Source organism: Lathamus discolor, chromosome 1, assembly GCF_037157495.1.
Source record: "Lathamus discolor isolate bLatDis1 chromosome 1, bLatDis1.hap1, whole genome shotgun sequence".
Taxonomy (NCBI): Eukaryota; Metazoa; Chordata; class Aves; order Psittaciformes; family Psittacidae; genus Lathamus; species Lathamus discolor.
Window position 1 is genome coordinate 141,000,395 of NC_088884.1, and position 113,005 is coordinate 141,113,399.

General features: G+C 41.6%; 5 protein-coding genes and 1 long non-coding RNA gene across 10 annotated transcripts; 3 read left to right on the forward strand and 3 right to left on the reverse strand.

The window, feature by feature from the left end:
• The first annotated feature begins 4,221 nt into the window (after positions 1-4,221).
• On the forward strand, positions 4,222-47,257 carry SMIM14 (small integral membrane protein 14). Its single transcript, XM_065698740.1, has 5 exons — positions 4,222-4,393; positions 19,789-19,899; positions 33,764-33,812; positions 43,377-43,525; positions 44,102-47,257. The coding sequence occupies exons 2-5, from the start codon at positions 19,825-19,827 to the stop codon at positions 44,132-44,134; spliced, it is 306 nt and encodes a 101-aa protein (XP_065554812.1). The 5' UTR covers positions 4,222-4,393; positions 19,789-19,824; the 3' UTR covers positions 44,135-47,257.
• On the reverse strand, positions 47,060-54,845 carry LOC136023836 (uncharacterized). 3 transcript variants are annotated; one of them, XR_010616715.1, is made up of 6 exons: positions 51,561-54,845; positions 50,021-50,239; positions 49,163-49,459; positions 48,244-48,286; positions 47,740-47,835; positions 47,060-47,387 (listed from the first exon to the last, which is right to left on the reverse strand). It is a non-coding gene; the product is annotated as an uncharacterized LOC136023836 (long non-coding RNA). The 3 variants fall into 3 exon arrangements; XR_010616716.1 differs by lacking the exon at positions 47,060-47,387 and having other exon boundaries at positions 47,558-47,835; positions 49,163-49,375; XR_010616714.1 differs by lacking the exon at positions 47,060-47,387 and having other exon boundaries at positions 47,558-47,835.
• Positions 54,846-55,185: 340 nt separating this feature from the next.
• Positions 55,186-73,437, forward strand: UGDH (UDP-glucose 6-dehydrogenase). Its single transcript, XM_065698765.1, has 12 exons — positions 55,186-55,379; positions 56,097-56,263; positions 58,611-58,712; positions 60,050-60,250; positions 60,331-60,528; positions 61,029-61,176; positions 62,370-62,464; positions 64,257-64,387; positions 65,119-65,252; positions 66,060-66,151; positions 66,240-66,350; positions 69,020-73,437. The coding sequence occupies exons 2-12, from the start codon at positions 56,102-56,104 to the stop codon at positions 69,128-69,130; spliced, it is 1,485 nt and encodes a 494-aa protein (XP_065554837.1). The 5' UTR covers positions 55,186-55,379; positions 56,097-56,101; the 3' UTR covers positions 69,131-73,437.
• Positions 73,438-74,381: 944 nt separating this feature from the next.
• LIAS (lipoic acid synthetase) lies at positions 74,382-85,129 on the reverse strand. Of its 2 annotated transcripts, XM_065698779.1 has the most exons (11): positions 84,970-85,124; positions 83,840-84,012; positions 83,017-83,110; positions 82,218-82,298; positions 81,843-81,999; positions 80,958-81,015; positions 79,698-79,826; positions 78,909-79,054; positions 77,116-77,186; positions 76,252-76,363; positions 74,382-75,360 (listed from the first exon to the last, which is right to left on the reverse strand). In XM_065698779.1, exons 1-11 carry the CDS (start codon positions 85,048-85,050, stop codon positions 75,308-75,310), a joined length of 1,155 nt encoding a protein of 384 aa, XP_065554851.1. In that variant the 5' UTR covers positions 85,051-85,124; the 3' UTR covers positions 74,382-75,307. The 2 variants fall into 2 exon arrangements, with proteins under 2 accessions (XP_065554851.1, XP_065554862.1); XM_065698790.1 differs by lacking the exon at positions 76,252-76,363 and having other exon boundaries at positions 84,970-85,129.
• Positions 85,130-85,198: 69 nt separating this feature from the next.
• Positions 85,199-90,662, forward strand: RPL9 (ribosomal protein L9). 2 transcript variants are annotated; one of them, XM_065698808.1, is made up of 8 exons: positions 85,199-85,252; positions 85,684-85,730; positions 85,813-85,928; positions 86,775-86,870; positions 87,192-87,324; positions 88,722-88,802; positions 89,228-89,346; positions 89,396-89,405. In XM_065698808.1, exons 2-7 carry the CDS (start codon positions 85,685-85,687, stop codon positions 89,332-89,334), a joined length of 579 nt encoding a protein of 192 aa, XP_065554880.1. In that variant the 5' UTR covers positions 85,199-85,252; position 85,684; the 3' UTR covers positions 89,335-89,346; positions 89,396-89,405. The 2 variants fall into 2 exon arrangements, with proteins under 2 accessions (XP_065554880.1, XP_065554875.1); XM_065698803.1 differs by lacking the exon at positions 89,396-89,405 and adding an exon at positions 90,547-90,662 and having other exon boundaries at positions 85,200-85,252.
• A 2,327-nt stretch (positions 90,663-92,989) lies between these two features.
• KLB (klotho beta) lies at positions 92,990-109,541 on the reverse strand. Its single transcript, XM_065665290.1, is given in 6 exon segments — positions 92,990-93,713; positions 95,466-96,609; positions 97,797-98,065; positions 102,324-102,831; positions 108,701-109,444; positions 109,446-109,541. Coding segments are annotated over 6 exon segments (3,111 nt in total). The 3' UTR covers positions 92,990-93,363.
• Positions 109,542-113,005: the final 3,464 nt, after the last annotated feature.

Below are 113,005 nucleotides of genomic sequence, written 5' to 3' on the forward strand. Positions count from 1 at the left end.
TCCTTGCATTTCATAGTTAAAGTTGCTAGTGGATACTCTAGTTAAGTGTAAAACAATCCTTGTAATTCCCTCAACTTCAGATTTCCTTCCTCCATGTCCTAGTCTGGAAAACTTCATTGGCAGCTGTGATCTGGCAACATTACAACAATCCTTTGTGATCATTTCCCCTAGACCGTGGCTAATTTATCTCAAAGTCTGTGTTGGTGTGTTGCTGCTTCAGGAGCACAAAAGACCTCCATAGAGCCTATGACAATTTCAGTAGAGTTACTTCTTTCCACCAAGCCATATTTTTGCTGTGAGTCGTGACAGCTAAGATTGTGGTTGGATGTTCATTAAGCTTGTGTCTGTACATTCACAAAAGATCTGACAGTATAAGTTTGGTTCCGTGGTGATAACATGGCTAAATTTCTGTTAAATTACCCTAAGTACACAATGTAGCATTTGTGCCAGCTAATTCACTCGCTTGCTGCCTAGAATCCTGAAGTGCTTTACAATTCTCCCGTGCTTCATGAGATGCCAGCCCAGCTGAATTCTAGGAATGTTTAGGAATGACATTTCTAAGGAGTTGGCTTCTTTTCCCAAAATTAGATCCCTCTTTCCAAAAACCTAATGTTGCTGCCAAAAGGACACTCCTAACTTGCTATTGCCAGGCTTTTCCTTTTCACTTCCTGGATGCCACTTTCAGACCGTGCTGCAGACGTCTTCCAAGTGGCTCTTCAGTATTAAAAGTTGCAGTAGAGTTTCATGTAGATTCCTTCTGGAAATAGCATTGTCTGCTCATTATAGACTGCATACAAGAAAAGAGGGAGCATACAGGAAAGGAGTTATATTAGAGGATTTGCCCAATTTCTAAATAACTTTTCACATTTCATGAAACTGCATGAATTGCATATGAAGAGTTTCCACTCCACAAAGTATCTGGTTGTGAGTGATACAATGCCTCGTGGCATGAAGTATGCAGCAAAGATGAGAAGAATGTCAGCAGAAAGAACTTAAGAATGGTAAAAGTGATGTTCTTGGGTATCTGTAAACAAGCTCATCCATTACCTGACAAGTTAGATCACTGCATAATTCCTGCTTTTCCATTGCTTGTCAGGGCAGAAAAGCTGAAAGCTAGCACTGTGATGTGGAATGTGTCACCTGCCTGTTGCTTTACAAAGTTCCCAGTGCACACTGCTTTCAGATGGTGGATGTAGAGAATGTCATAGAATCATAGAATAGTTAGGGTTGGAAAGGATCTCAAGATCATCTAGTTCCAACCCCCCTGCCATGGGCAGGGACACTTCACACTAAACCATCCCACCCAAGGCTTCATCCAACCTGGCCTTGAACACTGCCAGGGATGGAGCACTCATAACCTCCCTGGGCAACCCATTCCAGTGCCTCACCACCCTAACAGGAAAGAACTTCCTCCTTATATCCAATCTAAACTTCCCCTGTTTAAGTTTTAACCCATTACCCCTTGTCCTGTCACTACAGTCCCTGACGAAGAGTCCCTCCCCAGCATCCCTATAGGCCCCCTTCGGGTACTGGAAGGCTGCTATGTAAGCATAGTAAGTTTTGCTCAGCTCTCACCTTCCTCCATTTCACGGGGTTATTGGTGGAACGTTACCATCTTCAGCCCTTCAAGCAGAGTTGTTTTCATAGTTTTAGCTTGCAGATGGGCAGCACAATTCTTTAAGTGTGACAAAATCAATGGATTTACTATTCTGTCCTTGTTACTAGCTGATCTTCAGTGCATTTCATACCTTTGTTCATGAAGTAGCCTAAGTCATCACTGCTTTCGTCATAGTTTGACTGCCAGAAAGGAGGCTTCATAGAGTGAGTCTGGAAACAGCCTCTGTATCAGGATCTCATTTTACTGCTGTATTGTGCACTAAATTTGCGAGTGTAAGGGTGAGCAGATGGCTGAAGCCTGGGAGTAGGAAGATGAGATGGAATCAGTGCCTGCTATGGCTTGTTCATTTGCCCGGGGGAACCAGGAGGGCCAAAATCTGAGGGATGCTCTGCCAGAATGTTTTATGCAAAATACCTAGCTACTTTCTGCTTATATATATGTACTTGCTGATTCAAAAGCAATAAGCTTATTCATTATTTGATTCAAAGCAAGAGGAAGAGGTCACAGCTGTAGCTGTAAGTGCCATCAATGCATACTTGCTTTCTTGTAGGTCTCTCAGTCATCATCCCCATCAGCTCCTGCCTCTCCTTTACAGACTTTTTGCACATTCATATTATTTCTGAGAAGGCATCTGAGTCTTCCTGTCCAGCTCATAGTCTTGCCCTTCTAGTTCTAGAATTGTCCAGTCAATCACGATCAGACTCCCTTCTCAATCCCAAGTATGCTTGCCACCCTTTTACCAGTAGCAGGCTGTTTGGCCTTACCCACAGGGAAGAAAATAGAAGTGACCAGTGCTCCTGCATCATCTTGACAGAAGGAAGCTTCCTCTCTACTACTGTGTAGTTGCCGTTGCTCTCCTCTCTTGTTTTAGCTGGGACTAGTGGTAAGCTGTGCCTGTTTTGGAGATTTCAGGATCTCAGATCAGTTTTCTAGAACAATGACTAGCCCCATGTGCTAGGTGTAGGAGACAGGTAGGCAAGGCTGCTTAATGGTGTTGGGAAGCTGTCTCTGCTTGCTTCTAGGATGGCTTGTTTCCTGATGAAGGGTTAGGATGGTTGAGGGAAAAGTGGAAGGAAGGATGCAGCAGTTGATCATTCAACTGCTTATGACCACCCTCTGATGCCATTGTCTTGCATAGCTTTGTGCTTGGCCAGGACAGCCAAAGTGTACTTCAAGCCAAGTGTACCTTGGTGTCGCTGATGTTCATGGGTACTGTTGCACTATAAACTTCTAGACAGACTATCAAGAAACCTGTTCTCCCAGGAAACATTGTAGAGATGTAGTTTCATATTTCCAAATTAAAGGTAAATTGTAGTGTCCTTTGTGCCTTACCGGGTGTTCAGTTCCCTGGATTGAGGAAGACAAGAAGACACAAACTCTGCATAATTTAGATTATCTGTGTGATGGCCTGGCTTTGTGTCAGTGCTTTGATTCACTTGTCAGTATTGCCACTGTTCAGTTGGGAACTAACACAAGAGAAAGGGCTGAAACATGAGAGATGAGAGGCAAGATCCACAGCAAGTCAGGACTGCGTGGCATGGCTAGGCTAAGGCAGCCTGCCTGCTGTCTCTCAGGAAGTGGAATGGTTATGTCCAGGCCAGCCCTAAATGAGCAGAGTTAGCCTACCTATGTCTTACAGCAAGAGGTGGCTCTGCACACCAACAATGGATGGCTGGGCGTGCAAGGCTGCCAACTGGCAATGCACCTAGAACTTGGCAGAGTAACGTAGGCTTGATGCCCAAGGCTAGAAGAAACTTCCAGGGAAAAACTGTAGCTGTGAAAGAAGGCTCAAAAGCCCCATAACAATAGCAAAGAGGGATGAGAACAGCCAAGCTTGTTCCCCTAGATGGGCCACATCAGACTGTAGGAGGCACTGGTGCCATGAGGAGGTTCTGACTAGTGAGAACTCAACTTCCATCCAGCCTTCCTTTCTCACCGTAATTGTAGCATCGTCCTTGTTTTCTGGCTTGAAGGAGGTAAGCTACCCTTGGAAACACTAGAGGACAAGATTTTCTTCCCTATGCAATCCCCACTGCGTTATGACATGGTATCACTGTCCCCAGGCCAGGATGTGATCCATCTTTCCATATGGGAGCATGACACCCCAGCTCCTTGGCTTGGCAAAGGTAAACCCTGACATGAGAAGTCATGATCTTAAATCTTCCTTTCTAATTTCATGCCACGACAGCTAACTGCATACTTTGGAGGATGTTTTAATTGCTGAGAAGCCTTGTGAGTCATGAGCTCCTGAACAGGCTTTAGACTTCTAGGTGAGAAACCACACCGTAAATTCCCTCATACTTTGAAGGCGATGGCCAAGCCACCGAAGCGACAGAGTGCGAAGCCCTGACCGCGGGGCTGTGGCAGGCCCCCCAGGAGCTGCTTTTCCTGCACCTCCTCAGCTCTCACTTACTGGGGCTCTATCCTGGGGCCGACGCGTTGCGCCCCGGCACGCTGCGCTGCCGCGGAGCGCCCCAGCCTGCCCCGGCCGCTCCTGCCCCGCAGCCGCGCCGGAGGCGGTGCGGGCGGCCCCGGGCTGCCGTGCGGGCGGCCGCCGCGCTGCGCAGGGGCGTGCGTGGGGGGCGGGAGCCGCGCGGCGCCGCCCCGGCCCCGTCGCTGCCGCCGGGAGCCGGCAGATCCGGGTCTCGTGGCGCGGGCTGACGTGTGAGCCGGCCCGAAGCGCGGGGCCGAGCCGCGGGGCCGCCTCTGCCAGCCCGACCGCGCCGCTCCCGTCCGCGCCCGAGCCCGAGCCCCCGCAGCGGCGGCCAGAGCACGGTGAGCGGGGGCACCGCGGCGGGGAGCGGGAGGGCAGGGCCGGGCCGGGCGGGTGTCCGCGGACACCCCCGCCGCTCGCTGCCTCCGCCGGGCGCGGAGCGGCCGCAGGGGGTGTCCGAGGAGGGGGGCGGGGGTAACAGCAAACCTGCTGAAGTACGGGAACGACCCCGCTGCCCGGCGGCCGCCGCGCCGCGAGCCCGGGAAGGTAAACACTGGGAGAGCCGGAGCCGTGCCGCTCTCTGCTTGGAACCGGGGAAAAGCCGCTCGGCTTCTGCACAGCTGGTCTGACTCGGGGTTTTAGTGCAGAGTGGCACTCTTCCGTCGGATTGGTTTTGTGAAAGGGTCTCAGTCCGATACTTTGAGCCAAACGGTTTTAGCTTTATGTCTGTAAAGAAGCTAGCAGTGGCGTGCCGACACCGGGGTATGTGCGCCCGGGCTGCTCCCCGCTTTTTGAGAAGTGGGAAAAATTGGACAGTATCTCGTGAAAGATAATCTCGGGAAAAGGACCACGTCGCACGGCCATTAATTGATTAAAGATAACACTGCCATGATTAAAGATAGGATTCCTGCCAGGAGCTCTGCATATGTGTGCTCCCAGATGTGATTTGTAGCAGATTACAGTGGGGAAGGGGTAAGTCTGCCTTGAACACCACAAAATACCGCCCGCGGTCACTCCCCCGCAGTTGTCAGCACTCCAGGTTCCTCAGGTGTCCTGCCCAGCAGCTCAGCCGCTTCGTCCATGTCAGCTCCGAGGCCTCAGCTAACCACCACTTCTACATGAACATGGCGTGTGACCTGCATCCGAAACTTTAGTTTCCTGGCAAACACCTGTTCATCCAGTCAGTCTTCAGGACTAGGTGATAGATGTGTTGGTGTAGGGACTGTTTGTGTCGTACGCTGGCTGAACATCCATGTCTGTGCACGTAGATAAATCTCCAGTTTTTAGAGGTGAGGACGACTAACTTTTTTGGTCTTAATAGCTTATTACATTAACGTTATTAGTGTGCCTGCTGGGGCAGGTGCATATCTGCAGTGAGCATTAATGGATTATGTCTTAGAAGTCTTTACATGCCTAGCTATTAGAGTGCTATCCACCTTTACTAATTTCTGTTACTTTCCAAAAGCAGATAACAGCTCAGAAAAATCAAAGTGAGAAAAAAAAAAATCAATCTTACTTCTGATTTTTTCCTATACAGAGTGAGAGAGAATAAATCCCTGATAATTCCATCTAATTCTTGTGACCTGTCGAAGTGAAAGAAAGCAAGCTATTGTTGTCGGTCACTGATTTAAAAATGTGACCCTGTCACTAGCAACGTAGCTTGAAATTGTAGAAGCACTTGGCAAAACAGAAGTGGGTGTGATGTTGGCAGTACATTAGTCGGTTCAGTTCTGAGCACTGTTCCTTCCCCTACCACTGAGGTGGCTGAGTCCAGCCTCTTGGGTTCTTTTTACTCCATTTTTGTAAAATACAAGATTTACAGCTTGTGCCTAACTCTGGAGTGGTGTAAAGTCCTGTATTTTAAGTAGTTTAAGATCAGTTTGTATAAGGAGCTAAATGAGTGCAAAGGCCTACTGGATGTTACTGGTCATTCCATGAAGTACTGTTGAGTGTGCTTCTCTGGCTGGCAGGACCGTCCCATACCCAGTCAGGACCACAAGCCAGGAAGGTCTGCTTTAGAACTGAGGTGGTAGTAGAAGCTGTTCTGGAGCTCTGGGATGATTTTATTTTGGCCTTATACCATGCACATTGTGATGGTTTTGCATAAAGTGCAAAATAAGGTTCAAGTCCAGTAAGGCTGAAATGCACAGCCCGGTTACATGGGCAGCATTCTGCAGTCCATGTTCTTCTCTCATTCTAAGGGAAAAATAAAAGTTAAAGAAGTAGTCTACATAAAACCAGTTTCAAAATGCAGTATGGTTTTAATCACTTTGTAACTACTGTAGTTGCTTTCAAAAGGTCGGGTTTTGGTTTTAGAGAAAGTTAGTTTCTAACTGACTTCTTGTTTTGTTATTGACTTCTCATTTTCTACTTTCATATATTTAGACTTAAGAATTAGTGATATGTGAATGTTATTTGCTTAACAGATATGTAACAAAACAAAGTCTGTATTAGTGTTTCAGAATTTTGGGTACTTGAAATACAATATTTAAGAGCAAATTTTCTCTCTGCTGAAGTTCATCATAGCATAATTGAGTCTAACAACATCATGAGTCTTCACAGAACCAGTACAATGAAAGCAGCAAGATCCTCTTTCTTTTCTTACAAGCATGTATGAATGGACAAGGTGTACATTGCCCTGACAAAAGTATTAGACTCTCACTCTGTATGTTTTGAACATTTATCAGATTACTTACCATAACAAATAGAAAAATATTTTGGCAGGTACATTTATATATAGAAAAATTGATGTTATCTGCCCATATTCTTCTTGGGAGCAAATCAGAGAGCCCGTGAGACTGCTTTGCATACATGTTATTACGTGTGTGCTTTGCATACACGCTATTACACTTGATGTTAAGCATGTTTTCCATTTTAACTACCAAGGTTATAGATTCAATTTATTAATATATAAAGATTTATCTAGTTGTTCATGAGGCACCTGATCCTGCAAGATGCTGAGTGCTTCTTGGAAGAAGAAGCTCACAAGTCCTCCGTAAATAAGTACAGTGGAATCTAGGAAAGCTTTGTACGATTATACCACAGAGCCATGTCTTGCAGTCCCTAGGTTCAAGTAAAACAAAAAAAAGAAGAAAACAGGAAAAGGAATTATTTTCCCAGAACATCTTCTTCTGCTTCTATGCCTTGACTCGTCGGCAGGTAGCTTCCGCCATTCCCAAGAAGCCTCATTTGAAGAAAGACCCCTTAGGTCCTTATTGTGAAGGAATAGAGTCAGGGATATGAGAAGGATCAGTCTGTGTTAGCTATCTTAGTCTTACTTCTGCTGGACTTCAGGAGCAGTACAGTGAAGGAGAGTAGTCCTGTCCTTCTTTTTCTGTCCTGTCACCTGGCAAGAAAAGGGTCCCTTAGTAATGATCAATACAGCTTTACATGAAAGATTTGAAGGTGCTTGGGGAGCAGCCTCTGGCATGATTGAGTGGTTGTACATTTGCATGGTTATTATTTGAACAAATACGCTTCAGAGGCTTTAGCCAAAGTATTTAGCTGGTATTTTTATAGATAATGGAACAAATTAGACCCGTTTGGGTGGGAACAGATAGCATTACACTTGATAAAAGTTTCCCTCATTAAGATTAGTTCTGATTCTTCTGCAGTTTTGCATGCATTAAACCCCATGGCTTTCTGGATCTGAATATAGTTTTATTCTTACTTTATAAAACTGCTAGACAAAGGTCAGATTCAGAGCAATGAGCTTTTCTGCAAGAGAAGATTTTTATCAGAAAGAACAGAAAAGCTGTACAAAAATGTAGCACCAGCCATTTGTATAATACAAGCAGCTGCGATGCTTTATTTATTGAATCTTTGTTAAATAGATTCAACAAATTTGTTAAATAAAGACCTCTAATAATAGAGCTTTGGTCTTTTTTGTTCATATATTCACATGTATGTATTCATATATTTCCTGTTAGTTAATCATAAAAGCTTTATTTTTAGCAAGGCAATATTTTTAGAGAACTTGATAAAACAGTTTATGTCAGTTTTCATACACTAAAAAGTTAGCTTAGGAATGATCAGGGGACTGGAGCACCTCCCGGATGAAGTCAGGCTGAGGAAGTTGGGGCTGTTCAGCCTGGAGAAGAGAAGGCTGCATGGAGACCTCATAGCAGCCTTCCAGTACCTGAAGGGGGCCTATAGGGATGCTGGGGAGGGACTCTTTGTCAGGGACTGTAGTGACAGGACAAGGGGTAATGGGTTAAAACTTAAACAGGGGAAGTTTAGATTGGATATAAGGAGGAAATTCTTTCCTGTTAGGGTGGTGAGACACTGGAATGGGTTGCCCAGGGAGGTTGTGAATGCTCCATCCCTGGCAGTGTTCAAGGCCAGGTTGGATGAAGCCTTGTGTTGGATGGTTTAGTGAGAGGTGTCCCTGTCCATGGCAGGAGGGTTGGAACTAGATGATCTTGAGGTCCTTTCCAACCCTAACTATTCTATGATTCTATTATTCTATGATTCTATGAAAAAAGCAGCTCTCCAAATGAAATTACATGAAGATGTAAAGAAAAGTTGGGGGTTAGCTCTTCAGATAGTTGGACTAAATCAAGTGTGAAACAAAGCTTTCTGGTGTGAGCAGCCTTAGTTTAACAAGAATTCTTGTGCAAGTGGTTACAGTGTCCTTAGGGGCTCATCACTTTCATATCTAGACTCATTAAATGGCGCCTGTCATTAAGCACCCCTGTTAAAAATACTACATAAAGCTTTCGTCAGAGAGCTCCATGAGCTACAGGAATATTCTTATACATAAGACTTTTCTTGAGCCACGAAGATTGCCAGAGGCTTCACTTTCAAATTAGTACATAGAACAAAAGTGTCTCAAGATGAAAAATACCTTCTTTCCTGTGGGATAAATGTGGAGCTGAAGGTGAGATACATGTTACAAACTAATCCTGATCTTGTGAATTAGTGCCATAGATTTTCCTTGTGCAAATTAATGTGACAGATTAAATCTGAAACAGAAAAATCTGTTGCTAGTAGATGCAGGGCAGATTTGGATAATTTGCATAGCACTTTCCTTTTGATAATCTACCCTGTGTGCCTGCTGAATGAGATGGATGTTATTTGCTGGCAAAAACTGGGTCGTCTTTTAGCTAAACATATGTAAATAAGCAAGCCCAGAAATCCTGTTAATTGCTACAGATTCCCTCTGGTATAAGTACTGATTAGAAATATTCTAATTGATAAACTTGAAATTGTTTACTGCAGGTATGTAGAAAACCTAATTCAACTTCCATTGAAGTTGAAGACAGGCACCCGCTAGCTTCAGATAAAATTTGATCTGGCCTAAAGGGGTTGGGAGTAGGGCTGCCAGGGAATAGAGCTGCTTTCATCTGAAAATTGAAAATCCTGCTATCTTTCTCAGCATGCTGCTACCCTGCTAAATCTGTTAGCGCAGTGGCAAGTTATTAGAAACATATGTTGTCCCTGGAGAAAAAATAATGAAAATATCCCCAAGAATTTCAGTGTAGTTTTGTGGGTTTATATTATTGGAGTAACATAAAGTAACATTAAGTGTATTTTTACAGTTTTAAGGATTTAGTAAGGTATTTTGTAACCTAAACAGTTGTACTCTTGATAAACAAGTCTCAAAACACTTCATAGCTCATGGTTTAGGGCTCCACTTGCTAGCTCAGTATGGTGGAAAAGCTTTCATTTTTATTTCTTTTGAAACTGTACGTTTTTGTGAAGGAGTGAATAATAGAATTTTTTTAATCTTTATTTTTGCAAAGAGATGAAATGTCTAAAAACTTCTGAATGATTGACACCACCCCCACCCTCCACCCCCCACCCCCACCCCCACACCCCCCCAAAAACAAATACTGCAAAATAATGAGTTATTGCAGGTCAGCTGAGCTGTGGCAGCTGCCTGAGTGCTCATGAGTAGCTCAGGGCAGCTCTGGAGTGTCTTAGCTTAAACCTTTTTCTCTTACAAACTAAGCAAAGTTGTGTTCACTCACTGTTCCCATGGGCTGAGAGCATGTTTGTGGACCATTGTCGCATATTAATCTCAATCTCCATTTGTAAATCTTGGAACAAGGACAGAGCTGTTTTATGGATAGGTTGCATAGTTTGTTATAGGAACATACTCGCTTTCCATACTTAAGTCTTTTTAAGTAACTTATTGGGTTTGTATTATGAAGCTGAAAAGTCAAGTGCAAAACATTTCTTGGCCAGGGTAACCAACAGCAAGTTGATTTCTCTGTTCTACTCCCATGGGGAGGCTTGTGCGAGATGCTCATCTCTGCTGTTTTCCATCAGCAGGGAGTACACTTTATCCTTGTTTCCTTGCAAAAGTCTGTCTCCTGAAAGGCCATATCCTCTTTCCTGTGTAGCCACTTGCTCAGAATCAGGCCTGCCAAGCCATGCCTGGTCAGCATGGCACAGCATGGATGTCTTCTCAGTGCTGGTGCAGGAGTTCTCAGATTCCACATGTGTTCCTTCCAGCAGCAGTGCATCACTTGTATGGCTGCAGGGGTGGTGAATGTAGGAGATTGGTAATTGTGGCTGGGGAATGGGAAGAGGAGTGTCAAAACAAGCACTGGGGCAGTCTGTAGTACCAGACACACTAACCAAGGCAGGAGAGTAAGCACATTTGCCTAGGAGCTGGCTCTTGCCACTTCAGTGGAAAATCCTGTTAAAGTCAATGAGAGTTCTTGCCTTACTGAAAACCACAGGAGAGGGCTCCTGGCTTGTTTGGTAAACTGGTTGAAATACAGTGTGTTAGTAATTTTACAGAGGATAGCCTACCCTTTTGCATTAACATGTGTCAAGTGAAGTGATTGAATTGCCATTAGACATTCAGTGCAACAGAAATAACTCTGTTGTCCTAGACCATTATCACAGTCTCCTACACTACAAATAAATGTTAAGGTGAAACTGAAGCATTTACTTAGCCCAAATAAGGTATTGTTCCTGGACAATGTTCTGTCATTGACATCTTCTCCTAATTAGCTTTCATATTCCAAAAGATTTCCATAGAAATGTCATAATTTTAATGAAAGGATGACCAAAAGCTGACAGCTGGAGTTTGGCAATAATATTCTGTATCAAATACCAGTAAATGAGTTCTAAAATAGCTGGACTGCTTTTTTGGTCCATGACTGGATGTGCATAATTAGCTCCTTTTCAAGTGTGTTGCCCAGAAAAAATGTTAAGCCACCTGCATGGGAATAAGTAAAAAAGCTTTTTTTAGCCTTGGTGGGTCTTATTTAGCTCCCTTGGGGAGTTCAGTTTGGATCACTGACATCAGCCTTATAGTCATAAAGCCTGAAATCTCTCTCCTCACATATTGGCAACTGGCTATGAAAAGGAAGGTGGGAAACGGTGCTGGTACCGTACAGGTTTTTAATGTGTGGATTCTTGTCCTTTGAGAGTTACACTTGACACTGACAAGCTTTAATTAAACTGAAAGAAGCATCTGTGTAATCTTCTGTATTTGCCTGATACACCATTACGTGTTGAACTGATGTACCTCAGCATACCTGTAAGCTTGGTTAGCCTTGTCCACGATGTTAAGTTTCCTACCAGGTTCATACTAGATCCTTCCACCCTTTAAAGCAGTGTCAACCTTTTCATATACTTCAGTGAAAGAAGAGTTGTGATGCTAAGCTGTGAAAGGGCTTCGACCATAATCGTAAGTCTTTTAAGTTTTCATGCTCTGGCTCCTGCTTCACTGCTCTGGGTGCTAGTGCTGGTGGCAGAGCTGACAGCAGAATTTTCTGACCCACTCAGAGCAAGTCTGAATGTCTACATCGGGGTGAAAGTGCTAGTGGCCCAGCAGTGCTCAGTGCTGTGGTGGTCACACAGGGGTGGACCTGTACTGTGGGTATAAGGGCTGTAGTCTTGTGAGACCATAAAAAAACCCACAACCCCAAACAAGGAAGATTCCTTAGCACATACTTCTCAGTTCTGAGCCTGTCTCTGCTCAAAAACTCCTTCCCTGATTTTGGCATGTCACTGTAGTTTCCTTCAGTGACTGGCTCAGCATTTCTTTGGCTTTGCTCCTATTTTTAAGGAGTTGTTTTGTATTAAATTAGCATTTGTAAGAAGCACCAGATGGGTGACACTGGAAAATTAATTCATAATTTAACAAATGATTTGTGAGACAGCAGCAAAGTTATCCACTAGCATGCCTTGAGCACAATGTGGCTGGGTGAGCAGTTCTCTTGTGGAGCTCCTACTGGTCTTGATGTCTTTGTTGAAACCAACACAAACAGCACCAGTTGCACACATCTGTGTGCATGGTTAAGCACTGACTTTTCCATGAGGAAAGGAACTGGCTTAGCTTAATCTGCACTGAAAAGTTCATCCTAGATCTTGTTAATTATCCTGAGAAAACCTGTAGTGCAAAAACGCACTTGCCAACTCATTAGGCTACAGCTGGAAGTCTAGGGAGACGTGCTGATGCTTTCAAGTACAAAATCAGCTGTACAAAATCCCTCCACCCACCCCCTGGAATTATAATGTGAGCAGGGGGGATTGCTTTATACTCTGAAAGTGTTGCTATGTCTGGGAACCCTCTTTGGGTATTGTATCAGCCATCAAAGTCATTGTGGCTGTTTTCCCTAGAAAAGCCAAATGGATGATCTGAACTGGGACAATTAGTTGAAGAAAGCTGTAATTGGAGCCACACTTTACTGTGGCAGTGCTCCTCCTGGCAGGACCCACATTTGTATCCTGCTGTTTTGCTTTTGCTGCCCAGTCAGCCAGTTGGTTTTCTTTTGTCCTGAAAACTCAGTTTTATGCCCAGGAGGAGGCTGGGTGGAAAAGGGTCATCATTCGTCCTCTAGAGATCTGTGACCTTGCAGAACTACTGACCAGATCCTGGTCTGCTGAAGCCAGTGTGAGTGCAGGTATTTGTTTCAGCAAAAGTAGGATGGAGCTGTAAGTGTGAAAGAAATGATGGGAGAGATGCTTTTCTTGCACTGCGAATAAAAGGGATTAAAAATTACCATTGTAAAAAAGCCAAGTATAATGTTGCAGTGTTTCAGACTTCAGTTCCATGAGGGAATATTTACTTAACTATCTGAATTACTACAATAGAAGATGACTGATCCTTGGAATATTTTAATTTATATACAAAGTTCTTCTTTTTTCAGAACCTATTTTTAGCCTTGTCTGAATAGCGGAAGTTGCTTTGTAAAGGAAGCTTCCTTAGAAATCTTCAAGCTTATTTTTCCCAGCCCTATAACCCCTGTTGTTTAAAACTCTTGCATTAAAAATGCAGACCACCTCCACTGGTTGCTTAGGCCATTGGCTTCTGGATTAATTTTGATTTAATGCAGTGTCCTTCCCTAGTGCCTTAGAATCCATTAACTTCAGGCAGAACAACATTTATTTATTTTGAAGTACTGCTTATTCTTCGCTTTATATTCTCCCTATTTCTGTTGTTCCTTCCTTTTGTGATGTTTCTTCCCTACTCAACTACAAAAACTTTTGTTTTCTCACGCTGTCCTGTAGTATTATCGTGTGTTTAGTTTTTCCCTTCCTTTGCTCTTTTTTAATGGCTCAGTTACCATTTCTGCCTTGTTCCTCCTTTGTATGGCTCAGGTGAACAAGAAATGTGCTGCAGGTAAAATAAGCCAGTCCTGTCTCCTCAACTCTCTGGTTTGTTTTTTTAGGAGAGAAACCCCAAATCCATGCATATTATCTTTCCTTTCTGTGCTGTAACCCAGTCTGAAGAGAAACTTGATGCTGAAATCAACAGATAAAATTCACTGGCCTGTCTTACAGAGTTTAGCTGTACAACTGAAATAATAGGAAGGGAAAGAATAGGCTAGTGAGTTGGATGTGGGTAGTTCAGCAAAAGACTAACAAAACACTCGGGATTCCATGGGAGGGTGGATGTGCATGAAGCACAAATATTGTAGAAGATGGAAATCAACAGGAAAAGGCATTACATAACACACAAAATTCCGAGTTTGGCTGGGATTCGCTGGATTTGAATGTTTATGCTTCTCTTGGCAGGGCACTAGTAAGCAATATTGCCCTACTGCAGACAACCTGTATGGTTTTTTTTGCTGTATACCTAATTGATATTGAATTGGATTTTGTGTGGCCAGGCAGGGCTCAGTGAGTCCAATCTCTAGAAGAGACGGGGTTAGACAAGACATCTAGAAGAGATGGGGTTACTGTCTTTTTTTTTTTTTTTTTGGAGTAACCACTGGTACCAAAAGTATTTTGAAGTGCCCAGTAAGGATTCGACTGAGGTAACAGTCGCCCCTGGAGCACTAATGGTAGCAAGGGAACAGAGTGGCCAAGGAGGAGAAGAAAGACTCCTGTAAAAGCAGTGATCAAGAGCTTTATGAGGAGCTGATCGCAACAGTCTCTTCTTGCTTTAACTGAAGCAAATTTCCAGCCCCGGAGTTAGTGGATTCTGCAATCACACAGCCCTGGTTCCTGGTAGTTTCTCTGGGATAGGACTTCATGTGCAGGATTGCAAGGGTGTTATGTTATGCGAGGCCAATGTACAGGATGTTTTAAATGTTAGAAGAGAGTACTTGCAGATATTTTGAGATGGGTAAGATTATGCAGAAGAGCCAAACTTGGGGCATGCTGTGAAGAAAATAATTACAGGAAGGGTCAGGTATTGTAGGAAAGCATGCATACTAAGATGGTTTAGGTGCTGGTAAAAAGGCAAGAGAGCAAATGAGTTTTTATGGAAACCTGGATCCTTCAGGAGATCTTGGAAGAGTATAGGAGAGAGGGTTTTTGCCTCTGGCAGTAAGATAAAAAAATATTTTGTCTTTGGGTCAGTGGATTGTTCATGCTTTGTGTATGGCTTTTGCTACCTTAGTCCTTTATCATTTTTCCGAATGCCTACAGAGGCATAACAAGTAATTTGCTTTCTTCCTTCATTTTAATTTTAATTTTATACATATTTTCATTTGTTCTGCCACACTTCTCTCAAACTGAACTCAGAAACAAAATTAACTTAATGGCTTGTTAGAAATATTTGACAGTTGTGCTTTGAGTTATCACAGTTGGCTGAAAAACAGTAATGAGGGGCTAAAGAGGGTTTTGTTTTTCTTGAAAGTAATGTGGAAACTGTTACTTGTCTGCTGTACCAAAAGGTGTATTTTGCTCCCAAGGATTTCTTATCTTCAATCTTCAACAGCAACTCAGCAGAAATAGTTCTTAGCAGAGGAAATCTTCCGCCATTCCATGTATCATGAGCGTGATAGTATACATTTCAAAAGTGCCTGTATCCAGCAAAGGTAAGGCTCAATGGACTTAGAGTTATGATGCTGAAGATGCCAGGTTTAGTCCATAATAAATCTGCATTGACTCTCATTTATGTATTATATAGAGTAAATGTTTCTTTGAATACTGGAATTATAAATATTTTTACACGCTCCTTTATTCCAAGGAATAGAGATCGCCAGTATGTATACTTTAAGAAGCTTGCTAATCAGCATCGTATTGGAGTTCCATTGCAGAGCATCCAGCACATGGAAAATTGACAAAACTTCTTGTTTGCCTTTGTGCTAGAAAGGAATTCAGTTTTGTAATGATGAGGGTGGAGAGAGGAAGAGTGTAATTTCTGTCTCCCAAAGCTCACCAGCTGCATACTATTTACTCAGGAGAAGTGTTACTGAATTGGGAAATAATGTATAGTCATTGCAATCATTTAAAATGGAAGAGTCTCCAGGTACACAAGTACAATCAGATTGTAGCCATAAAGATTGCTTTTTTGATAGTAGAGTGTATAAAATATAATACACAGCTGTAGGGCTGAGATTGGGGAAGATAATAAAAGAAGAAACAATTTGCAATAATTACTATAACTGAGAATGCTATTTTTTAAATCAGGAGAGACTAGAAATATTTTTCAATATGGTTTCATTGCCTGCAATTTCGAATAGATGCTCAAGTCAAAAGGTAATGGTGGCCTTTTATTTCTTTCTTAAATTATCAGAGACCATCCTCCAGTTTGCTCCCAAATTACAGTAATTCCAGCTCTGATTGCATTATTTTAATTTCAGTAGTGCTGTTTGTGATTGCCTCTGTGGGCCTCTTTACACTGGAAAGGTCATATTGACTCCTCTTTGATGGTACATCATATTTGTTCACATTTTCTAATTCTCTCCTTTGTTACGCTTTTCATCAGTTTGCTTAGTCTAGAGGCCATAATATTTACCTTCTCAGCTGTTATCAGTGAGAGCTTTGTCATATTTGTAGAACATATCTTCCAGCTCTTTTTAAACCCTGTGAATTACATACTGTGCTACCAGTAATACGGCCAAGCCAAAATACTGTAATTTAAAGTAGGGTAAAACTAACTCTCTCAGTTAGAGTACTTGCAGGTATTTGACATCATAGCCTCGCCAATTGTTGTGGTCTTACAGTTCTCTATGATAAAATCCAAGAAAAACAAGGTAACAATAACAAGGAAAACACATAGAAAAATAAGTACAATAAAACTACAGGTTGGTTTTTTTCTTTCTCCGGGTCATGAGGAAAAGACTGGAGCATTTTCGGTGATAGATTGCATGTAGAGCAACTGTATTTGCAAAAGGTGGAGAGCTGCTGTGACTCACAGCAAAGAGGTCAGAGCTGGGCAGAACAAGTTAACAGCTGACGTGAGAGTGCAAGTACTGGGAGGCAGGCAGGAAGCGCACTGCAGTTCTGGAACAGGATTTTGATACAAACGGCCACCTAAGAGCACGCAGTGGAGCCAAGGAATCCTGCTTCATGATATGTAAAAATACTAGTCTCTTATTACCGAATCATACGCAGAGTCACCAAACATTATAAACGTAAGGATTTTATTACACAGTTTAGTTGATATTTTGTACTTTACGCATTCAACATGTGTTAGAAATGAAACAATTATTAAGCCAAGAATGTTTTAATGAGGAATACAGACATGATAGTGTCACTTTAGAAGTGAAAATCATTACAGTACAGAGCAGTTCTCTCTATAACTGGTCAACCATATATGAAATCTCCGCTTCCTCTAGTTCTCAGCAAAGAAATAATTGCATAAGGAGGATCAGCTACCTCATGGGGTCTTTTGGTTTGTTTTTTTGTTTATTTTGTTCTTTTGGTTTTGATTCTTTTTTTTTGTTTGGGATTTTTGGTTGGTGGTTTTTTTGTTTTTGTTTTTTTTTTCTTGTTTGTTTTAAGTAATAAAGCAACCCAGGTTTAGTGTCTTTATCAGGGGAAAACCTAGTGCTGTTCCCAAAATAGGTGGTCTCTCTTTGTTTCTTTGCTGATGAAGAAATGAAGCTTGTTGTAGGCTTGTTATAGGCTTGTTACAGGCTTGGAGGAAGGAAAGATAAAGGATGATTCCTCTCAGCATCATTTGAGAAAGCGTGTAAGGGATCTTTTGTTGAAAGCTTGGATGACATTTTACTTGATGTCATGTGTTCTGCTTTATTTTAGCTCATTAAGGTTATTTGTCATGGAAAATTCAAATGCCTCAGGGTATATTCCTTCGTGAGCACCTCCACTTCAATTTATGATGTTGTATGACAGATTAATTTTCCCTATATATTGTCTAATCTTTTTCAGTTGTCTGTTCTACAGAGAATGTTAGCCTGGTGTCATTGGTGATGACTCTGATGTTTCGATTTCTTGTAGTCATATATAAATAAGCCTATTGTTTTGCAGCTTTACTGATTCACATACCTTCTTTTGCCTGTCAGCATTATGTCTAGAGAAACTATTTTGCACTATTTAGCAATCAGAGCTTTTACCTGTTCTTCATGCTAACATGGTTTTAGAAAGGCTAGTTTGGTTGATGTGGCATATCATCCAGCAAGCTTGTGTAGTTAAAAACTTTCTTCTACTGCTACATGCAGTTCTAGTGGTTCTGAGATGCATTCACCAAAGTTAGTGTAGTACCTTTATAACTAACTCACAAAAAGAATCATTAGATCATCTGCTGTGATCTCCTGTATATTGGAGAACATTATATCTGAAGTTGGGTGCTTCTGTGCTTTACTCAATAACCTGTACTTGGCTGAAGCAGATCTGAATGCATTGGGAGACAGGAAATCCACCCCTTCTTTTGCAGTTTGTTGCAGCAGTAAGTTACTGTGATAGTAAAAATATATGCCTTGCTTCTCTTTTGAATTTAGTTGATTACAGCTTCCAGTCACTGGTTCTTGATCACCTCTTCACTGAAGAACTTCCCAAAACTCAGGTTTATTTTTCTATGCAGAGGTACTTGTATTGTACATAATCAACTCGTCTCTCAGTTGTCTTCTCGTTACATTGCCAGATTACTCTTCTTTAGTGTCTAGGCAAAAGGCCTTCTCTTCATTCCATCAGTGTTACTCTTTTTTTGCTGTTTTTCAGTTTTCAGTATTCTTTTTAAAAAGTGGAGACTGTAGCAGATAAAGGGCACTGATGTTCAGACTCTATAATGAAGATACGGTTCTCTCTTAACTTTCTTTTACTACCTGGCTCTCTCCACAATGGCAGAGGGTAATACAGAAGAGTAGTGGACGCTGGAAGGACAGAAGTGCATTTTCTTTTTTCCATCTCTTTCTTCCCCCAAAACGGAAGAACTATTGTGGTGATGCATTCTGTTGAATGAAGATGTCTTACAGCCGTATGGGTCATTCCTCTTTCTCCTAGTAAGGTTAAAACATGTGTGATCAGGGCTGTAAGTTTTTATAGGTGATGACTGCAGAATGCATCTGTTGGTTCAGCATACCCTTAACAAATGGCTTGCACCTTCATAAACTACTTGTTTAAAGAAATTGAGAGGTTGTATCTGCTCTGTACTGCTGCATTTGTTAAGCTTGCCAGTTCTCTCACATTAGGGCCCCAGTGCATGCAACACAAACAAAATCTGAATCCAGCTTTATGGATGCCAAATTAACAAAAATATTTTGAAAGTACCATTACACGAAACTGATCTAATACATTTTAAGAGACCTTATTTGAGAGAAATAAATCTCTGATTTGACCACAAGGGTAGAAATGTGTTGCAATTTGCTACCCATTTTGACCATCAATTAAGTCATTGAGGAAGCTATTGGGAAATAGTAAAGATATGCTTGTATATGCTTGACATGTTTGGTATAAGTGGTTTTAGCAGGTTAGTAACCTAGAATTTATTCCCTACCATGTCCATTACAGCTTTGAACTTTCTGTATTGCTAAGTGAATAACCTACTTCTTTGATCTAAAATTAGTGTGTGAAGCTCCATTTTTAAAGTGTTTCCAAGTACATCCACTTTTGCACCCCTGCTACTTGCTTTCATTGTACAACAAGGGTAATTGTTTCTCCATTTAGAAGAGAACTTACTGGGTTTTAAATTATTTTCCTGTACATTCATCCAGAGGGAGAATGTAAGCAGTTTGTTAGGGTTTAGGAGTACAAGTTCACCTGACTTTTCAAGTAGTATTTGTACACTGAAGAGTCCCACTATACAGATGAGAGACCAGAACTTAATCTTTGTGGTTCTTGTTCATTAGGATGTAATTCATTGTGGTATGTGGGAAAACCCAGGGGAGACACAAGTTCTTGCAAAAAAAATTATTTGGCTCTCTGAGGAAGGCCGTGTGAGACACTGCTTTCAGCAACATCAGAATGTTACTGCACATACCAGACTTCTTCATTCATGCTGCCAAAGGAATAATAGGATTACCCTGCTTTGTTTTTCTTTTCTATCCTGGCATTAAGTAAACTGAAACTTGAGGTGAGAGTCTCTGGAAAATAAGGGCAGTTGAAAAAGAGTTCATTGTCCTGTTTTTATTCTTCTTAGGTGTTCACTGACAAGTTCAAGTTTATCCAGAGAACCATGGCAGAAGGTGGATTTGATCCTTGTGAATGCATTTGCTCGCATGAACATGCAATGAGAAGACTGATTAATCTGGTAAGGATAACATGAGGATATTTGGAAAGGTGGCTATTCAGACATTACTTCAGCCCTTGCAGATCTGCAGTGACTGATGGTTTTGATTATGCTTATTCAGTTGTGTGTACAGTTAGAATCTGTGTATCTGACTTTCGGATGAGCTTTTGAATAGTTAATACAAACGATAGCTTTCTGTTTATTTCCCAAGGCTGCATTTTGACGCTGTTGACACTGTTTCTATGGAAATGTTTCTTTTGTAACCCTTTTTTAGTCTGCTAAAACCAAAACTACCCTGCAAACTCTTTGAATTCAAGGTAATATCTATCACACATAACGTGCCATTACTTATAGGTCAAGATAACAATGTCTAAATTTTTAAAACTAACCTTGAAAAATTTCTGAAGTTGAGAATCCAGTGATTTTTGAGTTTTGAGTTCTGTTTCTTGCTGTGCTGTTGATATGGTTGAGCAACTTCAAGCAAGTCATTACATTGCTGTAACTGTGACCTGTAAAATAGTAACGATTCCTTGCTTCCATGTGGAAGTTAGTTCATTGTCCATTGAAGAAGAAGCTACAAAGCACTGGGGTTTTTTTCCTAAGTATATACATTAAAAAAATAACTTTAACAGTTGTGAACTGCGAGCAATTAGGTGAACTTGATTACAATTCTAATTTGGGTAAACTGTTTTTTAAGATCACATTTCATGTCAGCTTCAGTTGATGTACTTCCCTGTGTTAATTTTCATAAATTTGATTGTATACCATTTTCTTTCTTAAGGCCCAAATTAATATCCTTTTAAGTTACTGAGGACATCAGCTGCTTAAGGCGGTATGTGTGAAGAGCATCCTTTCTAGGAGGAGGCCCTTTTCCAAGAGTTTTCTTATTAGTATTTTAGGGAGGTTATTATAGGAAAATGTGGCATCCACTGGCTGATGCTAACAATAGTGGTAATGTTCAAGTCCCCAATGTGTGTATGTCTGGGAATAAGGAATCAATTTGTGTGCTTGACCTTAAAATAAAACCACTTCTATGTGCATATATCCACAAAAGAACAAACTTGTTTTAAACAGCACTTTGCAAGAAGTATTTATAGCTTGTTCTTGCAAATGTGTGGGTTGTACTCACACAGCCCTGCTTCACCCTGAACATAAAATCCTGAGTGTCCACACTGTGTTGGCATTGGAGTGCATCATTACACTATCTCATCTAGAGTGCCAGGGGAAGAACCTAAAGTGAGGCAGATGCTGTACCTGTGTGTGCTCTCGGGGAGCTTGGCTGGCCCCATTTTGCAAAGTGACTGCTCAGAATAAGCAGCGTTTACCATGCATGCCTGTAATGCAGCAGTGCAGAACCTGTGCCATAGTGGTCTCATATTGCACCCCTGGGCCTGTGGATACAGAATGCCTCCCCAGAAACACACAGGCCTCACTGGGAGCCAAGATACCCAAGACCAGGTTCTCGTGGTGGGAGGGCCTGCAGCAGAAGGCAAAATGATCCCCCACAAGGGCAAGAGAAGTGACCAATGCTTATCTCACAGTCCGTGAGACCCTTGGGCTAAGCATCAAAGCTGGAGCTGCCAAGCAGCCAACATCATGTAATGGCCACCTGCACCAAAGTCCAAAATGACACCAGACAAATAGAGCATGTTTGCATAGCCAATTGCACGTGCTTTATGGGCCTAATACTGTTTCCCTTTGGTAGTTCCCAAGTGTGGCACAGCCAGTGCTCTCCTGGTACTCACAAGTAGAAATAGATGCACTTACTGCTGGACAAGCAATAGGCTTGTTTGGGATATGGAGGTGCAAGAAGTGAAAGGGATGTGTGCCCATTTGCTGGTATTACCAGAATTGTTCAGGGAGGAAGGGGCTTCAGGAAGTCGTCTAGGCCAACCTCTTGCTCAAAGCAGGGTCAACAGTGAATTCGTACCAGGTCATTCGGGACTTTTATTCTAGCTGAGTCTTGAAAACCTTCAAGGATAGCAATTCCATGGCCTGTTGGGACAACCTGCTCCAGTATTTGACAATCCTTGTGGTAGAGAATTGTTTCCATCCACTGTTTTAGTTGAATGTATCATACCTTCTGCCATACAGTGCTGTGAAGAGACTCTCTCCATCCTCTCAGTAACCTCCTTGTAAGTAGTGGGGGGCTTCTGCTAGAGCTGAGTGCTCCAGCCCCTAGTAACCCCTACTGAAGTCACTTCAGTATGTCAATATGTCTTGTGCAGGAGAGCTCAAGACTGGATGCAGTATTCCAGATACGGGTTTCAAGTGCTGAGTACAGGGGTGTAATCGCATCCTTCAGTCTACTTATGCACTGTTTAAAGGTCAGTGTTGTTGGCACAAGGGCGTAGAAAATTGAGGCTTCTGTGGAGCCTTTACATCAGGGCCCAGCCATCCTAGCTCATGCTTCCCAGTTTGAGGCACAATTTCAAAATCTTCTGAGCTCTCCCTGCTACCCCCATATGGATGCTCATGTGCGTGTTCTTTCACAGTGCTTTCCTCGTCTTCAACATGACATTTGTGCCGTATCCCACAGTTGTGTTGATTCTGGACTGTGAGGCTTCTGGGCACATGCTAAACTGGTGACAAAGGAAACCCCAGGACCAAGTTCCAGGAAGCTGGGAGAGAAAAAGGGGTGTGTGTGGTGCCTACCCTTTCCTCTGAGGCTTGTCACATACAAATCTGGACCAGTATGGTTCAGACTTTTGACCCCCATCCGGCATTTTTTAATCTTTTCCTTTTTCTGATAGAAGATACTGACAGGCAACGGAACCAGTCAGCCTGTTCTTTTCATGTCGTAGCTGGAGGATTCTAGGTATGAATGATGCAAGCTGTGTCCAAAGTCGGAAGTGCCACAAAGGTCTCTGAGATTTTGTTCCTGGGCTGCTCCATACAGTATAAGGTGGGTGCAGACGGGTCACCTGGAGCCAGACTAGTTCCTGCACTGTGAATGTAAACAGAGCGCATCATAGGTGCACACTCTTGGGTAGTCACCAAGACCAGTCTAATAGTGTTCCTGTGTAGTTCCAGGAATGGAATTTATTGCTCAGTGTCCAGCTTCCTAAAAGATCATACCAATTAGCACTGGAAGTTGTGAGGAGTAAGGGGAAATGCCAGATTTCATCTCTTCTAAAAAGCAAAACAGATGCTCCTAAATATTTATAAGAGCAAATCACTAGCTGCAGTAATTCAGCAAAATCTAGAAAGGAGAGGTCTCAAAAATCTCAGTCAGCATCCAGATTATCCTCAAGTAACCTGTTACATGATTTTAGCAGGAAGTTTCACTATTTCATCTGTAATTTCTGTGCGTCAGTAAGAGTTTGCTTTCTAAGCTGCTGTTTTCACTCAGTGTTACACAACATAAACAAACAGGAATCTTACTATTTGTTTTAAAAGGAACCCTTGAACATCAGTTCTCAAAGTTGCTGAACCCTACAGATCTCAATGGAGACTGGCAGCCCGCTACCTCTAAAAGCTGGATCCTCAAAACTTTTGCTCCAAAACCATTGTGATACAAGAAAAGGAATCCATAGTTGTTCAGCCTGTGGGGATGTGTGTGTGTGTGTGTAAATCCAAACATGCTATATACACAGAATGGTTCCCTACACCTACTTAATTGTTGTTTTGTTGTGGGTTTTTTTCTTCTTAATTCATAGTACCATGAAGATTTTACAGCAGTGGACTCTATATCTAGAATGGTATGGTATTTTTTAAAGATTTTTTTGTTGCTTATGAGGTTAACTGGAAGATATTGTTCATACTCACAGTTCTTAGAACTTATATGCACATACTTAAGCAGCATTAAATTCTCTTATGCTGAATGTTCTATCATTTTACTGAAGTGGCTTTTTCAGGGCTCTCCTTGGTGTCAAAACATGGAAATTTCACCCATGTAAACTTCTGTAGTATGGCCACTGTAAATAACATAAATATTGTGATTTCCAAATATTCCTGGGAAGCAATAGAAATCTGAAGCCTTTGCCTGTAACTTCATAAATATAATTTTAAGTGTGTAATACCCGTGGAAACATCTGTTAGGATTTGTTGCTGTTGTGTAACAATTTGACTATTGTACGTTGGGCTTACTATTTACTCTGTGGAATAGCAGATAATTGGTAACTTCCATAAGAGGAAGTAAGCATAAAAGAAAAATATCACAAGACTTTCCATCCTCTGCAGATACACAAGAGTTGTCAAAAGACAGTGACAGGTCTGTTAGCTTGTATGACTTTATCTCCTTTTCAGTCTCTTCTATCTGCAAAACTTATTTTGACAAGAACAGCCAGAGTTCAAGAATGAAGAACAACAAACAATATAAAGTACATTAATGGGGGGCTCTGTCAGACAAGAGGACAGCTCTTTGAAAGAGTCACAGTGAAAGACATTCCGTGGTATCCACAGGAAATGGTGCCTTTTTTAGTTGTGGCAGAAAATAGCAAATCTCCAGATAAGAACAATGGTATATTTAAACCTTTTTATTTCCCTTTTTTTCACTTCTTCTGTAAAATAAAGATCTTTATTTTACTCCTCTGGACTTCCACGTTTTCTGAGTAAGCATGGCTGATCCATGGAGTATCTTGGTTCAAGGCTCAGCTCAAGTCTGAAAACTGAACTGAAAACTCTGTGTATCTGGTGGAGGGGGATAATCAAACATAGAGCACCTTCCATGAAGCCTGAGACTATTTCTGTGACCACTTAGGGTGGCCAGAAATATCAAAGCAAGCCAGTAACACACATAGCTTTGTATGATGTAAACATCCTTCCCCCCCCCCCCCCCCGCCTTGGTACAGTATTATTTGCTTTACAGAAATGGTGACTTCGGAATTCTCTCACAGCAGTTTCTCTGAAAATGAGCAGTATGTTCTTAAACCAAAGCATTTCTAATTGTGTAATACAAAAGGACCCATTTTGATGAACTGCCAGCAGTTCTACTGTAGAGATTTAATGGCCTTACAAACCTCTGTGGGAATTACAACCTTGTGCTTTGTTCTTCTGTAGCTAATTGCAAAGTAATGGCCCGTGTCTAGTTATGTTTCTGTATCAGAAGTCTTGAATGTCTCAGAAACTCTGGGGGATACAAAAGCAAGTATTCTTTCTTTCAATCTCTTGTCTTTTGAGGTGTCACTAGATCTTTTATAGCAAAAGTTGCAAATTCTCAAGCTATTTCAACACAATTGTTTCAAACACTCTTTTGTCAACCAAGTTTCCACATAATTCTCTTGGCCAGGTCATTTTCGAGTCTTACTGTTATAAACTGGCATAGTCTGAAATAGAATCCAGCACAGCCATGGATCTTGGCTGAGGGCAACTTTGTGCAAACAGCACAGAATAAACACAGATGACTAAAATAGATCAGTGTTGTGTGCCACAAATGGTTGAAAAGCTCCCAAGATGCCAGCACAGCTAAGCCCAACTTAAATAGTCCTTCAGGCAACCAGCAAAAGTGAGTCAAGCTCACTTTTGGCCTTCTACTGAAAGCACAGCAGAGCAATACTGAATGCATTTGTGATAAATTAAAGTGACCTTCTGAGTGTGCTTCTCGAGACTTCTTACATGTTTCATTCGCCTTCTGTTTTTTTTTAATAGCAGTTGCTATTGCTTCTCTAGCCCTTCTTAGCCAACCACCCCAAGAGCAGGAAGCTGCATTTTGCTCTCATTTGCCCCTTTATTTTCCTTGGTATTCAAGCTGGTTCAAAAAGGACCTTTCCGAACAGCTGAACTTTAGGTTGCTCATTAGGGCGGAGTAGCTGTCATCCCTCTGCAATGCAGTGGGAAAGACTTGGTGTACCTCCTAAGGCACTGGGCCAAAAGAATAAAACACAAGGTTGGAGTGGTAGGGCATGAGCCTGCTCCTGAGGAACTCGTGCTCCGTTGATTGCCATTTCCCTTCCTTCACCTGGTGCTCAAGGTGCACCTTGAGTCCCCAAAACTGTGTCACAGAACTCATGCACTCCTAGTGGTTTTCGATCTAGGAACTAGTTCTAGATCAAGCAGTGTAAGTGGAGACTGTTTTCTAGAGAGTTAAGTGGATGCTTTTTAAAAGTAAAAAAAAAGCCATGGAAAGGGGTGTCCACTCGGGTCCATGTCCCCTGGAGACCATCTTTACCAATAAGGGGTTGGGTATCAGGGCTTGACCAAAAGTTGAAGGTGCTTGTCATTCTTTGCATTTCCCATTCCTGAGCTTCGTAGTATGCTGGAAGTGGCTACTTCTTAACCAGTGTATATATACATATATATATATATATTTAAAAATAGTAATATATATATATTAAACTGTCAGTCACACCTGACCTGAGCATCTCAAAGCATGCATATTGTGACAGTATTGCAAGCAGTGGAAAAAATAATGCATTGAAAATTCTATCAGCTTGATATTCCAGAAGTAACTAGTAGCTATAACTTGTGTTATGAATGGCTGAACTCTGATGATCAGAGCTGTGTTGTAGCCATCTCATTTGAGGAAAAGGGAGAAAATTGTCCTTTTTCTCTCAGGCCACATCTGGATGTAAACACTTAGAGCAAACTGTACATTTGTGTTGGAACTGCTGGTTCTAAGACTTTTCCTCAAGACTGTGTATGTGGGGGTACCCTTTTCATTTGCTACAATACATCATTTTGCAGAAGATACTCTCTGTTTGGTCAAAACCCCCACATGTATTCTGGTTTTGTATTTTAGATATAAATTTGTTAATGAACTCCTGGGAGTTAGAGATGCCTCTGTAATAATACTGTGTAATATTCTACCTCGTCCGTTTGTTGTCTAGTATTTCATGCAGTCAGAGGTGCTGCAAGTTCCTTGTAATGAGCCTAACTATCACACTGCTTCATCTTCTTTTCCTTGACTGTCCCTGTTCTGCTTTGCATTCACTAAAAGTAGGATGTCAGTGATATGCCAAGTCCTCAAGGCCAGCAAAATTATAAAACAGTCATGCAATTGTAGGGAAGTGAGGGAAGTGTGGAAAAGTGGGATCTGTGTGATACGGAGGTGAAACAGGAGAAATGAGAAAATAAAGGGAAGAATGTTCTCTTGCCCAAATCAGGGCTGCTGTTTGCACGGTGGTCTGACTTGTTTATCTGCTGCATCTTCCTCCATAAAATTTCATGTCTTTCAGTATGAAAGTTAATGTTCTCCCTCTGTTATAACTGGCTGATGGTTATGTTTCTTAAGAGTTGGTTTGTAATCTAGTGATATTATTCTGAAAGGTACCAACCATCCTTCTCTCTCATATGCCATGAGAAAAAATGACATTTCACCTCACAGGACCAAACTCCAGATTTTTATCACAGACTGTTATTGTGTCATCGTATGAACAATCATTTATTTTATTGTAGTTCTGCATATGATGATAAAAAATGTAGGAGTGGGGAAGGCAGTGTTCACTTTTTTCTTGTTTGCTCCTCTAAGAGAAACTAATGTTGTTTAAGACACAGTTCAATTCCATCAGTGTGTTACTCTTCCTCCCTTATTTTTCTTGTATTTCTCTTGGCCAGCTGGTAGCAGAATAATGCATGTAGGTGTCATTTTTTGCACCCTTAAATCTGAACTGTACAGATAATGCTACAATGCAATTTGCAGCCTGGCTTTTATCCAGGGCTGGCCTGACTACCACAGCAATTTATTTATGTTGTTTACTAAATCATTTGTATACTTTGGACAGAACAGACATGATTGCCAGCAAGGCTTAAACAATGATTTCATTACCCAGAAGCATGAGAACACAATCGGGAGTGTGCCATGGTGGTGTCATCTTCTGGCAACGTTCAAGAGAAAAAGCAGAGCTTACAATTGGTCAAAAGTGAAAAGAAAAATGATTTTCACAAGTGGTGATATTTTGCCCTTGTTATCACATAACATTTTCTATCAACAGTCTATGATTCCATTTTAAATTTAGGTATTTAGGTACTTTTAGGTATTTATCCTTGTTTTCCTGCTTATCCTTTTATTTTCATTGCCACCATTATCCATTTCTGCTCTCTTATCTCTATACCTAACTTACCTGTTTCTTTCACACATCTCCCTGGCCTTTCTTCCATCACAATTTCTTGTATGGAGGTCTTTCCCTGACCTGGCTCATGAACTCATTAATTTTTCATTCATTCATGTCTTTTCTGAGGACTTATTTCTGCATTGAGCTGTCTCAAAAGTTACCCTAAAGGGCAATTATTTTAATTATCCCTATATAAATAATCTACTTTCATCTCATCTGCCATTCACACAAGACTTCATTGATTATTGCACTGTGTTCCTGACACTATTCCTGTTCTTCTTGTTTTGCTACCTCTTTGTTGCACCATTTCTGGTGCTGGAAAGTGCTTTTGGGGTTATGCCATTATTTCTTCTGAAAGATGACAGACTGGTGACCTGGCTGATCATTGGTATCTTATGGTATTTGTATGTTTTGTCTTTTTTTAAACTCTCAAATAATACATGTAAGTCTTAAAAAGAAGAAGTGTTCGTACTGGACAGAGCTCTTAACCTGGGTTTAGACAAGATGCTATTTACTTAAGTTGAAAAAATAAAAAAGAAGTCTGAGCAGAGTCTGGGACCAGCCCCAGGGTTTGTGAGACTGTTGGACTCTGGGGTAGCAAATCCTGAAAACTCCTCTGAACAGGAAGCAAGGGAACTGACACAAGAACGAGTTACTGTGAAGGTAGGCAGAAGTCTGGATTTCCTTCTCCACAGTAGCTATCTGTGATGAGCAGTAAATGCAAAGTAGCTTAACTTCTTTCATGGGAAGACTGAAACGATCCCAGTGGCTGAGGTCACTGTATTGGAAAAACAAGTTCTCTGTTTAGCTAGATGAAGCTTTTTCACAGGACTTACTATTTCACTTGGACTTCAGTGATTTTGTGGAGCAGCTACCATGCGGTTAAAGTTCACGCCCTGTTTTCACCACACAGTGGTATGTTTGTGTGCCCACAGTGGGTTTGCACATGAAAAAATAGAGACTTTACTTAATAGAGTGACTTCACAAAGAAAGTTTCCAGAGGGCAACAGTAGTGTCCCTTTACTGTGACTGTTTGCATTTTGTCCACAGCTGGGATTGTGAAAAGTGGTGGCTGTCATTGCTAAAACCTGCAGGCTTCTGTCAGAACGTGGCATCTGTTGCAAGAGTAGCAGCAGAACACGGTCGGGTTTCGGGTATGCTCGATGGGTCGATAGTGTTGATCCACAAGATGGCATGTTAAAACTGTACTTTATATGAAGTGTCAAAGGAGCAGGATCTCAACAGTGTTTGTTAGTGTGAACCGGGGCTAAAAGCAGTGTCTATTGGAACTAGCAGCCATTTGAAATGTTCTGTTTTTATTTTTGCAGTGCAAAGTGTGAGCTTTATGGGGAAAGAGTGGAGAAAAACCCTTTTCTCTTACCACTGGAAGTAATTCGGTTTCTTTTTTTCTTGGTGTTGTGTTGGGGTTTACGTTCAAAATACGCCAGTAAAGTGGACACTGATTTGCTCTAATTCAGGCACTGGTGCTTCCTGGTTCCAAGAACTTATGAAGGGCTTCATAGAAACCAAGTACTCATATTGACCATGAGTTCTTGTGGTTTGGGGACTATTAATTTAAATTATTTTAACTTAAGCTGTTGAAGGGTTTAAATTGTACTTGGAGGGAATTAAAAGTTCATGGCTGTATTTTAAAATATGTGCATTTATAATTAGTATTTTTACTTGTATTGCCTGTAAGTTTGCACTGTATTAAAACTGAACATTTTTGAGCCTTCTTAGCTCTCTTTTAGCTTTCATGATGTTTGCAATTTGTGTTTACTTCATTTTGGACAATAAAAGATAAATTAGTTAATTTTTTGGCTCACATGCGCTAAGCCATTTACTGTATTTGGATGACAAGCTGCACAGAGAATGTTAACATTCAAATATAATCCTCTTCATTTAAATGGAAGAAAATAATAATTTCTATAAATATTTAGTTTTGCAACATTTTTCACTCTCTTTTATTGAATAAGCCCCAATGTTTCATGCACCGAATTTCTGTGTTCTTCTTAAGGGCCTGTTCCAGAACATACTGAAAAACATGAAAAGGCTGTTGCTGTTAGTAGGTGTCAGATCAGGCAGTCAACTATGAATCTTCCACTAAATTCACGTTTTTGACAGCACAAGGATCTCAGAAAAATTAACAAACCCAAATTCACAATTAATAATGTTGCCTTTAAGTATGTAAGAGCCAGCGTATTCTGGTATCTGCTGAGATTTTTCTCATCAGCTCTGTCCCCATTCTGAAAAATACTGAGTGCATTTGAAAAGTCTTTCTGAGGATTTCACTGGGAAGAGGGCAGGCCTGGTTCAACTTTTTACTATTATTCCACGAACTTTCAGCCAAACTCCCCCTTCCCATTGGAATAGAAAATCTGAAAACAAAGCTCTGTTTATTTCGAGTCCCTGATAATTGCGCCTCTTTCCATTACCTGACAGTTGAAATGTCTCACATTCAGGGTTTTTCCAACAGTTGCCATGTCTCTTAAGGGTGTAGTTATCAAGAAAGAGCTAATTGGTAGAAGCAGCATTCTTGTTTCAGCAAAAGGCAGTACCTTTCCCAACCATTCAGCTTAGGTGAGCATTTCATACATGTGCCAGGATCATTTCTCATCTTTTGACTAATTGAGTGACCGCAAGGGATCAGATTTCTATTGGGTATCGGAGTTATGAATTAGTTCATCTGTGTGAATTGAGGAAAACCTGTTTCTACTGCTGGTCATTTTCCTCCAGCTGCCATGTTTCATCCCAAGAGAACAGTATGTAGCCTGTCACTGAGGTGTTAAAAAGAGATTTGTTACATGGCTCCATGGCTTACAGAGCTGTCCTAGAGCTTCTCTGCTCATGGACTACTGAGATGTTGCATGTGCTGTAGTCAGGAGGGGAAGTGAGCATGAGCAGATATTTGACTGTCGTTTTTATCACACAATCTACGTCATCTTAAAACCTATTTGAGTCTTCGAGTGGCCCTGTTCTGACCAAATCTTCTCCATCACAAGTAGTTGTTATTAAAAAAAATTATATTGCCTGGAATAGTTGAGAAATGTTTCTGATAAATATTTCTAAGTAATACTTGTCTTGCTGGATATGAGTATAGCAGAGAATACGAAGTGTAATATTTTTAGGTGGGATCTTTCAATCTGCATGATCACATTGTTATGTATTGTTTTCAATTTAGAGGAATTTTATACAAATCATAAAATATGCAGGGTTTATACTGTTCTCTTGTAACTGTTTCACCTCATTTTATGTTTCTAAACCTACCTTGTACAGTGAGTTTCTAAATCCCCATTAAAAAAGTGGCATATTTGTTGTCTAAGCCCTTCAGAAAGCACAGCCCCATTATCAGACAAAGCACAGATGGTTATCAGCTTTGTAAAGGTTCCTCTGTACGTGGTTCGTCCATACATAAGCAGACTTCTTTCCATATTGGCAGAATATAATCTAATACAAGCATTATTTTTCAGTAGAGGTTTGTATATCAACCCATAATGGTATTTTTCTTAAGGTTGCTTGCTTACTGTAAGATTTCTATCATTGGTGTTTCCAGCAGTACTTTTCATTCTAAGGCCTTGGAGCCTGTCCTGTCTTTTGAGAAGTAAAGAGGGATGCCTGTAGGATAAACTCAGTATCTGAGTGTACCCTCTGGGCACACATAATCTTTAGGAGTTAATACATACTGTGTCTTAATTCAGGTGGCTTCCTACAGTGTGTAGGTTCTTCATGAAGAAATGGTCAGGGTAATGGTAACTGATAAAGCACAGTGTGCTCATGGTCATGGCTGAGACCACTCTTCACGAAAGGCATAGCTGCAGCCAGAATACCTTTCTGGTTTTGCTAAACAAGCTTCTCTGGTGGTTAACATAACCATGTCAATCAGAGCTGAAGCTCTGCATTTTTTTTTTGCTGTGGTAGCAGTGGAAGCCCAGCTGGTAGGCAGGTGAATGTTAACAGCAACAAAAAGTACATGCACCGTGTTTTGAGTTGGCTTTTGTAGAAATCGCATGGTTTTGAAGAGTTGTATTTGGACAGGGAGTAACACGTAGAATGGGAGATAGCTGGTATTGTGGGTAGAACACCCCACGGCAGTGTTGCCTGTCTTGAGCAAACTAGATAAGCTGTGTGAGTACAAGCCATCCTAGGGACAGAGGGATAACACGATGTTTGTATGTTTCTGATCATATACGTATTGCCCATTTTAATTTTGGGCATCATTCTGTGTTGAAGAATACCTGTAAACTGTTTTACACAAAGTAAGGATTATAAACTAAGCCCTTTCCAGAATTAAACCTTTATGCAAACAGAAGATAATTATGTTTCCGATCTCTTCAAAATGTGAGTATAGTGATATCCAGTTTCCCCAGTTAAGGTATCTCTCGGTGTCAGATATTCTAAATTGGTACTATTGCTAACATAAAACTTCCTCGTTGAGAATTACTTCCAAAGTTTGAAAATAAAATGAGCTTTTACTTTTATATAAGGAGGGCAAAAAATATGCATAGTGTGATAGATTTCTTTTTTATTCTTTTTTAATAAGGTAAGTATAAGTATTCTGTTTGAATTTTCCCTGCTGATGATTTTAACTATAGAAATAGCCGAAAGATTAAATCCAGCCTTCCTAGTACTTCCTAAGGAACTTCTTTGTAGTCTCAGTAAATTTGCTAGCAAATTAACAAAAATTAATCTGATCAATCTCCAATTACGTATTTTTTTCTTTCTTGAATGTGTGAGTCATTGAAAATCATGTATCATTACATGATAAAGGTAGGGACTTAGACTTTTCCAAATGTCTTCCTCATTTGGTTACTGCTCTGTTTCCTTCATGTGCTTTGCATAACAGTATGATTAGATACAGCAAATCAGTTATGCCAATACAAAAGGAAACTTGGTTTGTAGAAATTACTCATTTATTTCTTTCATAAGAAACACCATCTTTTCTTCTTTTTTCACATTTGTATATTTACACTAATAATAAACAGATTAGCCTGCTGTGACAAAAAGTGTTGGGATTTGTGACGCTACTGTGACATAAAACCTGTCAAAACACAAATGTCATTTCTATCCGAGGCATTGTAACAAGTCTGTACTTTAATTGTTAAGCTGCACGGTTTACCTACCTGGGCAGAGGATAGAACCTATTTCCATAATGCAGCAGATTAAATCCCATCCATTTACCTCTCTGTGCCTGATAAAGAATGTGATATTTGTCTTTCTTTTTTGACTCTGTCATCTGTAAAATACTGATTTGCAGGTTGCAGTGTTGACTCTTCTTGCCGTTAGCAAGCTTACCTAGCCTGTAAATGCAAATAGTCATTACAGTTGTTAAAAGCATTTTAAATTTTACCCATCAGTAGAGAGAAAAGAAACCGGTAAAATACATACTAAATGTGCTTCTTAAAAAGAGATCTTCAGTGGGAAAAATAACAAGTGCTAAGTTTAAGTATGAAATTTTAATTCAGCCTCTCTGTGCATAGCCGTTATCACAGTCTGATCATTTATTGTTATGTAATTACAGAGTATTTTAATGTTACTTGATCTAGGTAATAGTAGTAATGCCTATCCATTACAAATCCCAGAATGTGTGTAGGGTGTATATCTGTATATAACAATTTCTGTATCACTGTAGAGTTTTAACGTGAATTTTAAAAGGCATTCAGTGGTTGCAACCCGTGTGGAAGCAATAACACTTTGGTCAGGTGACTTAAGGGTTATGTAAACAGCATTCAGAAACTGACTTTGCACACCATAAACTAAGTGCGATGCAGTAAAGGATCAGTTATAACCTTCCTTATCTTGAACTTGTGCTCTGACATAACACTAAATCATGGCTTTGGTGAAAGCTGACCGAGTCTCCTTGCTAACTGTCGTGCCTTTCTTTTACTCTCTTTCAGCTGAGGCAATCCCAGTCATACTGCACAGACACAGAATGCCTTCAGGAATGTGAGTAACTATTGCGATCGGGAGCACGGAAGTGAAATAAACAGTAATTAAAATACAGTCTGACCGGTATTTAAAATGCAGCAGTTGATTTAATGTTACAGGAACATATTACGTTAAATCAAATACTCCAGTACTAAAACTGTTACATGGGGGAGGTAATTTCTGAGAATCTGTGATGCAGGTGAACATTGTGCATTGGAAGCATTGTATGGAAGCAGCAATAGTGATGAGGCTGGAGGTATCAATACACCAGCATGACCATTGATCGGGCCCCAAGCACTACTGAATCTTACCATTAGCCTCCAAAATAGGATGATTTCATTTTTTCCCTAAGGAGAAAATTTGGAGGGGGCTGTATTTGCCCTCCTTACAGTCATAGCAGCCTAACCACCGGAGACTGGATATTGAGCACAAACCCTGACACGTACACATGTTCACAACCGGGGCTGAGTGACCTGCCATCAATACTGTGAACCCTCTACTCACTGTGAGGGACAGGAGATTCCCCACCAGCTCTGACTGGTAAGTTGACAGACAGCGCGCCAGCATTTCTGTTGACTTGGTGGCTGTGTAGGTAATGAAGCAGAGCACTGATGTGTACATTTCTTGTAATTTGCCATGAAATACATCAAAAAAACTCTCCTGAAGAGTGAGCATTACCAGCATCTGCAGGGAAACATAGCTGTGCAGAGCTTATTCAGTAATGTAAGCTTGCCCTGGAGTGCTCTGTTTACACTTTTCATGGTCTAGGGGGAATGTTGCCAAATGCTTATAAATAAAAATGAAGTGGCTCTGTTTTCCCTATATTGCTTTACCAATTGAGCATATGAACTCACTCAATTAGCCTGCAGTAGGACTACTGTTGTAACGCTCAGAGGGAGGAGGGAGCACCTGAGCAGTGTTTGGGGAAGCAACAGCTGCTGGTGCTTATGTCTTCTGTAGGTCTAGGAGCAGTGCAGTCAAGGTTTCTAGGATCTTTGGTAGAGAGCCTGCCTTTGTTCACTCTCATGTTCCTCCCTCTTAACTCCCCAGTAAAACCTGTTTAAGGTTGGGCAGCTAGCTTGGACTTGCATTAAGACTTCCCAGTGTGAAACAGTCCCAGATTCACTGCCAGACTGCGTTGAAGGGGAAAAGCTATGAGCTTTCCCACATAAACCCTGAAAAAAAGAGAGTGGTGCGCACACGTGCCATACAGTGCTGCTGGCTTTACTGTTTGTTTGTGGGCTTTCCAAGTTATGCTGTGTGTCTGTGACTTCTAGCACCCCTGCTCTCCCAAGTGCACCTGTCCTGGGGCAGACTTCCTGGACTCCCAGGCATTAGACTTCTGTGTCTGGGCTGTTCTCTTTTTTTTGGTGGTGTTTTTGTGGAGGGTTTGTTTATTTGTTTGTCTACTCACAGGCGTGGAGGAGAGGCAGAGAGGCAGGTAACAGGAGGCAGAATATTTTCTGTGTTAGAAATAGGCACAGACTGGCTGTGCAGCTTTCTGAGCTTTAGTCCACAGTCAAAACCAAGTGATGGTAGGTCATTCTGCTCGAGCCTTGGGAGTCTTCATCATCAACAGTTATGAAACTCTTCGGCTAATGACTGTATAAATGAGTGAGTTCTGTTATGTGTGGGCACAAAGCTTGTGGGATAGCTTTCATGCTACCAAGCTATAGTACAGTGGGGATGTCAAAGGTTTGCGGCAAATAGCTTTCCATCCTGAAAGAGATCCTTGCGATCACTGCCTGTGCAGATGCAAGCAATTTGGCAGCAATTGTTCCAAACCAGTGGTTTGTTTCAAAAACCAAAGCAAAAATTATAGAGTAAATCCTCTCCTATGCTATTATATTGCCTCAAATTTAGTTCCAGCAAAGGTATTTTTCTGCTGATGCAATGACACTGACTGCCCATTTGTCAGATTATTTTGTGATGCTTCTGCAATTCTGTGCTTGGGCGAACATGAACTCTGTAAGACTGTCAGGAGTCAAAGGCAAAAATAAACAGGCTGAGCCTGGAGAAGCTTCTAGAGATGTTTTCAGAGGCAGATTAAAACAATTCTGGGCCATTCTTCTGTCCATTGCTTCATCCTGTTCTGATGAGCTTATGTTTGAGGTGGGTCTCCTCTTCCTTAGGTCCCACAGCTTCATTTCCTGTTACTCGCTGACTTTGATTCCTTATTTCAGGACCTAAATATGAAGAAACTTGTTTTGCTACCACCCATTTGCTCATTCCCAGGATTTCATCTTCCATCTGGAAGCACAGCTGGGAATGTTGTCGTACACAAATTCTTAAGTTGCAGGGTTGTGGAATAACTGATGAGATGTATGTGGTTTTGCTTTGGGAGGCGTCAGGGCTGTGGTTCAACCAGTGTCACAGCAGCGTCATGTGTTACGCTGTTGCTACCAGCTGGAAGTTCTCAGAAACACCCTGCTTTGAGTCTTCCTGAGCACAGTTGGTTTTTTCAACCCTTCATTTCGGATCTCTTTAGATTTTTAGAGCCAGATCAAAGCAGTAACTCCCAAGGCTCCCCCATTCGCATTTGCATGTTATTAGCTCTAAATTCTTATTTATCGTTGCTGGCACCATTATATTGCAGTGACTGCCCTGCAGAGAGTTTCCTGCCATGGTCAGAACCAGTACTTTTGGATGTGTACTCCAAGATCCAGGAGGGTATTAGCAGCACTTCAGAGAGCATTCGGGCACTCTGCTTGATGGCTTTTTCTCTGCTGATTTTCTGCTGTCCAAGTATCTGCTGTGATGATAAAGCATGGATCAGAGTCTGATGACTGTTTCCTCCATTCCAGTGGGTGCCATGGAGAAAACAGGCTGCAAGTGTTGAATATGCAACACATGTCATATTCTGTTGGGATTGTTTATGCTCAGCAAATCAGAAGATCTTACATCTTCCCCTGAAATGTGGAGTAAGAGTGATAATTCTTTTCTGAATTGTGGCTAATGCAGGTGGGGCAGGGAAGATTTCTCTGAAGTGTGTGGCAGTTGCCATAACAGCAGTTCATCCAGCCCAGGGAGGATCGCAGTTGGTACTGAGCTGCTCTGACGGCTCATGGCCCTTTGCAGCCAGCCTTCCATGTCAAAGGAAATGAGGACTACCGCCTTGGTTTTTACTCTCTGTTCTAGCAATTCCCAGATGTTGTGACCTGGATTTACCACATTCATATTTTCAACACCATTCTCATGCTCTGCTAGCTCATAATATGGTCAGAGATGACTGTCTCAAGTGTCATCTACTCTACTTCCAAATTTTTATGTATTTTAAAATGAATACATATCTGTGATTCATCTTGAGCTGTACTCGTCTAGGGGAGTCACAGCAGCCTGAAATGTCTGCCAGCTCTTCCCTCCCTTTTCTGGTAATTCCCTTCTCCCTTTCTCTGCTCAAGTCCTTTCTGGCTTTCTTCAGTTTCCCTTCCCTGCCTTTGAGAGTGTCAGCTTGCAGGGAAGGTCCCACAGGCTTTGTCTTCCCTCATGACTCATCTGTAAGATACTTCTCTTTGTACGGTTTTCTGCCTTTCTTCAGAGAACAGGCAAGGCTGAAAACACTGTAAAAAACAGGCAGCACAAGTCAGAGAGCTTGCTCTTGCCTTTCCACATGCAAGTGTTAAACAGTAAAAAGCTGAAGATCCAACAGGAGATATTTGTACCCTGAGAGGGCAGACAAAGAGCACCACACAGAATATACTTTTACAGTAAAAGAAATGCAATCTTTCCTCTCTTTCTTTAGAGTACAGCCTCACTCTGGATGAAAAATAGCGCTTCAAGAGAAGAGCTAGGTTCAGGTGAGGAGTATTTAACACGGACATTTATTAATTTTAATACTGTATTCTTGAGATTTCAGTCACGAGGTGCTTGACCTTTAATCTTTAGAAATTATTTTTCCCAAACTCACTTTAACAGCTTTGACTGCCTTCGAGTAGAACATTAAATGAGGTGGCAAACGTCTGCCACAGGAGATTCCCACCACCACCACCCCTTCCCATTTCTCTCCAAGAGAAGACTAATTTATGTGACCTTGTCTGTGTTTCTATGGGAAAAAGCAAGTCAAAGAACTGTGTCTTGTACACGAGGCAACAGACAGGATTCACCAGTCGTTAGCTCCCCCGGGAGTTCATGCCACAATCTCAGACCAGGTCCTCATAATGCTTTTTTCTGCCTGAAGGTAATTCAGCTATGGTGCAAAACAATTCCAGGTAACCACAGAGGCAGAACTTCATTCGGAAGTGTGTGGATATATAGGTGTGCTGAGCCCAGGGGACCAGATGCTCTGAAAATAAAGACCTTGGGCTGGATTCAGTGTTGTGTGGGAAGGCAGGTTAGGGACTGTAAGTTTAATGCTACTCAGTGACTCAGGAATATGTACTGCTACATTCTCTACTAGTTGGTGTCCCCCAGGCACTGGAGATTAATAATCAGCTCCATCCATCAAATGGGTGGTGGCAGGAACATTTATCTGTGAGGTCAGAACAGAACAATCTTACATCCATCTGGAAATACTAGAAAATATCACCCACAGGTTCTCTTAAAGGATAGCCTTTATTCTTCAAGGAATCAAAACCCCACTTCTAAATTACCTGCAAATATCAATTCTAGGTAAAAGCACTGTGGCTGTGAACTCTCAAAATAAGATTTTTTTTATTCTGCCTATCAGCACAAATTCCATTCTGCGTGCTTTCAGCTTCACTCAACTGTTCTTTATCCACAAGATGGTCTTAGCTGTTTTCTAAGCTTAGTGATGGAGGTCTTTGCAGCAAAAGATTGTTGTCTTCTACATATTATTGCTCTCAGTAGCTGAAACAGCTTCTTTTCTGTTCTCTTGATTTGTGGTGCAAAGCTTTGAAAAGTGTGATTCTCCTTATTTATGTGATATTTTGCTTATGCTCGTCTCCTTCTGTTAAGAGATTAAAGTAACAGATTCTGAAATATCTCACATCCTTATTAAAACACATGGTCATTTGTGAGAAGTGTGGGCTTAGCGGTTCTTGAATAGTGTAAACAGTGTTGTGGCTGGTTTAGTATCTGGCATGCTTTGAGTAGGTAGTACAGGGCCGAGCTGATCCAGTGATCAGCTGTTGTCTTGCTTAACTTAGTTTCGAACATGTTTCAGCTCACTTGGTTACATCTAAACTGTATTACAGGGCAGGCTGGAAGAAACTGCCTTGCACAAATGTGTGTGGTTTCTTTCTGTGGTTCCTTCTGCTCCCTTCCTTGGCCTGCAGCATGAGCTGACCTAGCAACATGTACTTATCCCAACTTTTGTTTAACCACAGACCCTAAGTGCACTGTCACTCAGCAAAAATTCCGGAAGGCAGTCTGACTACTCCCTGTTTCTCTGCATTGTATGGGGGATCCAGCATAACAGGTGATTGGAATTTTCCATGTGCTACTGAACATACGCACCAAAGCTGTCTTATGTGCTGCTGAAGGTAGTTTGAGACAGCTCTTAGTGTTGTCTGGAAGCCCCAGAGTAAAGTAGTTCTTTTCATGCCAAATTATAAGTTAGTTCACTGGACTGCATATATAAAGGTCATCCAAGATTTAAAATATGATGGTGATAACAGTGATCTTTTCCCTCAACAAAATTGCAGGTCTAAACTCTTAGCTGCCCAATTCCATATGCTTTCTGAGTCAATTATATGTTAGTGTAATGAATTAAAAAGTGAGCATTCTTATTTATTTTCTTTGCGCTATACCTTCTCCTCAAAACCAGCACACTTCATTCACTCATATCCCCAAAAGAATTGTCATACCTGTAATTGTATAAACTCCTAGTCATATAATTCCTCTACATTAGCAACTTCTCAAGTTTTGAGATGTCTGTATTTTGAACATTTGAAAGGCAAAACCGTATGGCAGTTTTGTTTGCTCATGCATGTGAATGGTGGTTGTGCTGTCAGAAACATGAGCTTCTGTAATGCTTTTTTCTTTGCTTTTGGGTGCATGTGATGTCAGTAAAGGACATCAGTCGAACAGCCCCAACTCATGAAGAGTTCTCATGAACTCGTGCTATTCACAGAACAGCAGTGTTGTGAATGTCATACCCACAAGCTTTCACACAGCACCCCTTTGCTGTGTTGAGAACAAACCATTTTCGTGGAAGAGCCTCTGTTGAAAATGCTACCCAGTATGACAGTGGGGGGGTGGTTCTTTGGTACCAGCTTTAACCTTCAAGGAGATTACTCCAGCAGTTCACTGTGTGTATGTTACCTAGCAAACGTTAAATAAGAACAGCTTCCAGCTGATACTGAATCCAGACCTGACTCCATGATGAGATGATCCAAATGAGTTGGGACAAATGAAAAATCTGAACGATATGAGTGTCACCAGAGTTTTACCAGATGTTAAAGTTTTCATCTTGAGTCATAAAATAGAACAGCTCTTCTCTTTCTGGAGTTATTCAGTATAGCTTTGTATGAATTGCTTTGTATGAATTGATCATCTGTATCATTAATGAAGATGTTAGGTCTTTAGATACTATTGTCAATGGAGCCATGGAAGTACCTGTTGTGGTTTAAGCCCAGTAACTAAGGTATAACACAAATCACTGTTGCTACCACCAATAATAATAATGATAAGGGAAATAACAAGGGAAGAGAATACAGCTGCTCATCACCTGCCGACCGATACCCAGCCCGACCTGAGCAGTGATCTAGCCCTTCCGGGTAACTGCTCCCAGTTTTACATCCTGGGCATGATGAGCTGTGGTATAGAATATCTCTTTGGCTAGCTTGGGTCAGGTGTCCTGTCTCTGCTTCCTCCCAGCTTCCCCTCCTCCCTGGCAGAGCATGAGGCTCAGAAAGTCCTTGGTCAGAGTAAACACTACTGAGAAGCAACTAAAACCATCGCTGTTATCAGTGCTGTTCCCAGGCTGAAAGTCAAAACCACAGCACTGCACCAACTACTAAGAAGGAGAAAAATGACTGCTACTGCTGAACCCAGGACAGTATCCACACCTTACTCCATACCATTCATGTCATGCTCAGATCCCACATTTTCAATATACCATCGCTCTTATCTCATATATATACATCCACACAGACAGAGAGAGAGAGAGTGCATTCCTTAGTGCATGGACCAATCCCTATAAAGCTGCTGAGTCCATCCGGTCCCTGATGTCGGGCCCCATCTCTTGTAACAGTCTTTCAGAGCAGGCGAGAGAGTGTGATATAGTCAGTCTGCTAGGCCTCCCCATATTTGTACTTTAGCCGTAGTCCTCCATACCAGAGAGGCTTTAACTGCTTGGTTTGCTCAATTGCAGCACACGTTTCACACTCGTGAATAACCTGGGCAGTAGTGTCCATTGTTAAGTCCACCCCTCGATCATGAGTCCATCTCTATGTTGCATCTCTGCCCTGATGGCCTGAAGTGTCATGGACCCACCAGGCTCAAAATAATTCACCCTCCCCTTCAGCAGTTTCTGCAGCTTGTCAGGGGGGACTCCATAGAGCTGCCTTCCATCTCCGATGCTTCCAAAGCACTGGAGGGGCCCAGTGGACTAGATACTCACCCATATTGTCCCCCACACCCTGCCATTCATGACTGTCCAGCCTCAGGGAAAATCTCTTGGTCCTCCTCTATAATCGTCTAATCCTAGATAAGGCCAAACACGACTCCACTTAACTTTTGAGATCAGACAAAATGGTTGTGGATAAAGCACACTCTCTGTGTGTGCCAACATGGTGATCCCCATCACAATCAGCAGGCAGGGCTCAAGGGTACCCAAAGGCAATCCAAAACCTTCAGAAATCTCAAATGATGCTGCTGTACTTGCTGCTGGGGCTGATGTAGCTGCTGTGCTTGGAGCTGGAGTAGCTGCGTTATCTGTTGTAGTCAGAGTTTGAGTAGCTGCTGTACTTGTCACTAGGCTGTGTGGGAATGTCTCCCTCATAGGCTGACCACCCAAGGAGGGGAAGAAAGATGTGTAATTGCTATACACTTCTATTATCTACCTCCCAAAGTATAGAGGTGGTGATCACACTGGGAACGCAAGCCAGATCAGTTTCATGATCAGTCTATTGTATTACAAGTCATTACCATAAAGTACAATGAAACAAGAACCTTAGCCCAAGGCCCCCTGCCGATAAACACTAACACAGCAAATACCAGCTGTAAGTAAAGTACGACATGCTGAAACTGTGAGATCAAGAGCAACAACTTCGAGAGCCAATAAATCAGCATTGTGACAAGTGATTACTAATTTGAAACAATAAATGCTTATCACAAATACGAGTAGACACACTCTGGTCAGATCTGTCATTATCTCAACCCTTTGTGCCCCATGTTGGGCGCCAAAAAGAAATGTCGTGGTTTAAGCCCAGCTGTAACTCAGAACCACACAGCCACTCTCTCACTTCTCCCCCCTTTCTCCCCCTGGCTCCCAGAGGGATGGGGAGGAGAGTCGAAAGAATGTAACTCCCTTTCCCTAGAAACCAAAAAAATGCACAGCCCAAGTGGCTCAGGTTGATCGTATTACTGAGAAACAGAAAATATATGTAAGGGGAAGAGAATACAACCGCTCACCACCTGCCAACCGATACCCAGCCCAACCCAATAGATACTATTGTCAATGGAGCCATGGAAGTACCATGGATCATTAACTACACATTGGCTTACACTTCAGCTTACATTAGTTACAGTTTGATTATTTGGAGTTATGCTTCAGAGGAGAAAAGTTGTTTTCAGATCTCAAGGTACTGGCAAGAGGTTCTGCATCCAAAAAGACCAACCAGCTCTGTCCAGTCCGAGGGGGTTTTCTCATTTTTATTTCAATGTTTTGATGTCTCAGCCATTCTGAATGGAAATTAGGTGTAAAAGTTTTATGTTGTATTCCTTGGCTTCACTTTTTCGTGTATCTCATCATCATTTTTTCCCCTCCTGACAGATAGGTTTTCTTTGATGCTATCAGAAATACCACATGACCTGGATGATCAGTCATGGAGATCTGGCATACTGACACTGTCACTTGTTCAAATAAACTCTCAAGAAATTACTTACTGTAGCCAACAAAATTATAACCATTAGCTTGCTCCCTTCTTGCTAGAATTAGTGTGTTCTCTTTATGGGGCCTAAAAATGGAGCCTAAACTTTCATCTCTTTAGTCTTATTCTCTGTTTCAAACAAATGAAAGGTTTTGAGGTTTTTGCCTCAAACAGGCAAAAAACAAACATACAGATGGGGGTTTTCCCACATAAATATATTTTGCATCAGTTTTGATTTCTTAAAAATGAAGTTTGATTTCTTAAACACAAAATGTGTGTTTATCATCTCCAGTTCATTAGGAGTGTGAACTAAGAAATATTAATGGTATTTCTGAGTATTCCACTGAAATCTTATTAAATAGATTCTTTTTTCAAAGGGATAAGAAATGTGATAAAACCCTGATGTAATATTAACCAAGAATTACTTGTCTCAAAGCCAAAAGGAAGGACTAATCAGAAAACTCAGTTGAAAAATAGTTCAGGGCTTTTTTTGTGAACCATATGTGCAGTATTGGTTTAATTTTTTTCATTTTGGGGAAAGAACTCTGCTGTCACACTGTGTTATAACTTGGGTTTTCTTTATCTGTAGTACCAGGACCAAATTCCTCCAGCGACAATGGCATCAGCTTTGCCATGATAATAATGGCCTGGGTGGTGATTGCACTTGTCTTGTTCTTACTGAGACCTAGTAATCTGAGAGGATCCAACACAGCCGGAAAGCCAACCAGCCCACATAATGTAAGTGCATCTCCAAATGCCCTGCAGTGAGACTCTACAATAGCTTAACTGTATCTTGTTTTATTACAGACTATTTTAAAGTCAAGTTTTCCTTACTTTTTTTTTCACCCGTATTTTCTTCGAACTCCATTAACAATGAAAATGAGTAAAAACAAAGTGAAAGTAGTAGAATCATGAAGGCCAAGTGAGGCCTGCCAGGGGATGGAGCAGGTATGGGTGACTAAGTGTGGGTCATAATGTCCTCTGGACACTGGCTGTCCCTGGTTGGAACTGCCTTCTGCCTTCTCATGTACAAGGGGAAAATCACAACCTTAAGAGAAGTCAGTAAACAGAATTGCAGCATGAGACTGGGAAGGTGGTCTTTGTCCTAGGTGTGGGATCATGGAAAAATCCCTATTGATGCAGGAAATAATTTTTTTTTTGATGATCATTTACTCAGAATATCAAAAGATATGGAAAGTGTAATGTAACTCTTCCAAGTTCTTTTATTGCTAAATTATTTTGGGTGAAGCACTGTTTCTAATCCTGTACATGTTTTCTTTCTTTCTTTCTTTCTTTTCCTCCTCATTTCCATAGGGACAAGAACCACCAGCCCCACCAGTGGACTAGAGCATTCAGTATTGGAAAAGTTCAGTAGCTAAAACCTTACACGACCAAATGGACGAAGTGACCAGATTACTCCTAAACCCCATTCAATACTGTTTTCTTTTCTCATTTATATAGAGCAGAATTACCATTCAGCAGTTATCTTCACGGACTGCTTTTAGCAACTTCAATTTTAAGTTAATTTTTGCTTTGTATGTTATTACAATTCCTAGTAGATTGTAATTTGAATAATGGTAAGGCATCGCAGGGGTTTTTTGGTTGTTACTGTTACTGTGGACATTCCACTCAGTCTCTTTCTGTTACAGTGATCTTAATTTCTTTGCAGTGATTTCTGATATGCATTGAAAGAAAAGAAAAAAATCCCTGTGCATCTATGATAATAGAAGGTTACTGACCTTTCTTCAGATTAACCCATATTTTTTCTCCAGTATGCTTTTGAGAGTTCTACTATGGTTGCAACTATTAGCTTAGTTATGTGGTGAAAAATTGACATGATTTTATATTTGCCCTGGGTTCAGAGCAGCTTTTAGTCTGGTCTTTGGACCACTAACATAGTTTTCAGGGTTGTTGGCAAAAGCACGGATTGTCCACTAGAATTATACTCTGTGTGTGTGTGTAAGTGTGTGTAACACACAGAAGTGAATGTGATAATTGCCACTGTCAAAGCTTTGACACATATATTGGAAACTTTACACAAAAGATTTTACCACCAAAAAAGAAATTAATTTAATCTTGCTCATTAATAAATTATATATGTTATTCAATATGTTGTCAAAATATATATATATTCCAAAAAGAGATCTGTTTACTTATAGACTTTATGAAAGAAAATTTAGTGAGAAGAGCTTAGTAGAATTTTCTGTCCTGATACAGTCTTTTAATAATAATTGGTATCTTAAGTTTTTAGCCATGATGTAAGGTATATTGGACAGAATGAAATAATACCAAGAGGTTACCAAGGTTACCAATTTTGGTATACAGCATATACTGGATATTCAGGTTTTTTCACCTGTATGTTATCAGCAGTTCTTAACATTTCATCCTTATCTACTGGTTGTAATTGTAGAATAACAAACTTGCAGGTGACTAGATATGGCATGTCTTTTCCCTATTTGTGTGTATGTGTGGGGTGTTTATGTGTGCGTATGTGTGGCTGTGCACGTACCTGTGCACATCTCCCATTGTGGCAAATGGGAATGACTTTTTTATGTACATTAACTTAAGAACATTTTAAAGATGTACAGAAAAGCAACACTGTATATTTTTCTTGATCAATTTGAAAAATTGATGAGAATAATTGTAAAGAACATTTTTATGTTACCAACATGAAGCTTCTTTCCATAAAGGTCAGTAGAACAGACATGGGAATTCAAAGCCTTACCCTACAAACCTTTATTTCATGAGGACTTTAGTTATGGAGCTGAAGGGACTTGCTGTTCAGATGCACAAAGGTTTGTTTTAGTGGGCTCTAACAAAACTCACATCAGATCCCATGGTTGGCAGGCGCAGGGTATTCCTCCTCAGGGTAAATGGCAGGCAAGCTTCCTTGTAAAGGTACAGCTTAGACCTGAAGAAAGGCTTCTGTAATTTGACGGAACTGCCCTTTGAATTTCTGTGGAATAGTGTGCTCCTGAGCACAGGGGCACACGTGTTAAAAACAAAGTTAAACAAAGAAGATTGGGCAGATGCTCTCGGTGACATCAGTGCAGTGCCATGTACAGCAGTGGAGCTGCAGCAGAGACACTGAGAGAATTTGTCCTGTTATGTCTAATGGTGTACAGGCCACAAACACTGTGTAAAGATGTCACTGGGACAAGCAGTCTGACTATGCTTGCTTTTTGCCTTCTGCGTGTGTTTATGTTTGGAATACTGTTTGAAACAGAACAAGTAATACAGCATCATTTTATTGACCCAACAAGGAAATATATATCATCTCCTACACTGACCTTTTCTCCAAAGATTTTTGGCCAGAATTCTTCAGTATCGGAAGCATAAAACAGGCTTCCAGTTGATTAAAAAGCCAACTGAAACAGGCTTCATTTCAGACAGTGTCACTCCTCATCCTATTGGAAGTTGATGAGATTCATGGCAGAGCAGTCTCACTTTACTTAACTGTCTGTGTATGTATTTATAAAACTCACCATGTACACCCAGCAGTAACAGTCTTGATAAATTAACTTTTTGTTCAGAGCAATGTTGTGTTTTACATCCAGAATGAACTGTCTTTGCTTGAAATTCCTCAAAGTAATTGTCCCAGTGATTTTATACGTCTGCTTTCCTCATGTAAATTGCTATTTTAAATTTTCTATGTAAAAGAAAAAACATTGGAAATATTTTATTGTAAAATCTTTTACTAAAGAGCCAGGCCACTATCCCATGTCAAAATGAATGCCTTTTAAATTCAGATACTCTCCCCAAGGTATAACCTTCAGATCACCACTCTTAATTAAAACAAAATAACTAATTGTAGGACTGTATTTTGCCACTCTTATTCATGTTAAATAGTGCCTTACTCATCAAGTAGTTGCACTGAAGTTTGTGGGACTACTCTGAGATAATGTACTAGTAGCAGCTTTAATAAGGGTGGCAGAAATCTGGCCTTTAGTGATGTAGTTTGCAATTAAATAATTGTATCATGGTTACAGATGTTAATGGTAAATTTCAAGAAGTGTGGAAGAGATTAGTGGTATATGAAGCTTCAGGATATGATTAATTCTGTAATGAGGGTTTTAAGTTCGGTTAGTAAGAGATGCAAGTTGTAGCAACTTGGGAAATATGGAGGGAAGTTTACAATTATACCTTAGCTTAGAACTCTGTTAAAACAATAGTATTTTTAGAGTCTGCTTAACACAATTATTATACCCTGAAATGAGAAATCGTATGTATTCATGTATTGTCTGCAGATCACTTAGCCTTGTAATGCTCATGATTGAAAAAGGAAGAGTGATGATGTGATGTACCTAATGTAAATCGGTGGTTTAAAATGTCTGAATTATGCCAAACAAAAAATCATCTGTGCCATTTGCAGTTTCCTAGTAATCTTTTACTGAGTACTTGGATTGGGATAAAGGGCTTGTACTATGCACTTTTTATTGACTTAACAAAATAAATAGCAATCATTAGTAACCTTTTGTCTTTGTCTCTAAGTCTTTGTGTAAGATGCTGCTTCCTCACTGTTCCCACTCTTCCTTCAGCAGCAGAGCATGAAATGCTGAGCACTGCCCCAGCAGCAGCTCGGATCACACGTTAGGGATTCCTGTGTTAATCCAAGGAAAAGGAGGAAAGCACAAGGGAGACTTTAGGGTTTAAAATTATATACAGCTGTTTAAAGGTAGCAGTAATAAATACCAGATAATCAGGAACAAAATGTGAATTTATTTTTAGTAATAATAATAAAACATAATAACAAATGCTTTAGGTGTATGAGTCAACTTAGAAACTGTATTATCTTAATCAGAGATCATGATGTCTGCTCATCAAGATCTACCCTTTTACTCAAATATTAACCCCTAAAACTAAAATTAAACTTTACTTACAAGCACACTTGTTAAAACGTTTGTCAAGAATACACATGCCTATTCTAAAAAGTGATGCAGAAAGGAAATTACCACAAGTCCAAATTAACTGTATTGAATGCATCTGCATGAGGCCTAGCAGTTCAAGATCACCAGATCAGGTAGGTAGTGATTACTGTGCCCCAAAACCTGGAAAAAAAAAGAAGGAATTTCATCTAAGATGTTTGGGAAAAAACACATCAAATCATTGCAGCAAAACATTCCATACACATTAAGTGGGTTCCCTGTGAAAATGGACAACTTGAACTCTTTTCTCCTGTTACCCTTACTTGTTCAGTACCAGACACCAGCCTACAGTGCAATTCACTGCAAAGAGGTGGGATGAACCACATCCTCCCTTGTACAACAGCATGACTCTTACTGGTTTCCAGGGATTTACACTCATCAACATCAACTGAAAATTTATCTCTTCTCATACAAGAAAAGCAACTGAACCCATGTTACTTGATCTTGTGTCAAAATTATTGCCAACTCCCATAGCAGGCACTTTGAAGTTAAATATAATAAATAACTAGAAGAATCTGGCTTCTGCATTACCTTTTTAATATCCATAGATAAGAGTGTTGGTCAAAGGCAGTGTCTGAAACAAACCCATTTCAATACATGACAATAAATATTAATTCACCATATACATACAGCTTTTAAAAAGTTTCACTTGTCTGCATGGAAAATGATATTATAAATATTTTACACTATGGTAACTGAAAATACAGCAGTAATTTCTAATCAAAGGTCACAAGTAACAAGCTTTAAAATAAAAAGTTTTGCATTTATGTGCTTTGTTACTATGTCCTCTAGGCTATAAATGATGAAAAAGAATAATAATTCCTGTGACTATATAGTTTTCAGACTTATACCTGTTTTAAAATTCTTGAAGATTATTCATTTCTTCTGGTTCAAATAATACCATTAAAATGGAAGAGAAGCTATCAGAGCTAAGAAAACACGTTTCCTAAGCTGCCCAACAACAACTCTCACAATTGTACCACATTCAGAAGGTCACAGCCATTGCTTCAGTATAAAAAGCAAACCTCAGAAGAGGTGTAGGAGGTCAGTTTGGAGCAGAACTTGTAGATGAAATAAATAATAATATGATTAGCAAGAAAATGATCCATAGAAGCCCTCACAGGACTGGACACTACATCAAGCACTGCATGGAACACATCAAAATCTGCTTTGTTGTTGTGGTGAGGGTGAGTAAAATCTGGTTCCTTCAGCTCTCCTAGTGATTTTCCACAGGCTTGTTTTCCATCCTCAGTTTTATATGGATGAAACTGAAAATCCAAATAATAATTTTTCCCCGCATCAAACACTAGCTTGCTATTTGAATCACAAGTCTATCTTGTCTCTGGCACCCCTTCTGGCTCTACGCTTCTGTTGGGTTTCAGTATGTACGGGGGAAGCAATTACGCCAAATTTGCTTTATCTATACTGTAACAGTGGATCAAATCCTCACCTTATTTTATGTGAGCAACTACGAAGGCAATGAGACAGCTCAGCTGAGTAAAACCCTTCAAAGAAGTCATGCTGCAAGGCGTTTTCTCTCCAGTGGGGTTGTGATAAAAAGCAGTGTCTTATCTGGCTGTTCTTCCTTCCATTCCATGAGTTTTAGCATTTAAAGCTTCCTTATTGTTTTATTGAAATGGATGTTATGCCTGACATGGCTCTCCTGTTGGGAGATTTAGCATGCTCTTTGTTCAGAAAACCAATGCTGTTGCCCACAGCATTGCTTATGAAGGAACAGCTTTGATGTCTGGTGTAATGGGTGGTTTCCAGAAGAACATCAGAAGAGGAGGGGAAAAAGGAAAAACATAAAAAGGTATTTACTAAACAATATTTAAGACTGTCAAATGTAATCATGCCTGGGGGGGAGTGTGAATAATTTCTGTGTATTCTGAGAGATTTAAATAATCTAATTAGAGGAAGGTCATATACCAGAAAACAAAACATTTTTGTTCAGGAACTGAAAGAATGGACAGTCTCCTCAGAGTTTCAGGGTGGCCTTCCTCTGATTTTTAAACATTGTTTTAATCCTGTGTGGCTTTTGTTTTTTATTTATATTGCAGTATTGTCCAAAGTTCAGCTGAAATTATTGTCCAGATGTTCTGGGCCCTATACAAACAGGCACATTGACCCTGAGCAGAAACCACTGTAACCGGGACAAATTTAGCCAATAATTGCAGTTTGGGGTGCTGGTTGTCAGTAACAAAATATTGTATCAGATTAATCACAAGCTGTTTGGGCAAACTGTCAGATCAAACAGCAAAGTCAGAGTTCTGGGGAGCTGGAGATACAGAGGTAAGTAGGAACACACCAGGTGGAAAATGCCTCTTGTAACAACTCGTAATGTTGGCTCTGCACAGTTAACTGTTGTGGTTGGCTCTGAGCTCAGCCACTTGGCTGCCTGTGTCCAAGCCTGGTGCACGACTTGCTTTTTGCAGCTGTTGGAGCCTTTTCCAGAGGAACACGCATGCCCAGTCCCACATGTGCCTGTGTACTCTCTTTAGCTGGGTCTCCTTCCTTCCTCTTAGTGCTGGAAAAAAAAAACCAACAACAAAGCATGGATTCAAATACTGATCTAACTGGTCTGTGGGCAAGTCTTCGGGCGCTTTTCTGCCTCAGCCTGGGCCTGCTGCCAAGTAGCTCAGATTTCCCTGTTACACATGGGGTTGCCTCTTGGTTGTGCTGTGACATATGTTAAAGAACGGCTTAACAACGGTGGTTGTTGAATCTGTGTGAGATGACAGTGTCACGAACTGATTACACAAATACAGCCGCCTTTAGTTAATGATCAGCTAAATCTCATGGGGGATTAGTCTGACATTAAACACTCCCTAGACATGATACAAAACTTCTTTCATATCCAGTGTTCTTGCTGGCTTCTCTTCTCATCTCCAACATCAGGCTGCTAGCCAATAGATTACACAACCATGCACTCACTTGCTCTTTCTTTTCTTCCCTCCCATTCCCCTCATCCCCAAAATCCTTCATAAATCATTTCTCTCTTGCATAATAGAACAACTTGCACACAGGAGGTGAAGAGTGCCCCCTCCACCCACCTGTGGTGGATTGCCCTTTGCTCAGTGGTTGCCGGAAAGGCAGAGATGTGGCCTCAAGCCCACTCCTCTATTTGCCACAAACAGGAGAACACAGGATCCAGTCTCACAGTGGTACATAATCTAGGCCTTTGAGACATGATATTAAAAAGACATTACCACTTTCCTTGGCCAAGCTGTTTGAATGAAGCAGCTTTAAATGTTTTGACTGCATGCTGCTTGATCCTGCGGGTGTTAGCCTTTGCCTGAGCACACACTAAAGGCCAGGTCAATGACAGCACATAGCAAAGGAATTGCTCTTTTCAGGATCAGATCAAATTTAGATATGAGGCAGACAATGGAACTGCTCAGATTAAACCTCAGTACCTTTAGGTACCTAAGGAAATGTACTGTCAAAATAACATTCCTTTTGGAGTCTGTCCCCTAACACTAGCTTATTGACTAGCTTATCGCCTCTGTCCTATGTGTATCTGTAGCCGAAAATTTACAAATATCTCTAAAATGCCTATTCTCCTCAAGCAGGTCTGTACAAATTATGATTATCACCTTTCTTGGACATGATGCTTCCATGAATTACAGTTCAGGCTATTTAATATGAGGGTCTGGAAAGACGATCTCCTAGTAGGATGCATAGTTAAGCAGCAATCTAGGAAGTATAGGTTACTTACAGTTAAGTCATTATGCAAATTACAATCTTTAAAATGTAAAAATCCAGATGAATGGAGCAGTGACTCATCAGTCAGACCTACCAGCAGCTCTCACAATTTTCATTCCAAAGCAACACACATAGGAACTCACCTGAGAATAAATGAACATGGAGGTGAACTCTCTGTGGAGAGGAGAAAAGGCTTCCGACATAGTCTGCAATACACAAGACTTGGAGAGTGGCAGTCATCCATCAGTACTGTTCTTTAGCTGAATGGACACCCTGCTAAGATACCTTTCAGCAACCAGTTAAGGGGGTATTTAGTAAAAATCTTGCATAAATACACAATGAGATCACAAATTATAAAGCCAAACTAGATTATTATGAACATTTCCTTTGACATCCATAGGATTTGCATCAATTATTTAATTTTTGTGCTAGAAAATATGTTAGAAAAACTTTCCAGAGATGGACCATCTCTAAATCATTTCAGTGATTACTTACCTGCACTTTGAGAAAACAACCCTCTTGAATCTGAAACTGTCAAGCTTCAGTTTTTATACATTATGTTTTGCTAATGTGAAGGATTATTAATTTTCTGTTCATGTAAGAAATTAGCATTGTAAAACCTCATTTTAATCACCCAATGTTTAGGCATTGCTTCCCAGAAAGGAATTTATAGCCCCAAGTTAGATACACAGTGGGAAGGAAAGGCTGTCTCCGAGTGAGGTCCAGGCTACCTGAATATGCTGGAAGAGGGATCCATCTGACCTAGGGAACAAACATTGCTAAAGAAAAGCATACACCTGAAATCCCATTCCTCTTGTTATTGAAGTTACTGATCCTGCATTGCAAAAGGATGAACAGCCTACACTGAACCTTCAGAAAATGGAGCAGAACTCTCACTTTTATTTATAAATGTGGCCAGCAGTGGACTGGCTTCACCTGCTTTGTAGCAGCCCAGGGCTGTGCTTCCCAAGCAGCATGCTTTAGGAGGTTCAGTACCATGCCCTGAAGCCTTACATAGGCTCTATAGCATCTGCAAGGTGTTGTAAAAATTCTACATACTGGGAAACAATGGGTCTGCCTGAATGGGCAAATAAATAAACTCCCATCCAGTAATTCTGATTTTATTCTGAAATGAGAGGGGAGACCCAAGCTCCCTGCCTTTCTCACTGCAGCAACTTTGAGCTGTGCATTTTAACCCTGCCAGCACTGCCCTCGCAACCAGGGTGTAGGCTATTACTAGAAGAAGCGCTCGTCATTCTTTCTGGAGAAGTTGTGCCATTCTGCAGGAGGGAATTCGAGATCCTCTTCCTATGCAGGAAATGTGATAATTGCATTCTACCAGTGAAGGCCCTGTGCCAAGAGAAAAGAGGCTGGACTGCGTTCCCACCTCCAAGGGTTCTTCAGGCATTTGTAACAGCTCTCAAATCATAGACTGCAACTCAGACCTTTCTCCTCCCAGGAAAGGGCCGTGATTACCACACCCAAAAAGTATTCCCTTTCAGGCTCCTTGGCAAGCTAGCATAGTTGCAGGTGGAGAATTAGATCTCCATGTTTCCTTATAATCCACCAGCCGCAGCACTCTCGACACACAGAGAATCATAGAACAGTTAGGGTTGGAAAGGACCTTAAGATCTTCTAGTTCAAATCCCCCTGCCATGGGCAGGGACACCTCACACTAAAATATATGCCTGAACTCTCCAAGCCAAGGAAGACTCTGAAGCTGCTGCCCCCATTCTTAGCAAAGGCAGTAACTAGGAGGTATTGGTGCACTCCAATGAACTACTAACTTCCCACACAACCAGCAATATGCAAAGGGAATTCCTCCTCACAAACATGCCTTTGCACACAGCCACCACCATTTGCTTTAGAAAATCCACTCCTTGCTTGTCAGGCACACACACCATTATCAACACCCTTAGGGGACCACATAAAGGATCTGAGGTGGATTTGGCCTTACCAAGATAGCAACAGGCACGTACAGAGGGACTGGAGGAAGTTCTCAGGGGTACATGTGTATGTATTTATGGCTACTCTAAGTCCTAAGGAGACAGACGGGTGTTTGAGGATGATGGCATATCATGATGATGGCCATCAAGACTGACTTGGTAATGACAGCTCACCAAGCTTCCATCTGCTTTGTCTAGGCTTCCCTGGAAAAAAATGATGCGCTCAAAACTGAGACATCTGTGCAAATTAGCAGTGAAACAAGGAGCTACTTGTTTTTACTTCAGGATAAACATGGCGAATCCTGCACCTTGGCCAGGCAGCTCTTTGGCTAACCACACTGACTCTGCTGGGATCCTGCACTGGGACTGCAAACCTCAGTAGGCTCTTTCAGTAGAAACACACATATTTTACAGTACCATGTCTAAAGGGCCAGTGAGTTATACTATGTATTCACTTAAACAGGCACAGATTAGGGAATGGTCAGATCCTCTGGAGTAGAATGATAACAAAGTAAAATATAAAACAGAAATAATGACTCCTTTTTCATATATATAAATATATATATGCACCCTTTAACATCTATGGATGAAAATGCCCTGCCAGAACAAGGCAATACGTTATTCACATTATTAACAAGGATATACATATATATTACTCACCTAATTTGGCAACATTTAACATTTCTATTCAACACAGAAATTCTAATCTGTTTAAAGCATAAATGACTACAGTATTGCAGATGTGCAAAACCCCCTCCAGCTTCTAGATAATGCACTGTAAGTGAACTTGAAAACACTGGAAAAGATAAAATAGCAGATTTTTCACAATCTTTCTGATCCTAAAGTCCACTGAAGTATACCAATAACATAGAACATTGATACCAAAGACAACAGTAGTATCTCAGAACTTTAACACAATTAGGCAAGAGATCCTGGGCAGCGCCCAGATCAGAAGGGCAAAAAAATGCAAGCTCATTCTACTTCCCTACTCTAGCAATGTTTGCTATGTGGACTTTAAACACTGTTTTACTGCTGCCTATCCATGCGTTCTGTTCACTTCTCTTTGCTGAGATGGCTCTACCCTACAGAAGCATGACCACCAAGTTTCATGTTTCACAGTAAGCACAGCTGAAGGACCAACGCTTCCTTTCATGCACATTCAACCACCAAAATTCATTTTTTCGTCACAAGAAGGGAGCCATTCAGCGCAGCAGTCCCTCACCCACGGGTGGCACTCAACCTCCCCTGCGAGCCCAGGCCATGCCAGAGCTGCCCGAGGCCACTGGCAGTGTTTCCCCTGGGGCCCAGCCTTGCTCCCCAACACTGCACCAACCCCATCGCCACCAACCACTAGGGACAAGGGCAGCTGGAGACCCTTCCAGTGGCTCTTAGTGGCCTCTCCCAGTAAGAAGCAGCAAGACCAGCCACCTCTACAGCCCTCAGGACGCAGAAAAGCCCCAAAGCGAGGAGAACGTGGTGTAAAACCCCCAAGTGACATATGAGGAAAGCGTGGACCGGGACACGGGACACGGGACACCCCGAAGCCGGCGAGCGCCTCCCTCCCTCCTGCCCTCCCTCAGGTCTGAGGCAAGCCCCCGCGGCGAGGCCGGCCCCCGCCCAGCCCCGACGCTAGGCCGCGGAGACCCCAGCCGGGCCCGGGGACCCTGCGGCCCCTCCGCCGCCCGTGAGGTGGCGGGGCAGGGCCGGGCCTGTGCGGCCGGCGGCGGCGCCTGAGGTGTCCGGCGCCCATTCGCCAGCATTGCGGCGGGCGGGGCGGGGGGACGGGCGGGCTCCGCGCCAACCTTCCCCGCCCCCGGGAAGGAGCGGGGCGGGACTCGCCTCTCGGCGTCCCCGGGATGAAACAGCTGCCTCGGCCCCGCGGCGGCCCTTTAAATAGCAGCTGCCGCCGCCGCCGCCGCGCCGCTCGCAGCGGATCGTTGTGCTGAGCTCGCCCAGCATCCTCACCGCAGTTCCAGCCCGATCCGCGGTGGCGCGGCACCCCCGCGCCCGCCCACAGTAAGTCCCTGGGCTGCAGCCTCAGTGCCGCCCGCGGGTCCAGGCTCTGCCTTCACCGGGGGCTCCCGGGGTGCTGGCGTCCTTTCCCGCCCGCCGCCGCCGCCCCCTCCGCGCCGCGCCGGGTTGCGGCCGGCAGGAACCTTTCGCTGGGCTCCCGAGGCGGAGCCGGAGGCGGCCGGCCCCGGCCCGAGCCGCCTGGGAGGGGAGTGGGATCGGCTGCTGCCCGTTCCCTCCACCAAGGAGGAGGCCGGAGCTGCGGTCTCCGCGCTGGTGGCGCCTCTCCCAGCTGAGGGGCTCCGGGGACGGACCGGGAGCTAGGCCCGGTCCGGGGGTCCTGGCTTGGCGCGGCTCTGCCCGCAGTGGGGCTGCGCCGGTGCCGCACGCTGCGGCCTCGGCTTGTGCCTGGGACTATCGCGGCATCGGCAACTCCCCGGCCCGAGGGGCGGTATTTGTGCTGGTAGGCTTCACAGCGACCGCAGGAAACGCTTCCTCAACGGTCTGTGTGTGCCAGCGCCCCTGCAGCGGGGCAGGCTCCGAAGCCTTCCCGGGTGGGAGAGAGTAACTGCAGCTCGTGTCAAGAGATCAGCCGCGAGGAAGCGTTTCCCCCTGTGCCAGCACAATAAAATCGCCCATCATTAATTATCTATTACTTCCTTGAATTTTTGGCAAGTATTTTCAAATCCTGATTCTCTTTTTTCCCCCCTCCTCTTAATAAAGCAATCATGTTTGACATTAAGAAGATTTGCTGCATTGGGGCTGGCTATGTTGGTGGCCCAACCTGTAGTGTGATTGCACAGATGTGCCCCAACATCAAAGTTACTGTTGTGGATGTCAATGAGGCCAGAATCAATGCCTGGAATTCGGATACGCTCCCCATCTATGAGGTAAACTTCTCTCACTGTTCTCTCTTCTTCCAGCCAGTGTTGCATTGGCTTCCCTCCTCGCACCACATGGCATTTCCACATGGCCCACCTCTGAAGCTTTTTAAGTATAGCACAGTGATGTCCTTCAAAACGACTATTCTGGAACATTTGCTTGTTGCTACTGCTCATTAAATCAGATTTTGAAAATATCTTAGTATGTCTGGTGCAGGCAGGTATTTAAGGAAAATATATGAGGAGCCTACTAAGGAAAAATGTGTATACAGTGAATTGTGCTAAATCACACTGACTTTCTTTCAGAACCCAGTTTAGTCATAGCCTAGTTCTCTTACTTAGAGATGTTATTTGCTGTGTTGTAGCACTATATGAATGTGTGATGCTGAGTGGTGAGCTTATTCCTATTCTGAATACTGCCAAAAGCCAATTGGTGCTGCCCATCTTAACCCAATTATAAGAAGGGAACAGTCATGTTCCTGATTCACTTGTGCCATAAAACCTCCCATCTGGTCCTGGAAGACTAGGCCAGGTAAAGATTACTTTAAGTGTATCACAGTGTCACTTCTTTGTTACGGAATTACTTCAATCTGAGAATATATAAAGCATTTAAAATAGATTTTTTCTTCTTCAGAACTTGTTTGTTCACTCCTTTTCACACTTAAAGAATAGGTCTCTTTCTTTTCTTTCCTTAAATCTTTCATGAGATGCATGAAAGATTTAATTTTATACATTTGAGCTCTTTTCTTTAACAGGAGGGAAAACTTACCTTCACTTGGCTCCAAAAGACAAGGCGTGTTGCCTTGTACTCAGTTTCTCTTTTCCTATAAGTCTTTTGATTCCCATCTGTGCTGTAACTATTGCAGTTTTTCTCTCTTCAAACAAAACCTATACTGTGACTCTTTAAGTGAAGATGAATAGGCCTCCTTTGTCATACATATTCAAAAGGAAAATGTGTATAATGCTCAGATTAGCAGGTGAGACATCAGTAAAGATCATGAAAGCAAGTACATTGTTTTCTGTAAATACTTAGACAGAATGAGTTAAAGTAGAGCTAGTCTTGGCATGTTAAAAAAAAAAAAAAGCCAACAAGAAAAACCCACCTCACAACATCTGCTTCCTGGAATAGTGTCCTTTGCTTACAAAGAATGTACAAAAACTGCCAAGAATTAGTTCAGGCAGTTACAAAATTGAGTCATTGCACAGTGAGGTTTTTGTGTCTTTTTGTATGGTTTTTTTTTTTAATTTCCAGTGTTAGAAGTTGTCTAATGGACTGCCTTTCTATTTACGTCCCAGTAAGACAATGGTTGTTACAACCCATCAAATGTTACGTGTTACTCTGCCTGTGCTGACCTTTGTTTTCCTTTTAGGTAGGCATTTGATATAAAGTGAGACAGCAAAAATTACTTGCACAAGAAAGCTTCTGCTTTGTTTTTCTCTTCCCACTGAACTTTTGCCTTTCTGGCAGTTGCTCAGATCTCTCATGTCATGATAAGCTACTCTCAAGGTGGAGATTTGATTGCCGTGTTACAGTATATGACTTCATTTTTCAAACAAAACTAAAGGCTTCTTTTATCTATGACAACTATATCTTTGTTAAATAATGTTGTAGACCATTCTAACACAGAGGATTGATCATGTACACATGAACTCTTGCTCCTCTTGACTGAGTGGAGGCCTTAAGAGAAGGCGAATTGTTATAGTACAGTATGTGTCACTGCAAAGAATCTCATCCAATGGTACCTGTGATTCTTCCACACTGCAGGTGTGGTGCCATGATAAGTTCAATTTGGTTCAAAGATGTGTGGCTGCCAGAAGGAGTGGTCTTCATTTCCTGTGTGTCTCCACTCCCTTTCTTTCACTGGATCTGGGCTTGCTAATTTGGTGGCAGACCTCTTTGTGGGTTTTTGCATTAAATCAGTTTTAGATCTGATGTTGGGGAGATCATGGAATGTGTAGCTGAGAGAAAAGGAGAGTTGGAACCACCGATTTTCTTTGCAGCCTAAAGAATATTTTAAGACTTCTTGAGTTTAATCATTACCGGTATTTCTTTAATTGCTGCTCATGCTAATAGAATTGAGCATGGGAATAACTGGAGTCTAAAATCTAGTTGTGCAAGTAAAAATTCAGTGTGATTGAAAGCTTTTCAAGACAGCTTTTGAGTATTTTGAATAAGAAAGGGGTTTATTTATTTCACTATGCAAATCTACAGAAACTTTACTTCACATCTGGCAGACTGAAAATGTGCCATACTGAGGGGAAGTAGAAAGTCCTTCTGTATCTGAAATGTCAGTTTGGGCATGTCGTTTACTGTTCTTCTAACTGCATTAATCTTGACTGCCTTTTTTTTTTCCAGCCAGGGTTAAAAGAAGTGGTAGAATCCTGTCGAGGAAGAAACCTCTTCTTTTCCACCAGTATTGATGATGCCATTAGAGAAGCTGATCTTGTATTTATTTCTGTAAGTTGAGGGGGAGAAGGTGGTTGTGTGTGGTGTGTTTGTCTTTTTTGTTGGGCGATTGTTTTTTTTGTTTGTTTTTCTCTTATCAAATCATTGTTTCTCTTACATTAGGAAGAAGCCTTTTTCTGTCATATAGATTCAGTTAGAAATGTATTGTGTTGCAGTTTTCTCCTTGTCTTTTTGGGTACTGTGGAAAAAGTGTTAAGTAAGCTTATTTTCTTTTTGTGTTTCTTATAGCCAGTAGAACATTTGACAAAGAAACAGGCTCTAAATCAAAATGAAAATGTTGATAAATAGTTTGGTTAGATGTCTGGGGTCTTAGGGTAGAATATAGTGTGTATCATTGCAGTGTACTACTGAAATCTGTGGGACTTTAGTAATGATATGGTTCCTAGGCAGGGATGCAAAGTCATCCTGATTATTTGGTTACAAAGATAACTTATTTCTAGAAGCTTTAAAAAAAAAAAAGGGGGGGGGGCTGGCTTTAGTATTTTCTATCTTTAGTATTTCTAACCTGTTGATACCACTTAGAGGTATCCAGTCAAACATAAATAGTGTGATGTTTTGTAATCTAGACAGCTGTTCCTAATGCAGAATGCAAAAGGACTGCTTGCTATTCATCTTGGTAGGCCACAGTTCATTTTTTTGTTACTTCACTCATGTTTTCTTGAGAGCTCCTCTTTGTTAGGGCACCTCAGTACAGAGCTCTTTCTGACAGTAATTTTCTCCATTCATTAAGTCTAAAATGAATGCTACTTTTCTGGAGGATTGCCACTAATACAGCCCATATATTGCCACCTGTCCTTGGCTTAAAACATGCTGTTGATTTTTGCATGTTGTTGCCACTTCTTTCAGCTTGTAATAAAAAGGACCCTCTGTCTTAATTTAAGTGACGTGTTTTCCCTCATGTTGCCTTTTCTGTTTACTTCAGTATAGCAATTTTCAGCAGCTCTGCACTTAGTTTAAACCTACTTAGCACTGAAATCTGTAACTCTACTTCACTAGCTTCATGATTGTGTATCATGCTCCTAACATGGGACAAGAAACAAAAAGTGGCTGGCACTAATCATGAAAAAATTGCTGGTGTTTCTAGAATAAGCTTCACTGCAGCCTATGAAGCTTCTATGAATTGCTCTTGTTTAAGCTCTATTTGAATAGAGGCCACTGAGCTTGCTTTACGTGACAAAATGGGTGATGGAGAAAGCCAGTAGCTGTTCATCTGGAGAAAGATTATGGGCTAGAAGCAAGCTGGACTCTGGGAAGGAAAATGTCTGTCTCATTTTAACAATTGCACCTATTGTGTAAAATTTCTTCCCCCTCCATGTATTTGTAACTAGGTTAACACTCCAACAAAGACCTATGGGATGGGAAAAGGACGAGCAGCTGATCTGAAATACATTGAAGCTTGTGCTAGACGAATTGTACAAAATTCAAATGGCTATAAAATTGTCACTGAGAAAAGCACAGTTCCAGTACGTGCTGCGGAGAGCATTCGTAGAATATTTGATGCTAATACTAAGCCTAACTTAGATTTGCAGGTAAGTGTAATCTTGGAGTTGTATATTTAAAGGCTGGTTGTTTCTTTTGGCTGTTACCTGTTGTTCTTTCTGTGCTCTAGGTGCTGTCTAACCCAGAGTTCCTTGCAGAAGGAACAGCCATCAAGGACCTGAAGAATCCAGATAGAGTGCTTATCGGTGGAGATGATTCTCCAGAGGGACAGAAAGCTGTCCGTGCTCTTTGTGCTGTTTATGAGCACTGGGTGCCCAAAGAAAAAATCCTCACAACCAATACGTGGTCATCAGAACTTTCTAAACTGGTTAGTGTTACTCACCACTGCTGTCTGCAATGAGCAATGGGTGTAAGGGAGACAAAGAAGACTCAGAGTGAGACTTAGAAGTTCACTGATGCTGAGTGGTGCAGCTAGGAAAGACAAACATAGTTGGGAGGACCCAGTATGTATGTCAAAGGATATTCATCTTTTCCAGTTATTTCAGCTGAGCTAACAGATGATATAAACTTTCCCTGAAATCCTTTCCTCACTTTTATTGCTGTGTTATTTATTACTAAGCGTAAACTTCCAGTGCTCTGGAAACGGGTTACCATCATGAAACAGTTAGAACTCTGCAAGTTAAAAACTACATTATTTTGCTTGGGTGCCATTAACTGGCATTTATGTATCAAAGTGCTTATGTTACCATTTTTGTATCTCAGCAGAGTTACAGACTTCAAGTAATCCTTCAAGTAGTAACTCAGGTCTGTGGGCATCTTGATTTCTGGAAAAATGTAAGTTCTCCTTGTTATGTGTTTTATCTACAGGCAGCTAATGCCTTCCTTGCCCAAAGAATCAGCAGCATTAACTCGATCAGTGCTCTGTGTGAAGCAACAGGAGCAGATGTTGAAGAAGTAGCAAGAGCTATTGGAACAGACCAAAGAATTGGAAATAAGTTTCTCAAAGCCAGTGTTGGTAAATGAAAAATCTGGGGGTTGGGTTTTTTTTCTTTCTGGACTTCTGTTTAATAGTGCAATAAGTCTACTAGAAGTGTTTTGAAGTAAGTGATCTGATGCTCTAAAATCTTCTACAGCATAAGAGTATGAAACTATTGCTGCAGAGTACTAGCATAAATCACTTTGGTTTTCTGCTAGTATGTCTAGGACTGAGGTTGCTCTAGAAGCTGGCAATCTGAAAGTTGAGAGTTCAGAGTATATGGTTTATCCTGCCTGAGACTCTGGAAAGAAAAGCCACAACTTTATCTTCTGAAGCATCACTGATGATAGTGCTCTCCAAAATGTTTTCCTGATTGTAACTGCTGCAGTCTTGTTCAGGGGTTGATGCCAGTGGCCTGAGGAAGGGGATGCCTCTAGGTCAGAGTGTGTGATGGCAACTTCTAATTTGTAGAATGAATTCAGTTGTTCAGATATACTAGAGGGTAAGATGTGATAAAGTTGTGATACATCAAACTTCCAAACTTACAGAATAAGACTAAAGCATATCTATATGGCTACAGTCTTCATGTTAAAAAGAATGTATGACTTTAACCTTATTAAATATAACCTCTCCTAGAGCCTATGCAAGAGTGAAAAGCAGATAGCAAAAACATTACCAAAATTCCTATTGGGTTATTATAATTTCTTTTACAACATGTTGCTTCTGGGACTCTGCTGAGCAAAGTTAGGGGTCAAAGATCCCACTGTTAATTGTCTTAGTTCTCCCCTGGCTATGGTGATCTTTGGTTCTTGGCAGTGATTAGCTATCCATTTGGTGATGAGGGAGGAAGGAACTCTGATTAACATACTTGTTCTGAGAAATGTTAATCTAAATCTCTAGGTAGAGGGAGAGCAAAAATTTAGGAGCCTTGTCTACCCACTTGTAATAACAAAAAATCTAGGGGCTACCATATGTTTTCATGAGACTGGGTTAAAACTTCCATTGACCTCAGTGGGACCTGAAGCAGATTTTAAGGCTTCTGTAACTGACTACTTAAGTCTGAGAGCTGGATTTTGAGAGATTCATAACATTTCTTTTGCTAGAAGCAAAATACTTGGGGGGGACGACACATAATGCTGACTGTGCCTGACTGCAAAAAACATTACTTGATTCCAGTGGCTGGTTTACAGTAGTACCTTAGCCACCTGTCAAATAACCATTTTCTCTTTCAGGGTTTGGAGGTAGCTGTTTTCAGAAGGATGTCTTGAATTTAGTGTACCTCTGTGAGGCACTGAACTTACCTGAAGTAGCCCGCTACTGGCAACAGGTACAAGTTCTTCACCAGTTTTTTGAGGGAGTTGTATTTCTTACGCTTTCAGGTATCAGGCATTGAGCTTTTGAGCATTGTTCACGTGTAATCTGCGCTTCAGCTTTAAGGAATAGATATTGATCATCTCTACATTTTAGGGCCCTCAGCCTAACACTGGCATTTGATACTTGTTTGTGCTTAGGGTTTTTTTGGTGAATTAAATTGTCTGGATCAAATGGATTGGGAAGTTGTCTAGAAGTAGCAGTAGAAAATGTGAACCACAAGTATGTCTGGAGTCCAGTATTCCCCTTGTGCTTGGTTATCTCCATCTACTTTGAATTCAAAGCTTCTCTTTTTTCCTCAGGGTCTACTTTTACAATGCCTTTTCTGAAACAACTTGGCAGCACTTTTAAACTTGGCAGTAATTTATAAATGAACATGGTTGCTGCTGCTCCCTGGTTAATGTTAAGGATGGTTGGGAAGATGGGCATGGCCTCAGGCTTGGCACCAATGCAGCAGTTCCAGGATGACCAGCCTGTACTATCAAGTGCTTCCCTACTAACTGGTGAAAGGACCTCACCCCTCTCCCCAGTACTGACTGAGGAGGCAGCTTTAACTTGTGTGGCATGGTCAAAAGAACAGCTTTGGTTTATTTTCCTGATTTTAGGCTATGGTGATTAAGGCATTAAGGCTGCCTAGCAGATGCCCCCGAAATATCCAGCACATGATTTGCCTACCTTATTAGCAGCTTTTTTCTTTTTTTTTTTTTTTAATACTCCTTTTGGTTAGCTTTCCCTCCCCCCCCCCCCCCCCCCCCCTTTCTCCATCCCAGTCTGGTGTCAAATAAATAACCTGCCAATATTAATTACTACTTCATCTTTGGTCAGTTGTGCCACATCCATGCTTAAATCCAGTATTTCTTACACTGTTACCTGGGTCATCATGGCCATGTGGTACTGTTGAAGGGGTTACTTAAGCTCTGTTGGCTTTGCAACAGAATGTCTTTAATACACCCTTCCAATTGTCTGAAGCTTGGTTTGATCTCGCTCATAATTTCCCTTAACTGCTTGTAGAACTCTGCCATCAGAGTGCTGTCTGTGACTTGTCAGCTTCTTGCATTATCTGTGATGTAGAAAGCCACTGGGCATCCTGTTCAGATAGTTTGACCTCCAGCCAGGGGCTAGTCAGCAGTCTAGTTACTTGCTTGCAACAATTAATTCTTACATGAATTGCTTGGAACAAGAAAGACATGTTGTTTTACGCTGTCTGCCTCTAAAGAGGTACAGATTTACGTCTTAAAAACGTACCTCATTAAGACATCTAGTCTATGGGGGAGAGGCTTGCAATCCCATCAGGAAAGAGGCTAACATACTGCATGGACCTTGTGTGGATTAAAAAGGCTAAAAACATTTTCACAGTTGCTATGTATGACAAATAAGTGTACGTCTGGCAATGGGATATCTATGTGACACCGAGTACTCTTAACACTGAAATTGCTTTCTGTGATTCTGCCTAGAACACAGTAAGGTATAGATTTAAAAACCAAGCAGTCTGAAAAAATGCTAGCCTTTGCACTACATTATGCACACATGCTATCATGCATTAGCATATGTAGTCACTGATTAAAATAGGATTTGATAAGTAATCCAAAGATAAATCTACAGTTAATTTATGACACAGCATAAACATTTAGCTTTCTCTTTTAAGCCTGTATTAAACTTGTGTAGGTAGCTTGGCTTGATTGTTAATAGAATCTGTTTGTAGTTTGAAATTGCTTCCTTCTGTACTATCATGTTTGATGTAATTTCAGGTAATAGACATGAATGACTATCAGAGAAGAAGATTTGCTTCCCGCATCATTGACAGTTTGTTTAATACTGTTGCTGATAAGAAGATAGCTATTTTAGGGTTTGCATTCAAAAAGGATACTGGGGACACAAGGTAAGAAAGCAAATTCTGTTCATTAATGTGGATTCCCTCCACTTGTCACCAGCTACGCAGTTAAACCCCCCAGCTGAATTGCATTAATAAAGCCAGATCAGATATGGGACCCTTAAACTGTTGTGACTGAGTTGATTTGTAACAAGTATTAGTCTTTCTCAGCTGGGTGAGACAATTGATTCTTGACCTCTACAGCATACTTGAATGGCTCAGATTCTAGAGCAGATCACTCTAGTCCTTATTAACCTGTGTAAGCAGAGAGAGATTTTTTTTTTTTTGACAGAGCCCTTCCATTCTCCACAGAAAAGAATGCAAATGTTTTCTCAAATGGTTCAAAATTACCATATGAAGCCGAAGTTTCAGCTTTGTTTCCCAAAGGTGGTTACTTCTGTTTTCCTGCAAAGCTCAAACTTGATACAACTGTCCAGCTGCAGTTTGTGGGGAATGCTTACAAGCTAGAGGCCTTGTTAATTATGGTCAAAAGATGTCCTGAGGCTTAGTAACTCTGTGGCATGATTCAGCAAGACAGATGTAAGCTTGTTTTTTTGTATTAATCTTCTTGATGTCCCTCAAGACATCTAATTTACTGCTGGCATGGATTACCACTATGATTTTTAGTATAAACCTGGTATAAAAGCTCTGGCATTGCATAACATATCATGACATTTGAAGACTTTTAATTGCTTACAACATGCCACCTGGTTCTTTAATTGATTGATTCGCTTCCCTAGGGAGTCATCCAGTATCTATATTAGCAAGTATTTAATGGATGAAGGAGCAAAACTCCATATCTATGATCCTAAAGTACCTAAGGACCAAATAATCTTGGATCTCTCACATCTGGGTGTCTCAGAAGATAACCAAGGTAAGAATGCTCATGTAAAGTTTATTTTCTTCCTTCCCTTCCCACCCTACTCTCAAAACACACAAGTTGGTTTAAATACTGTAAATTTATCTTCAGGTTTTCACCATGATGATGGTGTGCTGTTGGTTACACTTACTAAAGATTGTTATAGGTCAGAGGATTACTGTAACTCTTCCTCAAGTAATCATCTATGACTAGAAACTTCTTGGAAAATCTCTAGAAATTAATTTTTGTTCCATTTTCATATTGGAGAGGGGGAGAATGGAGATGATGAATGGGGGGAGAAGGATGGATCAGATGTGAAGAGAATGGTGGAAAATGAGCTGTGATGGAGTGAAGGGTATTATGTTTTTTGACATGCCTTTGAGTTAGAGGGGGAGCTGCTGAGGCAGTCAGGATGAAGGCAGCTGCTAGTGAGCCATGTGTATCTTTTGTTGTGTGAATGGGGTTAAATACAAACTGTGATGTGCTGTGTTGTAGAGGCAGTGACCTTTGTGAGAGTTGGTATGTGAACACTCCATAGTAACTTCTAATTCTAGAGATGCTCTTGACTGTTTAAATCAAATTTGAATGCTTAACTTCAACACTTAAGGGCTCTGACTCTGTTTGGATGCTGGGTGCAAGCTGTTTTCACTCAAGTAAGTGAAATCAAAGTGATAAATATCTTGATTGTAAACATCTCTGGGTAAGTGACTTGAAACCTGGGTTTTGTGTAGGGCAAGGAAGAAGACTCGTTTGCCAGTAGTGCAGCAGATTCGTGCTAGGTATGTGTGCAGAATAGAACTTTTATTTTTCCTTCTGTTACAGTGTCTCGGTTGGTCACTATCAGTAAAGACCCCTATGAAGCCTGTGATGGAGCTCATGCCCTTGTAATTTGCACTGAATGGGACATGTTTAAGGTAAATCTTATCTTCAATTTAAACTAAAGCAAAAAGAGGGAGTGTTATGCTACTGCTTTATTCTACCTGCTTTGATTGCCTTTTACAGGAGTTGGATTATGAACGTATTCATAAGAAGATGCTGAAGCCTGCATTTATCTTTGATGGTAGGAGACTTCTGGATGATCTTCACAATGAGCTACAAGTCATTGGCTTCCAGGTAATCAGCTGGGTGACGCTGCTTACTTTTCTTTCTGTCTGCTTTCTTCCTTCTTTTCTCTCCTTCTGTAGTGACTGAGTAGCAATTGAAAAAATCCTCTTCAGGTGAGGATTTAGATCTAAACCTATCTGTACCTCAGTCTCCTCACTAGCGCTGTCTTCCTCCATTACCTTACTGTTTCCATAGATTACTTGTGTTAAGATCCAAGCTGCATCAGACTAGGATACTTATTCAGTAGTATAAGCATGCCTTAGAATCATAGAATCTGTGGATTTTTAGGTTGGAAAAGACCATTAAGTTGAACCAATATCTGAATGCTGTTCTGCCCTTTGGACTGTGGAAATCATTCAGATTGAGATAGGTGTAAAAACCTGCTAAATCTCATTCTTAAATTTGTTCTAGATAACCAGCAGGATAATTGCCTCCAAAACTAACCCCTTCACTGTTTCCTCAAGTCCTGTGGTCTTTGCTGCTACCACCCATCAGAAGGGCTGAGCTTAGCATTTGCTGTGTGTTATAACCTGTGCCACACCCTGTACCTGGAAACTTACTTGAACATCACCAAATGAAAAAGGCAATGTCTAAAACTGACAGTAACAGAATAGCAGAACATGCTTCCTTCAGAAGTAAATGGAAGCCGTAAGCCCCTTTTAGTTCTTCACAAAAGACATAAAGCAGGTTTACCTGCAGCTTTAAGCCAGACAAGGTGTAGTGCAGGTAACATGTTTACCAGCCAGTGAGATCCTCCACTTGGACAGATTAAAAGAAGCTTTGGACTTTCCCTGAGTTCTGCACAAGGCTGGCTGCCACTGGAGTTGAAAGCCTTGTATGTGAAGATGCTTCAGCATTTCACTGACTTATCTTCAGAAGTGTTACATGGGAAGCTAGAGAGGACTGATTAATGTCAGCCAGAAGATCAAAGCAATGGTCTGTGTTTACACCCAAGAGAGGGCCCAAAGCTTCTTAACTAAGCATTTTGCTAAGCTAATAGCAAATTATATATCAAATTATAACCCATATGATGTTTTTCTGAGGAACTTCTGTGGGTCTGTGTCTTTAAAGACGTCCCAAATCAGAAGCTCTATTTCATAGCTCTTGGGTAACTTTTCTTTTGAAATTCTAGTTGAATTTTTAACCAGTTTGTGAGTTTGCTTTCCAGAATCCAGTTTGTCATCCAGGTTTATTAGCTGGATTTTTAACCCAGAATGTCATTATGAAGACATTCAACAATTGACCTATATTTTCTGTGTGAAATAATAAGGATTTTGTCTTAAAAGGGCAGCCCCAAAAATCTAATTTTCTAGGTCCCAAGTCTTTTTAACTGCCCTTGTTTAAAAACTATTGTATAGACAGCCTGATGCCAATAGCAGTTCCGTTACATACACTCCAAATTTATGGATTTGAGCTGTTATATTGTGGGGTTTCTTTTATTCAACCTAGAGTTTAAAAACTTTAAACACACCTACCATTTCAATTATATCCTGTTTCCACAGTGAAGCTCAGTTTGGGGAATATGAGTGTGAAGCTCTGTAATTATAGGTGAAGTAATTTCTGGTTTGGGAAAATCTGCTCAGGTTTCAAGTAGAGAATGCAGAGTGAGCCTTGATTGCAGGGCTTGAAGCACTTCTAGCATCGACAGAATTTGATTAATAATAAATCACCAAATCTGTGAATAACCTGATAGAAGCATTTCACCTAGACACAATCACAACAAAATCTACAAGCCAGATCAGATGTGTGTTGTTTTATTCTGTGTACTCCTGAGTATTGTGATTACTTGAATGATGGCTACAGGATTCTTTACTGATGTTTTTTTCTCCTGCTTAAACTACTCGCTTATTTACACTGTTCATGAACAGGCTTGTATAAACTGATTTAACCAGCCAGTTAAAGCTGTTATGGGCAAATACAGTACTTATACCTCACATGACTGTTTGAACAACTCTTAACTCAGATGTCTCTCTAAAATATATTCATCAAAATTCAGTGAAACTTTAAATAGCTGAAATATTTTTGTCTTAAGGAGCACAGGTCAGATGCAAAACACCAAAAGAGGAAAGCCACAGCTCTCCTTGCTTGCTGGGTCTCTGAACTGTTTTGTTACTTGGTGTTTTATCCTCCACAAGCTCTGTCTGTGGTGATTTACATTAGTCTGACCTAGAAATTATGAGAACCTGTCTCGCTCTTAGAATATTGCAGTGCCTGGCTTGTGTGTGTTGGCTTTGTTATGTGCTTTCTCTTGCACAGAGTTGACTGCCTTTAGCCTTATTTCAAACACAACCCACTACATTAAGGGGGGGGGGGGGAATCTTCTATCTGAATTTACTGGATATAATTTTTTAGACAAAGGAGGCTGAACCCACATTCTGTTAACACTCAATCATTTTATGATTTCTGTTCTGTTCTGGTAGTCCTATGGAAGATGAGGCACATGAATTTTCAAATTAGCAAGATGCAGCTTTAAATAGGCAAATTAGGTACCTGTGGAAGGCTGTGTTTAGCAAAAACCTTTTTGCAACTTCAATCCCAGAAAAACTGTCCCTGGGCATGCTGTGCTTTGTGTCTTGTATTATTATAGTGTCATGGTCCTGAATGTGATTTATAGTTTTCCTCATAGGCCAACATGCTCAGCTTAGCTTGCCACTTATGAAATGTGTTTTCTCTTTCAGATCGAAACAATCGGGAAGAAGGTGTCAGCCAAAAGAATTCCTTTTGCATCTTCATGTGAAATTCCTAAATTCAGCCTGCAGGACCCACCTGTCAAAAAACCGAGAGTATAATGTTTGATAGGTGCTGAAGGAATTCTGTGGACCTTCTTAGTGATAATAGCTGTAAGCCTATGCTTTTTTTAAGGAAAGATATTTTCATAAATGAAACCAATTTTACACTAGAAATGGTACCTGGTACATGTGAATTCAGTCTAATTTCAAATCTCTATTTTTATAGCTTTTTTTTTTTTGTTACTGAAGATGGTACAGATCTGTTTTTAATAATGAATCATCTTTTAAATGGAAAAGTTACCTTCGAACTGCAGATTTCTGCTTCCGGAAGTGTTCCTAAACTGCATTTTGAATGTTTCAAATTATATGAAAACAAAAGAAAAAGTATCTTTTTACTTCAGTCTTGTTATGGAGAGTGATCAGGTAATTCTTTACCCAGCTAAATGCTTGCTCTTAACTGGCATTGAAGTAAAAAGATAAGTGCTAAATGAATTTGGAAGGATTTGGGTTGAGCCCTAAAATAGAGCTGACTGCAACAATAACACCCCTATTCAGGTTGGGATCAGTTGGCACTGATGCAGTCTAAACTGCCTCTGTTGGGAGGCCATGTAGTTCCACAGGTATCTTATCATGTAACTAATGGCAGTGGACTGGCAGCTAGAAGCTGATCCACTGGCAGATCTTGACTTATGATTCTGTAGTTGTCTTGCCTACATTCCATGTGCAGCAACATAAATTACTGATGTAATCAGATTCCTGGGGCAAGTCTTTCCAATACAACCCCTCTTCAGCAGAGGAGCATTCTGCTTGTTTTAACATTCAGTTTAAGCAGAATTACCTAATTCGGTGTTGGTCCAAGCAGAAAGCAAATACTGGCTTTGAAGCTACCTGATGGCTCTTTTTCATTCCTTTCTGCTTACATACTTCATCTGAAAGCAGCTTTCTTAATGAATCTGCAAAAATTATTCCCTGCTGTTAAATTATGAAAAATAAAAATTCAGCCCATAAATTAGTCAGCTTGCTACCTCATTTAATTAGCAGGAATGAATACTTCCTGTGTTATCTTTTTTTTTTCCTTATTACTTTATTTCTACTTGTTTTTATTACTTTCAATTGGCCAGTGAGATTAAAATCCTTGAGATGACAGAGTTTGCATTTGGCTTGTTGCATGGGGTTGTGAAACGGAGGGGAGGACGGAGGATGACCGTGAACAGGTTTCAGACTAGAAAACATAGATGTCTTAGCTGAATAATCATAGTGTTGAGATGTTGGAGAATTATCCTTTAGCTAGTCATGTAATACCTTCTGAATTTATTCAACAGATGTGCCTTCAGTTATGCTGTATCAATGGTTAAACAGAGCACAAGATCAGTGTCGTCTTGGTAATGAGTGCTATTAAACTATTTACCCACAGAAATGTAGTTACAATTTAAGCTTTAGGACAGATATTTGAAGATTTAAGGAACTTGTATTATCTACTGAAATTTTTATATGAAACAGTTATCTGACTGAAATAGCTGTATCTTTGAACCAGGTGCTTTCAGATTCTGCATGTTAATGGCTTCCACATAGGGACTAACTATGCAGTGATCACTCAGCACTTTGGGCAAATATGCCTCAGGCTTTTTGTCCCATCCTTCTGTGAGGAGCACATCAGAAGCCACTCAAAGTGACTGGGGAATTGCGGGGGCTTAAACTGTCATCTTTCATCATGCATCTCTTCTTGATTCATAAGCTGCTTTCATACAACACCCACAGAGCAGGGACAACTCTGTGATACAGTTGTAGTATTTGTAAGCATTGCAGTCCAACTGGTAGATCACCCTGTCCTTGCAGGTGGGCATCCTCCTGGCTACCTCTGCCCCTGCAACACCTGAGAGGGGAGGCTGGTCACCTGTCCTTGGGGTACTGACAGGTTGTGCTCAAAGATCTCTTCTCCTGAATTGTGTTCAGGGTAGCACAGCACCACTTCAGGAATCATCTTAAGAGGGAGGGTGAGTAGAGGCTCCAGAAAATTGGGATGTATTTCAGAAACGCACACAGCTGCAATAGTAGTGCCTCTGGATGTGAGCTGTCCTCTTGGGTTTGAAGTAGATGGATGAACTGCTAAGCTCTTGTTTGAAACATTGCTCCTATTAGGAATGTGCAAGGCTGGTCAGTTTTCCTGAGGCATCAGGAGATGGAGGAGCTAGGTGCTGTACTCCTATTCCTGCCCTGTTTCTCCTGCAGACTTAATCAAAGCCTGGATAGTAACTTGTGGCTTAAGTTGTAAAGACTCAGCAAGTTCATTCTGGTGGGATCACTCTAACTCTCTTAGGAAAGGGGGAGCAGCAGATCCTTTCTGAAGGGCAGCAAGGGGTAAAACTTGTACTGGCACTTCCCTTGCCTTCTGAGAGTCAGCTTATTTAGTTTCTTGGTGACAGCATTCTTTCAGTTCACCACTGGGATTGTGGAATGAATCCAGTCTGAACAGTTGAACAGTAGAGCATGCCTTTGGGATACAGCAATACTTACCTTGCATATGTAGGAGAACCTTACCACAGGCTGAAAGAGTGAGCTCCAGAAGCTTTTGCAGCACTATGAATCATAAGCCATCTTCTTCAGGGTACAGTTGCCAGGGAAATAATTGGAGGTGACTTGTATGCCTGCTTTGAAGGCTTGAGTAGTGCACATAGAGATGGGGTTTAATGCTGTTGAGCCTTTGTCTATAGGATCTTACAGCAGGTAATTCTTGATGAGAATTGTGTAATGGGCTCCTGTGCTCTGAAAATATTTTTTTATGGGGTTCTTAATAAAATGCAATCCCACAGCAGCACTGCTTTTCACTGTAAAAATGGGAATACAAAGCAAACCCAGCTTTAATACAAGCCTATAAATAGTATGATACAGACTGTGTTAATTAAGTCCTACCAAAGTCTTGCCAAATAGAGTAATTGTAAATGCCAGGCAAGATGTACTGTTTTACTTGTGTGTCTGTGAAAGTAAAACTGGTCTGGGGCCAGGCACATGTTGCCAAGAATATTGCAAGTGAATAGAAGATACGCATTTTTGACCAAGACTAGTTAGTATAGGAGTGGTCAGTGGTGAGATTTTGTACTTGCCACCAAGTTTACACTTCTCTCTGTCAGCTGAAGTTCTTATAGTGCTATAGTCTTGCCCAACAGGTAAAGTTTAAAATGAACTGTAAAATAATGCAGGGAAATGAAATAGATTATCTGGCTGATTTATAAGAATACTGGAGTTGGTTCTCATTACTTTTTCCATTACAAGCTAAGAATTTCCATTACAAACTGAATTTCCATTACAAGCTGCACATCTGCAGTAGGTTGCCACATGTTGTAGTAAGGCATAAGTACTTGACATCCTTTTAAATGAAGGGGACATCAATATTACTGATAAAGCAGGAAAAAAAATTTAAAACTATTCTTAAATGAACCCTGGCTTTGTTGATTTGACCTGAAGACTCGAAGCCACTGGAAGATGGAGTTCTTTAGTTGCATAACATTTAATTAAGCTTCATATGGTGTAGTAGATCGATGCAGTGATGCTAAAAAAGGCTGTTCCTTCTTTTAAAATGTGTCAGATTGAAATAACATTCCCAGAACTCAATTTGATGTTTTTCTGATTGCAAGGAAGATTAATGTTTCTTAAAATGTTTTATGGCTGCTTTGTTAAACAAACTGACAGAATGATGTGATTGACATTCTCTTTTTGTATGTCACTAAACATGAAACTTAATCGGAAACAAAAATGAGACAGTCATGAGACCTGTGCTGAATTTATAACTAGGAGTTCTGTGAGACCTTAGTGCTTTAACATGGGATTATGGAAAAACTGAAGGGGCAATAGCAAAGGAAGATGGTTGTAAAAGCAGGATTTCTTAACTAGGAGAAGAACTTCAGGGCTTGTCCTCATGCTCTTTTAAACAAAGCACCCCTCTAGTTTATGAAGTTAAGATGTGGCTGCTTTCCTTAGAAACCACAGCAAAACATGCAGTTAGAGAAATGGCTCATGTAGCTTCTGAAACTTGGTACCAGCTGGCAGTTGTGTAAAAGCCTAAGATCATCTTCCGAACCACCCAGCAGCAATGTGTAAGATAATTGTAACGTGAAGTAACACTGGACTGTGTTTCCAGAAGCATTGTTTCTCTCACTGTAAAGAAATCATGGATAATTACTGTTATGTTTGATAATAGCTGTATGGCTCAGAACTCCTTTTTTTTTTCCCTATATTTCTGGTGTTGATATGCTGCAAGAGCAGTAACTTGGCAAAAGCTACTCTAATACTCTGTTAAATCTGCTCTGTAAGCAAGCCAAACCAAGCATTTATAGTAGGACCTGTAATAAAGGCTGGCAGATGTTAAAACATGTTGGGTATCCTGGGATTATTGTTGCATCCCTCCCTCCCTCCCTGCCTGCCGTGGTGGAGGGAGCAGTGAATTCCCATACCATAGCTGATAACCTTCCACTGCTCTGGTGTTCAGGTTACTTCAGCTGAAGCAGGGCATTTTTTGCTCAAAGCATGTCTGGTTCCAAGATCAGTGGTCAAACTTTTACTTATTAAAAAAGCAGCCCTGCCTTTCTCTCTGCCTTTACAAAGTACAGCTAGTGAGACTTGTTTCTCTGTTCTCCCCCCTCCCCTGTTCCTCATGGCTTAGGTTTCTCTTCCCATAATTTACATTGTTTAATAAGTACATTTCTTCTAGCTCAAGGTTACTTGTCTACATAATGCTTTACTATTGCTGTAATTAATTTTGTGAAGTCAGTTGTACATCACTGGCCCAGTCGTATCATCTGGTTTTTGTTGTTCCTGACAATATTGAGTCTCTTTTCTATATTAACTTGTTGATAAGCCATTTTCCTTCTAACATTTTGCTGAGCAGGGGGTGGGTGGAAGGTCCATTCACTCTCCTTCATACAGACTACAGTTAGTTTAGTTACAGTAACTTACCACAGCCAGCCTTAGGATTACCTGCATGATGAGAGTTTGGGGCCAGACAGCAAACTGCTGTCATGTTTCCAAACAACTTCATGAAGATAGAGCTGAAGCCAGTTCAGAATGGTATCTTATGGCCATAGCAAACAACTGAGAATTATTAGGCAGAGATGCACTTTGAACTATCATGAGCGTGTAGAGAAGAATTTACAGCTGCTACTCTACTATGAACCATGGTTTTATTTCTGCTTGAGCTCAGTAAGGTATGTAATAGGTTTCACATGTCATCCATGACACAGTTCAGCTTTAACAGCCAGATTGCATCTCAAGGGGGCAGGTCACCAGACCCATCAAACACAACACCACACCCTCAGACTGGGTTTTTAACTCTCCTTTAATGACAGACAATACCTATGGAGCAGAAGCATGGTACAGAATAGCAGCAGTCCTGCAGACCCATACCAAAGCAGCACCTGTGCAACTCGGTGGAGTCTGTTACACAGTCACGCACTATTTATTGGTTATATTTATACTGTTTATGGCAACTCAGAGTTTCCATGTGGCTTCAATTCCATGGTTATCTACACAAGGTTAATTGTCTTGCCACAGAGGGCTGTTCCTTTCTTTCAACTTGATGCCTTGTGTTTTCCAAGGCTCACGCTTTTAAGAAACGCAAGCACCTGAAAAGTACTTATTAGCTATGAGAATGGTACATCTCATTTTCTTAAGATGCAGGTAAGAGATACCATCTCTTGAAGGTCTATTGCACACCTTCTCAGGGTAGCTCAAACAGCCCTAATCTGGTCCTTTGTCATGCACACAAGCTTTCTTTAGAACTCCTCTAGTTCCCAGAGCCCTTTTTAAGCTTGTGTTACCTTAGGGTAAGATACACAAAAATACCAGTACCTTTCACATTACTATTAGCACCTTCACAAGTATAAACAGCAGCAATTCTGATGGTGGTATCAAACCTGTTTACTTAAATCAGATTTTTTTTTTTTCAGCTTACATTTCTTTCACCTCATTTCCATTACTCTTGCAAAATCAGTCACAGTCCTATCACACAGTTCTGCCTTGTGACCTTCTGCTGAACACTACAAGTACTATGTAGTTGTAGCCTTGCCAGAAGGAACGAGGTAAAATAATGTGAAGTGCTTTGGTGAGAGAAGTGTGTTCTGGAAAGATAGTAAGTTTATTCATGCATCCACCATCTGGTCTTCTGCATTTCTGGAACTGAGCGTAATTACATGCTGAAAAGAGGATCTTCGAAACTGGCTGCTTTAAATAGTTTCATTCGCATTTTCAGATGGCTTTTGTCTTTCTTTTTTCTACCAAGTTCTTCAAGAAGAATTCACCTATTAAAAGGCAAAAAAGCACCAAAATGATTTGTAGGTATTTCAATGAAATAAAACAATACACATTTTTTCATAATGTGAGTATTCTATTCTACAATGTAATTGTTCTTACCAGTATTTTACAGTAACTCAGTTCTATACAACAGCACTTTCAATACACATAGCAGGGATGTAAAAAAAAAAAACCAAACTAAAACCTATAACCCAACAACCTCCACCTCTAAATGCTGGTTTTCCTTGTGCTCAATTTGATGAAATATCTCTGCCGTTTCGTGTTTTCCAACAGGCAGTGGCAAATTGAATCCATTAAAAATTAATTCCAATTTCATAAAGTATCAGCAACTTATAGTGAAGCCTGCTATAAGCTCATGTTTGAGCTGGCATTAAAGCTGTCTGAGAAGTAAAGGTGCCCCAGATGAGTCTTCTCCACTCTCTTTTTAGGGAAAAGCAGGAGCTGGACCTACATAACAGTTCCATTAGTATCAGCTGTTACTTAACACCCAGTGCTTTGTCAGAAAGGTCCTGCCATAAGCATGTCTAATTATTTCTAAGCACTGTAAATAAATTCTGCCTAGAGCAACACATCACAAACAGCAAAGGGCCCCATTAAAACCTGAAGCATCCAAGAGGCAGAATATAAAGGAAAACTTGCAACCTGGGTACTCTTTATCCTGCCTCACACATCAATTATAGTACAAACTATGGTTTGCAAAAAACTAACTTAAGCAGCAGCAATTGTACAACTACCAGTCAGTGTCATACTGATGCATGCAGGTGACCTATGGAAGACAGGAAGCGTAAATAATTAAAAAAATAATGTGAGCTTTGCACATAGTACTTCATAGAATAAAACGTTATGTGCTGAAGAATCTCATGCTTGTCAGTAATTACCTGCTTTGTAGGAGGAGCGCACTAACGGCCCGCTAGCAGTGTAATGGAATCCAAGATCATTTCCTATCTTTTCCCAGTACTTAAATTTTTCAGGAGTTATGTACTCCTCAACCTGATTGAAAAGAATTCATTTTGATCAGATATGAATGCAAGGATAAGGCTACAGCTAGCATGTAGTGAAATTAAACACAGTTACATGGCGAGTTCAAAATCTTACACTTCAGAACTTCAGCAGTCAAGCCACAAACTGAATTTTCTCTGCTTTCTACCAGCAGAATGCATTTTATTTGCTTTTCAAATTTAGCTGAAAAGTTTATAAAGTTTAATTTCTAGTTGTTGCTTTATCATTTTCTTCACTCTATTTCTGAACAGTCCTTTTGAGCAACCCTTTTTCTGTCCAAGTAAAAGAAGCATGATAGTCCTACAGATCTCTTCACTGACAGTTGTTTCAGTGAAACACAGTACCTGAACAGAGACACAAGCTCCAGACAGAGGGCAGAAGGAGAAAATGGTCATTTCCCTAGCTCAAGCGGGACCACTAAGGGAGATCCTACGAGACCGTGAAGGGGAGCCTCCCTGAACCATAACATTTGAGACATACACTGAAACTCTTGTTTTCCAGAATCATGCCTCAGCTCCAGCTATCTCCCCACCTAAAAGCAGAAAGTAGCAGTGGGCAATCTGCAGAAGATGGAAGAGATTAGATGGCTGAGGTAATTTTTAGTGAGGAGTCCATAATAAATGAAGATCAGGTTAAACAAGGAAGGACAGCTAAGGTAAGGATGCATACCAACCCTCAGTTTAGAAGGAGGAGTGTGCATGGTGCAGGCCGTAACACTGTCTGGAAATTAAAGGCATTTTTACCTTTAAGTGACGTTTTGTTGGTTGCATGTACTGTCCTAGGGTCAAACAATCCACATCTGCTTCCCGCAACACTGGAAAAAGACAATTTCGTGTTAGTGGCAGAAGGATCACAAGGGCCTGTCAGCAATTAGAAGACAGCCTCCTTCCAAGTGTGAACAAAGGTCAGGCTGCAGCAGCCTGCAGGGGTTACATTCTGCTCTGCAGTGAAGGGAACCTGCAGCTTTGATGAGCAGCAGCCACACACCTCGCCCTGATGCTACTGCAAGACCAGAGCTTCCCAGTCAAAAGCCAGAGAGAACAGTGTTGTGCTGCACTCACTGCAGTCATGTGCCTCACTGCAGAGGTGACATGCTCTCGTCTTTATCTTACTGATTCTCACTGTGTCTTTAGGTCACAGCCTTCATTTCACAAAAAAAATGTATGCATGCAGGTACAGTTGGCACTTCTACACTGTTTCAAGAGACCTGATGCCACAAAGATATGGACAATTCTAAAGAGCTATACATCAAGGGACATCACCAACATCTTTAGCCAGTTTTACACACTTGGGATGTACGCTAGTTTGATACCTGCAGAATCTCAAACTTTGCTAAAATTTGAGTATATACTACAGCACATCTTCAGGTAGTCTGCTTACAAAGGGAAATCCAGCCTCTTGATAGCCAGCTGGCCTGAACAATCGTGTTCACTGCAGCTAGAGGGGTATTCTGAACAAAGAGCTAGCTGAGGAGTCAGATTTTGCACAAACATCTCCATTTATTTTCTGGCTACTTAGGGTGGTTGCTCCACATCAAATAGGAAGAAAAAGTGTTTTGACCGCAGCATTATATTCACTGTTGCCCTGACATCTCTGTTTAGATTGATACAGTTCTGTAAAGCAACTGGTTCAGTCTCAGCGCATTTACATGTTCTTTAACTCACACCCAGAGGATGGAGGGGGAATGAAATCAGAATAACTGAATGAATGGTGTGGATACAAGTTTGATCCAAATACAGCCATAAATGTAGCCTGAAAACAAATGACACTGAATCTGAAATTTCATATTCTTGTGGTAAGGAAATACTAGGCCGGAAGAAAGGAAAAATCAGGAACTATAATTTTATGGTCTGTATTGTGGGACAGCTGCAGAAAAACTAGACGCTATCGCTGCATTCCAAGTATGGGTTGTTGTACACAAAGTAAAGTACTGGATAGACATTCTTCCAGAATAGTGGAGAAATACCAGAGGATTTATAAACTGCTTCTTCTTACAAGCACATTGCATTCAGTTACCGCTGTGAAATTTTCTCCTCTTAAAAATACATTTACATGGAAACACAGGAACATGCTACAGATCCAAGGATAATAACTGGTTTTGTGCTAAGTAAGACGAAACAAATTATTTTAAACAATCAGGCCTGCTGTTTCTAAAAAGAAAGCACAATAAGGCAACTATGTTGCAAGCCCATTATTTAAGTATTGCAAAGATGTCAATATAGTCACACAAAACCAGTTATAATTTCCACTGAAATCAACTCAAGCTGGATCTACCTGTTAAATTGCATCTGAAAGCCAGATGAAGGCAAAACATTTCAGAAGTTCCATTTTTCTTAACAAAAGTCACCGAACAAGAAACTTCAATATTGAGATAGTCATGAAACCTGTGGGGTTTTTTTTCCCTAGTAAAGCTTAGAATATGTCTCCTGCACCAGCAAACTGCTTTTCATGTTGAGGCAAAGATGCTTACAACTGTTTTCCAGCACAATAAAATTCATACTTGTGAATTCTGGCATGTGTTTCAACACCAACTTACATTTCATCGTGGAATATACTTGTTCATCTGTCTCACCTAGCCCCAGCATAATGGAGGTTTTAGTGATGACGCGGGGCTGGACCTCTTTGGCGTGCTTCAGCACACGTACGGACTGCTCGAAGTTGGCTCGGGGATCACGGACCTTCCTTTTCGCAGTGTCAGCGCGAGCGGGGAAAGAGCCACAGAAGTTAGAGATGCCGAGAGAGGCGCGTTCTGCCCCCTTCTACAAGCTGCAAACGGCAACTCGGAGGGTTCCGCTGCGCCGTTTGACCCCCACTGTAAGCACCCACACCGAGCCCCCGGAGGGCCGGCGGTGAGGCCGCGGGCGAGCCGAGGCGCGGCTCCCCCATCGCAGCGCGGCCCCGGCCCGGGGACACGACACGACACGACACGACACGACACGACACGACGCGACACGAGACACGAGACACGACACACGACACACGACACACGACACACGACACACGACACACGACACGACACACGACACGACGCGACACGACACACGACACGACACCGCCAGAGGCCGCGACACCGCCCGAGGACCGCCCAGCGGGCCGGGGCGCGGCGCGGGCGCCCTCTGCCGGCGGGCGGCGGGCACGGCGGCCGCGCGGCGCGCGGGGCAGGCTGGGAGCGGGCCCGGGTGGCGTCGCCCCCCGCGCCATTTCCCCCGGCGGCGCGGGCCGCGGGCCGCGGCCTGACAGGCAGCCGGAGCTCAGTGCGGCCTTCGCAGGCGGGTGTGCTACAAAGCTCCGCGTCTGCTCGCGCCTCGGCACTGCCGCTGCTCACCTCTGTAGCGCCGGCACCGTCTCCACGTTGTGTGCATAGACGTCCAGCCCCGACAGCGCTACCTTCCCCACGGCCTGCAGATCCCCCCGAAAATCCGGAGTGAGGCATTCTACCAGGATCTTTGCATTCCTGGAAGGCGGAGGCAAAAAGAGCACACACCCGGAGGCGCTGCATCACTGTCGTTAAAAATCCCAACACGGCAAAAACCCAAATGTAAGCGATGCTCTGGTCAGCACAGGTAGCAAGGGAAGTTAATTCGGGATGCAATTCTAAACAGAAAGATTTCTGCAAATACTTGTCCTACAATTCAAACAAAACATCATGTGTTTAATTCCTGATTTTACTGTGTCAGCCGAGATAGACAGTAAGCCAAATAATAAACATAAAAGCGATTCCAAGTCTCTTAAATGAGCACATTCACTAATTATATGTGTTTTTTCATGTGCCTTTGTTGCGGGTTAACTTGAGCTTAAATATCAGAGCTCCAAAATTCAGAAAAACTATAATCCTGCCTACTGGGGTAAAACACAGCATTATTCCCTCGGCATCTCATCTGTGTCCAGGAGCCAGATGTCAGCTCAAAAAGGCAGGGGGGAAGACTGCAGGAGCCTTTCGACTCCCAGGATATACTGGAAAAGGACTGAAATGAGCTCATATTAATTAAATCTGCTGGTAGACGAGTGTGCTATGAACTGGGGTACGGGGCACCCATGGATGCAGAGTGAAGGCGGAACAGCCGGGAGAGCAGGGAGGTACAATCACAGGAACAGCTACTGTGGGGAAATACAAAGCGCTGACCCGTGCTGGGAGAGAAACCTGACTTCTGTCATGTGTGTCACCTAAACCCACTCTGAGCCCCAAGCTTCGAGAGTGAACGTACCCCAAAAGTATGTGCTCATTTCCTGGTAAACCAGCTGCCTCTTCAAACAAATAATCCAGTGCTTAGCTTTAAACAAGCCTGGGCTAAATTGGAATTGTATCTAAATTGAACATACTCTGTGGGCATTATATAAGAAAAATGATGATAAACAGGAAAAAACCCCAAACAAAACCAAAACCAAAACCAAACCAAACCAAAAAATCAAAACAAAACAAAAAAAAACCCAACCACCAAACAAAAAAAAGGGGTCAAAGACAGACTAAAGGCAGACTTCTGTATTTGCATGGCCCCTGGAATAATCCAGCTAAAGGCAGTTCTGGCCTATATGCAGTACCACATTCTAAAGTTTTAACAATAACAGTAAGAGATTAATGATATACCTTTCTTTCAGATGAGAGACAGTCTTTGCAAAGTGTTCTGCTCCACCATCAGGCATATCTAGAAGCATTTCAATTATTCAATTAACCTTTCGGTTCAAGAAATGTATTTACTTATTAGCAAAACTACCCAAACCCTACAGATTCACATTTAAATGCAGAATAATGAAGAATTCAGACCCCAGTCTTCTCTCACCTCTTTTGCCAAAGGCTTACAATGGATATTTTACAAAGCCTTGCTCTGCACAAAGTCAAACTGTGGTCATCTAGGGCAGCCTTTAAATGTTTACTCCCAATGAACCTGTCTTTAGGTTTCACCGAGCACAGAATGGCTTTATCTATTTATGGTTTTGGTCTGAGAAACAGTTCTACAAAAAATTAAATACATATATATATATTATTGTTCTTCTGTCGTAAGCCACTTAGAAGCTGTTAGACTTACCACCACCCTGAACAGTCTTTATAATGGTTTTGCATTCTAATATGGCTACTACAACGTTAGAAAAAGACAACGGTCAGATTTGTTTTGTGTAATGTATTCTGGGTCTAGTTTTTGGAAGGAAGTTCTGGAATGGTATATTAATGTGGATGGGGTTGTTTTTGCTACTCAAGTAACAGAACACAGTGTTTAGGTATGTATTTTGGAAAAAAAAATAGTATATTCTAAATATTCTTGATATTTAATAACACTATAACTTCTGTTATATTTTTCCAGACATAAAGAAATGCTAAGAATATGTAGAAACTTTCCAGAGTTTCAGCACTGTTGACTCTTTTACAACAGTAATCCTTAACAATAGTGCTGAATGATGTTTAGCGAGGTCTGTGTTTACCCCATGTAACGCACATGCGAGCTTAGACTGAAGAGATGAGAGATAAGATACTAACCGTCCCTGTCCACAGATGTCAAGACAACGTAGTCCAAGCCCCACTCAGCTATGGCCTTTGCTGTGTTGTAAGGCTCCTCCGGATCCAGGGGAGGTGGATTTTTTGCTGTCTTTACTGAACAAAATCTGCAGCCTCTAGTGCATGTATCACCCATCAGCTGAAATGGGAAAGACGTTTCTGCCTTTTTATTGTACACATCACTACTGTTCAGCTGAGGAACAGAAACCAGTACTAAGAAAAACAACTAGGTCAGTGCTTTACTCTAAATTTCTTGTTATAACCCCGCTCCACTACAGTAGAGATCCAACAATATGCTGCAACAGCCCAGTACAACAATGTGTACAACAGCTACAACAGAAATGGTTAATGACTTACCATAATAGTAGCTGTAGCTGTAGCATATTCACCACCTCCCCAGCATTCTCCAATGTTGGGACAACGTGCTTCTTCACATACCTAAAGGTAAAAGACAGTAAAATACCTGTATTTTTGCTGTATTATTATTGAAAATTACTATTATATTATCAACCAATTTCAATAGTAGCTTACAAAGAAAACATAATTCCTTCTGTGATAAATGTAGAGATTAACAGAGTTACATGTTGTTCTTTAAAAAGTCAGTAAAAGAGACAGGAAGAGTTTTGTGACATCCATTATCATTCTTTTCCTCTACTTCACAACCCCAAGAACTCCTCCACTGTGTAACTGCCTTATTAATTATCACAGATTGTCATTAACATTGATCTTACTCTGAAAAAAAAAGGAAAAAAGCTCTCCATGCATTTTATACCCACCATTTTTTAGCATCTATAAGGTATATTAAATGAAATAAATTTCCAGAATTTCTTTTCATACAAAGCATGTCTAACTCTGAAATTGTATGTGTTTCCACTAAAACCAGTCACACATAGAATCATGTGACCCCTCTGGTGATGCAAATAGTAAACAACAGTATTTAAAACCATAGGAGGAAAACCACTAAATACTCTATGGATCTGTCTTCATCCTTTATGGGTAAAATTCACAGCCAGAAAAAAGGATCAGCATTGGGCTTGGTTTCGGTCTTGAAGATCATGCAAAACATCATTTCTGCCTGTCCTCCACATGGAAATAACTTTGTATCTGTAAAAAATGCCTTATTTCTACAGGAAAACTTGCTTGGCACTAGATTTACCGTATGGAGATTTAAATTTCTCAAGGTATTCTTTAGTTTATTGTAGTTCTTTCCCATGGGAATCTCTGTTTTCAGCCATGGAGGGAGTCGCAGCCTGAATAACATCAAGGAAACATAAAGATTAATGAAGTATTTATATGGTAAGCTTCCTTTAATTTCATAGATCCACTTTAATTTGTTACAGATCCCCACTAGGAAGGGTTCCTTAAACACTGACGCAAATGTGTCAAACCCCAATATGAACATCATTCATGGTCATAACAGCTTTCTCTCTTCCATATTGATCATCATCCCAACATTCAAGAGCAGGACTATGTTGTCATTGGAAGGTTTAAAAACTGTCACCTGTACTCGTGGAATTTAACAGTGCCACACTGGAGACTGCAATAATTAATGCAGCCGTCAAAGTCTACCTGGTCTAGTGGAAGGTGTCTCTGCCCATGGCAAGGGGTTTGGAACTAGATGATCTTTAAGGTTCCTTTCAACACAAACCATTCTGTGATTCTATGATTTTTAAATTTAGTCTTCGTTTTTTGTTTTACTGCATCAACAATGTTTTTTCAACACCAAGTAGGGTACACACACCTACTGATGTATATTTGTAATTTAATACAGGCCACGGCACAGGCACTCAAGTGGGAAAATACCACCATGTCTTCATGTTTTGTTATGCATTTGAAGTTAGTAACATGTTTATTCTTTCTTGAAAAATCATGACATTTGCAAGCCACTATGACAATATTTAGTAACACATTTTGCAGCAAATAGTAAACGTGCAAGACAATGCGTGGAAGCAACTACACTTGTTTAAAATCACAGTTACCTTTCTCCTTTCTGACGCTTTAAGTTGCCTTTATACTCGGCCCATGCGCTCTTGTCTGACAGATCTCCAGATACAAAGTCTTGCAAGTCTGGTCCACTTTGCAGAAACTCTCTTTTTTCCTCTGTCAAAGAACCTGATGTTGTGTACTGGTTACACGCATGGCTCCCAGACACCTAAAAGAAGCAACGCTGTCATTTATTACACTACAGATGCACTGGAAATATATACTAAGTAAGTACTCGTGCTTCTGGTGGTAATGTACACAGCATTTTCCCAACTGACTTTAAGCTAAACATATAATTCTCTTCTTAAGTCATGTAAAACAGACGCTGAGCATTATCTCTTCCAAAATAGAGAATCATAGAAGAGTTTCGGTTGGAAAGGACCCTCAAAGCTCATGTAGTCCAACCCCCTTCAATGTACAGGGACATTTTCAACTAGATCAGGTTGTCCAGCACCACATCCAGCCTGGCCTTGGATGCCTCTAGGCAGGGATGGTGCATCCACCACTTCTTTGGGCAACCTGTGACAGGGTCTCACCACCCTCATTGTAAAGATCATTTTCCTCCCATCCAGCCTCTCTGCCCTCTTTCAGTTTAAAACCCTCACGCCTCATCCTGTCAACATCAAGCTAAGTTAAATAGGTTTTGGATATAACACCGTTTGGACTAGTTTGAGATTTCAGAGCTCAAAAAGAAGGCGTCGCGATGATTATCTGTGCGCTGCCCAACCAGTAACTGATTTTGATGGAACCATAGCACAAATCGGTTTTCAGAAGCTGGATTTAGGAGCAGACGGGATCACGGCTCGGTTTCCCGGGTGTCTCTGTGTGTGCCCTGAGCGTCTCGGTGTATGCCCGGGCCCAGCCGCTCCGTGGCCGCCTCACATCCCTGCAGCGCCGGAGCGCTGCGGTGACAGCGCTGCCTGTGGCTCCGCCCGCGCCGAAGCTGCGCTGTCACGGCACGGCCGGGCAGCCCGCACGCGTCAAGAGCCGAGCTAAGCTATGAGCATCATGCTTCGCCCCAGGGGCGCCGTCCCGGGTGCTGCTCCCCCCGCCCCGGAGGCTGGCTCGTGGTCCCGCCGTGCAGCAGCTCCCCCGGAGCACACGGCCCTGTCGCGCCGCTACTCACCCGTGCCCGGGTCCCCACCAGCAGCCGCCGGGCGACCGTGGCCGCAGCCTCGCAGCGGCGGCCCCGCGGCAGCAGCGACATGGCGGGGTCCGCGGAGCTACCGGGCCGATCGACCCTCTCGGCGCTCCGCCACGCCGCCTGCCAGCCTCAGTCGGCTCATCGGGCTTCGGCTACTCTGGCCTCTTGGACGACTACCTTAACGTGATGGCGTCAGGAGGCCGGGAGCGCCTACAAGAGCGTGATGACGTCAAGCGCTGCCTCTTTCCGCGCTGCCGGCTGCGAGGTGAGGAGGGGATGGCGGCACCATCCGGCGCCATCGGGGGACATCGGCCGCGGGCCGCCCCCGGGCGCACCACCGGGGCACGGGCAGCTTCCCGGCGCCGCGCCGGGATAAGCCGCCGCGTCCTGTCCCCAGCCCTGCCGGAGGGAGGCCCCCGGGACGCGCCTCCTGTTCTCCTACCCCGGTGGTTCCGGACGTGGGCTGGGCCCTGCCGTATAGCTGAGCGCCGAGGCCGCCGCCCCTCTGGGGCCTGGGCGGGATGTGCCGGTGTTGGGAGCGGAGCTCGGCCCCGTGGCGGCTCAGCGCGGGTGGGGGCCTGGGCTGGGCGCTTCGTGGTTGAGCGTTCCCGGGTACGTGCGGCGTAGAGGCGGGCAGGGCGCGGAGGAGGGGCCTTGCGCTGAGGGTGTGCAGCATCTCGCGGTTGTCCTTTGCAGAATGAAGACCATTCTCAGCAACCAGACCGTTGACATCCCCGAGCAAGGTATGTCTGCGGGTGCGGTTGAAAGGCGTTTTGTGGTGCTGGCCCCGCAGCCGGGTAACGCGTGTCTGCCTGTGCTTTCCAGTCAGCGTGTCACTGAAGGGCCGGACAGTCATCGTCAAGGGCCCCAGAGGAACCCTGAAGAGGGATTTTAACCACATCAATGTGGAGCTGTCCCTCCTGGGAAAGAAGCACAAGAAGGTGAGTGGTGCATAGGTCGTTTTGCTGCCCAGAGAGGGAGGGCAGTTTTACATTTACCTGAACTCCTTGGTCCTGTAGGAGGTTGAACTGAAATGTTTAATTGCAAAGTATGGCTTGTAATTTTGCCCTTATTTCAGTCTTTTCTGAAAGAGGCTCATCTCATGGGACCCCTTGGGCACCATGGGCGTCTTGCAGTGCTATGATGTTGGAGTCAATTTGTTGTTTGATTTCCTTTATAGTTACAGACAGTTATTTGGAAAGGGCTTGATCATTATAGGTATTATTTTATAAATGGGCTAGTTTTAGCTAGATAAAACTAAATGTGCACATTTAACTTCCAGAATTATCAGGTTTCATCAGGATGTTTTCTGAATAACTGCATGATATTTTTGTGTGTTTTTAGAAACTACACAAAAGGAGGAGGAGTGGCTGATTTCAGCTACTTTTTTGCAAGCATGTAGTATGTCATTAAAACACTGACCCCACACACAGTGTTTCGTTTAAATGTTGATACACATAGGAGACTGATTTTTGGAATTTAGCATTTGTTAATACATCCCTCAGCTGAAGATGTCAGTTTGTCCCAGCTGCTTTGAAGATTTTTCCTCGTGTTTCATTAATAAGAAGAAATGTTTCTCTTGCATCTGGGGTTTAGAGTTTAGAAGACCTGAGCTAGGTGAGCCTTCAGTGATCTGTCAAACAAAATCCTTCTGTGCTTTTGTTAGGTGGGTTTCTAAGTAGTTTATCAGAACTTTTCACTCTCGATTTGTCACATAAACGTTTTGGTTTTAGTTTTGAAGTGCAGCTGAAAGCTTTGTTAATGATTTTTTTTTTTTTTTAACCCAGCTACGTGTGGACAAGTGGTGGGGTAACAGAAAGGAGCTGGCAACAGTTCGCACAATTTGCAGCCATGTACAGAATATGATAAAGGGTGTCACGCTGGTAAGTTCTCTTTCGAAACAGAGTAACTCCTGTCACTTTTGTTACTCACGACAATAAACAGCTTCTCACTTTAGTGAGAGCTTTTCCGAGCATCCAAGATGGAGCTTTCTCTCATTTTTACTTTTGTTGTCTTGCATTTGCTGTCAGACAAGTTCTGTGGGTGGAAGAAGGCAGGAATGTCGCTTGGGCTTCATGTGTTGCCCTTGTTAGGAAACTGTTTTCCTTATACCTTGGGGTTAGATTTCTCCAGTAACCTTGATGCGTCTGTGTTACCAAAAGGTGATGTACTGTTTCAATATCTGAAAATGTCTCTTACCACAGGGCTTTCGTTACAAGATGAGGTCAGTGTATGCTCACTTTCCCATCAACGTGGTTATACAGGATAACGGCTCCCTTGTGGAAATCCGGAACTTCCTGGGAGAGAAGTACATCCGCAGAGTGCGCATGAGGCCAGGTGAGCAGAGCTGGAGATGCACGTTCTTGTTTATAACTGGGGTTTCTCGTCTGTGTTCTTTGGGTACTGCTGCTGGTAACAGGTGATGTGAGTGACTGTTGAAACAGTGTTTGCTTGTCTGAGTTTATGTCAGCTTGTGATGATACCTTTACCACTGTTCAGTGGGAATATTATTAATGTTTTAGTAATTTAATAATGAGAGTTATTTAGTAGCTAATAACTAGTTCAGAGCTAGTTATAGGAGTTGCAGGGAGCACCGTGTTTACTTTCATCTTTGTGAGATCTCTTCTGCGTTTATAGTTGGTGCTTAATTTTAGATGTGTTTCTGTTTTAAACATTGCACATGAATTAGTTTCACACCACATCGTATTTTTGGTCTTTCAAGTGATGTATTTTGAATTTCCTGATTGCCTGGGAGCATGTATGCAAAACTATTATCTCACCTGTTGGTTTTGTGTCTTGCATACTAGCAGTTTTAGCAAAATGTCTGACAGAGTAGGTGTGTGATGGAGCTTGTTAAACTTCTGAAAGGAGGAGACAAAACATGTCACAAACATGGTTACCTGAAGGCTGTAGGGAAAACTTCCCATAACCATTTTTTTTGGTAGCTCCACTTCTGGTGAAGGTATTGGTAAGGATATTTAATGTGACTGATGGCGTTTTGGGATGGCTTTAGGTGAAAGCATCAGACTTGTCCAGAAACACTGGTAGATACAGTGTGGAGTTACAGTGGCTTTGATTTACTGTGGGGTATTGAGGTGGGTTTGGCTATTGTAGTTGATCTTTTTTAAGTCAGCTTTTACTTCAGAGGCAGTAAAATGCTAGCAAATCCTGGTGTAAAAGCTAACGTTTATTGACCAAATAGATTAAACTATAAAAACTTGTATTATTTTCCTCACAAATGAAAGTTTCCTGTTAGATGCTTGAATGCCCGAGTGTTTATTTCTTGTGAGTATTTGCAGTGTTGCTGGTATAAACATGGTGCTTGACATGTCAGAAGCAGGGTTTTTTTTAATGACTTTTGATGGGTTTACTCCAGTTTTGTCTTTCTGACTATGAGCATGTGGCAGATGGCACCACCTAGCTGGTGAGGCCGTGCTGGCAGGATCTCTGGCTTGTATGCAGTGTTGGTGATTAATGCTGGGTTGTGGTAACATTTAAGTAGGGATATCAAGTAGTTAATTTCAATCCGGAGCATGAATTGCACTGATCTTTTGAGTTCTGAAACTCTGTGAGGGAGGGCAACCCTGGAAGGGATTTGGGGGACTCTTAGAAGCTAATTATTGCCTAGCATACTGCTCTCTAGAGCTCTAAGCTGGGACAGGACATGCATATTGTTTCTTTAGTACACTAATGCCCTTACCAATAATATGGATTGTGCGTTTTCCTTTCTGTAGGTGTTTCCTGTGCAGTATCTCAAGCCCAGAAAGATGAGCTGATCCTTGAAGGGAATGACATTGAATTGGTCTCCAATTCAGGTTTGTGAAAGTAGATGGGATGGGAAGATACAATGATGTGGCTGCTTTTACCTGAAGATGTCAGCTTAGCAAAATGTCTTTCTTTCTTAAACCTTGAGGTAAACGACAGCTCAATTCACTGTATTTGCTTCAAGTCCACAGAAACTTTTGGTGTTTTTTGAGTCAATCTTGATGGCCTTTTTGGCACCAAACTCTTCAGCTTTTCAGTTGTACAGGTGTGCAGTAATAAACTGTCACTGCCCTCAGTTACAGCTGAGACAGGCTGAGTAAAATGTGTTGTCATTAGACTTGACAGGATTTCAGGTTGGTAATTCCTTTCCCCAGATGACAGTTTCATACATTAGTTGAAATATTGGAGAGCAAACAAAGGCTATGAGTTGGTGTTGACCTCTTGCTTTGTGCACCTGTTCTTGCTTTGTCTGCAGCTGCCCTGATCCAGCAAGCCACTACAGTCAAGAACAAGGATATCAGGAAATTCTTGGATGGTATCTATGTCTCTGAGAAAGGAACAGTACAGCAGGCAGATGAGTAAAACTCTTAATAGGTTGGTATCATTTTGACACAGTTTGTACATCTTTGTAGAAATAGTTACTTTACCTGGGGACTTGACAAGGTTTATCTGCTTCACAAAGCTGGGGTTAAGGGGGTTCCCAAGAGGGATGCTGTTGTGCTTGTAAAGGGCATCATAAGCAGTGTTATCAACGTAAATTTTCCTAGGTCTTCTGTTGGCAACTTTCCATTTGTCGTCCTGGGGTGCTCTTTACTGTGAGATTGGTGAGGCACTGGCACAGGCTGCCCAGAGAAGCTGTGGCTGTCCTATTCCTGGCAGTGTTCATGGCCAGGCTGGATGGGGCTTTGAGCAACCTGGTCTAGTGGAAGGTGTCCCTTCATGTGGCAGGGAGTGGAACTTGGTGATCTTTAAGGTCCCTTCCAACTCAAACCATTTGGTGATCTGATTCTATGATCAACTTGGCATTATGCTACTGGATGGAGAAATACCTGACTCCAGTCAGCTGTATTCTGTGCTGTAAATGCTTGTTATGATGGGGCCTGAGAATTTAAACCCAGCATGACAAATGGGTTTACAGCTGTTTACAGAGCAGACTTTCCTAGGTTAGTGTTCCTCCTGGTTGGATACTGCCTTCACTAAAAACAGTGTTCAGTGAGTAATTTATGTGTAAAGGTCTTCTGTGTAGTTTATGTATAAATCCTTGTAAACAAAGGTCAGTTGGGAAAGGATTATTTACACTGTGGGTGTACATCTGTTACTGAAGGTGAGTACAAGGGGTTAGGGATAACTTAAGAATTTCAACTGCTAAAGGAGTTTGATACATTTCAGCTACCTGTGGTTTCATACATGGTGCAGAACACTTGTGTAGGATGAGACAGGCTGACTTTCAAATCAGTCTGTGCCTTCTGAACCTGAGCTTGTGACAGAGGATGCAGAGGAAGGGAGTTGCATAAACTTTTAACACCTGCGAGCTACTAAAAAGATTATTTTTAGTGCTGTTCTGAGTTCCTCAAGTGATAGAACAGCTTGTTACCTGCTTGCTAAAGTCAGAAGCTGTTGTGTTTGAAGGCATCTTTTAAGTAATCTCTGAATAAACTTCAGCAAATGCTTTGAGCCATTAGTGTCTGTCTCGCATTAAAACCTATCAGATAAATGAACTTGTTGTATCTATAAACTTTCACATTTGCAGTGCTAAAACCTTAAGCTAAAAGCTCTGAACTTTTTTATTTGCAGTTACCTGGGTTGTGAAACAAACCACCATGAGACATTGTATCAGGAAGTGCCAGCTTGAAGAATCTGATCCAAAACTCAAGCACCATGAGAGGTTTAATAAAATATAATGTATTTCATATCCTGGCCTCTCTCTTTTTCTTCTTTTTTTTTTCTGCCAAGAACTACGAGTGTGGACCCATAGTGTAAAGTCTTGAAGTGGTAGTTTTAAATCATAGCTTTAAGAAATAACGAAAGCTTTGTTCTCGCAGAAGGGAACTAGGGTTCTTTAATATCATTTCAGAACCTCAGCCTGCAAAAATGATTTCCCTGTACAATTTCTGGAGGGGAATTCAGACTTGAGATGACAATCTGAAGTAGATAAAAACCAAAACTGGGATCAGTAGAACAAGGTTCATAAGGCCATTTAAACTAAATACAGAATACAAGAAGTAGTATGAAAATACAATGCCTTAGCATATTGCTCAGCTAAGGAGACCAAGGGCTTGATGTCAGAGTGCAGGCAGAGCTTAGTGCTGAGTTTCGCCACCTGGGTCATCTTGGGGATAGAGCTTTGTTTATTTCTTGGTTACTGATCTTGTGTAGCAACACGTAATTGGAGTGTTGTGTGATTTTTGTGCTACAGTAGAATGTACGTTGTCACTTGTTGAATTCCATTTTGAAAAAGGTTCACACAAATTGCTGGGATGGTGCAGAAACCTACTTGGCAACAAGTAGCTAAAGCTTACTATTGAGGGAAGCACCTAGGTGTGCCTAAAATTCACACAGTTTCCCAAAGCACACACTGTGTGATTCTGCAGAGTTTGATAAATGGAAGTGCTAAAGGAGTCTTCTAAAATTCTGTGGGCTCCCACAGCATGCTTGGAATTGAAGAGGAGTTTTCCTGTCAATGTATTATGCTGAGAAGGGGAACAAAAACCAAACCCAAATGTTAAAACATTGTATCACCTGCAGACTTTCTGGTAGTAGGTTTAGCTCTCTAATTATTAATCTAGCAATTTAAAAAGTGTAATTGCATCTAAAAATACGTACATTTACTGTTTTTAATAATTCCCAGCTTCAGGCTGATCTAGTCAGTGTCTTTGGGTGATGTCTTCTAAAAACTGCTGTTCTGTGCCAGTAGAACATTTTATAGTGTGAAATGGACTAGAGTGCCTCGTAGTTTTATTAGTACTTACCTTTTGAATTAGTGAACGTTCTGTGATGTTGACCAGCATCTGAAATATAGTGTAGAAATAATCTCTTATGAACTGAAACTCAAGATTGAGGCAAGTATTGGGAGTTTGGGGTTCAGTCAATTCAGTCGTCTGTCCTCAAAGTACCACTTCCACAAAGTCCCTAGTAGCCTGTTACAAAGTGGCTGTAATACTGTCATTTACATCATTGTTTACTTTATCACCATACGTAGTCATTTACCTTGTGTTTGATGCTATCTTGAGTGTTCAGATGCAGTTGCAAGAGGCAATGTGTTTAGATGCCTCATTGCTTCAGAGGTGCTGGGGTACAGCATGAAGTGTGTCCATGTGTTCTGGGAACCATAAGACTGAGGTACCTAGCTTCTAATGGGAGCTGGTTGGGGGTTTGCATTGTGTCTTGAAAATGGTACCAGCCACTGGAAAAAAAGGTGGTGAGGCAGAGGAAGGCAGTGGGCATTCAACTGATACCAATTCTTGCCCCTCTTTGAATTTCTGGCGCAGCTTCACTACCCCTCTCCAGAGGTGTGTGGTACCTGCCTGGGAAGTGGTCTGAAAAGGCCAGTATGACTTTTGAATTATGGTGCAGTTCACAGGGAAAAATGGGTTGGGCTCATTTTGAGATGACCAAAACCAGACCAAGGGAAACCTCTGTGTTTTGTCCCTGAAAAGTTTTATGTGAGAGAGGTTCATTTACTCTTTAAGAACATTATGCTTAGGTTGGTAGCTTTTGCTTAATGCAGCCATAGCAATAAATTCATGGTTTTAGCCCACCCATGGCTTGCACTGGCAGTTGACCAGTGAGAATATATATTTATTTCTCTGAAAAAGTCCAATTTAGAATTACATTAATCGTTCCCATGAGTGGATTAATAGTTACATTTTATTTCCAATGTCTCTGCTAGTAACAAATTTTATGGCTGCCTCATTTTGGAGATGAAAAATAGTAACTGGATTATTTTGACTTGTCCCCTGTGGATCCAATTACATTTGTTTAAAACATTAGTATCTGATCTCTAGTTCACCCAGTATGTCAGAGGTACAGGTATGGTGGTTGATTGTGGAGTTAACTTGTTTTTGTTCTTTTGGAGGTATTGTCAGAAGCTGGCCCAGGACATTACGCTCTTGCTGCTGCAGTTAGCTGAACACCTGTGGGCTTTAATAACGCTTTTATTTGTAAACCCGAACAACTGCAGTTTCATGCTTAACAGCATTTATCACATGAATACACATCACAGTGCACTTTAGTCCAGAGGTTCATAGAAAGGTGCGTATCAGTTCTCACAGCTTAATATCTCTTTTCAAGTCAAACTGTTTGACTTGTTATTCCAAGGTACAGGTGATCATAAAATGTTCTTCTTCCCTTTTTTTACATAGAAAAAATTATCTTCTGTGTAGAGTAGGTTGGTAAAGGGAATTCCACCGGAATAAATGTCATCATAGGACTTCCGCCTGCGTGCACAGTTACTTTCTGGTTTCGAACAAAATGCTTGGTGTGTATGACTGGAGTGACTTGTGAGGTGTTTTTCCATAGCTGTCTGATCTGCACTGTCCTCTGTAGAATGCAAACAGTGACAGATCTCACTGACAGGGGTCTTGTGTTCTCTTTTTAAAATGAAACACAGATTCACCAGAGGGTTTTTGCCTTAAAACATTTTCTTCTTTTCCTTTTGTGGAAAAAAAAAATGGTTAAAAGCAAGATAAGGGTAGAGAAAAGGCAGCAGGTAAAGAATATTAATGGCTTCTTCTGAGAGATGAACAAGCAGAAGCTACACTGCTTTTCTTGTCTGGAAGGGTCACAGGCTGAAAACCGCAGGTCAGCAGGAAAGCCATTGTTGCTTATCAGGTTATTGTAGAATTTTATTGAAGGCTTCCCCTTTGAATCCGAAGTGAAGAATCCAAATCTGGGTTTAGATTTTTCTTCAGTCATCTTAAATGCATAGTAGCCTTTAATCTTGACTTTATCAATGTAGTATGCTGAGAAGGGGAACAAAAAACCAAACCCAAATGTTAAAAAAACATTGTATCACCTGCAAACTTTCTGGTAGTATGGTCAGATTTCAAATTGTTAATATATCAATTAAAAAAGTGTAATTGTATCGAAAAATACTTACATTTACTGCTTTTAGTAATTCCCAGCTGTCTTAAGTAGAAACAGTGCATCACTGTTTTGGGGAATTTTCTGGACCTACTCTGTGAAAGCCGGATTTGAACAGGGCAAGAGCCTGGGAGCTTGCTTGCCTGGGGAAAACCAGATGCTGTTCTTTATGGAATCCAGCAGAACCTGCAGTGACTCAAGGGCAGCAGCTGCTCATCTGTGCCATGAGAGGAGCTTTCTGAAAATTCCCACCCTGCTCCAAATTCAGTACACAGCTGCATGTTAGACTGCTGCATCTGAGTGCTGGGTGAAAATAATGACATCAAATAGCAGTCCTTGGTGAGTAAACATCTCTCCAGTTCATGGGTAAGCAGAGAGCACTGCCAGGGATGTGACCCAGATTAAGCAAGAACATTGTAAGCTGGGGGATCATTTTCTGAGTGCTACGAATTGTCAGAGTATTAAATGAGAGTACTATGATGAAGAGCCCTTTAAACAACCTTTAATAACTTACTTCCTCTAATAACCTACTGTTCTTTAGTTTGCAGTGTGAAATTAGTATGGAAAATAAATCAGCAGATGCTCATTAGTCCTACACTAACTGAGAAAGAGCTAAGCACTGGAGAAACAACAAATGCTCTGTTTCTTGTTGGCGTTGGAAAGTAATCTGAAGCCATGCTTAGCTATGAGTATGACCCGTCTCATTTTTTATACAGCTAGCTCCTATAGAGGAGAAACAAGGATACATAGACTATGTATGTCTAGGGACAGGTGCCACAGAAGAGCTTTTAGAGGCCCCATGTCCTGATCAGGGAAGTTACTAGTGCTTACCAATAGGTGAGTGCAGGAGTATACTGTGTGTCTCATTCTGGCTACGTGGTTCAGGTACCCAGGCCTTTCTGTATCCTGTGGCTCACTGCTTTCCTTCTAATGTTTGGTTGGAGGAAGTAGGCTGGGAGGGGTGAGGTCCCTGCAGCATTCCATACAATGAGCAATTGCTGAAGATCATTGCCTTGAAAATTTTGTCCTCTATCTCCGCAACTGTTACCAGTTTTTCTCTAAAGTGAAGAACTGGATTTCTGTAGGTGCCCAGGAGAAAGCAAGCAGTGTAACAGGAGAGTTTGACTCTCCCCTCAACAGCAGCTCCTTCAAAATCTGGTGACCTCCTGCATTTATTCTCTATGGCCCTCCAGGTCTCTTTGGACTTGCTTGTGCTTCCCTGTCCAACGACTCTAGTTCATCAAGCAGTTAAGGAGGCTTCCACCTTTCTTTGTAGGGTAGAAATTAGAATTATCTCTTGGGAATTATTGGTCTGATGTGCCACCTTCTACTAACTTCTGAGTAACTGCCCTGCTCTATATGCAAGTCCACATGGATTCTCACACAATTTAAACAGGATACAGCTGTGGCTGTATTTCATAAGGAGCTTGATTTCATTGCTTTGTGTTGTATCTGCCCTGAGTGCGACTGTGGAATCTAGCCCCTCAAGGCTGAATGCCAGTGGCCAGTTTCTACATCTCAACCAGAGCTGCTTGCTCTGTCTGGGGCAAGTCTTAGGTGCTTGCTTAAGGAATGTCTGGGTCTGTGCCACGGAAATGGCTCTGGGGAGCTTGAATTTATCATATACTCACCTTTTAAAACCTCTTGTACATATTTTCCCAAGTAATAATTTCGAAGTTCATCATTGTCTAAGGACTGGTCATCTATTCCGTTTGCTGTGATGTAAATATCGATGTCACCGTAGGTGTTTTTAATCCACCTGAGAACTTTACGTAGTCCCCAAGGCACCACTGCCAGACGAGAAGGGGAGCTCAGGCAGGTGATATCCTGCAGAAATTGAATGTCACGATCAAATTCATACTGGCTCCCATTCTGAGGTTCGTGAACCACGAATCTGGTGGTGAAATGATTCAGGGCGTAGAAGTCAGCTGCACCTTTGATGAGCTGCTTTTCCTTGCTTGTGAAGGATGGCAACAAAGAGTATGAGAGGCCATTTCTGTTTTTAAAGCTGATGTATTCCCTCATAGTATCTGGATAGTCACCAGTTTTAAATATGGGGCTGGCAAACCAGCCTATTTCGAACTGAAGAAACCTGTTGGCAGCTTCTGAATGGGATTCAGAGTAGGGGTTGGCAGGCTCAGCCCAGTCCGAATGCAGGGACAGGGACACTTTGCCATACTGAAGGGACCGGTACTGCTCATCGTATATTCTCCAGGCCATGGCATGTGCTATTAGTAAATTGTGTGCTGCCCGGTATGTGTCATTGCTGCTCCTGTTGTAGACATCACTTAGCCGGTTAGGCTCATTTATTGTAATCCAGAGTTTAACCAAATCACCAAGTTCCCGAAAACACAGAGCCGCATAGTCTTGAAAAGCATAGGCAGTAGACCGGTTCAACCATCCTCCTGTCTGCAGCAACGGACCTGGCAAGCCCAGGTAGGCGTGAGTTGGATAATATAAGGTGACCATGGATTGAACGTTGAGTTTCAGTACTTCGCTAATCACGCATCTGTAATACCTAAGAACTTGCCTGTTGACCACTGACAAATCTCCATTGGGTAAAATGAGTGACCAGTCAAGCGCAAATCTGTAATGGGTGACTTTCATTTTTTCCAGGAGGTCAACTTGCTTTTTAATACTGACAAAATCTGTGCACTGTGCTGGTCGCGTTTTCAGCTTCACCCCCTTAACTTTGTGCAGGAGCCCGTCTCCTGTGACGTTCCAGAGGTACAGGCTGGAATCACAGAACTGTGGTGAGGAAGCCACAGACTCTGCCTGTGAAAATAGCAATATGTTACAACAGGGTTTAAGCAAATAAATGCCTGCTTGTAGTCTGCATTTCTGCCTGTGTTTGGCTATGGGATTAGTGCTGGATGTCAGAAGGTCCTGCTCAGATGCTCAGAGGGAATGAGGATAACCAACTTGCCTGTATCAGCTTTGTCTGTGCTAGTGGTTATCTTACCTGTTCTGTTCCTTCATCTCCTGAAAACATCACAATTGCACTCTCTTTTCCATTCCTTGCCACCAGCCTACATGACATGTATTTTCACACAGGTATATCTCCCTATCGAGCTCACTCTGTGGTCATGCAAACAGCAGCTGGCAGGAGAGCAGGGTGGTAAGAACAAACACCAGGGGGTACACAAGGCAGGCATGGATTATTTTGGCACTACTGGTGAGATCAACCTTGTGAAACTGGCAGTTTTCCCTGGTCTTACTGGTAGTCCTTCTGCCTACGCAAATATCTGACATAAGCAGCTTGTAGCATTTAGTCATCATATCTTTATTGTCTCCTGCTAGTTAACAAAGGTTCTATGTAGCACATGATGATTTTTTGTTTATTCCAATGTGCTGATGTTGGTTATCTTTGTGGTATAAATCGTTTTAAAGAATGGCTGTTACCCACTTGTGTAAGCAGCACCCAGAGCCAGGCTCAGCCCAGGAATTTGTTTCTGCCTTGTCCATTAGCTTTAGACAGGACCTTGAGCCTGCAGGTATCTCTGCTGCCACCAGCGGAACCACCTTGTCCCTGCCCTGTGCCACCGTCTCCATCATGCTGTTGTAGGCATTCTTATGGCCACACTGCAGCTGGATTGGGAAACTCCCCTGGTTGAAAAATAACCCAGGAACAACTGCTTGGGGTCAGCTTCTTGGTCTGAAACTTCCTGATTTGATCTGATCTGCCACATGGAGATGCAAACAGAGGGAAGGTGAGGGAGGGCCAGCCTTGGGAGGGCTCCTGCAGAGGTCTTCTGCTGCAGGAGCACCCAGCACTTTGTGCCTAGCTCACCCCAAAGCCTGTGAAATACGTAAAATTGAATCTATGCAATTATGGCTGGGCTTAACTCGTGTTTGCAGCGTGCACTGAGATTCCTGAACACCAGGGGCCGTGCACAGTCATTTGCACAGTAAAGCTGTTGATCACTCTGCCTTCAGCAGTCTTCCCAATGTTTTACACTTACCTTGAGAACAGACTCGGTGATACCCCAGGAGAAGTCACATGAGAACTGCGCCTGCAAGCTTGGGGCAGACTCCCTTGGGAAGAAGCCATTGTCTTGTATGATTTGTTTATAATGAAGTGCAGATGACTTGGGAATCCTTTCCTTTTGTTCACTTTTGAAATCCACATAAAACAATCCGCGCCTGATGTTGTAAGCATGTTGCCATTCAAAGCCATCAAGGAGTGACCAGGCTGTGTAACCAAACACGTCTATGTTATCGTACTTAATAGCTGTGTAAGAGAAAGTAACATTCAGGAGTTATATTTAGTAACACATATAAGGGATATTTATGAGTTAGGTCTATTCACCTTGAAAATCTTGAGGGTTTTCTCAATGCTCATAGGATTATTGGTCCATTGTAACTCATGGCAAAACCGTGACAGACATTACATATCTTAGTCTTTCTTAATTAAAAAAAACCCATATGCATCTCTAGTTCCTTAAGAAATTAAATTACTATGGGATGCTGTATTTCTGTTCTGGGTAAACAGGAAACATTACACCGCATCCAGATTTTAAGCTGTATTTGATGATTTGCAAGTAATACGTACCAATGGAATTAGAGAATCATGATTAAAAGTGAAGGGTGCAAAAATTGATGTTTTTGGCTTTGAAGCTAAAACTCGCTACTTTTGTTTGAAAGATGCCTGCTGCGCCAACATCACAGAATCACAGAATCACAGAATCACAGAATCCCAAGGGTTGGAAGGGACCTAAAAAGATCATCTAGTCCAACCCCCCTGCAAGAGCAGGGTAACCTACAGTACATCACACAGGAACTTGTCCAGGCGGGCCTTGAATATCTCCAGTGTAGGAGACTCCACAACCCCCCTGGGCAGCCTGTTCCAGTGCTCTGTCACTCTTACAGTAAAGAAGTTCTTCCTGATGTTAACGTGGAACTTCCTATGTTCCAGTTTACACCCATTGCCCCTTGTCCTATCACTGGATATCACTGAAAAAAGCCTAGCTCCATCATCCTGACACCTACCCTTCACATATTTGTAAACATTGATGAGGTCACCCCTCAGTCTCCTCTTCTCCAAGCTAAAGAGACCCAGCTCCCTTAGCCTCTCCTCATAAGGGAGATGTTCCACTCCCTTAATCATCTTTGTGGCTCTGAGCTGGACTCCTTCAAGCAATTCCCTGTCCTTCTTGAACAGAGGGGCCCAGAACTGGACGCAATATTCCAGATGCGGCCTCACCAAGGCTGAGTAGAGGGGGAGGAGAACCTCTCTTGACCTACTAACCACTCCCTTTCTAATGCACCCTAAGATGCCATTTGCCTTCTTGGCCACAAGAGCACATTGCTGGCTCATGGTCATCCTCCTATCCACCAGGACCCCCAGGTCCCTTTCCCCTTCACTACTTTCCAGCAGGTCAACCCCCAACCTGTACTGGTACATGGGGTTGTTCTTCCCCAGATGCAAGACTCTACACTTGCCCTTGTTAAATTTCATCAAGTTTCTCCCCGCCCAACTCTCCAGCCTGTCCAGGTCTCGCTGAATGGCAGCACAGTCCTCTGGTGTGTCAGCCACTCCTCCCAGTTTTGTGTCATCAGCAAACTTGCTGAGGGTGCACTCAGTTCCCTCATCCAGGTCATTGATGAAAATATTAAACAGCACCGGTCCCAGCACCGACCCCTGAGGAACTCCACTAGTCACAGACCTCCAGCTAGATTCTGCGCCATTGACCACAACTCTCTGCCTTCTTCCTTTCAACCAGTTCTCGATCCACCTCACTACTTGATCGTCAAGCCCACACTTCCTCAGCTTATCTATGAGGATGCTGTGGGAGACAGTATCAAATGCCTTACTGAAATCAAGAAAAACCACATCTACCGCTCTACCATCATCCCTCCACCTAGTCACTTCCTCATAGAAGGCTATAAGGTTGGTCATACATGACTTCCCCCTCATAAAACCATGTTGGCTGTTCTTAATGACCCCCTCATCCTTGATATGCCTAGTGATGGAGTCAAGAATAAGTTGTTCCATCATCTTTCCAGGGATGGAGGTAAGGCTGACCGGTCTATAATTACCCGGGTCCTCCTTCTTGCCCTTCTTATAGATTGGTGTGACCTTTGACATCTCGGAGTGCCTATTCAGATTCTAAATTGAAAAATTGAATGTGTCAGTAGGGACATGCAATGACTTTAGAAGAAGCTGGGCTCATCAACCCAGAGACTGCAGTGCTTGATTTATTCACAGATGGGTGCAGCACATGCATGTTTTTTCAGGCAATTTTAATGTCCTTCCACCTTCAAACGAGTATAAATATAATATTTCACATACAATATATGAGAAACATGAGAAGTGACTGTTTTCTTGGATGTGGAACCCAATTCTCCAGGAAGGGCAACAGAACTTCCAAAGCAGCTTCTTGCTGGACACCAACTAACAACAACTTTCGTTACCCACTTACAGCGTGTGCCAGCTGGCAGCCTGGAAGAAAAAGTCCAAACTCCATGGTCAGTCATGTTAGCTGCCTGTCGCCAGCTTTAATCTAGGAAATAACTTACGTTAACCTTGTAAGGGCTGGAATACCAAGGGCAAAGCAATGGCCAAGTGGGGTTACTGAGGATTTTGACGCAGACAGCACTATTTCACCTGTAGTCCATCGAGAGTAAGCTAAGGAATAAAGATGAAGTACTCTGATTTCAAGCTCTAGTCTTGCCCAATTTGTTTTGCCTTATTTTCTCAGGACACTTCACAAGGTGCTGAAGGCAGTAGAGGTCAGGATTTAATTAAGCTCCTGTGTCACCAGGGGTGATGTCCACAGAAGGATATCTCAAGGCATTTCTGTGTCTGCTACAGGGGAAGCCTTGGAGTCCTTCTGCGAAAGTAATAGTTGCAGTATTGACAGGCATGTACATGCCACTAAGAACCTATGGTTTCAATTGCATTCCTATATCATAACTGAGGTCAGTTCATTGCAGTGGTGATGTTATACGTCACACATTTTAATGACTCACAATGCTGTGAGGTATAGACACACAGTGCAAAGTTTACAGCATCTTCCTTGAACACAAACACAGAATACAGCTCCTTATAGCCTGTTACATGGTATCTTAACAGCCACCAGCCCATTGCAATTTAGCCTATATAAATGATGTTTTGAGGTTAACGTGACCTAATTGATTTGTTGCAAACAGCAAATTTATAACTGACTTCTCTATAAGAAAAAATATGGAAATACACTGCAAATATTATTCCTGATCAGACAAATTGAAGTTTGCTTCATAAAAAGGTGGCAAAAATTAAGAGAGAATCCTGTAGTCCACGGCAGACGTTGAAGTATCTGCATATGTAAAAATGTAGATAACAATTCTTGAGAAATAGTTAAGGGTTGAACATTGACCAAGTATTTCAGAAGTGTGAATCCACAGATGGTTATTACAGCCAGGTCTGCTGTGGAGGATTCAAAAGAGAACACACTATGGATTTTCTTATGTATGTGTCCGGGCATCTACCTGTTCCACACCTCCAGCCAGGCCTCCACCTAGACTTTGCTGCTGGGTCACTGCGCTATCTAAAATGTCACAAGCCGAACACTGGAATGTAACCTCCTCAAAATCTGGAAAAGGCGGGACATATCATACAGTTGCGCTATGTGAAGCTTACAGTTTGAACCAACCTTAGGATAATCTTCATTTGGCGCTTAACTACATTTGTTGGTGACAGTACTTCCTGACTGGGTGTCAAAGTAAGCTGTTACTTGTGTTTTTTCTTTTCTGAGGATAAGAAAGGTTTCTGCAAAGGGATGTGAGCCACCTCATCCCCGCAGTGTGGCATCGGCAGTGGGGCAGCCTGCTGGGAGGATGCTTATAGGGACCAGCACCCGTCCCTCTCCCATAACCACCAAACCGAGGGAGGGAAAGGAATACTGGTTTTGCAGAGGCTTTAGGTACCAACAGCATTTATATTTACTACAAAATCAAATCTTTTGCCTTCAGAGGGCACCACTGTACACTGGCTTTATGAAGGGCAAATAGCAAGATTAAAAGTGTGTTACTAGAACTCCGGAAGAGTGGTTACCCTTCTCCTGCTGATTTCCTTCATGCATTTTACATTGGAGTAGGACCCCAGCGTGGCAACGACTGTCTGTAGTCACAGTCTCATTTCCCTGCTCTCAATGTCTGCACATGCACAAAGGCTTTACAGCTGGGCTGCCAGCACTGAAAAGTGATATCCAATAGATTTGGTTTCATTAATTCATTTCATTCTGACTCAGTTTTGTACTTACTAGTTTTAAAATCCAACACAGATGTTGGACTTTAGCTCTCTGGGACAGGGAGTATGGGTTTTTTCTGTGTTTGTACATCTCACACCAGGAGATCCTGATCCATGATTTGTACCCCCGCAGTATAAGTAATTAATAATTAACTTAATTGCCATTATCTATTAAAAAATAAATAATTACAGATCTAAATATCAAATGAGCTTTAAGAGCTCTCCAAAAGTCCAACAATTAACTAACTTGTGTACAAACCTTGTAAAACCTTATTAATGAAGTTTTTCATCATGTAGATGGCTGTGGTGTCATCTGTTTTCACATGGCTGTCAGTGAACCAGCCATTCTCTGCAATCAGGATTCGAGGGCTGTTGTATTCCAGTTTAATCCAGTTCAGTACTTCCCTCAAATTGAGTGACAAATTTTGTCCCATTTTTGGTATAGTGTTTGGAGGTTTAAAGTTATTAGGACCGAAGGAAAATGCAAAGAAGTCAGCTGTTCCCTTTATGTAGTTCTTCTCATCCTCAGTAAAGCGTGGCAAAAACGAGAATTCCCTTTTCAGTTCTTCCGGATAATCGCCGTCCCCATGGATGGGTTTAGCAAACCATCCGAGAACTCTGTCCATAGACTGCTGACATTTAGCAATGTCCAAAGCATCTTCTGATTTGTTAGGTTCGATCCAGTGGGATCCTAGTACTATGGACATCATCCCCTTCTGGTATGGCTGAAAGTGGGTTTTGTAGTTGTGCCAAACTTTTGCATGAGCCTGATGAGAGAAAAAACCAGTATTAAATTGTAACTCTCTGATAGATGTCTGTGTATGTTGGCAGCCAGACAGGCAGGGAGCTGCATCTGATTCACTGAAGACCGCTGTGGAAATATTAACAGCTAAGGCATGCTAATTACCCTGCACAGCTGTAATGGGCAGTTACTGTGACACTGCAAGATGATGCAATGCTCAGTATCTCATGTTTGCTGTTCCTACGACACACGAGGGCTCTGGCTTTTTCCCTTTTAGCATGGGTCTAAATTTCATGAGATGTCCCAGCAGGGCTGTGAACAGCTGTTACACAGACACCTTGGGAATAAACAGCTGTCAATGGTGGGATTTGAACTCTGCGATCTAGACATTCCCATCTAGGTCTGTCAAACAGTGATTGCTGATACAGTTAAAACCGTAAACCATTTTTACAACTGTTCCATAAATTATGCGTCTCAAATGATGTTTCCTTTGTCAGTGTTGGCTCTGTTCTATTCACTGCTCTGTGCTACAGGCATTATGTGGATTTACTCTGATCAAACCACGTCCAGCCCACCCCTCTTCGTGGGATAATTACATGAGTACGTGTTCAACTTTTGATATTTGCACAGTCCCTAAATGTAAAAACTTGCAGAAAGGACCCAACTGTGAAGTTTGAACCTAAATGTCAAGTTTCATAGTTCTCTGTGAGAATTTTGATACAGGATTTTAGTTCATTTCTTCTCTGAAGCTGCTATAATAATTCTGACAGTACATGTAACAGCACAGAATGAAGCTTATTAGGTAGAAACCAACATTTTGGTTTTAAAAGGAAATTTGGCAGCAGTATCTTATAAGATCTATTTGGTATGGCCTATTTTAGTACTCAGAGTTAGCCAAATATTGACTGCACGAGGGCAGACAGAAGTTTTGCTATTGATGTTAGTGACAAAGAAAGCATACCTTGTATCACACCTCACTTCCATTTTTCTGATTATCATCATGTTTTAGAAAGGTTAACATTGTCACGCACCAGAATTACCTTCAAATGTCATGTTGTTACTTAAATACGAGACTACAGCAGTCAAAATTGACACATAAAAAGCAATACCTGGGAGACTGAGGAGCCACTAGCATTGTCAAAGTCCCAGTGGAAAAGGGGAGAGCTATGGTGTCAGAGGAGGGTGATTCTGGATCCCAGCATGAATCCTTCCAGGGGTCGGACACAGGGGAGGGGAGCCGACCTCTCCTGTTTAAGGAGTTGTCAAGTAACTCAGGGTTTACCTTATTCCTGAAGTGTGGCTTCATACTCTTCCGCTGGACAGAAAATAACTGTTTGCACCCAGCAGAAACATTGAGAAGCATTGTGAAACACTCAGAGTGCCGAGTTAGGCTTGCCATCATTACCAAGCCAAACAGCATTGCTTACCTTTGACAATAATTTGAGTTAATTTATCTAGAAACACACAGCCTTGACAGTTTAAAACAACAGAAGACCTGATGTCAGGTAGATATTTGGCTAATCTGGGGAGTACGAAAGAATTACAGTTTGTGAAATTTTGTGTATCTGTTGTTTATGGTTTCTAAGGTCATGCTCGTAACATTTGCTCAAGGTCTGCCTTTGAAAATACTGATAAAGCAACATTAACCTTTGAAATGCAGGTTCTGCAGCTGAAAAGGGAAGTCAGCAAAATTGGACTCGTGAGGCAGACTGCAAGATACAGTCAAAATATTACAAAATTGATTGATTTCTTATCAGTCCCATCAGAAAATTTCAGTGGCCAGTGCCATCTCCTGTTACCCTCACTGTCCTCTCCCAGCGGTCCTCCAGCCTGGGGTGGCTGCTGGAGCCAGGCCTGCTTTGTTCTCTGCCCCTGGTGATTTCCTGCCTGGCTTCTATTTCTTCCCCCTCAGACACAGGCTACTAACAGCACTATTGAATCACAGGTACATGGCTGCATTGGCTTAACAAGAAAAACCCTGCTGAAGGCAGCGGTATCAGGTACAGTGCCAAGCAGCATGACAGTAGCAGCAGGTAAATCTTAGTAATCACACATTTCTAGGCAACGTGGAGAAAGAGGACTTTGCCAAAAGCCAACTAATTAGAATGCAACACTGACATGGAAAAGACAATCAGGGACAACTCACTGTATTTGTAGGCATCTTTGGGAGGTAGATAAGAAGGAAGTAAAGTTACTATTAAAAATATTGTCTACAGTACAGAATACAGCCACAAGTATAATTCTACAGGAGTAGATATCAGGTACAAATGAATACATGTAATATGAGTCAATATAGGATCCCCATTCACAAACTCACCTGTGTCACTAATGTCTCAGTACTGAGGGTTAACTCTACTGAAAAAAACTGCTGCTCTATAGTAAAGGTTTTTACAGACATAGTAGAGACAAAAGCACGTGCCTGACTAGAATTCTGGTTTGAGTTATAGAATCTGTAAAGCAGCTTAACATTCTCAGATGGAAAGGGTTTGCTAAGTGCAACGATGGTTGATAGAACCAACTGATTAATATAACTTGTTTTGTAAGACCACATATGAAACAAACATCAATTTAAAGGCTGTATCATACATCAAATTGGCTATTTTAAGTAAATCTTGACTAATCTTTTTTCAGTTAGAGTTTAATCCCTAATCTTTCACTTTCATTGTTAGATCAAGGACAAATGTCAAGGCTAAGTACACAGCGAAAGCAGGATCAATATTGTGTGTTTATTCTAGATATGTATGACATTAATTTCAGCGTATTTTCCTGGTATCAATATAGAAATTATTGCATAGACTTGAAAGTCAGAGAGTGGTAAGTTGGTTACTATTAACCCAGTAAAAAGGTTAGATAAGTAAATTTAATAAGATTAAGGCAACAGTACTGTTCTCGAAATATTCTTACACTCCTTCAAACTCTGATCCTGTAATTTATCATGTATGTACGTAAAGAGCTTACTACTGAAAAGACCAATATTTTCCAATTCTTAAGATGTGTTAAAGTCAAGCAATTTTCCTTGAATATCTCAGCAATGAGCACACAAAACAATGTCAGGGGTATATGGAGTTATCTGAGTGTGCTGGAGAGCAAGAACATTTAGGAACACTAGAATTATGAAAATGCTCATAAAATGATTCTGGCTTTATGTTTGATTGTTTTGTTCTTTAAACCACGAAGAGCCAGAGTCTGAACAGACAGTGTTAAACACTTTAAAAGGCAGGCAGCTGTGTGTGGCTTATATGGAAAGCATATTTCAGTTCAAGGCCCTGTTGATCTGTGGTAAAGACGACATGTAGTCAGTAGAGCTGAAGCCCTTATTTTGGAAACTGACTTTGAATCTCAGTCCTTGTGAAGGAAGAAAGGGCTGTTGCGATGTAGGCAACTAAATTTCTAAGAGGGTGGTTTGAAAGTCTGCCGTTACTTAGGATTTACTAAGAAACTTTTTGTGTGCTGTCTTGCATTTGGGTTTTGTTTTAAATGATAATGGCCAAGAAGTGTAAAAAAGATAATCTGAAAAAAATAAATCATATGAAAAAATGTCCGTATCGGTGCTGAATTTTACACCACTGATGGCTACTACTACTTTCTGAAAAATCTCCCAGCCAAGACTTTTATAGGCATGGGCAATTCTGCCTAAGAATTTGATGGAGATAGATTTCCCTCCTCCTGTAAGAAATACGGGCACTGGTGTAGCTGAGGAAAGGAGACCCCTTTGGAGGATGGGAAGAAAGTGTCTGGTTGGATGTAGAGATTAAAATTACTCCCCATTCATTCAGCAGAGACTGTTTTTTAACAAGAATCAGTCATAGGACTTCTATGGGATATGCTCATCCAAAGATCCCAAAGGCAGCAGTGTCCACAGAGAGATCCTGGCATAGCGAGAGCTACTGAAGAGCTGGGAGTAATGCAGCTGGGCACGGAGATGAACCTGACCTGTGACAGATCTATATAGAGGCAGCGTGTCTGACAGGGAATTTATCACCTTTTCCCAGTATTTGATATGAAAGCATGTCCATGAGGAAAACTTTTAGGGAGATCTTATTCTGTCAGTTTTCCTTTGGGCTTTTCTGACAGATGGAAAGGAGCGTGAACGATCTTTAACAGGGCTCGGGGGAGAAGCCCCGTTCTGCCTGTTTTGTAGCAAAGGAAGAACTGCCTGGAAGGTACTGATACAGAGGATGAAAAGAAGACACCTTGGTCTGAAGTTTGTGATCTTTACAAACCTCAACCTAAGTATAAAAGAACATAACAAGATTGGGAGAAAATGGTAATAATGCGTCAGGCATATATCTCATTTAGTTCCAGCCACAGTGATTCATCTGCTTTATATTTTCTTGCTTCTTGTCAGTTTTATTTACTGTTAAATCAAAGAAATCAATCTAACTTCCCTTTGTGCAGTTTTTTCTTCTCTGCCTTAGGAGCAAGTTCATAGTTTTGTATCTTCTTTGATGTGTCTTTCAAATGTTGCACAGAAAGTTACATGTTGTCATTGTTTTCCCGTGTTGCCTTCATGAAGTACAGTCTCCTTTAACGGAGAAAGGAGATACAATTTTGATGACCACTCTCCATCTGGTCTGAGATTCCACATGCTCCACGTGTTAGTGGTAATGGTCATACAGGTAAACAGACATTTGTCTAGGTGAACCCCTTAGCAATTTATAATTGATAAGCGTCAGGCTTCAGAATTCATTTCCATGGAAGCAGTGTAAGGTCCTTCAAAATGATCAGCAGCAATTATTACCCGCTGTGTATGGCCAGCATACAGAGTGACAGGCAAATGAGTTTTTTAAATTGAAATGTTGAGTTCTTCTGTGGATTGTTTTCTCTGCATGGATCTCTTGAGCACCCTGCTTAGCAGCCTTTGCGTCTGTATTCACTAGCTGCTCTGTCAAACAGACACCAGACAGTGACTGCTCTGTAAAGTACTTTGAGCACTACAGATGGAAAAATATGGTGTGGTGCCATTGTTAATTCTTACCTTAAACTGCTGTTATTGAAAATGGTTTTAAATTATAGCAGGAGAAAACAGGAATATAAGCTCCTATGCCTAGAAACTAGCTACTCTGTAGAATGAAATCTATAGTCTGTCAGAGAAGATGCTGTAATGCTGCAATGCTGTAACACTGTTGAGAATACCAGGAACAAAATCTGTGCTTTTCCCTTAAAAAATAAGACTCACTCCAGGCTTCTTTTTTTGGCCTTCTCAAAGAAAGAGGACCATGAGTTTAGGACCCAGTGTGGCAGCTGTTGAAGCTACCGATCATGGGATTAAGCCTTCAGGATGTGTAATTCTGTAGAAGACAGCTGATCGATAAGACTTAAAAATTAAAATGGTAAAACCATCATGGAAATAATATAATTTTGAAACTCTCAAACACAGAAGAGAACATCTGTTTCCTTCCAAACCCAACAACTACAGACCTTGCTAGTTTAGCAATAAACATTTTGCAATAGGATCTTATTAAGCTAGAATTAATCATATCTATATATACATATTCTGTTGCAAGTAGAATGGATCCAATATACAATAAATTTCATTTTAAACTAATAGAACAGTCATTTCAGTGTAGCCAAATGAATGGTCATGTCAGTGTGTTTCAGTAAGTGGAAAGAATAAAATAGGAGTATCATGCTCTTTAACAGCCAGATTGTGTAGGCAAAACTTAATGAAATAATAAATAGGCATTTTAAAGCAAGTAGTTGCTGAGTCAGCTGTTACGACAACAACAATGAAATCAACACGAAGATTAAAAAAGACTGCCACAGCTAAGGGTTATTTCTTGTTGTTTTCACAGTCCTTGATACTTATTTTAAACACTGATCACACGACTGACTGCTCCCATCATTTCCCATGGCAGTGCACGATCAGTTTGTAAAATTTTCCTATACTGTACCTTGATCAAATTGTGTCCTACAGAGTAGACGGTTGCTATTTTCCCTTTCTCTCCAGGAGCATGAATACCTGTGCCATAGCCATGCCAAGCAACCAAATACGGATTGTGGATTGTAATCCAATACTTAACACGATCCCCAAAGGTCTGGAAGCAAAAGGTGGCATAGTCATTGAAGATATCAATTATTGATTCGTTTTTCCATCCCCCGTATTTTTCCTGCAGCATTAAGGGCAGGTCCCAGTGATATAGCGTAACCACAGGGTCAATGTTTCTGTAGAGTAGCGAGTCAATAAGGGTGTTATAATATCGGAGTCCTTTTTCATTGGGAGCTGCTACCACTCCAGTGGGAAAAAGCCTTGACCATGATATCGAAAACTGGTAAAAAGTAACACCCAAAAAATCCAGAGCAGACAAGTCTTTGTCCAACAAGGTGTAACTGTCACTGGAGGCATCTGTGCTGTTAGCAGCCCTGAACTCTGAGTGGATGAAGCGGTCCCAGATGGAGAAGCCTTTCCCGTCCTTCCTCCAGCTGCCTTCAACCTGGAAAGACCCCGTCCCTACACCCCAGAGAAACTCTTTGGGGAAAGTGTCATACAAAAACATCTGTGTTTCACTCACAGGGCTGAAGTTGGGGTCCTTTTTCCACACAGATCTTCCCTCTCCAGAAAGCCCAGTAACTATCCTTACGAAAACTAATGTCCAAAAAACAATGAATCTCTCCAGTCGCCGACTGCTCATTATGCTGGTTTATAGCGCCAGTGTTAAAAATGAGATTTCTTGCACTGCTGCTGAAGAAATCCCATTCATTCGCTGGAGTCCCCAACATGCAGACTGTCTTCATTTGCCACGAACTGCCAGAGTGTCTTATCAAAGCTTCACTAAAACCCTGTGATCGTAACAGCCCTGTCAATGATTAGCCTGAACTGTGAGACCTAGAATAGGTCAGAGAACGGCGTAATTTTTAAGGAGGTGGCCTCTGTATGCCCACCGAGGCACCTATCTGGCTTCTTACTGCAGGAAAATAGGTTGCCTGAACAATATAAACGCTAGTAACTAATTTAGCATTATTTAAAGCTCATTTATTCGGGTGGGAGAATATAGGTGATAGAGGCTGCTAACAAGCTGTTATACCTTTATTTATCATACAGCTGTATTGTGAGGAAACACGGCACAAATATAATTCAGACAACGTAGTCTCCAGTTAAGAGGTGATTTATCCCATCTGTGTAATTGGGTGTCTGGAAGGGCAGCACATCATTCCTCAGTCCTGCTTTGCTCGAACGTCCTGCTTCTGCTGAAAAATTCTCCCTGGACTCATGGGAAATTTTGCTGTGGATAACAGATATATGTACATCCCGCTAACTATACAAACCCGCAAAGCAAGCCAATATTTCTTTCAAACACATGCAACTGTTCTTCTATCCTGTATAAAAGTCTACTCTTCAGCTCTATGTACAGCAGCAGTACAAAATTAACAGGCGTCTGTTCCAGTCCTTAAGCAATTTCCCTAGATTTCTTCAAATAAACACAGTTAGCAAAGATAATTAGCCCTGAAAGATGCTATTTCAGTATTGATCAATTTAACAATCCCGGTATACACAGCTGGGCCATCAGTACAGCAAGTATTTTACACAGCAATATAATTTAATGCAATATAATTTAATCTTTTAACAGATTTCAAATTACAGCAAAACTACCTGTACTGACATATAGTCAACTCACTCAATACAGTAAGACTGATGCCTGCTATTTTTGCTTTTCTTGAGGTACCCTAACATAAAGTGTATCCACAGGTAGACCACCGTTGCTGAAGAGATTTGTGGAACAAGACAGCGGTGTGAAGTAACTTTGTGTTCAAGAAAGATATGCATGTAAAACTGAAATCTGAACATGGGAACAACTTATCTAAGTATAACCCTCTGCTTAGATCAATTAGCCCTGCTGGCATATAAGACATGGAAGTTCAGATGGACTGCTGGGCTACTGGCACTTTACTGTTCTTTCTACCTGTGAGAGCATGCCTGCAGCATTGCATAATGTAATTGAGACATACTTTAATTTAACAACAAAGCTGATTAATCAGTTGAAGACAGAAGATACTTCATTTGTTTTTATAATAAACAACCACAATGCACGTGCATAACCATTTCTCTGCAGCACCTTTACAAGAAACACTTTAACCACAGAGGAATGCTCCCACTGATGTCTTCTGCACTCCAAGATTCCTGCTGGTGGGGTAACTGTGCATCTAACCTGAGTCTCTCTCATACAACAAACACAGCATTCCCTCAACTGCCTGAAGTAACTGGTGCACACTTCTCAGCCAAGATCCCACCAAAGGCAGCTTAGGAAAGAGAGGAGTAGATAAGGACTGTACCAAGTTGGTCTGCAGTATATACTGACATGCTCCTTTTCTATTCTGTGGAACAGCATTTGAAATGCTAATTTGTATAGTTATTGCATGAAGATAATCTTTCTATTTTAACACTTAAAAGCTTTGATTGTATGTATGGTACTTTATGAAAGAAAACTCAAATACAAGTCATTATGGAGGTCACTGTACTTCTAAAGCAGTTAGTTACCATGATTATCAGACGCTTATATTCAAAACGCTCATGACAGCTCTGTAATACCATGCAATGCCTTGGCAAGGTAACGTGAACAGGCTTCTCCCCACTATCTATGGCAGAGTTAGTACCACTGGCATCTTACTGCAGACAATGTATTGCATCTGCATGAGATTTGAAAGGTGCAGCAGTGACTTGCGCTCCCAGATACTTGATATGGACAATATTATGAACTGTATTTCTTTCCTTATTATTTATAAGAGTGGGAGCATACTATAATCCAGGTTCAAAAACATTTCAGTTTTTCAGGCCTCTGAATCCAGTTTCTTACTGCCTTGTCATACTTAAGTGTTTGGGCTATAATGTTACTTGATAAAGAGGAAGCAATTTAACTCATGGGAGTCATGTAGTGACTTGAATTCAGAAGGAGGTTTTGATTAGCTGAGCCGAGTTGGGGAAAAGGAAGACTCTGACTCCTAATTTGGAAAACAGTTAGCACAGATGAGGGAGATGTGACCAAGGACTGTTGAGAATGAGTGTGCAGAGAGAGGGGAAGAGGAAGGGAATTAATTATTCCAGTAGCTCAAAAGACAGGCTCCGTCCAATGCTGTATGTGCTGCACAGTGGGATTTCCTGTCTCTGGCCATGCACTTAAATGAATCTGGTTTCAGAATGCCTCAAAGGTGGGAGAAGCTGAGGTCTCTAGGCAACCGCCATTACTGCTACTGTAGTTGGGAAGTCTAACGACTATTCAGTTTGATTCTCGGCTATCAAATTTCCTTTTCTGTCGTCGTCTCTGACAGGGCAAGTGATTCAAATTTTAAACACAACTCTTCACTTAACACTGAATATGTATTCTCCTTGATCTAGGGGCTCAGCCTGAAAGCCTGGGGTTTGATCTGCAGAAATGCTGAACGCATTAGTCAACAGGAGTTTTGAATAAATGCAATGTCAGGCCAAGCAGACAAGCCACATTCGTTCTGCCTCTATATGTAAATGAAGAGAGAGAAAAGACCTAAAGACAAAGTTCACTTAGAAAAGTGTAATGTTTACATTAACATCAGCTGCTAGGGGCTAAAAAAAGCACAACTTATGTAATGGCTCTTAACACTGTGATGCAAATCAAACACTTGTTTTTGCCTTATACCTTTACCTTATACAGCAAAAACTGTTTGAGACGGGCTCAAGTCTTTTCTAAAGACACATAATTGTGATGGGTTCTACAGAAAGCCTAATGTAAATAGAAACTAGACTACAGATTTACAAAGAATTTTTGGTCTGCAACAAAATGCTAATTACTGTTTTGACAAAGTGAGAGAAATTTGGCGTTCTTTACTAGAGACTCTAGTAAGCAAAATATCCCCTATAGGAGGCCTCCAAAACAGAGCCTACCATCTAGTAAAAGACTACTTTAATGCCTATTAATGCAATGAAATAATACAAAATTCAACCTGAAATTTTGATTTCAGGGAATGTAGTTTTGTTGTGTTTTCCTAATCATCTTAGCATTACCATACCGTATTTCTCCAGGGCAATTCCTAACCTTAGAGGTCCTCTGGACACATACAAAGCTCAGAACCTCTCTGTTCCATTATAAAGATTTCTTAAATGATCAGTGTGTGTTGTCCCCTAAAACACATAAGACACAAAGCCTTATGGACTTCAAAAGTATCTCAGTGTTAAGTTACAAGTATCTGCCTCATATTTCTATTGAGTTTCTAACAATTCAAAGTACAGA

What these genes read in the sequence shown, in the direction of transcription:
- RPL9 (XM_065698808.1), top strand. Translation starts at nt 85,685, where the DNA reads ATGAAGACCATTCTCAGCAACCAGACCGTTGACATCCCCGAGCAAG. An exon ending in TGGGAAAGAAGCACAAGAAG is followed by an intron (nt 85,929 to 86,774) that starts GTGAGTGGTGCA and finishes TTTTTAACCCAG; the next exon opens with CTACGTGTGGACAAGTGGTG. An exon ending in TGATAAAGGGTGTCACGCTG is followed by an intron (nt 86,871 to 87,191) that starts GTAAGTTCTCTT and finishes CTCTTACCACAG; the next exon opens with GGCTTTCGTTACAAGATGAG.
- UGDH (XM_065698765.1), top strand. Translation starts at nt 56,102, where the DNA reads ATGTTTGACATTAAGAAGATTTGCTGCATTGGGGCTGGCTATGTTGGT. An exon ending in AGCCTAACTTAGATTTGCAG is followed by an intron (nt 60,251 to 60,330) that starts GTAAGTGTAATC and finishes TCTGTGCTCTAG; the next exon opens with GTGCTGTCTAACCCAGAGTT. An exon ending in AAGGATACTGGGGACACAAG is followed by an intron (nt 64,388 to 65,118) that starts GTAAGAAAGCAA and finishes TCGCTTCCCTAG; the next exon opens with GGAGTCATCCAGTATCTATA.
- LIAS (XM_065698779.1), bottom strand. Translation starts at nt 85,050, where the DNA reads ATGTCGCTGCTGCCGCGGGGCCGCCGCTGCGAGGCTGCGGCCACGGTC. An exon ending in GAAATTTAAATCTCCATACG is followed by an intron (nt 82,299 to 83,016) that starts GTAAATCTAGTG and finishes TTTTACCTTTAG; the next exon opens with GTATGTGAAGAAGCACGTTG. An exon ending in ACGGTGCCGGCGCTACAGAG is followed by an intron (nt 79,055 to 79,697) that starts GTGAGCAGCGGC and finishes CACTGCGAAAAG; the next exon opens with GAAGGTCCGTGATCCCCGAG.
- SMIM14 (XM_065698740.1), top strand. Translation starts at nt 19,825, where the DNA reads ATGGCAGAAGGTGGATTTGATCCTTGTGAATGCATTTGCTCGCATGAA. An exon ending in CACAGAATGCCTTCAGGAAT is followed by an intron (nt 33,813 to 43,376) that starts GTGAGTAACTAT and finishes CTTTATCTGTAG; the next exon opens with TACCAGGACCAAATTCCTCC. An exon ending in AGCCAACCAGCCCACATAAT is followed by an intron (nt 43,526 to 44,101) that starts GTAAGTGCATCT and finishes TCATTTCCATAG; the next exon opens with GGACAAGAACCACCAGCCCC.